The sequence below is a fragment of the Callithrix jacchus genome, chromosome 12, assembly GCF_049354715.1.
Source record: "Callithrix jacchus isolate 240 chromosome 12, calJac240_pri, whole genome shotgun sequence".
NCBI classification, from domain to species: Eukaryota; Metazoa; Chordata; class Mammalia; order Primates; family Cebidae; genus Callithrix; species Callithrix jacchus.
The window spans coordinates 42,125,766-42,253,102 of NC_133513.1; the positions used below are offsets into that span (position 1 = coordinate 42,125,766).

General features: G+C 50.1%; 2 protein-coding genes and 1 long non-coding RNA gene across 18 annotated transcripts; 2 read left to right on the plus strand and 1 right to left on the minus strand.

The window, feature by feature from the left end:
- The first annotated feature begins 25,323 nt into the window (after positions 1 to 25,323).
- OPN4 (opsin 4) lies at positions 25,324 to 36,845 on the plus strand. 2 transcript variants are annotated; one of them, XM_035266128.3, is made up of 10 exons: positions 25,324 to 25,704; positions 26,929 to 27,074; positions 28,693 to 28,826; positions 29,143 to 29,346; positions 29,907 to 30,078; positions 30,497 to 30,661; positions 31,828 to 31,935; positions 32,776 to 32,956; positions 34,144 to 34,287; positions 36,104 to 36,845. In XM_035266128.3, the coding sequence occupies exons 1-10, from the start codon at positions 25,561 to 25,563 to the stop codon at positions 36,140 to 36,142; spliced, it is 1,437 nt and encodes a 478-aa protein (XP_035122019.1). In that variant the 5' UTR covers positions 25,324 to 25,560; the 3' UTR covers positions 36,143 to 36,845. The 2 variants fall into 2 exon arrangements, with proteins under 2 accessions (XP_035122019.1, XP_078201497.1); XM_078345371.1 differs by having other exon boundaries at positions 28,699 to 28,826.
- A 260-nt stretch (positions 36,846 to 37,105) lies between these two features.
- LDB3 (LIM domain binding 3) lies at positions 37,106 to 106,454 on the plus strand. Of its 15 annotated transcripts, none has more exons than XM_078345364.1 (16): positions 37,106 to 37,239; positions 39,059 to 39,174; positions 49,342 to 49,493; positions 50,042 to 50,117; positions 55,607 to 55,629; positions 57,009 to 57,212; positions 59,188 to 59,202; positions 61,788 to 61,957; positions 62,426 to 62,462; positions 75,528 to 75,716; positions 78,868 to 79,013; positions 85,581 to 86,025; positions 87,215 to 87,395; positions 87,978 to 88,098; positions 95,982 to 96,097; positions 103,278 to 106,454. In XM_078345364.1, the coding sequence occupies exons 1-16, from the start codon at positions 37,125 to 37,127 to the stop codon at positions 103,365 to 103,367; spliced, it is 2,196 nt and encodes a 731-aa protein (XP_078201490.1). In that variant the 5' UTR covers positions 37,106 to 37,124; the 3' UTR covers positions 103,368 to 106,454. The 15 variants fall into 15 exon arrangements, with proteins under 15 accessions (XP_078201490.1, XP_078201493.1, XP_035122010.3 ...); XM_078345365.1 differs by lacking the exon at positions 37,106 to 37,239 and adding an exon at positions 38,897 to 38,960; XM_078345367.1 differs by lacking the exon at positions 75,528 to 75,716.
- On the minus strand, positions 78,053 to 81,068 carry LOC128929274 (uncharacterized). The gene is made up of 2 exons (XR_008475459.2): positions 80,905 to 81,068; positions 78,053 to 79,912 (listed from the first exon to the last, which is right to left on the minus strand). It is a non-coding gene; the product is annotated as an uncharacterized LOC128929274 (long non-coding RNA).
- Positions 106,455 to 127,337: the final 20,883 nt, after the last annotated feature.

Below are 127,337 nucleotides of genomic sequence, written 5' to 3' on the forward strand. Positions count from 1 at the left end.
TTTTATTTTAGGCCAACTGTAAGATGGTAGTGAAACAGAAAAGAAGATCCGGCTGGGCACTCTGGCTCACACCTGTTATCTCAGCACTTTGGAAAGCTGAGACGGGAGGATCTCTGGAGGCCAGGAGTTCAAGGCAAGCCTGGGCAACACAATGAGATGCAATCTCTATTAAAAATTAGCTGGGGCCTGGGCACAGTGGCTCACTCCTGAAATCCTAGCACTTTGGGAGGCAGAAGCTCGTGGATCCTTTGAGTCCAGAAGTTCAAGACCAGCCTGGGCAACAAGGGGAAACCCCATCTCTACTAAAAATACAAAAATTAGGCTGAGCGCAGTGGCGCACACATGTAATCCCAGCACTTTGGGAGGCCAAGGTGGGCAGATCACCTGAGGTCAGCAGTTTGAGACCAGCCTGACCAAGATAGAGAAACCCCGTCTCTACTAAAAATACAAAATTAGCTGAGTGTGGTGGCACATGCCTGTAATCCCAGCTACTCAGGAGGCTGAGGCAGGAGAATTGCTTGAACCTGGGAGGCAGAGATTGCCTTGAGCCAAGATCGCATCATTGCCCTCCAGGCTGGGCAACAAGAGTGAAACTCCATTTCAAAAAAAAAAAAAATGCAAAAATTAGCTAGGCATGGTAGCCCATGTCTGTAGTCCCAGCTGCTTGGGAGGCTAAGGTTGGAGGATTGCTTGAGCCCAGAAGGCAGAGGCTACAGTAAGCCAAGATCATGCCACTGTACTCCAGCCTGGATGACAGAGCAAGAATCTGTTTAAAAAAAAAAAAAAAAAAGTTGGGTGCCCCCATGCACACCTGTAGTCCTAGCTACTTAGGAGGCTGAGGTAGGAGGATCACTTGAGCTAAGGAGTCCAGTGATACAGAGAGTTATGATAGTGCCACTACACTTGAGCTTGGACAACAGAATGAGACCCTGTCTCAAAAAAAGAAAAGAGAAGAGAAAAAGAAAAAGGAATGAATTAAGGAAGCAAGCGAGCAAAAGAAACTAAGACCTCGCCAATGGAAAAGCATAACAATAATGCAAAACCACCAAAAACTGCTAAGTCTTTTAAAATCAATATTTTCCTCTTAAAGCAGTTCCAGCGGTCCCAAATAGTGATTTTTGTTTGTTTGTTTTGCCCTTTGTTTGGAGGAAGATATTATAAAATAATTTTAGAGTTTACCTGGAAAAATAAAGGGCTAAATTTAGCCAAAAAATAAAAAAGAATAGTGGCTGGGCTTGGTGGCTCACACCTATAATTCCAGCACTTCGGGAGGCCAAGGTGGATGGATCACTTCAGGTGAGGAGTTCAAGACCAGCCTAGGCAACATAGTAAAACTCCATCTCTACTAAAAATACAAAAATTAGCCAGGTGTGGTGGGGTGTCCTATAGTCCCAGCTACTCCGGAGGCTAAGGCAGGAGGATCACTTGAACCCAGGAGAAGGAGTTTGCAGTGAGCTGAGATCCTGCCACCACACTCCAGCCTGGACGGCAGAGCAGGACTCCGTCTCAAAAAAGAAAAAGAGAAAAAGAAAAATGAGATAAGGCACGACTTCGTTTGCCAGACATCTGAACCTACTCCAGCGTCGCTTTCATCAGATCAGTGTGGTATCCACATAGGAACAGATAAGTGGATTGATGGAATGATTAATTAAAGGACTCAGGAATAGATCATGGCATGTATGAGAATAGAATCGCTAACCCAGGTGGCAGTTCAACATGGGGAACAGAAAGGCGTATTTCGTAAGTGGCACTGCCACAGTGGCCTGCTATGGGAAAGAAGACCTTTGCCCATGGAACATCTTTCAGTTCCAGTTCCAGGCATAGACCTCAGTGTAGGAATGGCTGAGACAACGAGGTGGACGGTGCTGCTGTCCAGGTCACTGAGGTTGAGACAGTGACTTCAGCATGGCCCTATGGAGAGGGAGAGCAACACAGTGAGCTAGGGCCTGTGACTGAGGCCTATACAAAATACACAAAGAGAGAGTGACAGAGTCACCTGGGAAGGGACATGGAACCTCGTTTTGAAGGGTGAGCAGGTATCCTCACTGCTGTGGATAAATTAGGGTGAGTCCAGCAGAGCTTCCTGGGGTTGCTCCCAAGTGGCCACCTGACCTGTACCCCAGACAGATATCAGAAGCATCTGGGAGGGGCCTTATGGGGCCCTCTGGTCATCTAGGGCCCCAGCCAGGCACAGCAGTGGGACAGAACTGGCTGCCTGCCCAGGTACAGCCTGTGTCACCTGTAGCTCTCTCCTCAATGGCAGCCAGATGTACAGGAAAGAGGGATCCAGTGGCTCTCTAGCCAGGTTCTCTATCCCCTGGGGCCTGTGGTCTGTACAGCTGCTGCATGAGCTGGGTTCTAGAGCCTGCCCAAGGAGGAATCCATGTCCTTGCCCTGGGCCTGCCCAGGTGAGGTGGGAAGACCATCCCAGGAGCTCTGGACGGCCCTGATGCTGAGCTTGAATGCATCAGTAGCCAGAGTATCTTTGTATGTTTCCTTGTATTTTGCCTGAACTGATTCATACCTGCAGATCAGCTTCAGCTCCACCTACTCCAGAAAAACACACTAGTCTCTGCAGCTACTCTGGCTAATATGGGTTGTTTTGGGGTGTGTGAGTCTTATCTCCTTCACTTGACTTTTGCTATCAGCCCTGGCTGGCTTCCAGGGGAGAGAAAGGGATGATGAGGCTTGGGTAAGGGGAGGGTAAAGACAAAGAACAAATGAGGACTGGGGTCGTTGTCTCCAGTGGATGGTCAGAGTCAGGTACTGACATGACTGGGCTGTGTCCCCACCCAAATCTCATCTTGAATCCCCATGTGTTGTGGGAGGGACCTGGTGGGAGGTAATGGAATCATGGGGGCAGGTCTTTTCCCTGCTATTCTCATGCATAAGTAAGTCTGAGATCTGATGGTTTTTAAAACGGGAGTTTCCCTGCACAAGCTCAGGCTCTCTTCTCTTGTCTGCTGCCATTTGAGACATACCTTTCACCTTCTGCCATGCCTGTGAGCCCTTCCCAGCCATGTGTCACTGTAAGTTCATTAAACCTCTTTCTTTTGTAAATTGCCCGGTCTCTGGCATATCTTTATCAGCAGCGTGAAAACAGACTAATACAGGGACAGAGTCCAGGATGCTCCTGTGGAATTTGGGCGTGGGGAAGCACAGTGAGGTATGGGGAGCACAGTTAGTGATCAGGAAAGTGGGCAGAAAGGGGTAGAAGGGTCCACACAGCAGTTGTCCCAAGAAACAAATCTGTTTTGGTGCCAGGGCACAGGACAGGGAGGGCTGGGTGTCTGCAAGTGGAGCCCAGGCACTGTCAACTGAAGAGCAGCACCAGTCTTGGCAAGTGCAGCAGCGTGTGTGGGACCTCTCAGAGGTGCATGGATTTACTCTGCAGGCGCAGCAGAAATAGAGGTCAAAAAGCTGACATCCTGGAAGGATGCCTTCCTATGTTAGGGACACTCATGTTACCTAAGCCCAGCTTTCCAACAGTTTTCTCATCATGACACACAGAAAACATGATAGTCTATGTAAAACACACTACAGCTAAGCTGATGAGGCTTTGCAGAGGGCCAGGGAGCACAGGCCCAGATCTCCAGCTACCTCCAGCCATGCCCTGTTCCAGGAAGGAGGGCTGAGGAACTCAATTTCTGAGCTATTGAGCCCACTTGGGAAAGTTCTTGCCTGGACTCAGTACCTCTTCACCCCACCTGATCAGACACGTGATGCCCAGCCTAACTCCCACTCCCGGGAATCTCTATCTTTGTGTCATCAACAGGTAGTGGACTGAGGAGGAAACCCCGCCCTGTCACGGACTCAGAGGTGCACAAGGCTCACACCCAGGTCCCTGGATCCCAGCCTCTTATGGCACTAACCAGAAGCAGGGGGCAGGAAAACCCATGACAGAGAGAAATGCACTTCAGCTTTCTTCTACGAAGTTGAAAACAAAACACTCAGGGATCCTCAGGTCTGGACTTTTTCTCATGGGGAAATATCACCTCTGTGCAACAGGTCTAAAGTTCAGAAACCTGAACCCAGGGAAACTATAGTTTAGGCTGAGCTGCTGAACAGAGGGGCCCAAAGCTCCAATTTCTTTTTCTTTCTTTCTTTCTTTTTTTTTTTTTTTTTGAGACAGAATCTCTCTCTGTCACCAAGGCTGGAGTGCAGTGGCATGATCTCAACTCACTGCAACCTCCACCTCCCTGGTTCAAGCGAGTCTCCTGCCTCAGCCTCCTGAGTAGCTGGGACTACAGACGCACGCCACCACGGCCGGCTAATTTTTCATATTTTTAGTAAAGGCAGAGTTTCACCATATTAGCCAGGATGGTCTTGATCTTCTCATCTCAGGTGATCCACCCCCCTCGGCCTCCCAAAGTACTGGGATTACAGGCACGAGCCACCGTGCCCGGCCCAATTTTGCTTTTTAATTAGTCCTAGGATTTGCAGGGGAGAGTGCTGTGCTTAAAAATATTTAGATGTTTGGACTCTGGGTTCTGTAAAGGCAAATAATATTTTTGTTTGGAGTCCCCTTTGCTCTAACTTGGGCTTTTCCATTCAGTGTAGTCTGAACCACTGCAGAGCGTGGCAGTGGCTGTGCCAAGTGGAGGAACCATGATGCAGAGGGGACCTGGAAGGGTGGGAGAGGCCAACCCTCCGAGCAGAGACGAGATCCCTGACCAGCCCACACCCCAAATCCCACTGCAGCCATTTTGGGAAAATAAACCTCAAGAAGGTCCAACTTTGATGCACGATTGTTTCTGGAGACACGTCCAGGTCACAAATTACCACAGTCCATGAAAACATCCTCACATTTTCCCCCGGTAACTAACAAAGTGGGCTACAATATAAAAAATAAAAACCCAGCCTGTTGATTAGTTAGGCATTTTTAGAAGACAGAGCAAAATACAGAAATCCTATCAAAGACTGGAGCTGTGTTAAGGCCAGCAATTCTGTTTGTTATTGCCAAACGCTGTCCCCATCTCTGTTTTCATAGCCTATGGAACAGGGAAATCCCATAAAATCCATGGCCTCAATTGTGTCTGCGTGGAAGGAACAAACTGTTTTTCCTTTGTGCTCACATCACAAAAATCAATACATAAGACTTCTGTGACCAAATGTGTGGGGGTTTCTCCCTCTCAGTAAGCAAGCCATCAGTTCTGCAGCAGACACCAGCTGGAACCTCTAATTTAATTCCGACACTCTCACCTGGAGATAGCATCAGATCCCACAGTTTGAGGGCTCAGTCCTCAAAACAGCCCTCACTTCCAATGCCAACAGCAAGCCACAGGTCATTTTTACCTGTGCTTCTGACCAACCCGTGCTAAATCGGATTCCCATACCCCCTCTTTGGATTCCATTAATTTGCTAGAACAGCTCATAGAATTCAAGAAAACACTTTGCTTACATTTACTAATTTACTATGAGGGATATTACAAGGGATACCCCTGAAGAGATGCATAAGCAGAGGCTTGTGGGAAGGGGTGCAGAGCTTCCATGCCCTCCGACACCACCCTCCAGGACCCACCATGTGTTCAGCTCTCTGGAGCTATCTGAACCCTGTTCTTTTGGGTTTTATGGAAGGCATGATTAATTAAACCACTGAACACTGGTGATCAACTTAACCTTCGGCCTTTCTCCTCCCCAGAGGTTGGTGGTGGGGCTGAAATCTCAACCCTCTAATCCTGCCTTGGTCTTTCTGGTGACCAGCCCATCCTGAAGCTACCCAGGGGGCTGCCAGGCATTAGTCAACTCAGTTGCATACAAAAGACACTTACTACTTAGGAGATTTCCCAGATTTTAGGAATTGTATGCCAGGAAACAGGGACAAAGACTGAATATATATTTCACAATATCACTGAATCTCAGAAATCAAGCTAAGGGGGCCAAGGGCAAGTTTGGACTCCTCTGAGGTGGCCTTGGAGGGCTGAGCAGCTCCACCATGTTCTTTCCAGATATAGGAACCCCCAAGCCTCTTGGCTTCTGCTTTGTGGTTTTAGCTGACAACAGGAAAAGTCCCTTTGTACATCTTCTTAATGAGATTCAACAGTGTGAGCCTCTATTTATAATCATTGAGATGAATTGAAGAAATACTAATGAGTTGAAAGTGGTTGCTTCCAGGAAATGGAACTAGTGCCAACCTAAAAAAATAATCAAAAGGGTCAGAATCTCATGTTTTTGCCAAGTGCCATGGCACATGCCTGTAATCCCGGTGCTTTGGGAGGCCACGGCGGGTGGATCACCTGAGTTCAGGAGTATGAGACCAGCCTGGGCAATATGGCAAAACCCCATCTCTACCAAAAATACAAAACATTCACTGGGCATGGTATGCCTGTAGTCTCAGCTACTCAGGAGGCTAATGTGGGAGGATCACTTGAACCCGGGAGGTGGAGGTTGCTGTGAGCTGCACCAATGCAAAGTGAGATCCCATCTCAAAAACAAAAACAAAAAAACATAATTTTTTTTTTTTTATAGAGACAAGGACTCACTATGCTGCCCAGGCTGATCCCAAACTCCCAGGCTTCGAGCGATCCTCTTGCCTCAGCATCCCAAAGAGCTGGGATTACAGGCATGAGCCACCATACTTATCTAGAATCTAATTTAAAGAGAGTTTATGAATCACAACTCCAAAGGAATGGAGGCAGCGTTCCAAGGTAGGGAAGTTAAGGTTTCATTTGCAGAGACAGAGGTGTTTTTCACAGGATTACGTTTTTTATACAAGGTTGGCTCATACTTACAGCGGTTTGCTTGGTAGTACGTAACATTTTTTTGTGGGGGGAAAGGTACATTTTGCATTTTTTGCAGAGGACGCAATCGTCATTTATTTTCTGTCATCTGGTCTAAGCAAAGCAGGACAACGAAGAAGAAATTATGTAAAAAGGATCATTAACTAAGAAGGCAGGTTTCTGTCCCTGATGTCATTTAATTCTCTAGTCATCGTACGAAACCAGAAGAATAAGAAATTGAGCAAATCTATAATCTGAGGAACTAATGTATTCTGTAATCTGAGAAGCCGTAACCATATATGACTCAGATCACAGCCACATCTCTCTCAAGGTTGAAACTGTTTTCGGGGTTCCTACAGCATTTTTGTTTCATTTTGTTTTGAGACAGAGTCTTTCTCTGTCATCCAGGATGGAGTGCAGTGGTTCGATCTTGGCTCACTGCAACCTCCACCTCCCAGGTTCAAGCAATTCTCCTGCCTCAGCCTCCAGAGTAACTGGGATTACAGGCACACTCCACTATGCCAGGCTAATTTTTGTAATTTTGGTAGAGATGGGGTTTTGCCACGTTGGCCAGGCCGGTCTTGAACTCCTGGCCCCAAATGATCCACCTGTCTTGGCTTCCCAAAGTGCTGGTATTACAAGCATGAGCCACCACACCTGCCCCAACAGCTTTTAAATTATATTCATTTTCACATTTTCTCCCTCCTCTTTTCACGAAGAACTTTGGAAGTGAGCATTGTAAATGAACTCAATAGTTTGTCTTTCTTTTATGCTCAGGAGTTTAGCCCCATGTCACTAGAAAGCCTAATTCCTAGGATGTTGTAGCCCACTGGGAAGGGAGGAGTGGACAAACCATGAAGCTGATGAAGTATTGGCCGAATTTAAAGCAACATGAAGGAAGTGACTTTGTGGCCTGAGTCAGGTTACATGGGTACTACAGTTAATGTATTTTTCAAGTGGCCATTATTTTAGTCTTTCTAGTCACATTGACTCAATTGTAAAGAAATGTTATTACAGCAGTGTGGGCAAAAGCAGTGCAAAACACAAATGATTATAATTCTCAGAATAAGGAACAGTTTTTGTCACCAAGCTTCCCAAGACCCAAATCAGCTATTTAGCCAGTTGCTTGGAGAAAGTTTTGGATCTGAAAAGTTTGCTGTTTTAATTTTTTTTTTTTTTTCTGCCAATCAGTTTGAACTTATAAGGTTGCGCAGGTTAGCCTTGAACTCATGACCTCGCCTTCGCAAGCGCCACGACCTCCGGCGGGAGCCACTTTGGACCCCTGCTGTTTTCATTTTTATATTAGCCATTAATCTAGTGGTATTGTTTGATTTGTCAGGGATAGAGACATAGCATTTAGTTTTGATGACAGCTCAGGTTCCCCTTGTGCTGCAATAAGTTTGTCTAAAGACATATGCCTTTGTCATGCAGCCTTTCTCATGAGAATAACTTTATTTAATAATGATATTTATGTGGCTATTATTTAGGGCATTTTGTGCATAACTGGCTAGGACCTCTACACGTCAAATGCCACTTTCAGTGGCCAGTTGGGGTAGAAAGATGGCAGCTAAAGTACAATACCAATGAAATATAGAACAAATCCAATGTGGTTTGTGGGCTTGAAAGGGTATGAACTATGTGAGCCTTTATGTGAGCCTCATAAAAATGAGCTATTTATGCCCAGACATAACCCAAAGAACACCATCCTAACCATCTCTGGGGTATTACCTTCCAGTGAAACAGTTCACTTAGGAGGCTCAGCCTCCTTCACATGTGAATCCAAGTATCTAAGTCTTCTGATTCTGTGGTAAGGGTTAGAAGTACCTGATAAGGTCCATACCACTTTGGTTTAAGTGAATTTTTTTTTAAATGTCATTTCCAATAGATAAAATCTCCTGGTTGAAGCCTTTGAGTTTTTTGTCTTCCTGGAGCTCACTGTGAAAAGATTCATTTTTCAATTCCTAATTTTTAGTTGATTGCTTCCTAAGGCCATTATAATGGCTAAGTATGCCTCCCTTTATTATTAAAGATAAATAGTTTCCTAAATACAATTCCTTAGGTCTAGCTGTTACAATTTTGAATGGAGATAACTAGCGTTTACCAAAAGGTGTGACTGTAGATTAAGCAGAACCAGAGGAAGAGCTTTTGGCCAAGGAATGTTGAAAGCCTCTGTTTATTTTGCCAGTTAGGTTTTGATTATTCTGTTAGTGCATTTCACAAATATACATGACTAGAGTTTTTTCTTTTCTTTCCTTCTTTCTCCCCCCCCTTCCTTTCCTTTCTTCCTTCCTTCCTTCTTTCTTTTCCTTTTTTTTCCTGAGACAAGTTTTCACCTTGTCATCCAGGCTGGAGTTGCAGTGGTGCAATCTCAGTTCACTGCAACTTTTGCCTCCTGGGTTGAAGAGATTTTCCCACCTCACCCTCCTGAGTAGCTGGTGCTATTGGCACACACCACCATGCCTGGCTAGTTTTTGAATTTTTTGCAGCAATGAGGTCTCATTATATTGCCCAGGCTTGTCTCAAACTCTTGCGCTCAAGCAGTCCTTTCACCTCAGCCTCCCAAAGTATTGGGATTACAGGCATGAGCCATCACACCCAGCTGAAATAATTTTTTCTAAGATAACTTTATTCACTTCTAAGTCTGTTGTTCTTCAGCATGGAAATTCCTCTACCCAGTGAATAATTTCCATGCAAATTATTACCAGAATATGTTTATATCCTTGTGATAGTGGCAATCAAATGAAATCTAATTTCCCTCCCTGAAAGGGGCCTCAGGGAAAGGAAAACGTCCTTGGAACTGTGTAACGGCTTCCCCAGATTACATTTTGGACAAATGTGACAACAATCATCATGTACTTATGAGCTATAGTCAGAGAAGATTTCCAAAAATATTGTTTGTCTGAAACAACCATTTTGTCAGGGCTCCAGTGAGTGAGGTCACGTCCATGGGTTGAGAATGATGAGTGTATCAGCAGGAAGCCTAGGCCCATAGCTCGGCCCGTATCTTACCTCATATTTGGGAGAGCATGTTCCCCCTTTTCTCTTCCAATTTTCCTGCCCAAATTTTGGAGCTCTTGATTAAGTTAATTTTCTGTCAGATTCAGGTGCTTCTTTAAAAGTTAATATAAATTGTTTTTCCCATTTAGATGCATTTAGAGCAGCTCTTTTTGCCACTTGATCAACTAGCTGATTTCCTTGGCTTTGTGGTATACCTGATTTGGAATGGCCTGGATTTGTAATTATGGCCAGTGATTTTGGTAATAACATAGCCTCTAACAATTGTGGAATGAGGTGTCCTTTTTTTTTTTTTTATTTACCAGAAAATGTTAAGAATTCTCTGTTTCCTGCTGGGCATGGTGGCTCACACCTGTATTTCCAGCACTTTGGGAGGCCAAGGCGGGCAGATCACAAGGTCAAGAGATGGAGACCATCCTAGCCAACATGTTGAAACCCCGTCTCTACTACAAAAATACAAAAAAATTAGCTGGGCCTGGTGGCATGTGCCTGTAGTCCCAGCTACTCGGGAGGCTAAAGCAGAATCACTTGAACCCAGGAGGCGGAGGTTGCAATGAGCAGAGATCGCACCACCACACTCCAGCCTGGTGACAGAGCAAGACTCCGTCTCAAAAAAAAAAAATTATCTGTTTCCATAGCATTCCAAAATCATGAGCTACTTCAAAGGCATATCTACTGTCTGTATGAATATTAGCAATTATTTTTTTTTGCCAATTAGCAAGCCCGGATCAATGCAATTAATTTTGCTTGTCAACCCGAGGTGGTTTCTGGAAGGTAAGTACTTCATATTTCTTCAAAGATACTATGGCACAATCTGCATAATAAGTCCTAGATTCATCCTTAAGTAAGAATCACTTGTAAACTAAACATCAATATTGGTAAGGGGAGCCTTTTGCAGGTCTGTCCTGGGAGAGGCAAGTTGATCGGTTAAGACTATGCGTTTCATTTGAAGGTGACAGAGGAGAGTGGCGGGATTCAGACTGTTGCTCCTAGCAATTGCAATACGAGGTGCAGAAAGAAATTCATAAGAAGCCAATCCACTGGCGTAATACTAACAGAATAATGTTGAGCGTGGTGTGATTTTCTTTTTTCACAAACCCAATGTTTTAGGAGTGCTGTGAATTTAAGAGTGTTTCCACAGAGGATAAAATAGACAGCGAGGAGAGTTCCCATGACCATTTATTCAGTTGCTCTTACTTACAGAGCAGTGGCGTTGTTGCCTTTAAGCAAGGTGGCAATCCTTTAGCCACAGACAGGGTCCAGTTGCTGACTGTGGTGTCCCACAGGTCTGTTTTGGTCTCCATGTTTTTGTGTCAGAAAGCCTAAAGTGTTTTCTTGATTCTCATGAACAAATAATGAAAATAATATATTAATTCAATGTCCTAGAGATAGGGTATCTATAAGGCTGTTTTTTTGTAATTTTTTTTTCCTTAGGACAGGGTCTTGCTCTGTTGATAGGGCTGGAATGCAGTGGTGCAATCACAGCTCACTGCAGCCTCAACCTCTTGCAATCCTCCTACCTGAGTCTCCCACGTAGGCGTGACTACAGGTGTGTGCCACCACCCCTGGTTAATTTTTGTATTTTTTGTTAAGATAAGGTTTCACCATGTTTTCTAGACTGAAAACTCTTGGCCTCAAGTGATCCAATGATCTCAGTCTCCCAAAGTGTTGGGATTACAGGCAGGAGCCACCGCACCCAATTCTTATGAGGCTCCTTTTGATCTCTTCCAGTGATCTCTTCCCTGGAATGGATTGATTTTTCCTCAGTCCATTCCAGGGAGCCTGGCTTGTCTTGTTTTAAAGAGTATATAGGCCGGGCGCGGTGGCTCAAGCCTGTAATCCCAGCACTTTGGGAGGCCGAGGCTGGTGGATCACGAGGTCAAGAAATCTAGACCATTCTGGTCAACATGGTGAAACCCCGTCTCTACTAAAAATACAAAAAATTAGCTGGGCATGGTGGCACATGCCTGTAATCCCAGCTACTCAGGAGGCTGAGGCAGGAGAATTGCCTGAACCCAGGAGGCACAGGTTGGGGTGAGCCAAGATTGCGCCATTGCACTCCAGCCTGGGTAATAAGAGTGAAACTCAAAAAAAAAAGGAGTATATAAAGGTTGAGATTTTAGGGAGAAGTTTGGAATTCAATTCCTACAGTATCCTTCTGACCCAGAAATCTCTTTGGTTGATTTTAAGTTATGGGGGTAGGGGAAGCCAATATTTTTAAATACTGCCTGGGTGGATGAAAAGACCTACCTTAGATATTAAATGACCTAAGTATCTTATTTGTTTTTCTCAAAGCTGAAATCTTTCTTTTGCAGTCTGTGTTCTTTTAAGCTCATTGTTGTAAAAAGTGCAGCCCATCTTCCATAGACACTTTGCCTAGCCTCTGAGCAGAGGAGTAAATCATCTCCATATTGCGAAAAGTATGCTGGGCTCTCAGTGTATCCCTGAAGCATGATGTCCATGTGCATTGCCTGTTTTTTCACAAGTGAAAATGAAGACAAAATGACTATCTTTATCCACAGGAATACTAAAGAATGCACTACACAAATCTATCACATTAAAGAATGTGCCTTCGGTAAGAATGGCAGTCAGCACATATGGAGACTTAGCACTCCTGGATAATGAGGAATGACTCTGATGTTCATTACTCTCAGATTCTAATCAGACTTCCCATTCTCTACCATTTGGTTTCCTTACAAGAAGGATTAGAGTATTACATGTACCTCTTTTTATATAGTCTGGAACTACAGGTTTTATTCCTTTTATAGCTTCTAATTTTAAAGGGTACTAGCCGGATATGGTGGCTCATCCCAAAATCCTAATACTTTGGGAGGTCAAGAGGATTACTTGAGTTCAAGACCAGCCTGGGCAACATGGCAAAACCCCATCTCTACAAAAAGTACAAAAACTTAACCAGGCGTGGTGGTGCGCACCTGTGGTCCCAGCTACTCAAGAGGCTGAGGTGGGAGGATTGCCTGAGCTGGGGAGACAGAGGTTGCAGTGAGCCCAGATCACATCACTGCCCTCCAGCCAGGGTGACAGAATGAAACCCTGGCTCAAAAAAAAAAAAAAAAAAAATGCACAGTTCATAGTTAAGTTACATAAACATCTGTTAAACTTAAAAAAGTCACTCAATACATATTTGATGAATAAAAAATCCTTTACAAATAAATAAATAAAGGGTATTGCTTAAGGTTTAGAAGGAGTTTTGATGGATCTGTTTGAACTTTGATTGGGGCAGCCGAGATGATTCTTTCAATTTCAGTGGAAGACTTTGACCACAATTGATCAGGTACTACCTTTAGCAGGTTTTATAAAGTTCACTACTCAATAACTCAGTGTCTTCTACAGCAATACAGACTACAAATCAATTAGATTTTGAAAAAGTTGTTCTGTTTAGTAATTCAGTTTTATCCACTAATTCTAAATACATTTTCCCTTTTTGGGGAGAAAGAAATGTATTATATAATTCTAAGTCATTTTCTGTAAGATGGATGGGAGCTCATTCAACCAAAAGGAAAACACAAGTTCCTTGTAAGTGATGTAGCTGAAAAGCTACAGGCTGATTTATAAGCCAGTACAGGAGTATTTGTGACACCCACCATTTGGATTTTTTGTTTACTCCAAAGAATGAACCTTGTAATAAGGTGAGATTTATTATAGAAAATGTGGCTTCAGTGTCAACAAAAGCTTATATTCGTTCTCTGTTTAAAATAATTATTTTTCCCAAAGTAAAGACAGGGTCATAAGCTCAAATATTTAGTTAAATTTCCTGAGAAAACCAATTTCCTGGTCTTGGTGAGAATCAGGAAACTCCTGAATATGTCTTTAAGTTTTGCCTTTGTCCGTGATTGAGAAACTAGGGCAGGTCCTCCCCTACCAGACACTGGCTGTTTGAGAAATGAAGCCAGAATAGTAGGAGCAGAAGGAGGAGGGGGTGGTAGACCTGGGCAAGGTACTAAAGGATAAAGAGAAGGAGGAGATGGGGGAGGAGGAGAAATTTCAGCAGTCTTTAATTCAGAATTTTTTAAGACAATTTTTTTGTTCTTTTGTAAAGAAATAACTCTATTAAAACCTCTTTAGAAGCTTCCAAGTATTGAAAATAACTCTCCCAATGATTTTATTTTATCTTATAGCTGGCTTTTTCTAATTGAGTACACAATTGAATTAGTTTAGGCATTTCAAAGGTACTACATTTTGCTCATTGCAACTTAGGATTTTCTCAGGTCAAGTAAGACCATTTTTGCAAATATGGACAGGAGGTGGTGCCATAAGTATTGTCCATAAATCCAGCTGGAGTTTCTAAAGATGGATTCTTTCTCAAAAAGGACTCAGTTTTAGATTGAAGATGGACCACAATTTGGATATTCTTTGTAAGTGATCAAAGACTGAAAGAGAAAGATTTTTTTTATTTTTACATTTTATTTATTTATTCATTTATTATTTTTTGAGACGAAGTGTCTCTCTGCCACCAGGCTGGAGTGCAGTGGTGCAATCTCAGCTCACTGCAACCTCCACCTCCCAGGTTGAAGTGATTCTTCTGCCTCAGCCCCTAAATAGCTAGGATTACAGGCACCCGCCATCATACCGGATATTTTGTATTTTCAGTAGAGACAGGGTTTACAGGCAGCCACCACCATACATTTTGTGTTTTTAGTAGAGACAGGGTTTCGCCATGTTGGTCAGGCTGGTCTCCAACTCCTTGTGTTGGGCTCTGCCCGCCCTTGCCTCCGAAAGTGCTGGGATGACAGCAACAATGAGCCACTGCACCCAGCCAGGAAAGATGTTTCGGATCTGGTATTCTGCTTAACAGGGATTACACCTTGAGGTGTCACACATGAGTCATTTCTACCCTCTTATGTGTCTCAGTGAAACCCAGAAATTTCTGGAGGCTTAGGGCCCTGGGATACCAACCCCTCATGTGTGCCCAACAGGTTAATCAGATTTCTCTGTACGTTCTTCCTTGGGGTTTCCCCAGGAAAGAAGAAGCTATGACATCTGACACTCCTGTGTGGCCTCAGTTACCTAAGGTACCTTTCAGCTGGGAGGAACAGTGGCCATTGTTTAGGACTTTCTCAGGTCAAGTAAATTATATCCTCAGACAAAGCCTTTTATGAATTTTTAGTCACTCAAGAAAATCTAAATGTCAGTTTTAACCAAGCTCCAAAACCTGGCCAGTTTAAAACCACACATTTAGCTTAAGCCACAGCATTCACTTTCCCTTTTTAAAAAGAAACTGCTTTCTAGTTAACCAATTGTTTTTGAGACAGTATCTTCCTCTGTCACCCAGGCTGGAGTGCAGTAGTGCAATCTCAGCTCACTGCAATCTCCACCCACTGGGTTCAAATGACTCTCGTGCCTCAGCTTACAGAGTAGCCGGGACCACAGATGTGCACCACCATGCCCAGCTAATATTTCGTATTTTTAGTAGAGACTGGGTCACTATGTTGGCCAAGCTGGTCTTGAACTCCTGGCATCAAGTGATCCAACTACCTCAGCCTCCCAAAGTGCTGGGATTACAGGTGTGTGCCACTGTGCCCAGCCCCAAATTTAGAATCAGGAAAGTTGCAAACTTTAGCAAGTAAAACAGAGAAATTCTTAGCCTCAAAGGAAAATGAAACTATAAACCTGCAAACAACAGAATCTCTAGAGAAATAGCAATCAAGCGGCTACTTCAAAGCCTAAAGTTGAGCTTCAATTCTAACTCTATTGAGTGTGGAATTGGTGACTTGAATCTCAGCCAGAACTAGGAAGATATGAAACCTGAGAGAAGTCTTGCTGGAGACCCCTGCCAGCTCTGATGAGGTCAGATGAGTAAACGACACTCATGCTGGTATCAAACCTCTGAGTACCAGCAAACTGAAGAGGATCACAGGAGGCTTGCTTTACGTCCTATCTGCAGTCGCCAAAATGTCAGCCTAAAATAATCAAAAGGATCAGAGTCTAATTTTAAGAGAGTTTATTCAAATACAAAGTTTGAAGATGGCCCACTTAGAAACATCAGCTGTGAAGAGATGAAGGCAGTGTTCTGAAGTAGAGAAATTAAGGTTTCATTTACAGAGGCGGAGACAGAGACGTTTTTAGCAGGATTACATTTTACATATAGAGTTGGCACATACTTGCAATTTGATTGATGATAGGCAATGCATCCTTTTTGGGAAGAGTACATTTAGCATTTTTAATATAATAGGTGTTATAGTCATGGGTTTTCTGTCATCTGGTTTAAGCAAAGCAGGACAACAAAGGGGAAATTAATCTATAGCAAGAGTCATTAATTAAGAAGGCAGGAGGCTTTTGTCCCTGATATATTTTAATTCTCTCTAGTCATTGTACAAAACAGAAAAATAAGAAATCAAGTTAATCTATAATCTGGGAAACAGAAGTTGGAACAATATGTGACTCAGATCACATTCATATTTCTCTCAAGGTTTGAAGTGGGTTTTTTGGGGGGATTCCAGCAGCTTTTAAATTATATTAATTTTCACACTAGAAAGCAGGAGGGATAGGACCAGAAACTGCCTTTCAGTGCTATTTCATTTGTTTTTTTTTTTTTTTTTTTGAGATGGAGTTTCGCTCTTGTTACCCAGGCTGGAGTGCAATGGTGCGATCTCGGCTCACCACAACCTCCACCTCCTGGGTTCAGGCAATTATCCTGCCTCAGCCTCCTGAGTAGCTGGGATTACAGGCACGCACCACCATGCCCAGCTAATTTTTTGTATTTTTAATAGAGACGGGGTTTCACCATGTTGACCAGGATGGTCTCGATCTCTCGTGATCCACCCGCCTCGGCCTCCCAAAGTCATTTTTAAAGAATGTACTTGCATCCGTTAGATCCAGATGAAAACCACAACAACCCCAGCAACTCCCTTGTCCTGACAGGAGCTGTCATGCATCAATCTCATCATGTAGTGACTTGCCCCTGTCCCCTGCTGGGGACACAGAGTCCTCAGTGGGGACGCATGGGCAGGAGCAGCTGCTCTTCACACTAGTGTAAAATTGTAGGCCTCTGGTCCTTGGGGAGAAACCGAAGTTTTTGCTACCAGGACTAGGGTTCTAGGAGGCTTTTAGATGATCAGGAAGAGGCTGAGACTCCTGGTGGGGGATCCTGCTGGGGAGTTTCTGGACCACAGCCCTCTTGGTGTGAAGAGAGCAGAGTACAGGGCCAGGCTAGAGGGTCTGCACTCTGGGACTGGAACTGGGGCGCAGCTCTGGGCCTCCACTCAGTGTCAAACGTAGAGGCAGCCCCAAGTGTTGGAAGTCACTTTCCACCCTGGCAGCCGCTTCTTGGTCTCTGTCTCCACTGCCATACTCTCTGCCCTGCCCTCCTAGGAGGGCCCAGCAGCTTCCAGCCAGGCCTGCAGTGAAGGCTGCTCCTGTTCCTTCAGAGAAACGCTGCCCCAAACGTCGCTCACCCACTCAGGCTGTGCCATTGGGGCAGCTGCCACACTCTGGGGTCCTCTGGTCTCCCAAGGAGTTCCCACCCTCACAGAGCATTAGTCAGCTCTGCTTTCTTTGAGGAATCGCAATTTATCTGAGGAAACAGGAAGGCAGCAATTGCAGCCAGGTGCTGGGGCTCAAGGGTCTGCATGGACGGTGCGGCTTCCAGGACCAGGTAGTTCCTTCAGACTCAGGCTGGCTTAAAGGACCCAGAGCTGAACAACCAGGTCTGTGGGGGGCCAGGGACTTGGTGCAGGCCAGACCCTAGGACGGAGCAACTCATAAGACCTCCAGACAGTTGTTGGGGAGTCCCAGAGGACTCCACCCCCCTCCACTGCTGCCCTGATCATGGCTCCGAACACCCCTCATCTCATTCTTCACAGCTCTTAACTTTTTCTGTGCCAGGAACCCCTTTGAAGTCCTGTCCTCTTCAGAGGTGCTCTTATTACATTTTTCAACCTTTTTGGAGAAAAGGTCTTGCTCTGTCACCCAGGCTGGGGTGCAGTGGTGTGATCACAGCTCACTGCAGCCTCAACCTCTCAGGCTCAGGTGATCCTCCCACCTCAGCCTCCCACGTAGCTGGGACCACAGGCATGCGTCACTACATTCAGATAATTTTTTGTAGAGATAGGGTCTCACTGTGTTGCCCAGGCCAGTCTTGAACTCCTGGCCTCAAGTGATTTTCTCACCTTACCCAATTGCAGGCGTGAGCCACCACACCCAACCCCAGGAATGCTTTTTTTTTTGGAATTGGAGTCTCACTTTGTTTCCCAGGCTGGAGTGCAAGGGCAGGATCCTGGCTCACTGCAACCTCCACCTCCCGGGTTCAAGTGCTTCTCCTGCTTCAGCCTCCTGAGTAGCTACAGGCACAGGCCACCACGCCCAGCTACTTTTTGTGTTTTTAGTAGAGACAGGGTTTTATCATGTTGTCTAGGCTGGTCTCGAACTCCTGACCTCTGGTGATCTGCCCACCTCCCCCTCCCAAAGTGCTGGGATTACAGGCATGAGCTACTGCACCCTGCCTAGGAGTGCTTTTAGTGCATAAGATAAGGCTGGGCACAGTGACTCACATCTGTAATCCCAGCACTTTGGGAGGCCGAGGCAGGCAGGTCACAGGTCAGGAGTTCAAGACCAGCCTGACCAACATGGTGAAACCCCATTTCTACTAAAAATGCAAAAATTAGCTGAGCATGGTGGTACACACCTGTAATCCCAGCTGCTTGGGAGGCTGAGGCAGGAGAATCACTTGAACCCAGGAGGCGGAGGTTGCAGTGAGCTGGGATTTCGCCACTGCACTCCAGCCTAGGCAACAGCATGAGACTCTGTCTCAAAAATAAATAAAATAAATAAAGGTAAAATAAAATTTAAATAATGCATAAAATATATAGTATTACAAAGTTAACCAGTGACATTAAAATGTTGTTACCAAAATATTAAACAATAAATTTGTAATCAGGTAAACTCTGTGCTTCCTCATTTAGCAAACCAGCCATAGAATCTGGTGGCAGGTCTACGCAGGACTGTGATTTTTGAGGTAGTGATGAACAAAACCAATATTGCAAGTGATCTGCAACAATTCTGCTGTCATATAGAAGGAATGATGATTCCCACTGTTCACAAAGTCCCAGAAATACTAGTGCCAGGTTTTGCCCATGTTCATAATGGAGAGAAAACCTACATTTCAGTTAGGGGTTACTGCCCTGAATTCTACCCACAGAACCCCAGCCTTCCTGGTCCCTCCTACCTCATAGCTTCAGCTCCTGTGCCCATCTGCCCTCATCACCAGATGCCTGTATCTTTCATCATCACTGCTTCCCCACACACTTCAGGGGCTTAGACAGGCCTGGCAGAGGCCTGAATCCAGCGTGGGCCCCAAGCTGCAGGTTGTAGAAGAGTTTGCTCCCTGACCCAGCCACAAAACGACAGCAGCATCCAGAGCAGAGATAGAGCTGGGAACAGGGGTAGCTGGAGCAAATGAAGCAGGGGAGTGAGAAACACATGTGGGTCCACACAGGTATGTGGCTGAAAGCTGAATATGGCTTCACGTTACACAGCATTTTAAAAAATCCCAGTGTTTAGGCTACACCTAAGGCCAAGTAACTGGGAGTCTCTGGGGGCGGGCTATCCTTAATAATCCAGGTGTCATCACTTTTTTAATTCCCAGGTAATCATCTGGGAGGGATGCTGTACAAACATGGCAGCCCCACTGCCAGGATGGTGCCTCTCCTGCTTCAGCAGCCCCTACAAGGTTGGAGCCTGGATTCTGGGCAAGGCATAAGCTGGGTACTCTGCATGCCTTCTTATGAAGCCACTCGGAAGCCCTGAGAGACAGGCGTTAGTACCTCCATTCTATGGGTGAGAAAACTGAGTCTCGGAGCTGTGTTGTTCCTTGTTACTTCCCAGCTCCCTGTAGCAAACACTGGGAGCCAGCAAAGGCTGGGATGCCAGCCGAGGTTGATCTGATTGCGCTGGGCCTGAGGGGAGATGAAATTTTCACTATTTTTATAGCTTGGGGGGTTTTGCCTGACATGTCTACAGTCACAAATTGGAATGCAGGGCTTTTCTTTTTTCTTTTCTTTTCTTTTTGAGACAGAGTCTTACTGTGTCACCTAGACTGGAGTTAGGTGGTGTGATCTTGGCTCACTGCAACCTCCACCTCCTGGGTTCAAGCAATTCCCCTGCCTCAGCTGCCCAAGTAGCTGGGACTACAGGTGCCCGCCACCACATCCAGCTAATTTTTGTATTTTTAGGAGAGACAGGGTTTTGCCATGATGGCCAGGCTGGTCTCGAACTCCTGACCTCAGGCGATCCACCCACCTCAGCCTCCCCAAATGCTGGCATTATAGGCATGAGCCACTGTGTCCAGCCCAAATGCATAGTTTTCATTCAGAGTCTTGCAGTTCCACTCATGCAATGCTGAGATCAGCTCGGGCTTATGGGGTAGTCACAGAACAGACCCAGAGACACATTTATGCCAGAATGGGTCTTCACTAAGAATATCTCTGATGTTTCCTATGGATTTCCGTCCTGCTTCATTTGTCTTTTACACCTCTCCTCTCTGAGAGGTCAGAAATTGCTCTGGGCTATTATAATTCGAAGTGGGTGACTCTCCCTTAGACAAATGCCCCACTTTTGGGGCATTATCATCATAATCAGACATTTGATTATGATCGCCTATAATATTTTGAGGAAGAAAAGTACCATTCCAACAAGTTACCAAAAGTTCAGAAAAGTATACAATCCATGAGTCTCTGTGCCTCTCTCTTTGTACCCCAAATAGAGTGCTCTGTGTGCAAACAAGGAAATATCAAAGGTGCTAAGGAAATAATTTCTTTTTTAAAATTCAGTAGCAAGCTCTCAATTTCTGCTGGGCGTGTCCCAAAGCATGGGAAATACAGGACCACCCACTGGCTGGATTTTTTTTTTTTTACATCCACATGCCTCTCTTGAGAATAGTAAATTTTCACATGAAAGTTTATTCTTTTAGCCGTCCTCATGTTCTCCTCAGTCATCCCGTTTCCTAAGTCTTCTCTCTTGCCTGATCCCCTCAAAAGAAGCCTCCAGCAAAGGGAGGAACAGGCCATTCTGGGGCATAGCAGTGTCGCCTCTTTCCATTCTATATCAGGCTCGCCTGGGGTGGCCATGGTGTCTTAAGCAAACCGGAGTGTGACTCAGTGCTGTAGGAGTTTAATGAATGCATGACACTCAGATGGGTATGATGTTGGAGCCCCCCCAGACTGGACTCGCTGAGATGATACATGCAAACCTGGACACTGAGCATCCAGGATCAGCACCTCAGGCCAGGAAATGTGGGTGCCATCAGCGAGAAATCAGGTGGTATGACAGGTGTTCCTGTCAGGGCAGGAAATGGCCTCACTGTGCTGTGCAGACTCCATCCATCATCAAGTCCTCCTTGAAACCCTGGCTCTGTCCCTTTTAGCTTCCTTTGGCCAGGATAGGCCTAACAGGGTAGTAGGAGTGAGGGGAGGGAGGAGCCATGGAGCGCAGGGTTGGCCATAGATGGAACGTTAGCAGGGCCACAGGGTCACTTGGCTGGATCCCAGCAGGAAGGCCCACACTTAAGAGGCGGGGGTGGTGTCCCCAGGCCAGGGACAGGTAAAAGGGCAGAGTTGCTCATGGGGTTCTGTGGTGTAAGGCAGCAGAAAGATAAGAGTTTTTCTGAGTTTCTATGTTTCTAACCCCTCCCCTCAGGCTATGGGGAGGAGGGTCCCATCCTGAAGGGGTTTGCCAGCTTCCAGGGGAGAGAGGGAGGGAGGACCCAAGTGAGCTGTTGGCCAGATGCCTGCAGGACTGTACTTAATAAGACATTTAATATTCCCCTGGGAACAGCTCCTGGGGGTTTCCCAGGAGTCTGTGAATAACCAGATAGTCTCTTTCAGCCTCGGGATGAGGAAACTGATCCTCAGAAGTGGACAGGATGGGCCTGGCATGGGAGGGGCACAACAGTGTTGCTTGCTGGGCTGGGCTGGGCTGGGCTGGAGGGCAGGGAGCCCTGCCTCCTCTCTGGACAGTGGGTGCAGTGGCCAGAAATACAGAAATGCAAAGGACAGGAGCTTCCGGCGCTCCTGGTTTTTCTATCAGCTCTTCTTGCAAGGGCTGTCAGAAAATGTCTACAGAGGACAGGAATAATGGGGCTCCTAGGCCCATAAGTCAAGTCAGCATCTGTTGGGGGTTGTGGGCAGTAGCCAGGATGGCTGGTTGATTCTAGTCCCCCAGATGGCTGGTTGATTCCAGTCCCCCAGAGCGTGGTTATGTGTCTGCTGAGGGCCTGCTGCTGAGTCGTTTCTAAATAGCGCACTTCCTGTCCCTGCTGTCCCAGCCTGGCCCTCGACCCTCTGCGCAGCCCCAGGGTAGCTCTCGGGCCTCCTGCTCCTGTGACCCTGCTATTCCCCTGAGGATGAGGGGCTAGAAAGCTTTTCCCACCTCCAGCCATGCCAGCGAAGTGTGAAGAGCAGGCAGCAGTCAGTGTGGAGCCGTGGGCCAGGGCTACATGTACCACTGCACACACTCGGCCCTCTGGGTCTCCCTGGAGCGGTGAGGGGAGGAGCAGAGGTGATTGGCCATAGACTCGTAGGCCAGGTTGAGCAGAAGTGTGGCTCAGGCTGATCCAGAGGCTGGCCAGGCAGAGAGTCACCAAATGCTGCCCACCCAAGGGCCCCTGTGGGTTACATGGGAGGGCTGACCTACGGGCCATGGGCTAGGGACACACCATCTACTGGCTATGACGGCAGGTGGGGGTGGGTGGAAGGAAGGATATCATGTGTGGGGACAGCTGCCGTGTGCCCCGTCACCTTGCCCTGCTCTGCTCTCTGTTGCAGGAACCGCATCTCCCCAGCTTCCTTCCCAGGCTGTGGGTAGGCCTGACCATGGCAAGGCTCCTGCAGAAAATGGGAGGCCAGAGTGGGGCAAGGAGAGCCCCACGTCCCTGCTCTGCTCACCACGCACCTCTCCAGTAGCCATGCCTCCTTGTGAGCATCCTGCCTTGGTGGCACCCAGCTGGGGAGCCCCAGCCCCTGGAATCACAGCAGCCCCTTCCTCCTGTGGTCCTTCCAGCCTCAGCCATGGCAATGCGCCCCACTCTTGCGAATTTCTAGGTCGCCTCAGCGTCCCCTCAGATCGGCTCTTCCACCACCTGTTACCAACCCCTGAAGTCCTCCCAAGAGCCTACACCAGCATCTCACCCATTTAATGTGAGGATGGACACACCTCGTGCACCTACACCTGAGTCAGGTCTGGGAAGCCTTGGGTTTCTAACTAGCTGCAGGAGGGGTATACATCAGCGGCCAGTTCTCCGGCCACACTTTGAGAAGCAAGGACCAGGGAGATTTTGGGTTTCCTGATACAAACTGTTAGGCGCTCTGCTAGGCAGTGGGTCTCAAAGATGAACAAAACAGACCTGTTTGCATTCCAAGGAAGTAGACAGACATGGTCAGACAACAGTCACTGCAAATGACATTATCAGTGGATGCACCGAGGGACAGAGAGGAGGTGAACAGCTGGGCACTTAGAGGCCTGGAGGAGGTGGAATTTGAGCTGAGATCCAGAGCAGGGGACAGGAGAAGGTTTCAGGAGCAGTGCGTGAGCAGAGGCTGGGTGACCAGAGGGGCTGTGTGCCTTTGGTGGTCTGAGAGGAGGCCAGCCTGGTCTCCAGGCACGGAGCTAGGCAGGTTCAATGGGTCTTCCTCTTTCATCAAGAGAAGCCACACTTGAACTCAGCTCCCCATGGGATCAGGCCTCCTCCTCCTGCAAGGCCTAATCCAGCTTCCAGCAAGGTCTCCAGGTGCTGGCAGCTGGTGCTCTCAGACACCTCCCCAATCAGCTGGCAGCCACACACAGACTGCCTGGCGCCTGAGCTCAACTGCTTGTCCCGAAAACAAGGCTGCTCAGAAGCATGCATGGAAAAGGGGCAGGAACAGGGCAGGTCCCCGGGGACACTGAGCCCCATGTAGTGACAGCAGCCTGGCCTATGCAGGCACAGAGGAAATAGCATGCCTGTTTTTTGCTGAGCCTCAGTGTATGTGTTTCCCCCTAAAACCCATTTCTTATCCCCACATACCAGGTGATGTAGTACCTCCCTCCACCCGCCTTGCCATGTTCAGGCTCTGTCTCTGTCTTAAGAGCTATGGAAGCCATCGAAGGATTAAGTGTGAGATTCTCTGTCTGGAATTTGTGTTTCTACCTGCCTTTAGGGCTGCAGCAGGAAGCAAGGGCTGTAAGGGAGGAACCAGAGCAAAGTGGGGCCATGGAGGGGGGATGTGGGTGACTACCTCAGCCCCATCAGAAACCCCGGCACCAAGTGCTGAGGTCAGCCTGCCCCCGGGAATGGCACTAGGGGAGGAAGAGATGCCCAGGACCATCTCCGAGGGAGTGGGCACCAGCGAGAATGGGGACTGGGAGGACAATGAGGACCCCTTCCCCACTTGTCCCTGCGTTGAGAGCCTTGGATGGGACAGGCCCATGGGACAGTCAGTGGGCAACCAGGAGGGATCTCGAGAGGCTGCCCGACCCCGCCTCCTGCATCAAGCCTGTGAAAGAGAAGTGCTCAGGGAAGGTGAACACAGCCAGGCACCTGGGAGGGAGGACAGGAGCCACCTGACCAGAGGACAGTGATGGAAGGCCAGGGCTCCCACACATTGGACCGCAGCTTCGAGCCAGGACAGCTTGGGCAGCAGTAGTCACAGGGGACACCTGGAGGCTGAGGCTGCCCACGTGACCCTCCTGGCTCCAGTGGATGGCAAGCTCTGGTAAGACGAGCCACCAGGTGGATGCAGGGTGCAAAGGTTGGGAGCACGAGCACCATGAGGAGCCTTCCCAGTGGGACAGAAGCTCAGGAGTGAGAGGCGGGGGCCCAGAGGAGATCTCACTGTCACCCACAGGGCTGCAGTGCATGGGCCATGGAGAAAGGATGCTGTCAGGTGAGATGTGGGTTTCCAAAGGCCCCAAGAGGGGGGTTTCGAGTCCCCTGACCTTTCTTTGAAGTGCTCTTTTGAGGCCTGTAGGTGTGTGGACACCTGATGAGCACTTCTCCCCTGGAACCCCTGTGCCTGCCCCTTCACCTGTGCCCTCTCTTAATTAGCAGGTTGGAGAGTGGGGTCCACATTGAATGGGACATTGTGTTAACTCAGAACTGCTCCCAGCTGCGAGGAATTGTTAAACCCCTACATACACACACACACACATGTGCACACATATTCATACAACTAAACACATACATACAGATTCACACACACACTGTCACATATATATCACACACACACTCACATACTCACAAACACACACACATACACATTCATGCCACCATCATCTCAGAAATCTTCCTTGAAACACACACACACACACACACACATTCACACCACCATCATCCCAGAAAACTTTGAAACACACACACACATATTCATGCCACCGTCATCTGAGAAATTTCTCTTGAAACACTTGCACACACTCACATACACATTCATGCCACCATCATCCCAGAAATCTCCCTTGAAACACACACACATTCATGCCACCGTCATCAGACCTTCGTAGACAGACACCCAGGGACCTCTGTCCGAGCAAGCTGGAGGCATGAGCGACTGAGCATGTGCAGCTCCCACACCACTATATAAAGATGGGGATGAACTCCATGGCTGAGTCACCATAATCGGGACACTCACTCCTTTGCGCTTCACCAGACACAGACACAGCCGCCAGCCCCAAGAGCAGCTCTAGGCCTGGATCTGTGCTGGACGCAGGAGCCAGCAGCCAACAGGCTGAGCAGGCGTGCTGAGGATGGAAGCAAGCTGGGAAGCTGAGCACAGCTGAAGACCTGAGATCCCCGTGCCCTTGACTTCTCTGTGTGCTTGAGCAAGGACCATCCCAGCTCAGGATGAACCTTCCTACAGGATCCAGAGTCCTGCCGAGCCCAACCCAGGAGCCTAGCTGCATGACCACCCCAGCCCCACCAAGCAGGTGGGACAGTTCCCAGAGTAGCATCTCCAGCCTGAGCCAGCTTCCATCCATCAGCCCCACGGTAAGCCTGGACGAGCATGTGCATGCACAGAGCCTTCCCTGTCCCCTTCCTGGTCCCCTCCAGGGGTCTTTGACAGGGAGAGAGGGTCTTTGACAGGGAGAGAGAAAAGGTCTGAACTCTGCCGTGGGGCCTCGAGCCATAACTGGATCTCTCTAAACCCACCCCTTGATAAGCAGGCTGATAGAGGAGGGTGCAAGCAATGTCCTCCCTCATGGAGAGCGTTCAAGGAACAGAAAGGCCAGCCCTGAGAACAAGGGGCTGGAATGGCCAGACCTGTTCTTGGCTGCACCCATTCCTTTCAGAGGTTGCTCGGATACCTCCTCTAGGGAGGAGGGCACATCCTGGGCCTCTGGATCCACTCAGCCCACAGTGAAGCGTCAGGTGCCTTCTGCCACCTCCATCATCCTAGCCCAGGCCCAGGGCCACTTTCTATCAATAGCACTGCTACTTAGAGAGGGCTGAGAGCACCCCTCAGGACCTGGGGATGCTGGCCCAGGTGCTGGACAGGATGGGAACACTCCAGTAGCTATAGGGGCCACTGGGGCAGGATAGAGACCAAGCCACCCTCTCTTCTCCAGAAAGGGGTTAGGGTGGGAGGAGTCTTTACAACCCTTTGACCTGACCTCATATGGTCATGACCTCCCTTCAGTGACCCTGGGGGGCCTAAGCTTTCTTTCTAAAGGGAATTCCCTTCATTCTTATGCCAGGCATCAAGGTCAGCTGTACCAAGTTATGCTATGGAACAATGCAGCTTCTCCTCTAAGGCGCAGAAGGGAATGGGACTCCTGAGAAGGGCTCCACCCGACTCCAGGAGCCCCGTGTCTGGAGACCTCAAACACTGTCTTGGGCACTTGGGCTGGAGTCCATACTGCAGGCAGGGATGCACCCAGGAATTGGCTCTGCCTTCTCCCCAAGGAAAGATAGGGTGACCCAGGCCATGTCCCTGCTTGCCAGGTGCATGTCTGTCCTACCAGCCTCCAGCCAGTGATCTGAGCCCACTCCTGGAAGACCCCTGTGCCATGATCTAGGAGCTTGGGCTCAGCTTTAGAAAGGACCTGCACTTCTATTCTGCCTGGCTACTTACGAGCTGTGTGTGCAAGTGGCTTTGCCGCTCTGAGCCTCAATTTTCCCACCTGCCCTGTTGAGAATCCTAACTCTTCCTTCTCAGGACTACTTGAAGATGACAAGGAATAATGTGATTCCCTTGTTTCTCTGTCTCTGCAGGCAGCTGGGACTTGGGCAGCTGCCTGGATCCCCTTCCCCACGGTTGATGTTCCAGACCATGCCCACTATACCCTGGGCACAGTGATCTTGCTGGTGGGAGTAACGGGGATGCTGGGCAACCTGACGGTCATCTATACCTTCTGCAGGTGCCTGGTTGGTGGTGCTGGGCCCAGGGCACTGAGGGTGGCAGCCATGCAGACAGGGAAGAACATGCTGGCAGGTCAGCTGGCTCCAACTCTGGCCAGGGCACTGTTGAGGGTAGGCAGGGAGGGCAGGGCCACGTCTTCCTCAAGGTCAGGGAAAGGGCCAAAAATGGTCCAGGGAAACTTGACTGACTGGGGCCAATTGAGACCCAGGTGCATCCTCTGTGGAGGCGGTATGTGCCCAGAATATGTGGAGGTGGGTCTCTGACCATTCTGCCCTGCTCTCAGCTCACCTCTGCCATCACCTGCCCCAAAGAGTATCCTCCCTCTGCCTTGAAGAGCAGCCCTAGGCCTGGCGCAATGGCTCATACCTGTAATCTCAGAACTTTGGGAGGCCAAGGTGGGCAGATCACCTGAGGTCAGGAGTTTGAGACCAGTCTGGCCAACATGGTGAAATCCCATCTCTGCTAAAATACAAAAATTAGCCAGGTGTGGTGGCATGTGCCTGTAATCCCAGCTGCTTGGGAGGCCGAGGCAGGAGAATTGCCAGAACCCGGGAGGTGGAGGTTGCAGTGAGCCAAGTTCATACCACTGCACTCCAGCCTGGGAAACAGAGCGAATCTCCATATCACCCCCCAAAAGAGAGCAGCCCTGGGGACCAGGATCCTCAAGTTTCTCAAACACCCCTGACACCCACCCCCAGTGTCCCTCTCCATCTGTCCCACTGCCTGGCTCGTGGCTGAAGGACTGGGCACCTCTTTTTTCCTCCTCAAGCTCACCTTTTCTTACCTGCAAAATGGAGCTGTGCTTCATGCAGTCACTGTGATTATGCAGTAAGTTCACAGACGTGTACTGCCCCGAAAATGAGCCACTTGCTGAGTGCTGTGCACTGGAGCAAGTCACTTCATGGGTGGGAGTGTCTTGTCTGGAAAATGGGAACAATGAGGCCTCCCTCAGGGTAGATGGAAAGAAGGATGACAACAGGAGCTGAGGCTGGTGGCCGTGCCTGGCCCAGCCGTGATGCACAGCTGTCAGCATCTCTGCCCTTTGCCATCCCCAAGGGTGAGGACTGGAGAGACTGTGCAGGGCAGGACACAGGCAGAACGTGACACTGGAGAAAGGGTGGGGGAGGAGGGAGGCGTGAGAAGCCGTGGGAAGGCACAGTCAGGGCACGCAGGAGGAGGAGCCTGAGCAGAAGCCCCTAGGGAGAACTTGGCCTGGAGGGACTCAACAAAACCATCAAATTGGCCAAGGAGATGGTGTGAGTCATGAAGAGGGATTTAGAGGGCAAGAAGAGGAAAGGGACATTACCCAAGAACCGACCTGCGCTGGGCCATTCCTCAGGTTTTGGAGAGAAACTGTCCCCTGCTTCACTCTGAGGGAGCTGTCTTGGGGTCCTCATTCAGCCCGCACTGCTGGATTCAACAGCTGCTCGGCTGGTCCCTGCAGGCCAGTGGGCTAGCTCTGTGGCCCTGCAGCTCATGCCTGACTAGGCATACATGTGCGTGCATGTGTGAGTGTGTGGCCAGTGTGTGCATATGTGTACTTGGGGGGTGCAGAAGGCTCCCCATAGCTCCGAAGGTGTCAGGAAGCACCTCCTAACAGCTTCCGGCCCTCCCAGGAGCAGAGGTCTCCGGACACCTGCCAACATGTTCATTATCAACCTCGCGGTCAGCGACTTCCTCATGTCCTTCACCCAAGCCCCAGTCTTCTTCGCCAGCAGCCTCTATAAGCGGTGGCTCTTTGGGGAGACAGGTAGACACTCGGGCTCCCTTTTTCTGGAGGGAGGAGGAAGGTTTTGACCTGGGAATGCCCACGGTGGAGGGTGGCCCAGAGGAGGTAATTTGCTGTTCCTGGGCAGAGATTGGGTAGCTGCCCTCAGTCCCGTGAATGAGCAAGAAGGGAAGACGGTGTTGGTTCTGAGGTTTCTGCCAGCCTTGGCCAGATGTGGCAGGTGGAGGGGATGGAGTGCACTCAGGCCTGCTCTTCCTTCGAGGCGAGGGCCGGAGCAGAGTGCACTCCGTCCCCAGACCCTCCTCCCCAGGACTCAGTGCAGGGGCTGTGCCCACAGGCTGCGAGTTCTATGCCTTCTGTGGAGCTCTCTTTGGCATCTCTTCCATGATCACCCTGATGGCCATCGCCCTGGACCGCTATCTGGTGATCACACGCCCACTGGCCACCATTGGTGTGGCGTCCACGAGGCGTGCAGCGTTTGTCCTGCTGGGAGTTTGGCTCTATGCCCTGGCCTGGAGTCTACCACCCTTCTTTGGCTGGAGTAAGTGAGCTGGTGGAACTGGAAGAGGGGCACATAGACTGGGAGGGGCACATTCAAAGGGAGGTAGGTGGGCTTGGGTCAGCCAGCTGGTGGGGGGCAGGGGTACCCAGGAACTACCTGAGGCTCAGGTCAGATGGATATTCAGCAAGGGAAACTGACACTGTCCCATCAGGGGCCAGAGAATCTTCCAGGCAGCTGATCCCTAAGTACAGAGGCTTTCTGCATGGGGCAAAGTGACAGGCAGGGGGCTGGGGTATGAGGCCTCTGCAGGTGGAGGGGTGGAGAGCGAGGCAGTAGCTTTCCTGGGGCAAGACCAGGCCTTTGGCTGAAGCCCTGGCAAGCACAGCCTTGCAGTTACAGTGAGGTTTCTACTCAAATCTAGTAGGAATGGGAGGCAGTGGGCTTTACAGGACATCCCTACTCCCTCCAGCTTCCTTACTGCACTGGACAAGGCTAGGTCAGGGGCCAGGGCTATGCAAATGCCACATACAAAGCTCCTGCCAGATAAGGAGCCGAGGTCAATGCCACCCCATATTCTGAACGCCTGCTCTGGCTCTCAGGCGCCTACGTGCCTGAGGGGCTGCTGACATCCTGCTCCTGGGACTACATGAGCTTCACGCCGGCCGTGCGCGCCTACACCATGCTTCTCTGCTGCTTCGTGTTCTTTCTCCCTCTGCTTATCATCATCTACTGCTACATCTTCATCTTCAGGGCCATCCGGGAGACAGGACGGTAAGAGCCAAGCATGCAGGGGGACTGCAGGACGGGGGCTGGCCCCTTGGCCAGGCGGCCCCTGCCCCACCACTCATACCTGCACCAGCCCACCAGAGCATGCCCAGTGGGTGAAGGCAGGCTGGGCATGTGCTTATGGGGCAGTGGTGTCAATGGAAGCCTCAGGAGACAAGGGCTTCTGGGGATGGCTTTTAGGCATGGCTGAGGGGGCTGAGAAGGCACACAGAATCATGGGGGGCAACTGAGGCCTCACATCATGGAAAACTTTCTGGAAGTCAGGGCTGCCTGCACTGGAAGGAATGACACTCTCCTGAGTGCCCCCCAAGGATAGTCCAGGGAGGCTCCCTGACAACAGCCGTGCCTCTGGTGCTCACTGCCACCTGGCTGGAGTCAGACCCAGACTATGCATCTTTCCTAGGGCTCTGCAGACCTTCGGGGCCTGCAAAGGCAGTGGTGAGTCCCTGTGGCAGCGGCAGCGGCTGCAGAGCGAGTGCAAGATGGCCAAGATCATGCTGCTGGTCATCCTCCTCTTTGTGCTCTCCTGGGCTCCCTATTCCGCTGTGGCCCTGGTGGCCTTTGCTGGGTGAGCAGTGGCTAAAGGGTTGAGAAAGAGGCTGAAGGGGTAGCGGCAGGAGCAAGAAGTCTGGGCAGCCTCTCCCTCCCGGCCAACCCCAGCCAGCCATCCTCAGCCATCCACAGCTTATTCTCTCCGTGGGTAAGGTTCCCAGTCCCAGGGTGGGTGGGGGGCCACCTAGTTCCTGGAGGCACCAGGGCACATGCAGAGGAGCTCTGGCCCCACACAGCTTTGGGCAGACAGCCTGCCAGTCCCTTTGGAACACACAGCTCCCTCTCTTCCCTCTCTGCCTGGGCTGTGGTCACACAACCAGAGGTGCTGCCCATCTCCAGGAATGGGCCCCTGAGAGCTGCCCTTCTAGCCCTTTGTGGCTAGAGTCTGGGAATTGTGACCTCTGCAGCAGCACAGATGCAGGCTCAACTTCAGAAGTGCTTTTGAGAAGTGAGGGTTATTAAACCTTGGAACTGTTTAGATAGGACACCTTCTAGAAATGGCCTGGTTCCCGCGGGGCCCTACTGTGGGGTTTCTCATGGTTGAGGTGGAATGTGGGAAGAGCTGGGCTCCAAGGACCAGAGTCAATGGGGGTAAGCGGGGTATCACCAGCAGCACAGGCTCCAAGGGACAGTGGACCTGGGGTCCTTCACCCCAAACCTGCCACATCTTCCTTCCAGGGCCGCACTCTCAACCATCCGCTGCTCCACCCCACTCACTCAGATTAGAATTCTCCTGGCACAGGCTGGGTGTGGTGGCTCAAGCCTGTAATCGCAACACTCTGGGAGGCCAAGGCAGGTGGATCACCTGAGGTCAGGTGTTCGAGACCAGCCTGGCCAACATGATAAAACCCCATCTCTACCAAAAATACAAAAATTAGCCAGGTGTGGTGGTGGGCGCCTGTAGTTCCAGCTACTCGGGAGGCTGAGGCAGGAGAGTCACTTGAACCCAGGAAGCAAAGGTTGCAGTGAGCTGAGATCACACCACTGCACTCCAGCCCAGGTGACAGAGCTAAAAAATGAAATAAGGAATTATCCTGGCACTGCCAATTCTTCCCTATAAGGCTGACTTAGCTGTACTGGTTTGGGCCAGATTAGGATTTGGGCTTTGGCAGGACCTGGCCCAGAGGAGAAGGTGTGTCAGGAGGGCCAGCTAGCTTGGGGACCACACCTTCTCTGTCCTAGGTACGCACACGTCCTGACACCCTACATGAGCTCGGTGCCAGCTGTCATCGCCAAGGCCTCTGCAATCCACAACCCCATCATTTATGCCATCACCCACCCCAAGTACAGGTGTGGTTCTTTCCCAGGACCCCACAACATGGCATCTGAGGGCCTGGCCTGCAGATGGGGGCAGGGGCCACCACCTTTCCTGTCTCTTGTATGTGTGTTGGATGAGGGCCACCAGCAGTTGGGAACAGCCAGTAACAGTGAGTGGGGTCTGGAGTTAGTGTGCCTCCCTCCCCTGCCCCAGTTTCCCAGGAGCACAGTGTGGAGGGAGGTCAGAGCTCCCTGGGCAGTGTCCAATCCTAACTATGGGGCCTTCAGAGCTGGGGTGTAGGGCAGCCAGGACAGTCCTGTGAAGTTAAGCACCCCCGAATAGTGTCATCCTAAAGAGACCACATAGGGAGTGCTCAGCTCTGCTCCCAGGGCCTGGCAGGGGCCTGGGGTGGCTCTGGGCCAGTGTCGTGCTGACAGCAACCCAGCAAGGCCGCTTCTCCCTCGGTGCTTCCTTTTGCCTGCTGGTGTCAGTCACTCACTGCCCTCCCAAGGCCAGTGGCAGGCCTGAGTGTGTCCAGCACAGAGTCTGCTCAGGAGTGTCCCTCGTCACCATTACCAGAGATGTGGCTTGAGCCAGCCACTTGAAGGCTGGAACTGACTAGGCACTCCCTGCATGCCTACCACCCACAGTCTGTCTGTCCCTCCCCCCAGCCCTGTGAGCCTGTCAATCTCCCCACTCAGCATCTGTCTTTCTGTCCTCATCACCTGCCATAGTTCCCAGGGTCTCAGCCTCTCCACTTCCCCAAGGCTCTTGTAACAGTACATTAGGCCTGTACCAGTCTGTGCATCCATCCCCTCCCCTGCATCTCTCTGCCCATCCCCTGGACCTAATCAGATGTGCGGCCCCTGCAGGGTGGCCATTGCCCAGCACCTGCCCTGCCTGGGGGTGCTGCTGGGTGTATCACGCCGTCACAGTCACCCCTACCCCAGCTACCGCTCTACCCACCGCTCCACACTGATCAGCCACACCTCCAACCTCAGCTGGATCTCCGGACGAAGGCGCCAGGAGTCCCTGGGCTCAGAGAGTGAGGTGGTAAGGACCTCGGGCCCTCACCGGCTTGCGCCTGGCCATCCCTTCCTCAGGCAGCCCTAGGGCTCTGGGAGGGACATGGGCTCTGGCAGAGCTGCCTCTGAGACTCAGGAACCCTCAGGATGCTGGTACCCTGGCAGGAAGAGCCCCTCCCAACACCCCCATGGAGTTCATCATCCTCCCTGATAGGAAGGGCACTAGGGCCAGAGAGGGGATGGTTTGGGGGTTCCCAGGAGTGGGGCCAGGATTGAACACAGGTCTTCCAACTCCAGGCCATGTCCTTTTCCACACTGGAGCCGCAGCTTGAAGAGGTCAGCGCATCTGGCCCTATATAGGGCTCCAGAGAGACAAGGCAGGAGTTAGCTTGGAGCTCCTTGCTCCTCAGCAGTAAGCCCCCACATCCTGGGAGCCTTGAAGAGTCTACAGAATGGGCATGGGCCCTGGAGATGGGAGACGTGGCTTTGAGCCTCAGCTTACCACGTGCTTGCTGTGGGAGCCTGGGCAGGTCACTCATCTCCTCTGAGGGTCCACGTCCTCATTTGAAAGGGAAAACGGGTGTCTCACATCAACGCTGGCCAAGTGTGCCCAGGGATGGGTGTCAGCCCTCCTTGGTGCCTGCAGCTCTGCTGCCCCTACATGCCCCCAGGAAAGCTCCGTATGCCACCAGCTCCTGGCCCGGCCACACTTGGTCTCCTCCTTAATTCTACCTACAGCTCCCTCTGTGGGCCTCAGCAAGAGCTGCTGCCGACTGATCAGCCAGTGATCGCCCTGGGCTGCCAGCATCCCTGGGGGTTTCAGTTGAGGGACTGAGAGGTGCTGTCAGGGGTCCCTCCTGTAAACCGCTGTAGTGAACAACAAAGAAAAATCTAATCTGTTAATGGAGGCCTAGACCCTCGTGAAGACCACCCATCTGTTCAAATATAAATAGTCACGTGCTTAGGAAAGTGTGCAGGTGTGCAGATGGCGAACACCCCTGCACGCAAGCGCACACACACACACACACACACCCTGGCACAGGCACGCACAATTTACGGGGTTTATTTGGTGACCAGAAATCGTGCAAATGGTGTCAGGGGCCTCCCACAATGAATACGTGTGGGAGGATGGAGGAGGGCCTGGTGGGGGAGGGGGCAGGACCAAAGCTGTGGACTGTCCCTCTCACCTTAGAGTCACTCTCTCACCTCTCCCAGGGCTGGACACACATGGAGGCAGCTGCTGCGTGGGGAGCTGCGCAGCAAGCGAATGGGCGGTCCCTCTATGGTCATGGTCTGGAGGACTTGGAAGCCAAGGCACCGCCCAGGCCCCAGAGACAGGAAGCAGAGACTCCAGGGAAGGTGATTGGATCCTGTACCTGCCAATCCATAAGGGGGTGGGGATTAGGGGCGAGTAGCCCAGGGAGTGGCCAGGAAAGGGGTCTTGTTCTCGTGGGCAAGGGCGATACCCTTCAGGAATCACCTGCTCCCAGCGCCCGCAGCTCTTCCTTGTCCACCTAGGGGTCTCTGTGACTCCAAGATGCTCTGAGAGGGCCTGCGTGTGGTCTGCACTTGTCTGTGTGTGATCGTGTAACTCTGACTCTGCACAGTGCTGTTGGCTGTGCTGTGCCATGATGAATGTACATGTGTGTGTCCACGAGGATAGGGGGTCTGCAGCTGGCAGAGCATAGCTCGAGCATGTGTGTGGCCATGTGTCCGGCGCATGCTCTGTCACTCTGACACCCAGTGACACGTGACTGAGCATGCCCCAATGTGTCTGCTGTAAGCTATGCATGTGACCAAGTATGGGTGATGTGTACCTCTCTGTGTGACTGCAAGGTTGGACATACCTGGAGAGGAAGGGGCTGCAAGCTGTGTATGTGCTCACCATGAATGTCCTGAGATCAGGATGTCACTCAGAACATTTGTGGCTATTAAAAGAAGGCCAGCTGTCGGCCCAAGTGCCTATGGAACGGAATGTCGATGGCGATTAGAGAAGGCCATATTCTGGAACACTGGAAATGCCATGTGCACAGGCTCCCAGGCAGCCCTTCGCCCCAGCTGACAACTCCCTGTCTGCCCCTCCTGTCACACCCACACAACACCCCCAGCCCGGCTCCTGGGCTCCTCAGGCTTCCCTAGCTGGTCCAAGGCCAAAGGCACATTCCTGCTTTTCTTCCTTCCCTAGTGCTGTGCCCTCTGCGTCCAAGAACTAGAGTCCTGGGCTGTCCCTGCAGTTAGGGTACCTCAGCCTCCCCCAGCATTCCCCCAAAGGGCACTGCCCCCTGTCCTGGAGTCCAGGCACTGTGCATGCCAAAGTCCAGGACAAAGGCCTGGCAGTGACCCCCAGGCTGACCAGGCACTGATGAAAGACACAGTGCCTGTCTTGGAGGGATACTGGGCTAGGCTGGGATGCTGGGCAGCCATCAGCAGTCACCAAACACATGTGATAAGTGCTGTCATCGAGGTGTGAGCACGCAGGGTACTGAAAGCAGGGGCAAGTCCCCAATGCTCCCCAGGAAGGTAGAGGTTGGGGATCTGCAGGCAGCCCGGGCAGGGAGTGTGGGGAGCACTGAGTGGTCCAGGATGAGGATACAGCCTGTGTGACTGTGCAAACACTGGGGCAGAGGTACCCTGGGGATTGGCAGTGGGGGACAAAAGAGAGGAAGAGGGGCAGGAAGTGGTCGAAGCAGTGGGAAGGCCCCATCAGGGACTGGCCTGAGGTGTCTCCAGAACTGACCTGGGGACAGGTAGCCCCGGAAGGGGGTTGGTCAGCTTTGCAGGGTGAAGACCAGAGGAAACCAGTGCTGCAGGGCAGGCAAGGAATGACCCATTTAAGGGCAGCAGGAGCGAGGGGTGATTTCAGTCTCCACATGTGGAGGAGAGGAGAGGAGAGGAGAGGATTGGCTGGTGGGGGTGAGGATGAGTTCAGTTGTGACCCATGGAGTCAAGAGCCCAGGGAGCATCCCAGGAGCTGCTCTGTAGGCAACGCTAGACATTGCTGGTTCCTACTCTGGCATGTGGACTCTGGGAAGGCCCATCCCTGACCCAGGACACAATCTGGCCCTTCCATGCAACCTCCCCTAGCCCTCAGTGACCCAGTGTATGGAGGGTCATTGAGAGACTGCCTTCAGTGAACTGCTCCTCCACTAAACAGATGTGTACTGTTTGTTTGCAGACCAAGGGGCTGCTCCCCAGCCTGGACGCCAGGATGTAGGACGCCCACTGGCTCTGCCTTTCTTCTGGGACACATCCAGCCCCCCAACAGCTCCCTCATACACACAGATCCAGGATTACCCTGTGAGCCTGCAGGCTCTGGAAGGGGCCCTGTCACCCGTGCTGCATGGAATTCAAAGTCCCACCCCCATGTCCCCTCTCCACACTTCAAAACTCCTACCCCACAATATCCTCCGCACCCACTTTGCAACTCAGCAGCTGCACCCCAGGCTCAGCCTGAAGTGTGTGTGCCCAGGCCCTCCTGCTTCCCGAGCTGTCTGCCTCTCCTCAAATGCTGTGTGCTGCAATTGTCCAGCTGATGACAATGGTGATGGCTCCAGGGAACACACTGGCTATTTATGAGCCTCTGCACCCAGGCTGGGCCTGTCGCTAGCATAGGAAGTCCAGCCCCGCATCTCCCACTGGCAACAGCTGAAGCTGAGCACAGACCTCCCTTTGCACACTGGAACAGTTACTTACCTCTGGCTTCTTCTCCCAGTGTACTGGTATCACTGTGGCCCACATTCTTGTGCACGCGGGCATTTGCAGGCACGCTCTCCCATAGCTACCTATCTGAATGCACCCCAAGTACATGCGTGCGCACTCTGCATCTGTGATTCATTTCATGTAGTGGTCTCAGCTCCTCCCAGGTCTGTGTGGATCTGACAGGTATAGAAAAATAAAAAGCGGAGAAGGTGTCCTCAGACAAATATGGTCTTTACCTGTTGGTGCTATTACGGGAGCGAGAACCAGGGCCTCGCCTCTGATGGCTCCAGCAACTTCGCTTCCTCCCCTCTCTCTGTCCCCATTCTTGGGACTCTCACTCTGCAGACCCACCTTAAACTTCAGGGAGTACCAAAAAGAAGGGGAAAAGGCCAGGCTGGCCCCCATTCCCACTCACTCCCCAATGAGCCACTGAGCTCCGCCCAGCCCATGGGTACCAGCTGCTCTCTGACTGGCTTCCAGTCTCCCGGGGGAGGCAGATGGAGGGAGGTCGACCTTTGCCTTTAAGAGCATTCTCCTGCCACCTTCCCTTTCCCCAGAGGCGAGCTTCATCAGACAGGAGCCAGAGGCCAGAGAAAGAGACTGCAGCTCCAGGTACAGCCTCCCCCAGCTCCCCAGCCCTGTGCAGGGTGGGTGCCTTCCTTCTTCCACACTGGTTATGCCCTGCTGGCTGGGTCCTCCCCAGCCTGGCAGGATGGACAGACACCCCTAGGAAAGGGAATAAGGCTGGAGTTAGGGATGAATGGCATGGGGCTTTGCCGGGAGGGGCAGGGAATGGTACAAGGGCGGGACGCTGGCCATAAACTGCTGGCCTCCTAGGCTGAGCTGCGTGAGATAGGGTGAAGGAGGTGATTAAGTGGGGAAGGGACACAGGTCTTTCCCTGGCTTCTTCCACTTGATAGCTTTGTGACCTTGGGTAACTGACCAAACAACCCAGTAATATGGGCAATCCTACCTTGCGCTTTGCATGTGCCAGACCCCAGGTGTAAGGCTGGAAGCTGAGAAATGACTCACACCCAGGCCTGCACTGACTCCTGAGGGTTCAAGCCAGAGCCCTCCAAGAGGGCCAGCAAGCAGCCAATCCAGTTGCCTCCCCTGAGCCTCAGTTTCCTCAACCAGGGAGTGGGGGTGGGCCTTGAACTATCTCCAGATCACATAGGGACCTGAGGTCTTTCTTAGGGAAGGGGTTGGCCCAAAGACCACACTGGCAGAAGTCCCAAGGCGCCAAGGCCCCCACCCAGAACACATTGTCTCTGGGGTATGGGCTGAACATGCCACACATGCTTCCCTTCCCTGCCCCTCCTGGCCCTGTGTCCTAGCAGCTGAGCAAATGGCGTCTCCTCCCTTCTCCCTGCCCCCCCCCATTCCTGTGCAAAGGGCACCGGGCCTGGCGTGTGGCACTGGCAGCTGGAGCTTTCCATGCTGCCGTCAAGTTTTCCAGAGTACAAATGAGACAGGAGAGCCAGGAATAACTGGCTGGTCCCCCAGGGGGTCTGGAAGGGATGGCCCTGCCTCAGACCTGCTTTCAGACCCTGTGCCAAGGGGTGCAAGCAGAGGGCCAGCTGCCCAGGACTAGGGCTTTGGGAGGCATCCGTGGCCACTGGGAGCCCATGATCTGGCATGCATCCTGTAGGAATCAGCCCAGGCTCCAGTGTGGCCTGGATCCACTCCTTGCGTGACCTTGGAGAAGTCATTTAACCTCCTTGAGGCTTGTCTCCTGCAGTCCCAGGTGGCAGCTTCTCAGGATCCCAGGGAGTAAAGGGCCCATGCTGAGCTTGGCCATGCCCAGAGCTGCTGCTATTACGATCATTTTTATGGCTGGACAACCCTGGGCCAGTCCCAGACCAGCTAGAGGCTCAGCTCAGGCCGAGGCACCTCCAGGGCGCCACACTGGATAAAGCACAATCTTAGAATCCTGGGCAAGGACCACAGGGCAGCAAAGCCTCTGCCCAAGGGAGCTCAGCTTCCCCCATCTTCTGAGCAAGAGGATGGGTACCACCGAGCAGGAAAAGCGAGTATCTGCGCTCTCCAGAGGACACAGGAGCAAGGAGACCAGGGCATTCTCACCAACCTGGCCAGTCCCCCTTCCTGCCCCCTGGGGGGTGCTAGGTGCCGGACATCCCTCCCCAGGGGCTATATTAGCCATGTGAGTCACGGTGGGAGGCCACAGGCGGGCGGGCACAGTGTAGGGTTTCAGTCCATTTATGGGCGCAGCCGAGGGCAGATATCAGTGTCGATGGCATTTGCTCCCAGCTATTCTTAGGAGCCTCTCAGGAGCTCCACGCAGCCCTGCTGGACAGCAAGGGACAGAGCAGGCAAGGCTGGGGGGCAGGGGCAGGGACAGAGGTGTGGGCCAGGCAGGTGGAGTGTGTGAGTGCCCTCTCACTCAATCCTCTCTACCTTTTGTCCACAGAGGTGACTGCTGACAGCACCGACATGTCTTACAGTGTGACCCTGACTGGGCCCGGGCCCTGGGGCTTCCGTCTGCAGGGGGGCAAGGACTTCAACATGCCCCTCACTATCTCCCGGGTGAGTGCACCCTGCCACAGCTTGGCACCCGAGGGGGTGGGAACACTTGGAGGAAATGTCCATCTGTCTGTCTGTCCTTTCTGAGGCTCTCAGAAAGTAGAGCATGTCCCATCCCCTGGGACTGGCCTGGTCCTCTGCTCTCAGCCACAGCTGTTTGCTCACCGGAGCCTGCTGGCCTGTTATGAGTGTGAGACATCATGAACAGGTGGTAGGTGTTTTCAGCAAAGAAGAAAATGCTGAGTTTTCAGGCAGGCAGGCAGGTAGCTGGACAGAGAACACAGTGCCTTCCTAATCCCTTCCCTGTTAGGGTGGGCTCTGGGTGCCCCCAAGCCCGGAACATTTCCCCAGAGGTGGGCAGCTGCTTCGGGAAGGGAGGATTCCAAGCATGAAGAGGGCAGGTGATGGATAGTTGGATAGATTGACAGACAGACTGTTGACCTTGGTTGCCCTGCTTTCAGAGCGTGGGGCTGGGCTGGACTGAGTATGGGCTCCAGCACCCGCTCCATCCCAAGCTTGAGATGCCAGCCCTCTGGCTCATGGGGCTGGGCCTTCCTCCCTCACCTGCTTGAGCTCCTCCCCATTCACCATGGCTGCTTTGTTTGTCTCATGTCTTGTTCCCCACATGCGCTGGGGCCTGGGGAGATGGCCCCATGTCCTGTGATGTCTGTGACGGGGAGCAGCACGGCCTGATGTGGATGATACAGAACACTGGGGGTTGTCTGAGTAACTCTGCTGCCTGGCTAGAGACAGCAACACCAGAAAGGCAGAAAGCTGGCCATGCTCCTAGGAAGCGCTCAGGAACAGGAACTGATGGGAGGCCAGCACCTAGACCATAGCAGGCGCTCAGTCAGTATTTGTCAAACAGAGACTCCCCAGCAAGGCGCTGGTAGACACTGAAGACAGGGCTGAAGGCCCCAAGGCTCAGGGTGAACTGTGAGGCATACAGGGCAAGGACAACCCTGCCTGGTGGCTGAGCCCCTGGCCATGCTAGCCTGGGCACGAGGAGCGACAAGGAGGCCCCCAGGCTGTCACTGAAGGGTAGTGGGTGGGCAGGGATATCTGGGCTACTGCCTACCAGGAGAACAAGAAGACAGTTTCTTCTCCGGGGCCTTAGGGACTTGGCTGGAGCCTGGAGGCTAGAGAAAGGGGTTGGAGGGGAGGCACTTAAGCGGGCAAGGCCTGAAGGAGCTTGGCAGAGGTGCTGGGGGCCTGGGAAGAGGGTCAGGAGACAACACCCCCACTGGAGGAGTAGTCTCTGTTTTGGAACTTTGGGTTCTGTGGGTACTTGGAGGGACCCCAGAAGTAGAAGCCCCACCCAGGGGTGTCGTGAGAGCCTCATAATAGCCATAGAGGCCACATGCTTCCAGGGTGGGTGCTGGCCTGGCTCTAGCACAGGGAACAGGCTCTGCCCTCCATCATTCAGCTGGAGATGTGGCTTGTGCTAACCTGGAGACTCCACCCCTCCAGACCGACTGCCCTGTAGACCACAGGGTCCTGGACACCCACAGCTAGCACACTTTGCATGATGTGGTGGCCTGTGGGCATGTGAGCCCCAGTGGATTCCCCATGACCCCACACAGCTCCCACCCCCATGGTTGCAGGCCTCATTCCTGTACAAGGTGGAGCTCTCTTATAGGTCCTGTGGCCTCCCCTGCCTGGGTCTGCGCCCGCACCTGCCCCAGTGCCACCATCTCGAGGCCTCCTGCTGGTGCTCTCTGCCCTATCCCTATGGGTGCAAATTGGCCATCAGTCCCAGTGGCACTCAGGATAGTCAATGACCTCACCCAGGGTCTATGTGCCACCTGGCCCCAGCCAGCCAGGGGCTTAAATGGCAGTCCAGAGGCCTTAAGCTAGATACCAGGAGGAATGTCCTTACTGCAGGGAGGGGGTGTGTGGGGATGTGCTGGATCCAGTGACTGGGGGGACTTTTAATAATAGAGCCCCAAGTTCAGGCAGGGCACTGGGGGATGGTCATAATGGCCTCTCAGCTTCCTTTAGGGGCATACTCCACATCACTTGAGCCATGGAGCAGGCTGGACTAGGTGCTGGAGCCCTCCCCAGGGCTTGAAGCTTGTTGAGAGATTCTGGTGGTGGGCTGCTGGTAGCCTGGCCTTGTGTCCTGGTTCAGTGCCACTGGCCAGGCAGGCCTTGCAGAAACAGCACTACCATCCCACCAGGGCCGTAGGATTTCCTGGCTCGCCAGGCCCTTCTGCACAAGGGACATCTCCCTAAGGGGGAGGCAGGGCCAGAGCTCTCTGGAGGAAACCCACTCTCACCCCAGCCAGGACCTGAGCCTGTGTCATAGGGCCCCAGAGGCAGGAGTCTGCAACCCTGTGGGGTGGGCAGGCAGGCGAGGCTGGGATCATCACCTCGCTTCAGAGCCTGGCAAACTGAGGCTCGAGTTTGCTCACAGGACAGGGATGGCCATGGGTGGATCTCCTGTGTCCTGGTCACTCCTAACTCCCATACCGGCCTGCTCAGCCCTCTGACTGGGACTACCGGAGAGGCACTTGGTGGGGCCTGTCCTCTCTCAGCTACAGGTGTGCGCTGCAACTCCTCCTGAAAGGACGCAGGCCCAGGGGCCCATGGCAGCAACCTTGGGGCAGTGGCAGCCCCTCAAGCCTCCCTTCAAAGGGTCTCCGCTTGCAGACCCACAGAGAAGGGGGTTCAAGAGGTAGCCTGGGAGTGGAGGGTGGCAGGGAAATGCCTTTATTTATCCTAGACAGGTGTGGCTGGGCCTGCAACATGAGCTGCCCTCTCACTCCACCCCAGCCAGTTCTCCAGGAAGTGGGGAAGGGGAGCAGCCCAGAGATGGAGCAGCTCCAAAGGCCCAGCCCCGACTCCGCCCTGGCAGCTGGCCAGAGGCTAGAGCCATGGTCTAGGGTCTCGCCTTTGTGCCTCTCATGCTTGCGCTTTGGGGAGAGGAGCATGCTTTGTCAGGCTCTGCTGCTCTCAGCTATGTCGCCTCATTTATCTGCTCAGCCTCAGTTTTTCTCACTTTTAAAATGGGGATAGCAGCTTGGGCACGGTGCTCATATTTATAATCCCAGCACTTTGGGGGGCCAAGGGCAGCAGATCACTTGAGGTCAGGAGTTCGAGACTAGCCTGACCAACATGGTGAAACCCCCGTCTCTACTAAAAATACAAAAATTAGCCAGGTGTGGTGGTGTGCATCTGTAATCCCAGCTACTCAGGAGGCTGAGGTAGGAGAATTGCTTGAACCCAGTAGGCAGATGTTGCAGTGAGCTGAAATCGAGCCACTGCACTGCAGTCTGGGTGACAGAGTGAGACTTCACCTCAAAAATAAATAAATTAATTAATTAAAATAAAATGGTGCCTTCCACACCTGTGAGAGCTCTTTCTAACAGACACTTGTGAAAACTTTCCAAATGTTGTCTACCAGGACTGATTGTGAGTCTGGTCAAGTGGGAGGCTGAGCCTGGACCCAGGAGGGGCCTGCCTCTCTATGGTAGCCCTCCATCCCTAGGGCCTCAGCCGCCCTGCCTGCAGGCTTACCTGGAGCACCAGCTTAGAGGCCTCTCCTCCTCCTCTGCTGGTTTCAGTTCCTGTATTTATCGGACTCTCCCAGCTGTGGTGGGGACATGTTGAGGACAGAGGGTCTCTGGGGAGAGGAAGGGGGACGGGCTGAGACTATTCTGGGGTAGCTGTGCCTGCAATTCCTGGAATTTCGGGGCTGCTGGAGCACGTAGTGTTATTTCTTGGGCAGCTCTTAGCAGTGCTGACAGGCTGTGCTGTTTATAGCTGCACTGAAGGTCAGGCAAGCCTCCGAGGGCTTCTGTGGGGCTGGCAGGGGCCTACCCGCAACATCCATCTATCAACAGGGGAAGATAAGTGGCCAGAGGCTTAGAAGCTCACAGCTGGGGAATGCATTCTTAGAGGTCCCCCAGGCCAGGTCCTCCCTGCCACTCAGAGCTGCATCTGACTCTGCGAGGGCTCCAAAAAGAGAAAACTCGAGGCTGGCTGGGTCCTGGGGAATGAGCTAGACCCCTGGAGATCCCCAGGCCAGGACGCAGGGCAAAGGCAACTACATGAGCAGCCCCAGGGCTCTGTGGGCTACAGGCATTGCAGGGTAGCCAGTGTCAGGACTGCAGGGCTGTCTGAGGAAGGCTGGGCCAGGCCCTGAAGGGGAACCCTCCAGTTTGGGGGCTAGCTCCATAATTCCCTGAGTCTTCTTACTTTTCCACATGGTCCCCTCTCATCCAGAGGCTGCCCCTGACTGCAAAGACCCTCCCCCACACCAAGCCCTCTCACCCCCAAACACAGCTTCAGCCAGACTCCACCTCTGCCCAGGAACCACTCTCGGATGCAATAATGGACCTTGCTGGGGGGCCCTGAGAGCCAGTGCCCATGAGGGCATTTTACTGGCCACAACCAAGACACAGATGAAACTGTAGACCTAAATAGGAGGAAGAAAGGCAGGAGAGACTCAAGAGATGCTCGAGGAAAGCCAGGGAAGGTGTGGTCAGCTAGAGAGGGGGCAGTGATCCCTGCCTTTGAACACAGGAGGTCATTGATACTCGTGGAGTAGTGGGGCCAAAGGCAGGCGGCTATGTGTGAGCAGGTGGGAGGCAGTAGCAGTGGGGCCAGGACTTGTAGGTCACTTCTTGGAGGAGTCTGGGGGTGCAGAAAGGAGACATGACAGGAGCTAGTTGGAGCCACCCAGGCAGGTAGCCAGGCAGAGGCTTATGTATCGGCCATGGTGGAGGTGGGGAGTGGGACTATGGGGAGACAGAAGGTTCCAGTGAGAGGGTGAGCATGAGCAAAGCCCCAGGGGAGGCCAGATGGGAAGGGAGCAAGCAGGGCAAGAAAGTAATTTAATCATACAATGAAAATGCACTTTGTGCCCCCCCAACCCAGGCAGGCAGTCTGGGAGTGTGTGGAAAGGAGCTGCTGGAGCTCATACCCTTCCTATCCATCTACTGCCTGCCCTCAGCCTCCACCCACCACATCTACACTGGCAGATCTAGAATGAGAGGAAGGCAGGGGCCTGCCTGGTTTGAACACCGGGAGTGAGCGATGGCCAGAAACTTCTGCAGAGCCCAGCTGCTCTCCCTGCTGCCAAGGAACTGGGGAAATAGGAGCCGGCGGCATGGGTGCATCTGAAGCCCCACTGGCGCCTCCTTTTACCTGGACTCTGGACAGAACTTTCTTCCCCTCCCCCCAACACCCAGGTCTAGGGCCAGTAGGCTGGCTCAGAACTGGTCAGTCGGAGCTGGCCCCTCAAGCCCCACCTTCTGCCAGCTGCAGATCTTGTTTCCTGTGAAGCCCAGGGATGCAGCCTGCCAGCCTTGCACCTTCTGGGGGTAGTGGATAGGGTCAGCACTGTGCCTTCTGGATTTGGAGTTCTCCTGAAACTCTCAGCTCTCCACTCTCCTTACATAATCCCCTGTTTAATGACTTAATCCTCACAACAATCCCGAGAAAGGCATTGTCACTCTCTTGGCAATGGAGGGCTTGGAGGCTGGCACCGAAGCCGGGGGCTGGCTCATACTGGCACCTGTGCTCCTTCTTTGCTGCCTCCCCACCCCTGCTTCCAGCACACACAGGTGGCTCTGGCATCAACTTTCCCTGATCTGCCCTTGGGGGTACCCTAAGACCTTGGCTCAGCAAGGCAGAACAACTTCTAGGGGTAGGGGGCTGATCTTGGCCTCTAAACACCTGCAGCCTGTCTCGGGAGCTTTGGAGACAGGAGCTGGGTGCCCCACCCTGAGGCCATTCTAGGCTCTGCCTAGGGTTGAGTTTCCAGGGTTTAGAAGGGCCCATTGGCTGGAGAAGACTGAAATGTGAAGTGGGAATATTTAAGGGAGATATTTAAATGCCCAAAAGGAAATAGAAAGATTAAAAAGAAAAAAAAAATCACAGCTCCAAGAATTTGGGTTCTTTGGGCCCTTTCTGAAACACAAAAAGGAAAGAGGAGGAAGGAGTCAGAAAAGAGAGATGTGGAAGCATCATGCCTAGACTGCACTCTCCATGAGCCCTGGGCTCTGGGCAAGGGTCTGAGGGTGCCCCCTTTCAACCCACCCAGGCAGACTGCTCCTGCGATAGGGTGAAAGCATCAATGGCTCCTGGTCATCCATAGGGTTCCTGCCTCCATCCTGCCTGGAGCACCTCCCTAGAGAAGGATATCAACACCCTCAACCCCGACCCTGAGGGATGTTGGGCCCTGCTCAGGGCAGCCAAAGGCCAGGCCAGCTGAGCCCTGACAAGCAGACACAGCTGCAGGGGAGAGGCGCCAGGCAGGGGATCCAGCTTGGCTACTGACCAGACCCCAGTAGGCTGAGCTCTCCCTTGGGACAAAGTATCCCCCACCTCCACCCCAGCCCATACCTGAGGATGAGGGGGAGCCAGGCAGGTCCAGGTGAAAGGAAGTGTGGAGCCCTGGAAGGGAGGGCTGGTGCCAGCTGGCCCACGCCTATGGGAGAAAGAAGTCTCTGAGGCGACTCCAGAGGGAGAACCTTCAGATGGCCCTGCAGAGGGCCCCACTGATCTGGCTGGCCCCGGACTCTTTGTATGTCCTTCTGGTGCCGATGCTCATGCTGTCATCATGATCTTCTGGACACAACTCCCATCCTTCCTGGTAGCGTCTCCTCTGTGACCAAGGTCCCCGCCCTTCTGCATGGGGTCTGCAGCAGCCCAGCCCTTCAGGGAGATGACCCCTTCTCTATAGGTGGTTAGAAACATTTGGCGGTGCCTTGCCATGAGAGAGTCTTGCTCTGGGGGTGTCCTGCTGTGGGGGAGCCCCATGGGCAGTTCACTAGGACAGAACAGGCATTGCAAACTTCTCCCTGAAAAGAAGTACTCTGGTGCCTGCAGCTTTCTTTGAAATGCCCAGGAAATGAGGTGGATTGATGGATGTGCAGGGAGGGAGGGTGATAAAGCAAAGCGAGTGAATGTTATGGTACAGCCATGGTGGCCGCTGTTCAGGTGTGCATTTTAGAATGTTTTCTACTTTTTCTGCCTAGAAATTTGTAAAAATGTCTATAATAAAATGTTGGGGGCCGCATAGAGGAGTAGGGAAAGATGATTTTCTGCAGGACAGGCCTGGCTGTGCAACTCAACTTGCCCCCAGGAGTCCCTTCTGTCTAGAAAACTGTTTTATTCTCCTTCGCTCATGTTGGTTCTTACCCTTTGCTCACCTCTACACTCGAGGCAGCAACACACTCCTGTCATTTACAGAGGCTGTGGCAATGAGTTTGGGGGTAAAGGCTGTGTGTATTTTAAGAAATCTCAAGTTGCTCTAAGACGCCCCTGCAGAGCCTGGAGGACAGGCTGGACTTTGCAAAGCAGACACTGTGGCTTCCTGGCAGTCCAGGCATTTGTCTCTGTGTTGTCCTTTCCTGTCTCTCCAGATTCCAGGGCTGGAGGAGGGGTGCTCTGGGCACAAGGTGGCCAGTATTTTAAGAGGGCATCTCAAGCTGGGTATGCTGGCTCATGTCTGTAATCCCAGCACTTTGGGAGGCTGAGGCAGGCGGATCACTTGAGGTCAGGAGTTCAAGACCAGCCTGGCCAACATGGTAAAACCCCATTTCTACTAAAAATACAAAAATTAGCCAGGCCTGGTGGTGTGCGCTTGTGGTCCTAGCTACTCGGGAGACTGAGGCAGGAGAATCACTTGAACCCAGGAGGCAGAAGTTGCAGTGAGCCGAGATCACGCCATTGCACTCCAGCCTGGGTGACAGAGTGCGACCATGTCTCAAAAAAAAAAACAAAACCATAGCCCCTAAGGCTAAAACGGCAGATTAACAGCATTTGGAGAGGGCTCTCCCGGTCTTGCTGTTATCACCCACGTAGTGTAGGTGTTTCTGTGACTGGTAACGTGGCCATGCAGAAACAATTCAGTTCCTAGTTTGTGTCTGTAGAGCCCATCTGGGAGTGGGCTGGGCACTGGTGACTGCAGGGCATCCTGGTTTGGAAGGGGCTTCCCTGTGAGGGGGCTGGCAGGAACTTCCATCCATGTCTATAAGCCCAGGGCCTGGCCAGAGCCACAGCCAGACTTGGCACCTGGGGCAAGGGACTGTCCTCAGAGCCTCTCTGGGCACCATCTAGAATGGTTCTCAGGCCTTGGCCTGAATCTAGCTTCTGCCAGCACTAGGAACTGGCTTAGTCCTTGGGTTGTAGCCAGAAAGGTGACTGGGATACACCCAGAGAAGCCCAGAGAACTGGCTGGTGGGCATGTTTGGGAGGCGAAGCCAAGGAACACCTCCAGCCACAGCTTGCTGGGGGTGGGGTCCAGAGCCTCCTTTTTCCTGTGATGTCACTGAAGGCCAGGCCTGCATGGCACTCCTCATGATGTCATGGGGGTTGAGGACCTCCAACATGGTGTGGTGGGAGTCAGGTCATAAAGCCATTCTATGTGATATTAGCAGGGGCCAGCGCATTCCATGTGATGTCATTGCGGGTACAGCCAGAGTCTCTGGCATTCCATGAGGTATCTTTAGGGGTGGGGCTGCTAATGTCACCAGGGCCCAGCCATCAAGCCATTTTAGGTGACATCATTAGATCCTCTGGAATTCTGCATCTCATGTGATATCACTGTGGGTGGGGCTGCCATAGTACTGGAGGCCGGGTGTGCATGTCACTGAGAGTGCAGTCTGAGCCATGATGACATCCCAAGTAATGTTCCAGGAGGTTTGGCCTTCCTGAGATCCCGTGGGGAATTCCCAGGGTGGAGTTGCAGTGGCATTCTGTGTGGTTACACTGAAGATGGGGCCTCCAGACTGTAACATTCTGTGATGTTATGGGGTGCAGGATTTAGGAACTGGCCCCCACACCTGCACCCCTCCTTCTGACGGTATGACACCAACTACAGAACCCTAAGCCCCGCCCTATTTCCTAGCCAACTTTGCTCCCCCAGACAGGGTTGCTGGCTACCTCACCCTCTCCACATCTGCCAGGTAACACAAAGCACCTGGGACTAAGATGCTTTTGAGTGGTGCATTTATCCTGCCCTCCAGCCTGGCAGTGTCTCTGGGATGCTGCTGTGTCTTAGCTCCTGCATCTCTCTTTTCTCCTGGAGTCTGAAAAGTGCTCCAGAGCTTTGCAGGCTGCAGGGGTTATAAGAAGCTAACCAAGGTTACCAATAGCCAGCAATTTTTTTTTTTTTTTCTGATACAGAGTCTCACTCTGTCGCCCAGGCTGGAGTGCAGTAGCACAATCTCAGCTCACTGCAACCTCTACCTCCTGGGTTCAATCAGGGGCTCAAGTTATTTTCCTGCCTCAGCCTCACAACTAGCTGGGACAATAGGCATACGCCACCATGTCCAGTTAATTTTTTTGTATTTTTGGTACAGACAGGGTTTCACTATGTTGGCCATGTTGGTTTTCACCATGTTCAAGGCTGATCTCAAATTCCTGACCTCAGGTGATTCACCTGCCTCAGACTCCCAAGGTGCTGGGATTACAGGCATGAACCACCACACCTGGCCGCCTGCAAAATTTTTTTAAGAGACAGTGTCTTCCTTTGTCACCCGGGCTGGAATTCAGTGGTGCACAATCATAGCTCATTGTAACCTCAAATTCCTAGGCTGGGGTGACCCTCTCACCTGCCTCCTGAGTAGCTAGAACTATAATCATGCACCACCATACCCTGCTAAATATTTTTAATTTTGTAGAAACAGGGTCTGGGCTATGTTGCCCAAGCTAGCCTCTGACTTCTGGCCTCAAGCAATTCTCCTACCTCAGCCTCCCAAAGTGCTGGGATTACAGGCATGAGCCACCATGTCCGGCAGCCTTCAAACCTTAATAGCTCAGCACAACAAAAGTTTCTCATTAATCCAACATCCAATACAGTGCTCCTTAAACATCTCTCCTCCTCTCCATTCTCTGCTTTCAGTCAGTCAAGCAGAGAGTGTGCAGGACAAGGAAGGTTGCTAAGGGCAGACCTGGAAGGGGCGTACATTGCTTCCACCCTCATTCCATCGGCCAGAGCTAGTCCCATGGCCTCAGTCAGACACAAAGCTCTGGCAATGTGGTAGCCACATGCTGGTAAGAGGAACTAGGTTTGGTAAGCAGCTGGTACTGGCCATGGCGAATGAAGGACAAAATGATGGCCTCTGCTGAATGCTCCCGGTGACTCTTCCCTAAGGACTGGCCTGTCCTCAGGACCACCTTCCTTATGCTCACCCCCCACCTCTGCTGTCCAATCAGATCACACCAGGCAGCAAGGCAGCCCAGTCCCAGCTCAGCCAGGGCGACCTCGTGGTGGCCATTGACGGCGTCAACACTGACACCATGACCCACCTGGAGGCCCAGAACAAGATCAAGTCTGCCAGCTACAACCTGAGCCTCACCCTGCAGAAGTAGGTGGGAGCTCTCCAGAGCAGGGGGTGGAGGCTTGGGTGTGGACATGGGGCGGGGACCAAAAGAGGGATTGTCCCATAGCAATTGAGTGGGCCCAGACCTGGGCTACAGAACTGTGCAGGAAAGTAAGGACAGCCCTGGGCCAGAGAAAGGACCAGGCTCAAGTTATTGTCAAGCACCTAGAGGCTGACATTACTGCCTCACTTTACAGATGAGGCTGAGAGGGTGGTCCTGGTGCTGCCTGTACATGGGCCATCAGGCCTGGAAGCCAAATCTTCCCTGCTTCCACTTTGCCCAGGCAGCCCCCAGTGACATAGCAGGGGCCCATGGATGCTGATCAAAGTGCCCAAGGGCCATGACTTCTCCATCCTTGTCAGGCCCAGGGCCATCTTGGGGAGATCCAGCCCATGGGGTGGACAGTGGATGTGGGGCCCTCTGGCTCAGCTGCCCGGCTCTCTCTTGCTCTCCTCTCACCAGCCCTGCCCAGGCAGGAGCTCCTGGCCCCAGAAGCAACTTCCTCACTTGATCTCATCTCTGGTTTCTGCAGATCGAAGCGTCCCATTCCCATCTCCACGACAGCACCCCCAGTCCAGTCCCCTCTGCCGGTGATCCCCCACCAGAAGGTAGGTGCTGACTGTGGTGGCGGGGCCCACTCAGCTGTGGGTCCTGGAGTGTTGGCCCTGGTCAGCTTGCCTGGTCTTTGGCTGGCCCAGTTGGGCCGATCCCTGCCCCTGCTGCAGCTGACCCTAGGAGAGACTTTCAAGCCACTCTTGAATACTGGATGTGGGAATGCTGGCCTGGGTGCAAGCTACCCTCGCCATGCCTCGTGGCTGGGCTGATAGGAAACCAGCTTGGACAGCAGTATTCTCAGGGGAGGAGGTCCCCCTCCTGGCCAGGCAGGGGACGAGCATCCAGGCTCTGACCCTCATCTGCCGTAGGGGCTGGGGGCTGGTGACTATGGCCAAGGCCAGCTTGAGGAGGAGCTCCCGCGTGGAAGGGCCTGCAAGCCTCAGGCTTTGCCCCCACCCAGATCTCTCCCTCTGCTTTCCACTTCCCCACCTGCCCCTCCCAAGTGCATGCCCCTGTAGCCCTTAAAACACGCTAGTGATGGCCTTTGAGGCAGGCACGGGGGAGAAGAGAGGCCAAGCCCTGGCTCCAGACCTCACCACTGCCTGGGTCCTTCCCAGGCCTTGCTAAGCAGCTCAACCCCCAGGGTTCCCTGCACAACTTCTTCCGCTGCATGGGCTCACAGTGAGCCCACTTGTCCAGTGGGGCAGATTGGGCTGGGCGTAGGGAGAGGGGAGAAAAAAGAGGCTAACCAGGGTGGGGTAGGTCACAGATTGGGAAAGTGGGTGGAGGGCTGCTTGGAAGATGCAGAGGTGAACTGAGGACCCCAAATGTCAGCTACCCACTTCCTCAGCTTCCCTCTCCACCTCCCCACAGCCAGCCCAGGAATCCCATCTCACTGGCTGTGTGGGGTCAGTGGAGCAGGAGGCTGGGCTGTGTCCACTGGGTGCCACTCTCAGGGGCAGGAGGAACAGACACATAAAGGGCCATCCCCTGAGCCCTGTACCCACTTCCTTGGGCCCTGTGGGATGGCAAGTTTGGCTTGGCTTCCGTGCAGGGCTTGGCACTCTGCCCAGCTGGATGCCAGCCTCAGGACAGGCCAGGAGCTATGTGCCTGTGCGCTCTTCTGCCAGCGTGCTCCCTTCCAGGTGCCGCACCCATGTGCTCTGGGCTTCAGGCTGTGGGGCTAGCACTAACGCATCTGTTTCAGTTCCACACAGGAGTGCTGGGACGCGTGCGGCCTCTAACTGCTCTCTTCTCTCTCCCCTGCATGGCCTACCCTGTGCCAGGACCCCACTCTGGACACGAGCGGCAGCCTGGCGGCACCCAGCCCCAGCCCCGAGGCAAGGGCCAGCCCAGGCACCCCCGGCACCCCGGAGCTCAGGCCCACCTTTAGCCCTGCCTTCTCCCGGCCCTCCGCCTTCTCCTCACTCGCCGAGGCCTCTGACCCTGGCCCTCCACGGGCCAGCCCGAGGGCCAAGACCAGCCCGGAGGGGGCCTGGGTCCCACTCAGCCCGAAAGCCCTGTCGGGCTCCAGTCAGCCAAGGCAGTATAACAACCCCATTGGCCTGTACTCAGCAGAGACCCTGAGGGAGATGGCTCAGATGTACCAGCTGAGCCTCCGAGGGAAGGCCTCAGGTGCCGGACTCCCAGGAGGGTAGGTAACGGGCATGCAGCTCTCCGCGCGTGGCCTGGGCCACCTGGGTCCTCGGTGTTCAGCAGACGCCTGGTCAGGTGGTCAGAGTGAGGCACTGGCCCCGATCCAGCCAGCCCCGAGCCCATGAGGCCAGCGATGATCCTGTGGTGTGTGCCGTGAGCCAGGCACGCCAGCATTTTATACAACCACCTTAGGGTGACATGTCGGATTCTGCAGAGAAGGAAACTGAGGCTCAGAGAAGATTAAGTCACAGTCCATTTGTCCGGCTACCATGTGGCCAGCCTAGTTTTGAATGCAGGAGACTCTGACTTCCAAAATTTTTTCACTAGGCTACCTCCCAGAACAGGACAGCACAGCCTGCTGCCTTCATTAATGGAGTCCCCACCCTTGGGAGGACAGAGGCAGGAGCAGGGGAGAGTTCCAGAGGTGGAAAAGCGAGTTCTCTGGGACTAGAAATAGTCTGGGAAGCTGCCTGGAGGAGGGAGCCCCTGAGCTGTTTATGGAGAGACTCTTGGGCAGTGGCATGCAGGGAGCAGGTTTGCAGGACTGACCTTGGCCAGGGTGGGGCTGCGAGGAAGCAGGACCCAAAAGAGAAAGGGACTGTGCAGGAGAACAGCAGCCTCACCCCCAAGGTCTGGGGGTACCCTGGGAGTACACAGTTAAAAGGACATGGGGCTGGGGCACTGTGGAGAGGGCTAAGGGAGCAGAGTCCCCACACTGGGCCTGTGTTAGCGCCGATCCCTTCACGCTTGTTCTCTCACCCTGACTTCTACTCCCATCCTGTGCAATTGGCATAGTGCTCTCTGGTCAGGGCAGGCTGAGTCGAGGCAGTAGAGCCTAGTGGTTCAGGGTCCCTCTTCTGAATCATGGAGGAATCACACTGTCCATGTCTCAGGGTTATTGGGAGGATAAAGGACCCAACACCTGTAAAGCTCTGAGCTTTGTTCTATCACCCCCTGAACAAAGTTCTGGCCTGGAGCCACCCAGAAGAGTCACAGTAGGAACCTGGTCAGTCTGGCCCAGGCCCATGCCCTTCCCTTTGCCCGTGCAGCAGAAGGCACCTGTGCCCCATCAGGCCACTGCTCCCTGTGGCCCTCAGCCTCCCCAGCTCCCCAGCTCTTTCTGGGATCCTCAGTGAAGCTGACCTCTGGCACCACACAGCTTGTTTCCCTTACCCAAGGTGACAGACCTATATACATGCCCAGGGTTCCCCAGTAAAGGACTTTTGCCAGAAACCTCAGGGAATAGTAGAACAGAGATGGCCTCCTTGTCCCGCCTTTGTTGGGCTGGTAGTTCTTCCTGGTCCTTTCCAGGGACTGGCCCCAGGCAGAGAGGTCAGCCTCTGGTGGCCTCGGACTCCCAGGAGACCCACCTGCAATGATGATAATGTCTCCCCATTCTGAGCCTGCACTCTGCCTATGGACCAGCTAACAGTCCACATGCCTTATCTCTTAGCAACCCTTTCTAACACAATTCTCAGCAACTCCAGAGGTGGGCATGATTTCCCCCATCTTATAGCTGGAAAACAGATGCTCAGAGAGGCAAGTGATTTACCCAAGGCCACACAGCTAGTAAATGGCAGACAGAACTGGCATGCAGGTCTGCCTGACTCCACTTTGCATTGAGACAGGGACTTGTCTACCTGCTCAGGGAAGTGAGGGGCCAGGCCCACCTGTACTTCCCATGGTGCCTGAGGTACCCTGCCGCTGGTGCAGGAGCTGCCCAGACCCTGATGAATGTGTAAATTATTACTTAGTGCTGAGAGCAGCAGAGTTTGACAGTTTCCTCCAAGGGATGGTGGGCTAGGGGAGGGTGTGCAGTGGGTGCATTGTCCAAAGTGAAAGTTGATGCTGCTGTTCCAGGCCATGCTGGTAGGAAGAGCTAGAGCGTCTGACCTGGGCTGGCCTAGGGCAACCTCTGCTGGGCTGAGGCCACCACCTTTGCTAAGTGTCTGCCCACAGGCAACGGGGTCAGCAAGTGCTTATCCCTGTGCTTGTCCATGGCACACTTCTCCCGCGCTGCGCACCTTAGACTCAGGACCCGTTCAGTCTGCACAACCCACCTGTGTGGTAGACACTACATCTCAATATAAAGAATGAGGAAACAGGCTGAGACAGGTGGGTAATTTGCCCAGAGTCACAGTGCTAGGAAGAGGCAGGGTCATGACTTGAACTCTGTCCTGCCTGGCTCCAAAAGGAAGCCCCTTCCACTGCTCTCTCCTCTGGGCAGCTTGCAGTGCAATTCCTTGGCAGCTCGTATCCTCTTGGAAGGAGGAGAGAGAAACAGACGTGGTGCAAGGGCGGGCAGGCATGGGCATCCATGCAGCCCCCTTCTTCTCCTCCACTCTGGGGCTGGTGCTGAATGACAGTGTCCTTCAGGCCACGCAGTGCAAGGGCCCCTAGGCAGGTCTTGCATCTTTGGTTCATCTTTCCCAAGACCCAGGCACTGGCTCCTCTCACATGTGTCTGCTGCAGCCAACCCAGCCCCAGGTCCTGGGTGGGAGAAGCTAAACAGGAGGCAGGAATCAATGCCAAAGAAGGAGGAGGCTGCCAAGGCAGGGCAGAGGCAGCCCCCACCCTCGCCAGGCCAACACTGCCCTCTGCAGGGGGCACCCGGCTGGTCAGGGCAAGAGCTGACCCTGCAACTGTCAGCACTGGCCAAAAATGGAGAAGGAATGGAGCTCTGTGCTGGCCCTTTCCTAATATGGCTCCACTTACAGCTATTTTGAGCCTGGGAAGACAGAGGCAATTTTATCAGTTCTGAGGCAGTGGCAAACCTGGGGCAGAGCAGGGCCCACTGTGCTGCTTGCTGGAGCCAGGGACCACTGACTTGAGCCTGACTCCCCAGGGTTTGGCTGCAAATGACCAGGGCCAGGCCAGTCGGGGCCCAGGATCCTCCAGCCAGAGTGCACACTGGGCAGATTCAAGCAGGTGGCAGAGTTTGGGGAAAGATCTCACCAACTTCTGCACTGTCTCCCTCACAGGCCCCAGGTAGGGCCACTGGCCACAGGGTCTGCCACTGCAGGGAAATTGCATTTAAAGAAACACAAGACAGACACTGCTTTCCCTACAGAGACCATGATCTGGGAGGCTCACTCTCAGGTCAGAGTGAGAGGCAGGGCCTCTCACTGCGCTGTCCAAGCTGGGCTGGTCGCTTTCCTTCAGCAAGCCTTGAGCTCACACTCCTCCCTGCACCTCTTCGCTCCTCCATCCTGCCTCGTTGCTACCCCAAAGGGCCTTTAGGAGTGGTCCCTGGGGACTGTACACCCCACTCCCCTATACCCAAAGAGAAGCAGCCAAAGCTGCCTGCATCTCTTCTGGGAGGGAGAGGAGGTCGGGGTCGGGGCTTGGCAGGGGACTAGGTAACCCCGTGCACACCCCACCACCCATGCCACTGCAATGCCTGCTCAGGACAGAACTCCAGAGCTGCCCCCACAAAACAGACTCTGAGTCCAGAGCTGCCAATGGGCAGGGAGGCCCCTGGGCCTCAGTTTTTTCCTTAGTAGCCACAGCTGGTCCTGTCTCCATGCCCAGCTGCCTCTCTGGGTCTATAGCCAGACTTGTATGGGGAGGATTCATGTACGTGGTGCAAGTGCTCACGAAGATGGACAAGAAAACCCTACTTCTGGCATAGTAGAGAGCACTGGGCCTGCACCCCCACAAGAGGAAAAAACAGCAGTGCTGATCTCTAAACCAAACTGAGAGTCCCAGACACTGCGATTCCCGGCTCAGCTCTCCCTCCTTGCTCCCTGCTCTCCTCACCCAGTGCGGTTTGGGCTGGTTCTGCCTCCACAACGACCAGGCTGAGGATGGTCCCGGCGCTCAAACTCCTCCCCCTGGGGGAGCCTCCCTCTGACCACCGTGTCTTCTTTGCCCTTTTCCTCCCCAGGTGGTAGCCAACTCTCCAGCCAAGTTAGTATTAAAGGACAGCATGTGTGTGCGCTTGCGTGCCAGCCCCAGCATGTGTCAGCGTGTGTCTGGCGTGGATAGGATGTGTCTGTTGGCATGTGTACATGTGTGTGCATATGTATGAGCGGGGTGCACTCATGCCCCTGGGTGAGCCTGCATGTGTGTGAAGCTAGAGTAGAAGCATTTGGGATGGGAGTGTGGACTCCATCTGATGGTTCTAATTTCATTCCCAATTTCCTGCTGCAGCTGCTTAAGACGCGCCTGGGGTTGGTGATGGTGTGGGGGTGGGTCTCGATGCTGTGCTGCTGCTGGGCCTGTGTGAGCCTGAAGACCTTTCTGTCCTGGCGACCCCTCAGAAGGGCTGCACTGGATCTTGTCTGCCCGGGGAGTGCACGTATCCACTGGAGGGAAGAGCCTCCCTTGGGTAGAGGCTGGCCAGCCACACGGCAAGCTGGACTTGAGGGGTCTGGGCAGCCGGAGCCCTGCTCTGAGGAAGAAGCACGTGTCCTGAAGTGTCTGGAAGAGCAGAGCCCTGGGCCACCAAGGGGGTAGCCTGCAGAAAGAGCACCTTCACGGAGGAACCTTGCTCAGAATCCCTGTGGGTGCCCAGTGGAGCCGCTTTTTGCCTTTGGGGAGTTCTGGACTCAGCTTAGGCTGCTGCTCCCGTCCCCTACCCCAGCCCCATGCCCCCACTCCCCCTGCTGTGTGTGGTGGGAGATCTCTCTGTGCCTGGCAGCCCCTGCAGCCCCTGGGAGGAAGCTCAAGCTGAGTCAGGCCCTGCAGGGCATCTGGGAACTCTGAGGTGGGCAAGGAAACCCTTCTATGGCCAAGAATCCTGGCTTATGCCTGTAATCCCAACACTGTGAGGGACCGAAGCAGAAGGATCAGCTTGAGGCCAGGAGTTCAAGACCAACCTGGGCAACATCAAGAGACTGTCTTTAAAAAAAAATTTTTTTTTTTAAATTAGCTGGGCATAGTGGCACATGCTTATGGTCCTAGCTACCTCAGGAGGTTGAGGTGAGAGGATCACTGGAGCCCACGAGGTTGAGGCTGCAGTGAGCAGAGATCATACCACTGCGCTGCACCCTGGGCAACAAAGTGAGACCCTGTCTCACAAAAACAAACAAACAACAACCAAGAAAGGAAAAAGAAAACCTTCTGCACTGGGCTTTGTGGGAGGGTACCAAGGGTTTTCCTGAATAGACCCAGACCACCCACCATCAGGAGGCTTGTGTAGCCTACGGGGGATGAGGGCCTCAGCTCTGGGAGATCTCTCTCGACACCCACCGCACCTAGCCCTTGCCTCGGTCACCCATGTAACCACCACCTGTTGCCCTTTTCTCCTCCCACTCCCTGCCCACACTCCCACACCCCTCCCCCAGCGCCGACTACCAGGAACGCTTCAACCCCAGCGCCCTGAAGGACTCGGCCTTGTCCACCCACAAGCCCATTGAGGTGAAGGGGCTGGGTGGCAAGGCCACCATCATCCACGCACAGTACAACACGCCCATCAGCATGTACTCCCAGGATGCCATCATGGACGCCATCGCAGGGCAGGCCCAGGCCCAGGGAAGTGACTTCAGTGGGTAAGCACCTCCCTCCTCCACTGCCACTCAGCGCCTCCAGAGCCGGAAGGGTCTGGGCCATTGGGCTCCATCCGGACCAGCTTTCTTTCCTCACGTTGGACCTCCTGGAGGCATGGCCCTTGGAGGGGAGCCAGCCCACACCAGGGCCTTCTGGAACATGGGTATCCTCTCTTCAGACCCTCTCCACGGTCAGCTTTAGGAGAGGGGTGGAGAAATGCAGAAAATGGTGGCTTTTCAAAGTGCTTTTCACAGCTTCTGCATTTCCCAGGCTCCAAGAGGAGGCTGGTGTAAGAAGAGACTTCTACAGTGCTCTTAACAAGGGGACCATTCTGGAGGCCCTGAGGCCTCTCACAGCAAAACTGTCCTTTGGGGAGGGGGACGTTGCCAGGTTCTTCCAGTGCTGAGAATCAATTCAAATACACTCGCTGGGTTTCTGGTTTGGGAAGGGGTCTCCGACCAACCATCCACAGTACTGCTGGCAACCAGGCCCACTGATGGCAGCAATCCCCTCCTCTTTGCCCCAGGAAGCCTGGCCTCAGGGCAGTGGCATTTAAGACATCCTTGGTTCCTGGAATTCACACGTTAGCTATGATTGGGGGATTTGAGGGGTGGCAAAGAAAGAGAGTTGGCTGAAAATCATTTGTGGATGAAAAATGCTAGCAATGCAAACATTCATGCAGACAGACCTCTCTCTGTGTGTCTCTGTGTCTCCCTCTCTCTGTATTCTCTTTCTGTCTTCCTCCTTGTCGCTCTTTCTCTCTCTCTCCCTCTCTCACGTGTATGTGTCTGTCTGTCTGTTGCTTCTTACACACACACACACACACACACACACACACACGAGTCCCTCACTGTTTTCAACTTGGGAATACCACAGTGTTGGCTGATTATCAATCTGGATAACATGTTAACCCCGGGTCAGGATCCCCTAGGAACTCAAGGCAGAAAGTTTTGAAATGATGGCGATGCTTTTTTTCCAAAGCCGGGTAAACATGTAATAAGAGGGTTGGAGGGATTAAAAAGTCCCCGAGAACCCAATTGTGCTCGGCTGCTCCAGAGCCCAGCCCAGCTTTTGTGGCCATGATGTGCTTGCAGTTTATAAACAGCAGGCTCCCCAAGCCCAAGAGTGGAACAGTGTGGGCTCCCTGGGCTCTGCTGGAACTGAGGAGCCTGGCGCCCTCTCAGAGATGCAGTACTTCCTCTAGGCCACCAGAGAGCAGAGGCCACCTGTCCTGGAGCTTCAAGTCAAACTCCCAAGGCTCAGGGCTACTGCTCTTTGCATAACTCTGGACAGGGTTGATTGAATTCCATCATTCAGAGCAGAAAATATGACCCTGCAAGTTTAAAAACACAACCATTAGCTCATGCGCACCCGGAAAAACAAGGCTGCCTGACTAAACCCCAGAGCGAACAGGGATTTCCTGTTAACATTTCTTTGTCACGTGTGTCCTTGGTGTGCTCTTAAAAGTAGCAGCAGTTGCCAAAGGGAAGTTCAGCGGAAAATAATGGAAGAACTGCTCTTCACTAACTTTCTGCTGTCTGCACGTTGGGAAGACTGCTATCGTTTTGTCTCACCACTAGGGCACCCATCAGTTTTGGAACTGATGCACTGTTGATTAATCGAGGCTTCTCGAAGAACCTTTCCCATCTCCCTCCTGTTCCCTCCCATCCCCTCCCTCTTCCTCCCCTGGCGTGCCTGGAAAGGGTCCTCTTCTTCCCTTCCTCTTAACGTTGCCACGCTGGGCTGATGATGCCGTGGTGCCAGTGAGTAACCTCTTGGCCATGACATGCTCCCGTTTCTGCTGTTAATTTCCATGGTTCCTTCCTCACTGACCGTGTTTTTTCTTTTTCTTCCTCCTTCACCCACCCCATTCCCATAACTCATTTCTGACCCTAACCCGGCTCTCTTGTGTGCGCTGCCCCTCTGCTATCCCATGATGGATACGCACTCACGGCTGGGTTTTCCTCTGCTTGGCAGGGCGTCACCGCTGGCGTAAGTAGACCCCGCAATGTCTGTCCCATCGTCCGTCTGTCTGGTTGTGGGATGGTGTGTGGGTTTGGTGGGATGTGTCTGAGGACTAGTGGTCAGCCCACAGGCTTTGTCCACGCTCCTCCTCACACCCACCTCTCAGCCAAATGACATCCCTTGCAGCCTGCACAGGCAAGTACTTGTCTCTTGGGGTTTGTCCCAAACGATGTCACCATGGTCACGAAATCACAGTAATGACACTAATGCTGCAGGCTCCCCAAGCTGGGGGTGCATACCTGTGTTGTCTTTGCCATGCTTTGGGGTAGCTCCCCATGCCTTTCCTATCTGCACTGAGACAGTGTAGACCTGGACATTAGAATCCACACTGGGACATTATTCATGGCTAAAGGTGACAAGGTAACCTCTTGTCACCATGGAGGCCACTCCCTGGAATCCTCATGGGAAGTGGCTCTGCAGGAGCCAGTGCCTGCCATGACCACCCATGGGAGGGGAAAGATGAATCCGATTTGAGGGCTGCACACAGTGAAGTAAACGCAATGGTGACCCTGTGGAGTGTTTCCTGTGGCAAGAAGAACAAGCTGGGAGTGGGTCCAGAGAGTGGCCTTAGCCAGGGCCCGAGGCCTGCAGGACCTAGTCAGTCTTCTCTGCATATATTCTCCCTGAGCCTTGATGTCATGAAGGGCATAGCAGTTTCCTCATCTGACTCCCAGTCTTGGTCACAGCAGCAACACAAGTGCCCGGTCTTTGCATGGGGTGGTGGGAAATGAAGCCAGAAAGGTTGAGTCCCAGGGGACTGACTCCTGGCAGCTTTCTTGAACCCTGGGAGCTGAGAAAGGCACAGGGAGCTCCTCCTGGGCATGTTCCGTGGAAACAGCAGTGAACATCTTCCATCCACTCTCTGGATTGCAAAAGTCCGTACAGAGGCTCAAGGGCCTTGCAAACACACCTTCCCTCACCCACTGCACAGTTCACACTCCCTCCTTCCCTCCCCTCCCAGTGGGTCAGCCAGGACCCAGTAGACCTGGTTGTGACTTCCTGTTGCCCATCTCACCCAGACCTCAGGAACATTTGGGACTCCTCCCTATGCCAGAAATGGCCTCTCCCAGCCAACAGCAAGATCCCACCCTCTCCTTTGCTCCCTGGGCGGCTGCAGGCTCCTCCTTGGCTGGACCCCAGAGGCCTCTACTGGTCTTTCCCATCTGATCCCAACCACAGGCCACCAGTGTATCCATAGCTCTTTTGGCCAGGGCAGGGCCCTCAGGGAAGTCAGGGCCACTCCACCCAACCTCAATCGCCTTTCTGCACCTATGCTCTTATAGCCCACCCTGAGCCAGACAGGGACCAGTCCTGGGAGACTAGGCCAGTTCCCTGTCCCACTCCTTGCAAGGAGCGTATGAGACATGGACAATGGCAAGGTTCCTCTCCCAGTCAGCCAGCCCTCTGGGGAAAGGGAGAGTGCTGGACAGGGCATGTCTCTAGGCACAGATCCAGGGCCTCCCATAGGCAGAAGCAGCCTTCCTGAGCCCTATGACTACAGGGGGCCTAATGGAAAGGATACAGGGCTAGCAGCCAGGAACCTAGGTTCTCTCTCCGTGGGGTTCCTATCCTCTGTAACCTCGAGCTAGTCGGCTGGCCTCTCTGGGCCTCAGTTTCAGCATCTGTAGAGGAGAGGGCTGAACCAGCAGTCTGTTATTGCTGTGGGCATCACCTGAGCCCTCCCAGGCCTCTGCGAAGGTGGGCTGGGCGGCCTGGTCCTCTGGCCCCCCGGCCAGGGTGAGTGGGCACCTTTCCAACATGGCCTGCACTGCAGTCTGATTCAGGCTGGGAGGACTGGGCCTGAGGTTCTCTCGAGTCCCTTCTGGCTCTGATCTAGGATTTTTTTATTCAGCCAAGAGCTTTGTGCACCTACCATGTGCCAGACCCTGGGAGTCTAAGGGAAGGTCACCTGGTCCCCCACAAAGGGCTGTGCTTCCCTGGGTCAGAGGACCAGTGGCTCCCGTGCAGCCCCACTCCCAAATTCCCCAGGCCAGAAATCCCCTGTCCCTATAGGCCATGCCAGGGCCATGCCTTGCTGTCTTATTTCTTACTGCTTCCCAGCAGAGTCAGCCTGCTCGCACTGACCCCCATCCTCTTCCAGGGCAGACCCGGCACTGGCAGCTCCTTGTTTGGATCCAAAGGTGTGAGGAGGGCAGCAGATGGACCCTGAGGAAGCCTCTGGGTCCCCCAAATAGCCTGTACCCAGCCAGGCCCAAACTCATGGCCTGCTCAGGGAGGTGAAGGAAGACCTGTTCTGTTTCCTCCTTCTGTAAAGGGGATCTGAGGGTGGGGACATCTCTGGGCCTAGGCCTGGAGTGAGCACAGGGGAAGGACAGACCTGAGGGATCTGAGCCTCCTGCCTCTCACGAGGGAGAGGTGTCACTGCTTCACTGCGACCACACTGAGCACCGAGGACCCAGGTCGTGCCCATGTCTTGGGGCAAGGTGGGGACAGAACAATAGGGGCCACCAGTGGGCATGGAGCAGGGCCCCAGCGGGGTGGGAGCTGGGTTCCAGCCTAGCGCTCACCCACGGCCTATCTCTGCATTGCAGGAGCCTCCCTGTTAAGGACCTCGCCGTAGACAGCGCCTCTCCCGTGTACCAGGCTGTGATTAAGAACCAGAACAAGCCGGAAGACGAGGCTGACGAGTGGGCCCGCCGCTCCTCCAACCTGCAGTCTCGCTCCTTCCGCATCCTGGCCCAGATGACAGGGACCGAATTCAGTGAGTGCAGGCTCTTGGGGTAGGCGCAGAGAAGGGAGATGCTAAGGGGCCACCAGGGGCCTGGGCCCAGCGCTGCAGAAGCCAGGGAGTCCTGCTCCCTGCCCTTGAAGGTGGGCTGGCCGTGATGGTTTGTCAGCGGCTGGCAAGGTTTCTTCTGGGCCCCTCAGGCAGACTGTCCAGTGACAGCAGCCTTCTGCTCCAATGCCAACTCCAACAGTGGGCGGCAGGCTTGGTGAGCAGCTTCCAGGCAAGATGACTGCCCAAGGCTGGGATGAGACCCTCACAGGCCGCCCCCTGACTCTTTCCCAGAGTGCTCTGGGGCCTCTGCCCAACACACAGTGGACAGGGGAGGGGGCAGTCACCACACAGGGCCTGGCTGAATCCTGGGACTCAGTGCCCTCAGAGCCCTAGCAGTTTTCCTTGCTGTGTCTCCTGTGAGTCCCCTGACCAGCTCCTTTCTACCCACAGTGCAAGACCCTGATGAAGAAGCTCTGCGAAGGTCAAGGTAAGTGTCTGGACTCAGGCTCTGTGGCCTTGCCCTCTAGCCCCATCCCTCCTCGGGCAGCCCCTAGGCCACGTGACTCATGGAAGGAACCTCTCAAGTTCATGGATTTGGAAAGCCCAGCCTGCAAAGGGCTCCAGCTGACAGTGGCTTGAGGCAGCATCCTGGGTCAGTGAGGGGAGCACCTGGACCCGAGTCTCTGTACCCCAGACCCAGGCTATAGGAGCAAAGCCTCTGGGCTCTCCCAGCTTCCTCCCTGGGCAGCGGGCAGGGCTGCTTTGGCCTTTGCTGGGCTGTTGAGAATGAGGGCATCTTTCCCTGTGAGGACATCCGGCTGGTCCCCTTGCCCACCCACTCATCTCAGGGCCTGTCTCCCTGTGAGTCTGAAGGCTGGGCACTGGGAAACAGGCATGCAGGGGGCTGTGCTGGACATGAACGCCTGACCCCTGGACTCACCTGTCCAGACCTACATTGAGGTACCAGCTCTGTAAACTGCTAAAAGCATAATAGCTGCTGAAAGAAAGAACAAGCCCTGGACATGAGGACAGGTTTGTGCTAAGCTGGGGGTCTTGGGGCATGGTTTCCCCACCAGCGGCAGGTCTGAGGCCACAGCCACTAACCTACCATTGCGGCCTGTCAGGTGCTCATAGCATGAGGTGGGCATGAGGGGGGCATGCTGTCCTGGAACTCACTGGAACCTGCTAGGGCCTTCCATGGTGAGGAGCGGGGCTCAGTGTGATTGTATGTACATTTTCAGTAGCAAATATGTCATCTGCATGCTCTTCCTGGCACTGTCTGCCTTGGGCCAGTGCATCCTGTGGCAGCCTCTGTGCGGGGGGCTGGGGCTCAGAGGCACCCTCCCACCCTCGGCCAAGCTATCTGTACTTGCTAACCAGCAGGCCCAGCACACAGTGGCCATGGGATCCTCACAGAGTAGGACTCTGGAGCCAGCTTAGACTTGATGTGGATTTTATTTTTGGACCAATATTTTGACAACTCAGGTTGCTCCCATTCTCTGACCAGGCATCCAAGCCTAAAGTGGGGTCCTCCCAGGCCTGCCAAGGATGGCACGCAGTCCCAATAACATTTCTTAACCCTTCAGTGCCTTCAGGGCATCTAGAGAGTCCACAATGAAGTGACGTCTGATTTAGCACAAAAGTTCAGCTCCAGCTACTTTGAGTGCCAGAGCCCTCGGCCCTCTCCCCCGAGCTGTGCTCCACTGTCCCTGAGTGCTGCTCCCATGCTTGTCTTGCCCTCCTCTTAGAAGCCACCCATGTGGCTGTTTCAGTGAACAATGCAGATGTTCCCAAACATTTGATGCAGGGGTCTTTAAATCACACACCCCAGAGCAAGTGGCTTCAAAATCCCCAAGGGTTCCTTCCAGCAAGAGGCCAGCAGGGGGCCTTTTTCCTCCCTCCTGAAACATAGAGCCCTGTCTTCCAGGCCCCTGCGGCTTCCTTCAGGTTCTTTAATTTTCTGCTTCCCTCTAGTATGCAAGGAGGTCAGGCTCAGCTTGTGCCTCGTTAACCGGATGTCATTAGAACAGGAAAGAGTACTGTGGAGGTGGATTGCAGCAATCTTTTGTCTTTTCTTTCTCCTGGGGTATTCACAGGCTCTGCAAAGTTATTGAGTGAGGACAGCACAAAAGCAGTAGTGAGGGTGGTCCCCAGGCCTCGTCCTTGGCCTTCCCCATTCCCTCCTTCCAGGAGCATTTCTTGAAGTTTGTTCTGCCTGGTCTTGAGGGTATTTCAAGGGTGGGAGATTAGTCTTTCCCCCAGCAGCCTAACCCCACGAAAGTTTGCTTCAGCCCAGCAAAAGGCAGCTTTCTGAGCCTCTCCCTGAGTCAGGGAAATCTGGAAAGAGGGTCTGGGAAATGGCTCCAGTTGACTTCCTCCCTCAGTCTCAGGCAACTTCCCTCGCCCCATCAGTACCTCCCTCTGGGGTCTCAGGCCCTGCATTAGAGGCTCTGAGACATCCAGCCAGCCTCTGCCCACATCTGGAGGGGCTCCTCTCCCTTCTGATTTTAATTTCTGGAGGGTTGTCCTCATGGGCAGAGCCACCCATGTCACTGAATCCCAAGCAGTTATCCCATAGATCCAGAGGCAGGTACAGTAGGTGTAGCAGTTCTAATCTGTCTGTAATTCAAGCCTAAAGCAGTGTCTGTGGTCATTGGTCATGGCAGGGCCCCAGGCTCACCCATGTTGCAATCTGAGCAGAAGGGAACACGACTTGTCCCACCCTGGTCCAGGCCGGTCAGGGGTCTTGCTCCTCAGGGGCCTGAGCCACACTTCTATCTGTCCCCACTTGAAGCTGCACCCCTAGACTCTCCTGACCCATCTTGTTGGCTGAGAGTAGCTACCACTTCCTTCTCTTTCTCCTCCCAAATCCCAGCAGGGATTCTAAGAATCTATCTTGAAGGCTGAGTTTCCCCAGGGAGGCTTCACTGTAAAGTGCTTCCAAGTGTCTCACTCCAGCAGAGCCTGTGTTTGCCAAGCCTATGCACAGTGGCACCTACGCAGTCTTATGCCCATGCCAAGGTGCTTTGTCTTCCTGGTGTGGTGTGGTGAGAAAGTCAGCAGGAATGTTGAATGAGTAGTGTCAGGCATTCTGCACCAGGCAGGGGCTCTGGTGAACTCTAGGTCAAGTATGAATCCACATGTCAAGAATACCTTGCAAACTTTCCCTTCACCTCCATCACTGCTCGACCTCCAAGCCCCACCCCCTGCAGAGTCCCACGGCAGCTCACAGCCCTCTTCTCTGGCTCCTGGCTCCTGATAGTATCTCCGTGTCTGGTAGCATGTAGCTTCCATCTGAGGCTTCCTGCTGCTTCCTGCTAATGTGCTTAGGAAACCATCCAGACTGGCTAGAACATCAGCCTCCTGCCTACTTCCACATAAAAGCTACTCTAGTACGTATAGGTGACGCTGTGGCTCCCCAGTTTCCACTGGAGGTAGCTGAAATAGTGACTCCATCCCACAAGCTGAGCCCTAATCTCAGAGTAGTCGCCACAGCTTCCTTCTGAATTTGAAAAGACATTCTGGGCCCTGATCATCCAAAAGGTCAGATCCACATTGGGCAGACACGTTAGGGATAGGGCTGGGGACAAGCTGGGCCCCGTGCCAGGAAGAGCTTGGATCTGTGAGGCATCTGGATCCCACAGCTTGGGGAAACCATCCTGGATGTAGCCCAGCATATAACCCAGACATGCCCCTGATCCCTCATAGGTGCAGCCTCTGTGTTTCCCTGATGCCCACCTGGGTAAAGAGCTCTGCCTCTCCCCATCTTTCCAAGCGTTAAGAGCAAAGTTGATCTTAGTGAAGAGTCCCTAGAGTGGCTGCAGGTGAGGGTTGCATCACATAGCCCTTACATCCCAGACCATATAAAAAGCCTTCCCTGCCCCTTCTTCATCATGTAGCCATTAAGCTTCTTCCAGCAAAATGCTCGGGCTCACTGGCTCCCCGTCTTCCCTCTTGCAGCCTCGCAGATGCCCCCTCCCCTCTCTCTGCTGCGCAGTCTCTCAGTTTCGCCCCCCGCTGCAGCAACCTCGCTTGCACGCACAGGACCCTGCCACCAATGCCTCCCAACCCCCACCTTGCCAAAGCGCCCCTTGTAAGAAGGCAGTGAAAAAAGTACCTCTCTTTTTTTTTTATTTTGAGTCCCTGGTGTTCTGCCACCCTAGCAAGTTTGAAAACTACACTGGAGCACCAGGGATGTTGCTTCAGGTGCTGCCGCCCAAGCAGCCCCTGGGGGGTCTTCTTCCTTGCCCTTGCTCTCCTGTCTCTTTTCCTCTCTCCTGTGCCTTCCTCTCCTAGCTCCTTTCCTTGGCTAGCTGAGGATTTCTAAACAGCTCCAAGCAGAGCATGCTCACTAGATCGGACTCTCCAGGACTCTCCCTGACCCTGTCACTAAGCACTGATGGCAAACTCACCCAGCCACCACGGGCCTTGCTAGGACTTGGCGATTTACAAGCAAACTTTGCCTGATCTTGTGCCGTGTTCTAGGCAGTGTCTATGGGATGGTCAGGACTGTTGGTAGTGCTTTCAGCAGCGCTCAGGGAACCCCGCCACTTGGCCTTTGCTCGTGCAGTCTCCACCCCTTCACTCCGACCTCAGACAGGCAGGTGTGTGGCAAGGGAAGAAGACTCCAGCACTTAGATTGTGATTCTCCCCTGTGTTTCTGTGTGGCTTTAGGACATTAATGTGACCTCTCTGGGCTTCAGCTTCCTCTTAGTATAAGGAAAATTTGGACTAGAACTGTGGTTTTCAAATATGTTATATATTAGCAGTGGGCCCCTTTTGTCAAACAGTCTTAGACAGAGACCCAGTATGCAGGACTCAAGGGGTGGAGAGAAAGAGAGACTGCCAGGGAAAGTGGGTGGAGGACTGTGGAACTCTGTGAGTGTGGAGATGTGGGGGCCAGCCTCTGATGACTGTTACTGTGCAGAAATATAAGGCCAGCACTGCCACATCTTTTCTAAGACTTAAAGTTGCTCTTCCTGACTTTATATGCTAGTAATTCACTTTTTCTTTTGAGATGAAGTGTTGCTCTGTTGCCCAGGCTGGAGTGCAGTGGTGCAATCTCGGCTCACTGCAACCTTCACCTCCCGGGTTCAAGCGATTCTCCTGCCTCAGCCTCTGGAATAGCTGGGATTACAGGCATGTAACACTATAACTGGCTAAGCCTCCCGAGTAGCTGGGATTACAGGTGCCCGCCACCATGCCTGACTAATCTTTTTTTTTTTTTTAATGGAGTCTCACTCCTACCCTCTTAATGTGAGAAAAAAAAATGAAATAGAATCTCACTCTGTCACCCAGGCTGGAGTGCAGTGGCACGATCTCAGCTCATTGCAACTTCCACCACCCAGGTTCAAGTGATTCTTCTGCCTCGGCCTCCCAAGTAGCTGGGACTACAGGCACGTGCCACCACAACCGGCTAATTTTTTTATTTTTAGTAGAGACAGGTTTTCACCATATTGGCCAGGCTGGTCTCAAACTCCTGACCTCGTGATCTGCCCACCTCTGCCTCCCAAAGGGCTGGGATTACAGGCATGAGCCACTGTGCCCGGCCAACTTCTTTTTGTTTGAAGGTAATTGCAAATTCAGTGCAGTTGTAAGAAATAATACAGATCCTATGTTCCTTTCACCTAGTTTCTCCCAATGGTAGCATCCTGCAGATGAAACCACAACCAGGATACTGACATTGATACAGGCAAGACATAGAACTTCCATCACTCAGGATTTTCCATACTGCCTTTTTACAGTCATACCCACTCCCCTCCAGCACCCACCCACCTCCTTAGCCTCTGGCAACCACTAATCTGTGATCTGTCCTCCATTGCTATAATTTTGTCCTTTTCAAGAATATTATGTAAATGGAATCGTATAACATGGGACCATTTAAGATAGGTCATTTTTTAATCAGCATAATTCCCAGGGGTCACCCAAGTGGTTGAGTGCTCCAATAGTTCATCTATTCCCTTTTATTGCTAAGGAGCATCTCATGGTATGGACTTAGAAATTAATTTTTAAGTCAAGTTTTAAACACTGTACAGGTTAAACATACTGTGTTTGTGGCTAGGTGGGGCCCTTTGGCCCCCAGTGGGCACCTCGGTCTGGAGGATGCTATTGGCCCTTCCAGCCTAGGGTTCTGGCGCCTGCAGCACTGGCCTTTCTCAGGTGCTCTCTTCCGCCATTCATCCCCATGTTTTTGGCTGCTGCTTGCCTGCTCTGTACTGTGCCCTCAGCTGAGCAGGTGTGGGTTGAGCCCCAAGAGTCCCCACTAGTGGGAAGTGGTGGGAAGTCCTAGCTCTCTATCTGTAATGGTGGCCTTGTGGGTGAGCACGTGTGCCCGGGCTGCACTCAGGCCTGGCGGACGGGGCGGGCAAGGGCCATGTGTGAAGGCTTCTCTCTGGGGACAGTGAAGGCTTGCCCACCAAACCTCATCATGGGTGATAGGCGCTCCTCCTTCTTGATGCCCAGCTAGAGGACAGAGATGATGCAAGGTGCACCTGTCTATCTGGTTCAATCCTGAGAGATCAAAGCCAAAGCAGCCCTGTCCAGCCCTCACTAAATGGGCCAGGGAAGCCCCCTTTGCTCAGTCTGCCCCAGGACCATTAGCCAGGTCCCTTTGCCATGGCCTTCACTCACTCATGTCAGGGGCTTCAGTCCCTCCATCCTGGTCCCCAGGACTCTGGGTCTTGCCCTAACCAAGGCCTGACCACTTAGAATGTACCCTATGGATTCTATAACTTCTCCAAGCCCATTGCCCCTCTGCCCTCTGCCCTCTGCCCTCCCACGCCCTCTGCCCCAGATGTTAGACAGGGGAATGGTGAACACATCCCCTAACCCCTTTCATTCTTCCTCTCTTCTCTCTCTTTCTTCTCTCTCTCTCTCTCTCTCTCTCTCTCTCTCTCTGTGCCACAGGGAAAGGTTTGAAACGGAACGTAACAGCCCACGTTTTGCCAAATTGCGCAACTGGCATCATGGCCTTTCGGCCCAAATCCTTAATGTTAAAAGCTAAAAGGCTGCCTGGAATCCCCCCACCCCGACAGGCTGGACTCCCTCCCTCCTTCCCCCCACACAGATCTGGCATGTGAGCCCCACGGTGATGCTTGACAATGTATAACTGTGCTGGGGGCACCTCTGATGGCCAACCGCAGCATTTCTGCCTTCTGCCCACCCCAGAGCCAATGCTGGGGCCCAGCCCCCTGCAGCTCTGCACCTCCCAACCTCACCCCCAGGGAAACCCTCACTACCCCCCAAATAGTCTGTAGCCTGAGCTTTTGCCCTCTGCACAGGGCCTTAGCTGTAGACCCGAGAGGGCAAGAGGGGTTTGCTGGCATAACACCCCAGAACCAAGGGAAATGAATGGGCCACTGCTCCGTTTCCCAGCATCCTTAGCTCCTGGCCTCATGCCCTCCTAGAATGAGTCACCTGTAGATCAGGGTCTGGGAAAGAGGCTGAACCCTGGCCCTGCCCAGCTCCCTTGCTGCCCTCTGGAGCCCAGGGCAGCCCAGAATAGGGCTCTTTGAAGAGGAAGTGGAAGCCCCAGGGTATATGAGGCAGAGACCCCTCCTGGCAGTGGTGAGATGGAGTCGTGCACCCTCCTTTCTGTACTGTGTGTGCTGGCTCCATAGTTCTCTCTTCTGTACATATAAGCATGCTTGTTCTGAAATAAAGAGGATTTGAAGTGAACCACACCAAGCCCCAGTCATGCTGTGCCTGTGTGTGTCCCACCCAAGAGGAGCTTTAAGGGCAGGATCTGGGACAGAGAGAAGACAGGCACCAGCAGAAGAGGGGCAGGGGCAGTGGCCACCAGTCCCAGGACCCAGCATAACTCTGCTCCTGCTACTCTCCTACCCAACAGGTCCCGAGCCCAGCTGCAACTCAGGGTGGGAGGATGGTGGTGGGAATCTGTGCTGAGGTCTCTGGGCAACCTTAGTCACTCACAGGACAGTGTGTATGGGAATACTCGAATGCCCCCTGCCTCCCCTCCCACACCCTGCTGCAGCCAGCAGACTGAGCCATCATCCTGCCCCGCCCCATCAGAAGGCACCCGCAAGCTGTTCTCCCAGGAAGGAGCTACTTATGCTTGGTCCTGGTCCAGAGGCAAAAGGAAGGCTCCAGTGGGCACACGTGGGCTGAGGAGCAGTTCACAAGAGAACTCGAGGGGCCAGGGCCGGGGCTTAGGGGGGAAGAGATGGAAAGCAGCGTCTTGCTCAAGTGGCAGGAGGCAGGAGGGTTGGGAAGGCTTCCACCTGGGTCTTGCTTCCAGCTACCACCTACCTGTGGCCTTGTCCTAGTCCTGAGCATTTAGGAAGGGCTAGGAAGAGCAGCAGCAGCCAAAAAGATCCCAGCCAGGCCTTGGCTCATGTCCTGCTGAGCTGTGAGCCACAAGCTAGCGCCCCATTCACCTGACCCAGGCCTGACCACTTAGAAGGTAGAAAGTACCCCATGGATGGCAAAGCTTTTCCTGGCCAATTCCATGTTACTTCCCATTGTGTGAAATCACAGGCTAAAGACTTGAGAGCGGCAGCACTTACGTTAGAAGCAGATGCTGAGGCCCAGCCCTCAAAGCTCTCCTGCCTCCTCTGTGGCTGGACTGGCCAGACCCCAGCACCCATTCCTGCTGCCTGGGCGTAGGCTTTCCCTCTGCCTCCAGGAACCTTAGCAATCCCACCAGGAAGGGTTGGTGTGGGAGGCCGCTGTCTCCTGCCCATCCACCCTGAAATGCTCCCTAAAGCCCCCTGCCAACCTATTCTGGCCTCCCACCTCAACCTGCCTGCAGTCTGATGCCTACACCAGGCAGACTTCATCCTGGCTGGAGGATTCCCAAGGGGAGAAAAGGAGGATAGCTGCCTTCATCTAGGCTTCCTGGAGCACACCCATATTTGGCTCATGTTTTTTTGGAGGCCTTGCAAGGCCCAAGGGTGGGTTGGGGGTAGGGGTCTGCCAGAGTAAGGTCCTGGGCAGTGGGTATCCTGAGGCTGGCAGAGAACCTCAGCCAACCACTAAGAATTGGTGGGTTCTTGGACCCCTGTTCCCAGGCCCCAACCTGCCGAAGCCCTCCTGGAACCACCATGTTGAACCCCTGCCTTCCCACTTATCCCAGATCCCTTCATGTAGTACCCTGGGGGCCCCAGGCTGGGTTTCATGTAAATCCCTAGGTATAAGCAGGAGCGATGTCCTCATTTAGCATCTGGTGTCTATGGGCATTTGTGAAGGTGCCTGACTGCTGTGGGTGCTAAAGGAATCAGAAAGGGCCGATGTGGCTGTGTTCCCAAAGCGAGGTTGGTCATGTATGGTCCAGAGACAGGGAGCATCCCTCCAACTGGTGGATCAAAGAAGGCTTCCTGGAAGAAGAGGTCAGTGTGTTTTTATCTTCAGGAATGGTTAGAATTAGGGTGGACACAGACACAAAAGGCTGGACAGATACTCTAAGCAGAACGAGCAGAGGTGCTGATGAGAAGTAATGTCCCAGAACCCCAAGTTAATCATTTTGGTTGGAAAGGAGAGAATGCAGGTGATGACATGGTTAGTAGTGGTCTGCACCAAGACTCCAAGGCCATGGTACTTTTGAATGTATTTTGAAGGCAAAGTGGAACTAGCAAAGGCTCCAGGGCACCTTTCACACTATAGTTGATGAGGCATTCTTTGCCTAGACCACAATGGCAATGTGGACCCTGGAGTTGCAGTGGAGCACTTCTGGGGCAAAGTGTTGCAGCTCAGGGTTCCCCTGAGCCACAGTCAGCAGGCATCAAGGTGGAATGTAGACTAGGTGGGTGGCAGCATGAATAATTTCAAGACCAATCACCTGACTGGCATTCTATCATCATCCAATCAACAGAGATTTTCATGCTTCACCATCTTAACCAACACAAGTAGCATCATCACCCCAAAAGTGGCAACCATCCCTTCCGCACTATCAATACATTCAGAAGGCCTCCACCATCACCAACAGTTCTGACCCAAGTCCAGTGACAACAACCCCAAGACCCAGCATCACCACCATCACTATCCCATCCTTTCCAGACAGAGTACCATAGTTATCAATAACAGCACCAATCAAACCCCACCATTCCCACCACCAAGGGCCACCATGGAAGAGCGGGGGCACACAGTCAACATATTCCACCTTGATGCTGACCAGACTGAGGGAAGAGATGAGCTGAAAAGGGGGCGACGTGTTTCTCCTGGCCACACCATCCCCCCCATGAAGCCATGAGCATTTGGGTCTAGTTTGGTTTGATTTGATTTCTGCTTAGATGTTTAAATGTAATTATCACCAAGGCAGGAGGAAACTGTAGATCTTAGAGCAGGCTGGGGTGATCTCACCAGCACTGTCTTTAGCAACGAAGCCAGGGCCAAGTAACTTCTCTGCAGTGTTTGCTCTATGATGCCCCTGTTAGGACGCTTCTGGGGGCTCGTGGAACTTCAGGTAGAAACTGACCTGGAATAAGATCCTTCAGGATACCCTTCGATGCCTCCTCTGCCTTCCCTAGGCCCTGGCTTCTTTGAGTCTTTAGACAGTGGTCCTAGAGAGGATGCCACTCAAGAAGAACCCCAAGCAGCAGTCTCACTCACATGCACACCCAGATACACCTGGTGGTGATCATTGGCCTGGTGCTGTGGTCAATGATGAACTTCCTAGGGCCCACATCCAGCTCCAACTTCATGCCCTGGAATGCAGGGTTTTTTGGAGATATGGCTGGGGAGAGCAGCAGGTAAGATGGCCTAACAGTGAATTGGAGCCAAGGACACAGGCAAAGCCAACTTCCTATTTGTCCTGCGGAATACTGTCCCCAACCTGGACACTGTCAGTGCCCTTGTCCTGTGCAGTATCCTCATTTCCCAGCAGCCTACTGGAAGTGTGGAATAGAGCCATGGAGCACAGATCAAGGAGGCCAGTGTTCTGTGTCAGCCCAAGCCATCGTCTGCCATACCTGCCCACACTGAGAGGAAGGTCTGAGCAGCCAGCTCAGTGGTGTGGCTTCAGAGACTGCAGCTACTCCTCTGGGGCCGTCACATCACTGGCATGGCTTCCAGAAGCAAGGTTCTTTGACAAGCAGCTCATGGAAGAGTCAGGGCCAGGCACGGCTGCACGCCTGCAAGCTGGGCTACCCAAGCCTGCCTTTTTCTGAGCACTAAGTCAGGGAAGACCTGGGCAGGATGTAGCCACTGCTCTTGCCCATCCCGAAAGCTTCCCACACAGTTATGGAGAAGCATGGCACTCTCTCCCATGAGGGTAGTCTACCCTCAACCTTGTCACTTCTCCAGCTCTATTCTTCTGTGACCTCTCACATTATTTCATGCCCTTTTTACCATACACCTCACCAGATGGAGGAAAGCAATTCACTGATGCTTCTGCAAACAGCTCAGGGTCCGCTTGCATTCCTATCTTGAGCAGACCCCGGTAGTGCCAGCTACTCCAAGTGTGGCCCACAGACCAGCAGCATCAGCATCACCTGGAAGCCTGTTAGAATGTGGACTCTCGGCCAGGCATGGTGGCTCATGCCTATAACTCCAGCACTTTGGGAGGCCGAGGCAGGCAGATCACCTGAGGTCAGGAGTTTGAGGTCAGTATGGCCAACATGGTGAAACCCCATCTCTACTAAAAATACAAAAATTAGCCGGGCATGGTGGCACATGCCTGTAATTCCAGCTACTTGGGAGGCTGAGACAGGAGCATCTCTTGAACCCAGGAGGCGGAGGTTGCAGTGAGCCGAGATTTCGCCACTGCACTCCAGCCTGGGCGACAGAGACAGAGCGGGACTCCATCTCTGAAAAAAAAAAAAAAAAAGGAAATGTGGACTCAGACTCTCAGCCCTGTCCCAGACCTACTCAACTAGGACTTCATTTTAACAGGATCCCCAGGGGCTTCAAGCACACACGGAAGTTTGCAAGGTGTTATAGTGGCAAAGGCTCAAGCCCTTTTCTGCCACTTTGCAGCTTTGTGATGTTTTACTAGAGACATGATCTCTCTGGACCTCAGATTTCTCATCTACAAAATGAGGGTCACAATCCCCATCACTCAGGGAGGTTGAAAGGATAAAATGGAGTGATAGGGTAATTTCTTATACTGTAGCAAGCTCAATAATGGAAAGTATTGTTATTCTAATCATTTCCAATAAGAATAGTGCCTTTTATTGGGGAAAGATTCTACTTGGTTTATTTCTTCCTCTATGAGGTACTGGCGAAGGATTCAAATCAAAACAACCTTCAATCAGATGCTGCTATTCTTACTGATGAGTTGTAGGACCTTGAGCAACTGAATTCTCTTTGTTACCATTTCCTCATCTATTAAAGAGAGTCCATGATACCCTATCAGAGGGCTGCTGTGAGGAAGTAAAGACATCATAATGAATGCCTGGCGCAAAGCATGAGATCAATAAACAAACTGCATAGTATGGGGAAGTCGTTCCCACCTGCAGGAGCTCTATTTATCCAGTTGCTGTTGTTGCAAATCCAAATACAAGTCAAAGAGAAAAGAATGTGCATTGCTTTGCTTTCCTATAATTTAATTTCTATTCTCTGCCCACCCCATTTCACAGGTAGCAACCCAGCTCTGACTGCTCTTGTCTTCCTAGAGTGGGTCTAGGGAAGAAATGCTTGCAGAATGCCAAGGCACTCAGGGTGGGGGCGTGTGGGCACACCCTGGTCCTCTGTCAGATTCTGCTTGCACTGGCATCTGCGGAGACAGCCCCATCCCATTTGGTCCACAGAGTGGACAGAGTGATCATCTTTCTCTTTTTCAGTTACAAGGTCTTTCAGATCTGCAGATGCTCAGGACCATGTTCTAGTCACTCTTGGGTGCATGACAAATCCTCTACGGCACCCAGGCCACACAGAGGCATGGGGATCTTTGGGCTATTTCAGGTCTTCCTGGCCCCTCTACATGGGCATGGGGAACCCTGGGGTCCTGCCACTTCCCCAGGGTTGACCTTGAAAAGGGGCACAGGGGCTTCTATTCTTGGATCCCCATGCCACATTGCCCACTTGCGTCCAGGTAACCTTGCTCTGCCTGGCATGGTAGCTTTCAGTCATGTGGGTTGTTGGTGCCCTGAGTCCTTTGGAGCCCAAAGCCCAGGTTCTCACAACCCCAGAGCCTAAGCCCTTGGCACTCAATTATCTTCCCGCTGCTTTTTTTGCTGCATCCTCCCTTCCCAAGGTAGCATATGCCCCTGAGTGAATGGGGAAGGATGAAAACAGGATCAGGGAGGAACTGGGTAGATAATTCCATCAGCTTTTCTACCACACTATGTTTTGCTGAGAAAGAAAAATTAGGGAATACAGAAAAAATTGAGGAGTAGGGGTGGAACATTCCTTCAGGATTGAAAAAGTTTTTGATGTTACTGGGACCCTCTTGTGGTCTGAGCCTTTGCTCCTGGGATCCCGGAGAAGTTCCTTCCCTGAACTGGAAGACACACTCTCTGAGGATCCTGCTCTGTTTGCAAGGCAGGTGGTATTTTCAGCCCAGCCTGACTCTGCTGCAGCCACCTGCCCCCACACAGAGGGGACCCACAGGGTCTCCAGCCTCCCTTGACCTGTCTTTTTGGTCCTGCCCCATCAGCACCCCTATTGAGCATGCGCCGGTGTGCACCAGCCAGGCTGCCACCCCACTGCTGCCCGCTTCCGCCCAGCCACCTGCTGCTGCCTCTCCCAGTGCGGCTTCGCCACCCCTGGCCACAGCTGCTGCTCATACTGCCATCGCCTTCGCCTCTGCCACAGCCCCTGCCTCAAGCCCCACCAACAGTCCAAGGTAACTGGCCCACAGGTGCCGGGCCTGACCCTGGGGAAGGGAGGCAGGAGACACCCCACTCTGGGTCCCCCTGTGGCCAGCTATGTCCAAGGTAGTTAGGGCCCATGGGCCTGGAGGAAGCCAAGGCCAGCGCTGCTTGGTGCAGAGTGTAAAGGGGAAGCTGAGGATGAATTTTAGGGCTGTGCACCACTGTGGCAGGGACTGTCACTCTGCTCCCCAGGGACACATACAACAGTGAGAGAGGTAACAGTCTCTTTCTCTCTCTCTCTCTCACACACACACACACACACACACACACAAATACACACACTCATATACACACAGATAACAAAAGGGGACTGTGTGGAAAGTCTTTGTTCCTGGAATTCAAATTAGGTAGAATAAAGGTTGTCTTTGTGGGCTGGAGAAATCAAGGAGGGCTCCCTGGATGAGGGAGCGTTGAACTGGGCATGGAAGGCAGGTAGGATTTGGTCAGAGAGTTTAGCCATGAACTTCCCACTTCCCCTCTGCTCTCTTCGGAGAAGGATGCTAACACCAGAGACACCTGGTATAATACGATTTGAAAGTAAGCTCCACAGCTTACTGCATGTAACCTTGAAAAAGTAACTGAAGCTCTCCGAACCTCAGTTTCCTCGTCTATTAAGATGTTTACCAAACACCTATTATATAGGGTTATGAGAGAAAAAAAGTCTGTAAAACACCAAACACAAAGGAACAAGTATTGTGAGTTCCTTCATCCCAACCTGCCCTTCTAGACACCCAGCAAGGCAGAGACCAAAGGCCAGGGGAGAAAAGAAGAGGCAGAGGGGTCAGGCTGGCAGGTCACTCTGTAGTGGCATGTGGCACATCAGGCTACATGGAGCCAGCTCTCTGTCTGGGCTTCCAAGGGTCAGCCAGTTAGTGTTTGGGGTCAGAGCCCAGGTGTCCCAGCCTCCCACCCTGGCCCCCAGGGTTTGATGGGGATGACATGCATCTTGGATTAGGATGGGTAGGTCCACGGTGCAGCCTAAGGTGGGACTGATGTGGGAAAACTGGCTTGAAGGCCTGTCTGCTGCCCCCATCCCAGGCTTCACGTGACCCACATGGTGCCAAGCCCAGCCTTTCCCCAGCCCAATTCAAGCCTGAAGGAGGAGCCTAGCCCTGGGTTTCCAGGGGTGGCTTCATCCCAGTTTCCTGGGGGGATTTAGGACGCTACTTCCTCTCTCTATACCAGACTCTCTTCACATAATGGCCTTGCTACTTGCATAATGAAGAGACTTTGAGGAGGGCAAGAAATGTCCCTGTTGTTGAGCGGGAAGAAGCCTCCTAATTTGAATGGTGGGGGGCTATAGACACAGGAGCCCTACAGGCAACCATCCCTGGGGCCCCAACCCTGCTCAAAGGCAGGCACCAGCACCAAGCTCAGGTCTCACTATCCTGGGCCTGCTCACCGCAAAGCTCCTGGAGTCCTCCCTCCCTTCCCTTTGCCTTGCAGGAGAGCTGGGGCCTGGGTGGAGCTTGGAGAGCAGCACCGTGCTGCCCAGCAGGGAGTGGGGCTGGAGCAGAAGGGGTCACAAGGTTGCACTCTGAGCAAAGCAACCTCCGCTCCTCGCACAAGGGCCGGGGTGGAGCTGGAGCTGAGGGAGTCCATGGGAGGCAAGTGAATACCCCAGCCTTTAATGGGGGCATGACTTCAGAATTTTCACTGGATGCCATAAATTTTCACTGCTCACTGCTGCCTTTCCCATTGCCAGTCCCTACTCAGGAGCTGTAGCTCCTGGGCTGCGAGCAAAGTGTCCTCCACTGATGGAGCCCAGCCAAGACCACTGCCCCTTGGCCCACCCCCAGTCACCATGGAAGCCCCGCACCCCTTGGACACTGTCTCTTCCTCTTCCATGGAGACCTCAACTCTGCTGGTCTCAGCACAGGAATCTATCCAGAGAAGGGCAGGTGGGCCTGGGGAGGGGAGACAATGGCTTCACTCAGCCAGAAACTCAGCAGCTTGACAGGGCAAGTGTGCACAGCCCCCAGGTCTGGGATGCCACAGGCTCCCTGAGGTCATTTTACCTCTGCCTTGTCTGGGACAGCCCCTCGGAGCTCTCTGGATCCACTCAGAAGTTTGGTTCTTATCCCAGGACCACCCCCTTCTCAGAGCCCTGGAAAGAAAGGCACTTACCCTACAGCTCTGCCCAGCAGGGATCAGCAGGCCCCAGGCCCTTGAGGAACAGACAGAAGGAAGGCAGGAAACCATGGGGGGCTGGCAGGCAGGGCTCACTTCTCCAGCACCTCCAGAATGACCCATTTTCCCTGGGTGTGGGCATGTGATCCCCTTTGAGATCTGAAAGACCAGGGACATGTTCTGCAAGGCATTCATTAGTTTTAAATGAAGAAGAAAAAGGTTTTACAAACAAATACAGTTTGGGAACACTGGATCAGACAAGGCTTAACAGGCTGCTGGATTCCAGTTCTCAGCACCTTCAGCTCTCCGGGAGGAGAGGCCATGCACAGACTCTCCTGAGGGTAATGAACTAGGACACTTTTATTTTTTTCCATCTCTTTGACCCCACTGTCCCTGGGCCACAGACAGGGAAAGGTGACCCTAGGCCCCTTGACAACTAACCCAGTTGGAGGAAGGCGACAGGAATTCTATGCAGAAGAGGTGTGTGTATTGGTTGTGGGGAGTGGCCTTGTGGGGAGGTGGGGAGCTCCTGACTTCCCCCAAGCATCTGTGCCCAGAAACCTGAGATTTTGCTGTTCCTTTCAGCAACAATAGAAAAGGGTAGGCAGAAGAGGCCATGTGGTTAGGGACTGAGGTGCCCCACGAGGTCAAGGGGGTAGGTAGTTCTGACCAGGGCCATCTCCTCTCCCCTGGGCTCTTCCACAGTCCTGCCCCGGCAGTCTCCATGAGTGAAGGATCTTCCCAGTGTCCTCCCGTCTGGCTGGTGGCTTCCTCCCTCTCTCCAAAGGCGGTGGCACTAGCTACCCAAGGAACACCCTCCTCCCCTCCAAGACCCCTGTGGTCCTTCCGCCACAGTTTCAGGCAGCTCCCCAGGGATGTCTCTGTCAAGTGTCCTCACAAGGGCTTCTGAAGACCCAGGAGCCAGCCTGCCTTGGCTGCAGGCCCCAGTGGGGGCTGTCCTTCTTGCTATAACTCTTCCCCCCTTGGTTCCAGGCCCCAGACTTCTTCCTATGGCCCCGCAGCGGCCACCTCTTCAGCACCTGCCACCCACGCCAGCTACAGTGAGGGTCCTGCCGCCCCTCCACCCAAGCCCCGGGTTGTCACCACTGCCAGCATCCGGCCTTCTGTCTACCAGCCAGGTGAGAGGCAGAGCGGGAGGGGAGGCTGTCTAAGCCATGCGCGGGCTCCAGGAGTTGCAAGAGCCAAGAGGTGGCTCTGGGGTCACATCTCTAGAAGAATGGGCAGCAAGGCCTTGTTAATGAGGCTCCGTCCTCCATCCCCCAGTTATGGGCCAGAATCCTGTGGAGACTTCATCTGGCCTGGGAGAGACAGGTGGGCAAGAATGCAGTGGATGATTCTAAGGGAGACCAAAGGAGGACAGAGGTCTCTCTGGGTCAGGCGTAGTGACTCATGCCTGGAATCCCAGCACTCTGGGAGGCCAAGGCAGGCAGATCACCTGAGGTTGGCAGTTTAAGACCTGCCTGGCCAACATGGCAAAACCCCATCTCTACTAAAAACACAAAAATTAGCCGGAGGTGGTGGCAAACACCTGTAATCCCAGCTACTCGGGAGGATGAGGCCACTGCACTCCAGCCTGGGCGACAGAGTGAGACTCGATCTCAAAAAAAAAAAAAGTCTTCTTTGTGTCATCGCAGTGTGCGAGAGCTGGCCACAGCTATGGGGATACAGAACAGCACATACGGAGCCTCGACTAGGGAGCAGGTCCTATCCAGGCGCAGCAAGAGACCCCAGGGAAGTTTTCTCTGTGGCTGGAGCCCAGGGAGATGAGACAGGCACTGAGTCGGGGCAGGCGTTGCTTCGGGGGCTGTTTCATGAAGCTCCCTCTTGACAGTGGGGCTGAGTGTGGGCAGCCGAAGCCGCTTTTGCCCAAGACAGAGGCTGGTGTCAGGGCCTGCTCTGCTGTCGAAGGCGAAGCGCCTCATCCGTCCAGGCTGCGATGTTCATAGACACCTCGTGTTCTGGGGATGAAATGAAGCTCCCAGCACAGCGCCTGTCGCACGGGAGGTGCCCTCTGTCCCTACAGAGAAAGGGCAAAGACAGCCTGTTCTGAGGTGGAAACCCCTCAGGGAGAGGGGGCGTTTTGCAGTGGTGAAAAGCAGCGGGAAGCGGCAGCCCCTACGGAGACCTAGAACACGGGGAGGGAGACTGGAGAGGAGTTTGGAGGCGAAGCGGCGAGTGTAGGCGAGGCCTTGCCGGGGCGCAAGGAGGACATTTCCTGGGCAGGCGCTTCTGGCACCTTCCGGGGCGGCCGCCGGCTGTCCTCGCCCAGCCCGCCAGGCGGCGTCAGAGCTCCGGGGGTGCGCGGCCGGCCCGCCCAGCGTCTCCTTCCTCCTCCTCCTCCCCGGGCTGGGGCCCAGGCGGGCGAGACCTGCCGGAGCCGCGAGCCCCCGCGCCATTCCCAGGCCGCGCAGACGTTAACTCATTCCTGCCCGGGGGGAAGGAGGCGGCCGGGCGGGGGCGCGCTGTAGCCGGCCTGCCTTCACCTCCGTCTCCTGGAGGCCCAGCTGCCGAGTGGGTTCCGGGGGCGGCTGGCAGGCGGCCCCGGGCGAAGCGGGGCGTGTAGGCCCGAGACCCCCGTCCGCTCCTCAGCACTCCAGGCTCTTCGGACCCCCGCCTGGAGTGGGGGCGTCGGAGAGGGTGGGAGCCCGCGCAGGACCCGGAGGGCCCCAGACCGCCGCGGCCGCAGCCGCAGCTCTCCCCGGGACCTCCTCCAGGCCGAGGGCGGTGTTAGCAGGCCGGATCTTATCGCTGGCGCCCGAGCTAGGCAGCCGCTCCCCAGAACACATGGGGCCTGGGAGGGGGCGGACGGCGGCGGCGGCTGCTCGGGTACCCTGCGCGCTGGTCGCGGACGGCCACGTTGGCCCGCGGGACGGGCGGCGGCCGGGCGCTCGCGGAGAGCCAGGCCCGGCCCCCAGTGAGTCAGAAATCACCTTGTTTAATTACACATCCCGGTGCCCGCCGAGTGCGATAGAGGCCTTTTGAACTTGCCAATTAGAAATGAAATATCACCTTCTAATTTAGGCTGGTTTAATTCCGTCACGCAGAAATAGCAACAGCCCCGGGGCTCTGAGATGGGATATCAGGTCTCTCTTGGCAGGACGGTGAGCCAGGCCGAAGGATGCAGAGGCTGAGAGCGGCGAAGAGCCGCTGCCTGTTCGCTCCCCTCCGGGAGTGGGGGTTGCGACGTGGGGGGAGCAGAACTACTGGGCCGGGCCACGGAAGCCGGGGAGGTTCCTTTTCTGGGTGGGTACAGCCCCGGGCAAGGAAACCATCAAATCGGGGTCCAGATTCTGGACTGCCTCTGTGAGATCTGTGTGTTGTGGGGACCAGGCGCGGTGGCTCACGCCTGTAATCCCAGCACTTTGGGAGGCCGAGGGGGGCGGATCACAAGGTGAAGAGATCGAGACTATCCTGACCAACACGGTGAAACCCCGTCTCTAATAAAAATACAAAAAATAGCTGGGCGTGGTGGCGCGCGCCTGTAGTCCCAGCTACTCAGGAGGCGGAAGCAAGAGAATTGCTTGAACTCGGGAGGCGGAGATTGCCGTGAGCCGAGATCGCGCCACTGTCTGTACTACAGAGCGAGACTCCTCAAGAGAAAAAAAAGGGGGAGGGGTGGGCAGTGGATCCAGGAGTCTGGAAGGCCTTCCAATGGAGGGAAGTGACTGCCAGCCAGAGGAATAGGGTTAGTATTGCCAGAAGGAGGCAGGAAAGGTGGGACAGGGCCCGATTTACTTGAAAGGGGCGAACTAAAGCCTGTTTTGCTGCCTGGGGAGTTTCTAAGCGGGGATCTGCTGTTGAGTCTGGCTGCCTGAGCTCGTTTCAGCTAGGCAGTTCACCAGCTGAATGGCCTGGAGGCAGTCACTTAAGCTCTCCAAGCCTCAGTTCCTCATCTGTAAAATGGACTTGCAAATGTTATCTGCCTCCTTGGATTGCAGAGAGTAATTACTTGAAATAATGCTTGTAAAGGGGCCTGGGATTCGAAAGCTGTCATTTTAATGAGGGCAGCACCACCAAATAGAAAGAAATTTTCTAGTAGCCACATTTTTAAAAAGTAAAAGAAAGCAAGTGAAATTCATTGTAATATCTTTCCTTTGACTACATTTATTTAAAATATCAGGTGGGGAGCGGTGGCTCACACTTGTAATCCCAGCACTTTGGGAGGCCAAGGTAGGCAGATCACCTGAGGTCAGGAGTTGGAGATCAGCCTTGCTAACATGGTGAAAACTGTCTCTACTAAAAATACAAAAATTAGCCAGGTGTGGTGGCGGGTGCCTGTAATCCCAGCTACTTGGGAGGCTATGGCAGGAGAATCACTCGAACCCAGGAGGCAGAAATTGCTGTGTGCCACTGCACTCCGGCTTGGGCCACAAAGCAAGACTCTGTCTCAAAAAATAAATAAATAATAAAAGATCATTTTAACATACAATCAATATAAAATAATTATTAATAAGTCTTCAAAATCTGGTGTGTGTGTTACACTAAAAGCAATTCTCACTTCTCCGATGGACTAGCCATTTAAAGTGCTGATTGGCCACGCAGCACTATGTATTAGACAGCGCAGGATTAGGGGTTGTGGTCTTAATCTTCCTTTTTTTTTTTTTTTTTTTGAGACAGAGTTTCCATCCTTGTTGTCCAGGCTGGAGTGCAATGGCTTGACCTTGGGTCACTGCAACCTCTGCCTCCCGGGTTCAAGGGATTCTCCTGCCTCGGCCTTCCGAGTAGCTGGGATTACAGGCACCCGCCACTATGCTAGCTAAGTTTTTCTGTATTTTTAGTAGAGACTGGGTTTCACCATCTTGGCCAGCTGGTCTCGAACTCTTGACCTTAGGTGATCCACCCCCTCCTCGGCCTCCCAAAGTGCTGAGATTATAGGTGTGAGGAATGGCACCCAGCTAATCTTAATCTTTTTTAGCAGAGAATTGCACTTTACAAAGAAAGGAAAGGTCCAGGCGATGTGACTCACTCCTGTAATCCCAGCACTTTGGGAGGCCGTGGCAGGTGGATCATCTGAGGTCAGGAGTTTGAAACTAGCCTGACCAACATGGTGAAATCCCATCTCTACTAAAAATACAAAAAATTAGCCTGGTGTGGTGGTGGGTGCCTGTAATCCCAGCTACTTGGGAGGCTGAGGCAGGAGAATCACTTGAACCCGGGAGGTGGAGGTGGCAGTGAGCCAAGATCACGCCATTGCACTCCAGCCTGGACAGCAAGAGTGCAATGAGACTCTGTCTCAAAAAAAAAAAAAAGGAAAGAAAATGTTGCACAGAACCCCCTTGTCCATAATAGAGGGATGAAGCTGCTCTGAAGTTGTACTAGATCACCTCTCCCACTCTCTGTCCCTCGTGGTATTCCTGGAATCCCCTCTTCCCCCAGCATTTTGAGATTCTCTGCTATGCAAAGTTGTTAGGGAGGGTGACAATACCTCAAATCTGGGCTGTACACATTTACCAAATGCATGCACTATGTCACTGTAGCAGATCCCCACCATGCCCAGTGGGGCAGGCAGGGCGTCAGGCATTCCGCCACCAGTGAATAAACCTCAGTCTCAGGTTATCTGACTTTAAGACTTCCCATTTCCCTTCCCTGCTCTCCCCACACCCGATGTCCCCCACCACACACACCCCAGTCTAACTGGGCTAGGCTTCCCCAGGTGAGCAGCAGACCAGGAGACAGGCTGACAATACATCTGACCCTGGGACCAGATTGCCTCCGTCCTTGCCATCCTCACTCACATATAGTGACACACTATGCCTATGCCGGGTACTAGGCTAAGTTCTTTATATTTCTTACCTTCCCTTAATCCTCATAATAACCTTGTGAGATACTAAGAATTATCATTGTCATTTTTAGACAAAGAAATTGAGGCCCAGAGAGGTTAAGGAATTTGCCCAAGGACACAGAACCAGGAGGTGGTAGAGCTGGGTCCTGCAGCCGGGGCTCTTGGCTGTGCTCTCAAGACCCCACAGCATGGGGTTTCCTCCGAGTTGAAAATGATCCTCCCTGACAGGTTGCACCGAGACTTTCTGGAAACTGGACTCATGTTCCTTACAGAGGCAGCTTGGGATGGTAGACTAAATGGTTTTAAAGACGTATTCCCACTGACTAGCTCTGTCTGAGCCTCAGTGACCTCAAATGGAAAGGGGGAATAATGGGAAGACCGATTCAGATGGCGTGCTATGTGCCTCATTACCCCCTAAACATGAGGAAGATTCCTTTTGGAGAAGGTATTACCTTTTGAAGGCCTCACTCACAGGACGGCTTCAGGGCTGGGCTGTGAAGGGCTTTATCTCTTTTCTTCCTTCAATAACATGGATGGATCCTATCTACCTGGTCCCTACTCACCCCCAGCACAGGGGTTTCCAGGTCACCCAGCTCTGAAGGGTGGGTCACCTGGGAGTGGAAGGTGCAGAGTAGGAACCACAGGCTGCCCCGGGTGGCCCAGGGGATCCAGATGGAAAAGAGAGACTGGAGGTGGGGCCAGGGTCTTAAGCCCTAAGGATAACCTTCCTCTTTAGGTTGAGGCTGGAGTGCGGGGTCGGGGGCAAGAGTGGGGCGTGGGGGTGTGGGAACTGCCTTAGCACAGTCCATCCTGCCCAGGCTGAGCTTAGGAATGGGGAGGGAGGCTGCACTGACATGCTTCCTAGGGTGGGGGGAATGAGGCCTCTTTCTGGAAGAGCAGACTGAAATGAGGTGAGGCTTCTGGAACCTCCCTCACTGGAAGAGGAGGCCAGCTGGACCTTGTGTACAGGGCACAGCTGGGTCTGTCCTGGCTAAGTGTTGAGGGCCCAGGCCTGAGAGGGCTTTGGGTAAGCAGTTGCAATGCTTTTTCTGTGCTGTGACCCCAAAAAGGTTTTCTGCTCTCAGGGAGCTGGAGGAGGGGGTGGCAGAAATGAGGTAGCGCCTTCTCTTCCCTGCACTCTGACTGCCTGCGCAATCTCTACAGTCACTCTCAGCTTCTAGCAAAGCGATATGGAGGTCCAGAGGTCCCCAGGGCAGCCACGGGCCAAGCAAACAGCTGCACCTGGGCTGTGTCACCCTAGAGTGTCTGCCCAGCACCCTCAAAATGCCTTATTCAAGATCCCCCACCCTAATCAAACCAAGACGGAATTTCTCCCCAATACAAATCAAGCCAAGCTGTTTTTCAAGAAAGTAATTGTAGCCAAACCTGAAACCTGAACCTGAAAACCCAGCTGCTGGGTCATCTGCTTTGTCCTGAGGGCTGAACTAGGTCCAAGTTCAGCAAACTCCTGCCAAGGGAGGTATTTCAGATGTCAAATCACTGGTCAGAGTGCAACAGAAAGTTTCTCACAGTCAAGAGTGAGCTGACACACTCCCACCTATCCCTGCCCAGGTACCCCCAACCCCACTCCCTGTCTTACGCAGGCCTTGGGCAGCCAAGGCCTGGTGGAGCCCCACCCTGCACAGCTGCAGATATTTATAGCCTGTCCCTTTTCCAGCCCTTTCCACGCTCGCTGGGCTGTGCTTGCTCTCTAGCTCCCTGGACACCCTGCTGAGAATCAGATCTGGGCCATCAAGAAGTTCAGGAACAAATCTCCTGAAAAAACTGAAATCGTACTACTCTAATGTTGAAGTCACCTTGTGCATTTCTCTGGCTGGGAGTGAGGGGAACTGGGAAAAATTAATTCCTGACACATCTTTCTTTGGGTTTTTTTGGCTTGCAGTGCCTGCATCTACCTACAGCCCATCCCCAGGGGCCAATTACAGTCCAACTCCCTATACCCCCTCGCCTGCCCCTGCCTACACTCCCTCACCTACCCCTGCCTATACCCCCTCACCTGCCCCCACCTACACTCCATCCCCAGCACCAACATATAACCCTTCACCTGCCCCCAACTATAACCCTGCATCCTCTGCGGCCTACAGCGGGGGCCCTGCAGAGCCTGCCAGCCGTCCTCCCTGGGTGGCAGATGACAGCTTCTCCCAGAAGTTTGCCCCTGGCAAGAGCACCACCTCCATCAGCAAGCAGAGCCTGCCCCGTGGGGGCACAGCCTACACCCCAGCGGGTCCCCAGGTGCCACCACTTGCCAGGGGGACCGTCCAGAGGGCTGAGCGCTTCCCAGCCAGCAGCCGGACTCCACTCTGTGGCCACTGCAACAACGTCATCCGGTATGGTCCTGCTGTGCCCCTGCACTGGGGCACTGGGAGGGCGTGTGTGCGGGGTGCTTGCCCATAGTCTGAGCCCTGGTGGAGAGAGATAGGGGTAGGAGGCAGGTGTAGGGAGAAAGCCTTGGTTCCTTCTAGCTTGCCCTCTGGTCTGGCTTTCTGAGCCATAGCTTCCATACCTGTGTGACACCCACTCCCCTGGGGAGCTGGGAGGATGGCATGAGGTTCATGGGTGAAGCTCCAGCAGGCTGCCTGGTGCCAGGAGCTCCCCCTTGGGCTAAGGCCGAGTTCTGGGAATCACCAGTCTTGTCAGTAGGTTTACGGGGCATGTTGTAAGACAGTGTTGGCTCTGACCCAGTTTTCCTTTAGGGTTGCTTCTGGGTCTTTCCACAGACAGGCCTGGGCTACTCAGGGCATTGGTGAACATCTGCCAGACTGAAATGAAAACAAGTGATTTCACACTTAGAAGCCATGGACCAAGGGTGCTGTTGTTTGAATATAGTATGTTTGTGTGCATGTATGGTGTGAGCTTATATACATGAAAAATATATTTTTATTTAAAAACAAAGTAATATATACTCATTAGAGAAGAATTAGAAAACCCAGAAAAGTAAAAATTAGAATATAAAAAAATGTCCTCATGGTCCCACTGTTCTGAATGCTAACCTGGAACTAGACTATACAGGTTTGTATTCTGGTCTACCACTTACTGGCCGGATGGCCTTAAACAAGCTGTTCAAACTCTGCGTGCCTCAGTTTCCCCATCCGAAAATGGGTATCATAATAGTACCTACTGTGTAGGATTGTTGTGAGAATTAAGCAAGTTAATAACTGTAAAAGTTTTATTGAATAGAGCCTGACACAGAGTAATCACTTAATAAATGTTAGCCATCAGCGTCATCATTATTGGATTTCTTACTATCATCATCAGTAGTCAACTGAATTCTACCATATGTTTACCCAGTTCCCTACTGGTGGATGTTTGAGTTGCTTCCTAGTTTTCTTTATTGTAAGTGATGCAACAATGAACACCTTTCTGCATGAGCTTTCTCTGAATTTCACATTATTTCATCAGAACAGTCACAAAACTCAGAGTTACTGGGTAAAAGTATAAACAGCATTGGGGTTCTTAAAATATCTAGTTCCAAGTTCTGGGGGCTGCCTTACTGGGTGCCATTCTCTGCTTCCCCAGGGGCCCATTTCTGGTAGCCATGGGCCGTTCCTGGCACCCTGAAGAGTTCAACTGTGCCTACTGCAAGACTTCCCTGGCAGATGTATGCTTTGTGGAAGAGCAGAACAACGTTTACTGTGAGCGATGTTATGAGCAATTCTTTGCCCCAATCTGTGCCAAGTGCAACACCAAAATTATGGGGGTAAGTGGGCAGCCTCCCCTTCTTCTGACCCATGTCTCTTCCCAGCCCTTCCCCAAGATCATGAGGTCCCATTAGGAAGCCAAGAAGTTGCCGGTAACAGAGAGAAAGCAACTCCATTTTTATCCTAGAAGGGAATTGGTTTGCCACCAATAAAGTTGGAGATAAATGAACTTGACGCAAGGGATGATTGTGCTCCTGTTCCACACAGCTTTAAGAGGTGGAACTTCTGCAAAGCAAGTGATTGCTTCATAGCCTGACCCAACGACCACTCACCAGAATGTGGCCATGACCCTCAATGCCCCTTTGGTAAATGACAGTAATAAGCAGTACTTCCTCCCAGATTTAATGGGAGGATTAAGCATCACAGTTTATGTAAGAATGCACAGAACCTGGCACCCAGCTGGAGAGTGAGAAGCCCTTCTCTGCTGCCCCTGGGTCTTTCTTCAGAGTGAAAGACCAGCATCCTGGTCTCTCTTGACCTATTCCCTCATACGATGCTTGGGCAGTGGCTGGGGCCTGGTGGGGTAGTCAAGCCCAGTTCCCCCTCTCCTTTCTGTCCTGAGCTCAGGCTCTTTCCCCCAGGAAGTGATGCATGCCTTGAGACAGACGTGGCACACAACCTGCTTTGTCTGCGCGGCCTGCAAGAAGCCTTTCGGGAACAGCCTCTTCCACATGGAGGATGGGGAGCCCTACTGTGAGAAAGGTAGGAACACTTTGGCGATGGTGTGTGGGGAGGCCCTGCTCTGGGAGAAAGGGGCAGGCTCAGGGAAATAACTCCTTTCTAATCCATTCACAGCCGACCACCCAGAGGCCTTTATTTCTGGAAGAAATGTTTGTTTTGTTTTTAATGGCAGAATTATGTTAATATCACACAAAGGAAGTTAACTATCTTCCCTACCCGTATGGTTGCAGCTTTGGGGAGAGTGAGGTGCAGAGTCTATAGCTTATTTCATGCATCAGCTATGTGGATCTGGTTGGGCGAGGTGGCTCATACCTTAATCCCAGCACTTTGGGAGGCTGAGGCAAAAGAATCGCTTAAGCCCAGGAGTTTGAGACCAGCAACATAGCAAGATCAAGTGTCTACAAAAAATGTAAACATTAGCCAGGTGTGGCAGCATGTGCCTGTAGTCCCAGATACTCAGGAGGCTGAAGTGGGAGGATCACTTGAGTCCAGGAGTTTGAGGCTGCAGTGTCCTGTGAGAGCACCACTGTACTCAGCCTAGGCAACAGAGTAAGACCCTGTATCTCAAAAAAAAATGTAGATCACAATTTGGCGTCTTATAACCACTTGAGAAACCCTTCAGGTTATTTTGATTTGGAGACCACAAGGCCTAGTCTGAAAAGGCCTTGGCTGTGGACTTTGTCCTTCATTCTATTCCTGGTTCCACTTTGGGCTGCTTTGTAACCCTGAGCAAGTTACTAACCTTCTCTGAGCCTTACTTTCCACATCTGTAAACACCTGCCTACAGAGCTGTGGTGAGGATTAAACCAGAGAAGGAGTGTAGAGACCCCTTCCACTGCCCCTGTGATATTTATCAGACTTCGATGTTCCTTCAGATTCCTGTAATCTCACTGAGTGAATTCAGAGTTTCTCTGTACCCCCAAAATGCTATATGTTATCTTAAAATGCCAAGGAAATTATTGTAAATTCAGGAGACAAAGCACTTCATTAGATAGGTGGGAGTTAGTCACTCACTCATTTATTCAGAGACTTCCCCCTTCAGAAAAGATTTGAAGCAGGTTCCAGAAAAGGTAACACAGACATGAAGGCTAAGACAGTAGAACCAGAAAATCAGAGGCGGGAGAAGCAGGCATGCTGATTATGAAGAATAACACAGCTGCAGGGCCTGACTGGATAGCAAGTTTGAGGGCAGAAAGAGAAACACAGTAAGTTAGTTTACTTTAAAATCAGAAAGAAAAAAACATTCAGTTCCTGAAGGGAAAAAGCAAAACAAAATAATATTTATTTCCCCTGACTGTAAATTAGAAAAGAAACGTGTTGGCCAGGCACCAAGCTACCTGGAGAGACACAGACTTGGGCTGGATGACCATGTACAAAGTATTTACCCCTTCTAAGCCTCTGTTTCCTCTCTAGACCACCTCTTCGGAGGCTGTTGTGAGGATTAACTGAGGTAATGGATAATGTGTGCAACGCTCTTGGCAAAGCAGCTGCCCAGGTTAAGTGGGCAATGGGAGTGGTCTGTGAAGTGTCTCCAGGAGACCCAGAGCTCTCCATGGAGCACAGTTTACAATCCATTTCCTTAAGCAATAAGCATCACTGAAATGTTCAAGGCAAGGAAATAATACAATGCAATTTTTATTTTAGAAAGAGTACAGAGGCTGGGTGCTGTGGCTCACGCCTGTAATCCCAACACGTTGGGAAGCCGAGGAAGGTGGATCAAATGAGGTCAGGAGTTTGAGACCAGCCTGGTCAACATGGTGATACCCCATTTCTACTAAAAATACAAAAATTAGCTGGGTATGGTCACACGCACCTGTAATCCCAGCTACTCAGGAGGCTGGGGAAGGAGAATCACTTGAACCACGTGGGTGGAGGTTGCAGTGAGCTGGGATCATGCCACTGCACTCCAGCCTAGGTGACAGAGCCAAGATTCTGTCTTAAAAAAAAAACCAAAAAACAAAAACAGCCGGGCGCGGTGGCTCAAGCCTGTAATCCCAGCACTTTGGGAGGCCGAGGTGGGTAGATCACGAGGTCAAGAGATTGAGACCATCCTGGTCAACATGGTGAAACCCCGTCTCTACTAAAAATACAAAAAAATTAGCTGGGCGTGGTGGCACGTGCCTGTATCCCACTTACTCAGGAGGCTGAGGCAGGAGAATTGCCTGAACCCAGGAGGCGGAGGTTGCGGTGAGCCGAGATCGCGCCATTGCACTCCAGCCTGGGTAACAGGAGCGAAACCCAGTCTCAAAAAAAAAAAAAACCAAATTTTTGTTGGGGAGGGTGTTTGTTGAATGTTATAAAGATATTATGATGAGTAAGGTAAAGGAAGGCTAGATATCTGTTAGGTAAAGTCAAGCCTGGTTGGTTAACCTACCCTAGAGTTGGTAAAATATATTGAGGTCAGCCAGGAGGGAGGTCCCCTGTGTCATGCCATGGAACATTGTGCTTGGTTCTGACCTTGTCATTTTTTAAATGGTGGGAAAAACCCATAGCATAAAATTTGCCATCTTTTCCATTATTAAGTGTACAGTTAAGTAGTGTTGAGTATATTCACACTATTGTAAACCAAACCTCCAATTTGCAAACATTCACCTTGCAAATCAGAAGCTCTCTACCTATTAAACAACTTCCTCTTTTTCCCTCTTTCCAGCTCCTGGTAACCACCATTCTACTTTCTACTTCTATGAACTTGACTACTGTAGATATCTCATAAAAGTGAAATCATACAGTATTTGTTTTTTTTTGAGGCTGGCTTACCTCACCTAGCATAATGTCCGCAAGTTTCATCCATGTTGTAGTATGCATCAGAATTTCCTTCCTTTTAATGGCTGAGTAATATTTCTTTGTATGGATAGACCACATTTTGTTGATCCATTTATTTATCAGTGGGCACTTGGGTTGCTTCTACCTCTTGGCTATTGTGAATAATGTGACTATGAACATGGGTGTGCAAATTTCTCTTAAGACTCTGCTTTCAATTATTTTGGGTATATATCCAGAAATGGGATTGCTAGGCCACATAATTCTATTTTTTTTCTTTTTTTTGAGACGGGGTCTCACTTTGTTGCCCAGGCTAGATTGCAATGGCACCATCATGGCTCACTGCAACCTTGTTCTCCTGGGCTCAGTTGATCCTCCCACCTCTTCCTGTAGCTGGTACTACAGACATGCACCACCATGTGCCCAGACTGGTCTTGAAATCCTGGGCTCAAGCAATCCTCTTGCCTTGGGCTCCCAAAGTGCTAGAATTACAAGTGTGAGCCACCATGCCTATTTTTGATTTTGTTCTATTTTTGATTTTGTAAGGAACCTCATACTGTTTTCCATAATGGCTGTACTGTGTTACAGTCTCATTAACAGAGCACAAATCTTTCAATTTCTCTGTAGCCTTGTAAACACTTGTTATTTTCTGTTTTTCTTTTTTTAAATAGTTGCTATCCTAGGTTGGGCATAGTGGCTCATGCCTGTAATCCCAGCACTTTGGGAGGCCAAGGCGGGTAGATCATGAGGTCAAGAGATCAGGACCATTCTGGCCAACATGGTGAAACCCCATCTCTACTAAAAATTCAAAAACTAGCTGGGTATAGTGGCTCATGCCTGTAGTCCCACCTACTTGGGAGGCTGAGGCAGGAGAATCGCTTGAACCCAGGAAGCAGAGGTTACAGTGAGCTGATGATCAGGCCACTGGACTCCAGCCTGGACGACAGAGAGAGACTCCATCTCAAAATAAATAACTAAATAGTAGCTATTCTAATGGGTATGAGGTGAAATTTCACTTTTATTTCTCATCATTTTAATCAATAATTTGGAAGAAGACACAGATGGGAGTCCTATCAAATCTGCAGATTGAGCCAGAATGATAGGGTCTAGGCTAAAAAAATGCTTCAGTTGGCTGCAAAGATAAGCTGACATCTACATATAAGGAAGAGAGGTAGGAGGATCAGCCCTTCACAGATGAACCTGCACCTGAGCAGCTCCCAAACCTGGCATCATGGTCACCAAGGGAGCTTAACAAACTAGAGAGAAGATAGATTTTTCAGACCTACCTCAGACCCACGGAAGCAGCATTTCACAGGGTGCCCCACCCTACTCAGGTGTTTCAGTTAGGAGTGGGAATCAGAAGTGTTTCACCAAGTATGATCCCAACAGCAGCAGCAACATCACCTGAGAACTTGTTAGAAATGCAGATCTTCAGGCCCCACCCCAGATCTGGTGAATCAGAAACTCTGGAGGGGAGCCTGGCACCCTGTCTTTCAACAAACCCTCCACGTGCTTCTGATGTTTGGGAACCATTGCTGTAGAAAAGTACTAAAACCTCTTTTCAACACAGAACACCTGTAATCTGATGGATGGAAATCCTTTTACAACAGCAACAAAATCCATTAAATTCAAGGGTAGGAATTCAACTTGGGACAAGAGAGAATCAAAGAAAATTAGAAAGAGTTAAAGGGAGAAATAAAGGAAGGAATAAATAAACGAGGAGCTAGATTATGCTCCTTGTGGAAAAGTCCCGTGCACAGACTTACTTAGGTACCAGCAATGTCCTCCTTTTGTAGAAATAAGTGAAGAAAAATACCAAATTAAAAAGAATGTATTAGGATCAGACCCATGCTACCAAATTTTAAAACAAAGTGGCAATTCTCCAAATTATACATAATTGAATTTAAAGCAGAAAAATTCATCAGTGGACAAGACTAGGCATTCCAGAAGTAAATTTAAGCCATTTTAAGAGCTCAATCTGTAAAAAGCCAGTAAGAGAAGGAATCACTATTTAATTAGGTTATTTGAACCATTTAATTTAATTTTTATTTTTATTTAAATATGGAACACAGCCCAGCTTGGTGGCTCATGCCTATAATCATAGTACTTTAGGAGGCCAAGGCAGGAAGACCACTTGAGCCCAGGAGTTCAAGACCAACCTGGACAATATAGGGAGACCCTGTTTCTAAAAAAAATAAAGTAGCTGACCATCGTGGTGCATACCTATGGTTCCAGCTACTCAGGAGCCTGAGGTGGGAGGATGGTTTGAACCCAGAAAGTTGAGGTTGCAGTGAACTGTGACCACATCGTTGCACTCCATCCTGGTGACAGAGCAAGACTCCATTTGAAAAAAAAGAAGAGATGATGGATAAATGGATAGGATGCATGGATGAATGGAGGAGGGAAGCCCAGGGAAAGCCTTCAGCAAGGCCAGCTCATCTCTCTTGGTTGGGGTAGGTAAGAGATGAAGACTTCCCTGAAGGACAGCCTATCACAAAGGATTGCAGAGATTCTCTGAGGTACAGAAAGTGGGGATGGTTTTCCAAGCCCAGGGCCTGGTTTACACAGAAGCATGGAGGTGTAAGAGAAAGTCCAGGGCATCATGAGACCACCTGGGAGTGATGAGAAAGAAGTCAGAAGTGGGGTGCAGCACTTGTCCTTAGGCAGAGAAGGGTCAACCCATACCACATGGAAGTAAGTTCCTGCAGAGCACCAAGTGAACCACAACCTGTACCGTAACTTTCTAAAGGAAGCAGAAAGATGTTTTCTTAGCTCTGGCAAGGCAATGCATTTCTGCTTACTAAAGAAACTAAGTAGTCCCTCAGAGAAGACTGATGGACTGGGTTACATAAGAACATTTGCATGACAAGCTACAATTAGCACAAAAGGAGAAGCTATATATTGGAAAACATATGCAACAGATAAGTGTAACTGATCAAAGCTCAACAGGTGGATAAGGAGCTGGAGACAGCGCAAAGCCCTGGAAGGAGGATGAACTTTGGAGTCCCATCGGGACTGGGGCCCCTCCTTTAGACTTGTGTGATGGAACCTATCCAGTCAGTTTCCTCCCATTTAAAATGGTAATACTAGGCCGGGTGCGTGGCTCACACCTGTAATCCCAGCACTTTGGGAGGCCAAGGTGGATGGATCACTTGAGGTCAGGAGTTCAAGACCAGCCTGGCCATGGTGAAACCCTGTCTCTACTGAAAATACAAAAATTAGCCAGGCATGGTGGCGCTACTCGAGAGGCTGAGGTGGGAGAATTACTTGAACCCAGCCGGGGGGAGGGGGCAGAGGATGCAGTGAGCAGAGATCGTGCCACTGCACTCCAGCCTGGGTGAGAGTCTGCCTCAAAATAAATAAATAAATAAATAGGAATGTCATCTCTTCACAGAGATACCATGAGGATTAAACAAGAAACACAATGGCACTCAAATCATTGTTTTCTTCCCTCCCTCCTTGTGTCAGTTATGAAGACTTTCTTTTCTTTTTAAGATAGTCTTGCCTCGCTCTGCTGCCCAGGCTGGAGTGTAATGGCACAATCTCGGCTCACTGCAACCTCCACCTCCTGGGTTCAAGAGATTCTTCCTGCCTTAGCCTCCTGAGTAGCTGGGGTTACAGGCACTCACCACCACGCCAAGCTAAATTTTGTATTTTTAGTAGAGATGGGGTTTCACCATGTTGGCCAGGCTGGTCTCCAACTCCTGACCTCAAACGATCCACTGGCCTTGGCCTCCCAAAGTGCTGAGATTACAGGTATGAGCCACCATGTCTGGCCAAGACTTTCAAACTAAGAGCCAACATTTTTTAGTGTTTGTGCCAAATACCTCATTTATGTTATCTTATTTAATCCACTCAAAACCCCATGAGTTAGTACAATAATTATTCCCATTGTATAGATGAGAAAATTGAGGCCTTGAGAAGTTAGGCAACTTGCCCCAGATTTGAACGTTCCTTAATAGAGTTGGGATTTAAACCCAGCTCTTCCTTTTTTCAGAGTCCAAGTTTGTAAACCCCATGGCACACTGGCACTCAGTATGTGGTCTAAGACAATGAATGGATATAGTATCCACAAGAAGAACAGTAAGTCACTTAAGAAAAAGCCAACCGTGGAAGAGTTTGGAGGGATGCATACACTTCTCAGGAGGGATGAGGCTTTGTAAATGGGATGGAGCTCTTCTAGAATAATCTAGAGATGTTCCAAAGCCAGTGTGGTAGAACTGTAGCCCCTTTGGGCCAGAGAGGACAGCTGCCCTGGTGAAGGAGCAAAGAACCTGACCCACTGTACCTCAGCTGTGGGACCCAGGCTGGACCCTTCACCAATTTTAGTCTGTTTTCTCATCTACAAAACAAAACAAAAAGATAATCATAGTTCAATCTCTGAGGGATTTTGTGATGATTAGATTTATTCATTGATTAACTGACTGATTGGTTAATGGGTTCATTCCCTGTATATATTGTGGATATTGACTGTGTGTCAGGTATTGTGCTGGGAGTACAAAGAAAGCTAAGAAGTAGCCCCTGACATTGAGATACTTGCAAATAACACCATCCATGTGAAAATGTTTGAAAAATTGCAAAGCATCATATAAATAATATTTAATAGCCTTATATCCTTGGTTGGGGCTAGGGATGGAGGAGGAGAAGGACATGCCCCAATAACGTAGTTCAAATACTATTTATAGTAGTAAAAACTTGCTGTCAACACAAATGCCCCGTGACAGAAGAATGGGCAAGCAAAGAACATTCTATAACTCTTAAATATGCTGAGCCCTCATTCTTCCAAAGTAAGCATAGCTGTTTGGAAATGTGAATTTTTTTCTCTTTGGGGCTTGATCTGTTTGGTCTATCAGAGGGGGCCAAAGCAGAGGAGACAATTTCCCTGCAGAAGATTGATGATAATTCCAGAAAGTGTTTGCAAATCACACCAGCATAAGGTGATGTCTAAGCCTGAGTCTGAACAACATCAGTGCAATCATTGGAAAATGAAAAACTAGCAGTCATGTAACCAAGTATTTTGTTTATGAAATTACAACCAATTAGATTTCACCTCCTGATCCTGCCCACTGATTTGGGGGTTGTCTTGGCTTTGGGTCCCCACTGCCCTCCTAGGTGCGTGGTCTTCACTCTGCTTTTCATTTCAGACTACATCAATCTGTTCAGCACCAAGTGTCATGGCTGCGATTTCCCCGTGGAGGCTGGCGACAAGTTTATTGAAGCCCTGGGGCACACCTGGCATGACACCTGCTTCATTTGCGCGGTATGTCTCTAACTTGTGGCTCTGGCTTTCTGAAAAGAGGCAGGAGGGAGGAAGTGGGAGCCAGGTGACCAGCCCTCTAAATCCCTTGCCATACTAGCATTCTGACATCCTGATCATTTTTAAAAGCTGAAAAACACCATGATGCCTGTATACTTCACAGTGGAACAAAGTTTCATTCCTAGTAATTATTTATAAATCAAGGTGGCTTTGTTACTTTTCCATTTCATTAAGGACAACAGAGAGTACCAGGATTTAGCAAACCAGTGGCTTGTCTCACCAGCAGTGTTGTCAGTGGGCAAGAGCAGCCGATGCTTGGCTTTGAAAGGAGCAGTTGGCTTCCCATGGTTATATGTTGCTTCAGATATGATGGAGTGACTTGAAGGTTTTCCCCTCCAAATTGTTACCTTGAACACTAGATTGTCGCTTATTTACTAATCCTATGAAAAGGTGAGATAGGGTTTCCCTTAGTAGAACCTTTGGAAAGCAAGACTGAGTATCATTTTATTTTCCTTAGTGGTCCTTTCTTGATATATAGCTGCCAGGAGATAAGCCCTGGATTAACTATTAACTATGTGCTGCTTATTTCTGCTGAATGGCTGGGTCGCTTTTAATATGATATTGGCATTTTCCTTCTGAGGGTTTTGGGTTTGGGTGGGCACATGATGGTGAGCCTACAGACATTTAGACTCTGAGGGAGAGGTAGGAAACAGTCATCCCTGAGAAAGCCCCATAGTGTCAATCTGTCATTGACTAAACTTGATTTGGGAACTTTTTTTTGAGATGGAGTTTCTGCTCATTGCCCAGGTTGGAGTACAGTGGCATGATCTTGGTTCACTGCAACCTCCACCTCCTGGGTTCAAGCGATTCTTCTGCCTCAGCCTCTCGAGTAGCTGGGACTACAGGAACATGCCACCACACCTGGCTAATTTTGTGTATTTTTAGTAGAGATGGGTTTTCGCCATGTTGGCCAGACTGGTCTCAAACTCCTGACCTCAGGTAATCCAACTGCCTTGGCCTCCCAAAGTTCTGGGATTACAGGCATGAGCCACTACATCCCTCTGAATGGGAAAATTAAGGCAACCCTACTACTTTTTTTAATTAGAGTTTCTAAGGTAAATTTTGGAAATGTATGAAGTATCTGTACTGTTTCTACTTGAATAATTTTTATAGACTGATGACACAGGATGACCCTAGTCATAAAGTTTGCTGCCATATCCTTTTGGTTCTATGCTTCGCTTCCATACCCCGCCATCTGTGGGACACAGTGTATTCACTCTGTGTGTTGGTTTGCTAGGGCTGCCTTGACAAATTACTGCAAACTGATGGCTCAAACAACAGAAACGTATGCTTCACAGCTCAGGAGGCCAGAAGCCCCAAATCAAGGTGCTGACAGGAGGCCATCCTCTTTCTCCGAGCTTCTAGGGGTTGCCAGCAATCCTTGGCATTCCTTGGCTTGCAGCTATGTAACTTCAGTCCCTGCCTCCATTGTCACAGGGCTGTCTCTCTTCTGTGTGTATGTCTTTACATGACATTCCACTCTGAGTGTGTCTGTCTCTGTGTGCTTCTCCTCTTTTTTTTTTTGAGATAGAGTTTCACTATTGTTTCCCAGACTGGAGTGCAATGGCACAATCTCGGCTCACTGCAACCTCCACCTCCCACATTCAAGCGACCCTCCTGCCTCAGCCTCCCAAGTAGCTGGGATTACAGGCATGTGCCACCACACTTAGCTAATTTGGTATTTTTAGTAGAGACAGGCTTTTTCCATGTTGGTCAGGCTGGTCTCTTTACACCTGACCTCACTCAAGTGATGGACGCCCACCTCAGCCTCCCAAAGTGCTGGGATTACAGGTGTGAGCCACTGCACCTGGCCTTCTTTCCCTCTTTTATAAGGATGCTGGTCATATTGGATTAAAAGCTCACCTTATTCCAGGCCTCATCTTTTTCTCTCTCTCTCTCTCTCTCTCTCTTTTTTTTTTTTTTTTTTTTTTTTTTTTTTTTTGAGACAGTCTCACTCTGTTGCCCAGGCTGGAGTGCAGTGGCACAATCTCAGCTCACTGCAACCTCTGTCTCCTGGGTTCAAGTGATTCTTGTGCCTCAGCCTCCCGAGTAGCTGGGATTACAGGTGCATACCACCATGCCTGGCTAATTTTTGTATTTTTAGTAGAGACGGGGTTTCGTCATGTTGGCCAGGCTGGTCTTGAACTCCTGGCCTCAAGTGATCCATCTGCCTCGGCCTCCTAAAGTGCTGGGATTACAGGTATAAGCCCCTGCATCCAGCCTCCAGACCTCATCTTAACTTCCATTTTAATTACATCTGTAAAGATCCTATATGCAAATAAGGTCACTGCTACATCCCTGTGCTGGGTAGACTAGATGACAGGTTAGGACTGCAGCATGTGGCTTTGTGGAATACAATTCAATCCCTTAACTTTCTGATTTTCCAGCTCTTTGAACAGATTCTCTAGTTGTCTTTGAGGGTGTTTTAAATACATCCCCTCCAAAAAGAGACAATGGTGTAAATAGACTGGCTTTGGGGTTGTCCCCTGCAGAGTTATAGCTCCCCTGTGTCAGGCACAGCACAGGGCTCTCTGAACCTTACATTCAAGCCATGGCTTGTCTAGTCCTGAGGCACTGCCTGTACATCTGGTTACCCAACTTCAGGAAGGATCCAAGAGACTTGGGGAAGGTCCAGGAAGACAGTGGCACAGAAGGCCTGTTTTCCACAGGCAGGCTGATGAGAGGTCTGTGTCACATGCAGAGGGAATTGTGGCAAAGGTAAGTGTGGGTCTGCTCCTGCAAGCCTCACATTTTCAGCTGAGTCACAACAGCAAAAGTCCAAGAGAGAGACCAGAAGAAGCTGTAAAGCTTGGGGTGGCTCAGGCTGGTATTACACATATAGGTTCCAGAGAGTGAAGTCTAGCCTGTCTTCAGAGAGGCCCATAGCGCTGCCCTTTGGAGGATCAGCATGGAGATCGTTAGGTCTCCCTCCAACCCAGCCTGCATGGCACTCATCACCCTGTCAACGTATAGCAAAGTGGAACATGGTTCTTAACTTTGGGAAGAAATCTTTTGATTGGAAAACTTTTAAGAACTTGAGGGATTTTTTTTTTTTTTTTTGGACCTCTTTGTGTCACTTCATATTTCCAAATCACTTTTGATGAGCATGTATTTTCCTGTAACTTCCAAAAAATTAGTAAGAGAGATCTGGAGTAGCTCTCCCAGCTGATGTGCTGTGTTCTCACCTTCTTTAGACTAATTCAGTTTACCAACCATTCCTGGAATTGGGGGAATACAAGAGTGTCCCAGAACAAGTCTCCATCTTCGCAGAATCTAGAATCTTGAAAGGTGAACAAAGCCAATAGATGTGAGCAATTAAAAAGTAGAACAGGACAGTATCCCTCAAGTCCAAAGCATATACAGTGAAGGCTGGGAGCCTGAAAAGTGCAGTGTGGGTCAGGGTAAAAATTAAGCTTCTGTCCGGTGTCTGCACTTGAATACCAATGGAAAGGGTCCAACCTTAGTGGAGGAAAAATGTCTTACCAATCCCTCTTTTGCTCTAAGTCTTGCTCTTCCCCACTGGTGTGGGTATCAGGAGGGGACAGGCAGTGGTATAACTTTTGTAGGCAGTCCTAGGGGCTGCTGCAGCTGGCCTAGTTTATTACCCTAACTCTGCTGGGACCTGCAGTCAGCACTGTCCATGGTTGCCACCCCTTTATAGCCAGGCCCTGGTGCTACCCAGCCCCAGAGCCTAAAGGTTGGACCATCCCTGTTGCCACCTGTGCTGGGGTGGGCAGGAGACCTCCTCCACCATGAAGCTACCATGCATGAAGAAGACACTGGGCACAACTCCCTATGAGGGCTCCCACCCTCAACCCAGTCTCACCTATGAGGCATCTTTGAGGTTCTGTCCCTTCCTCATTCATTGGTCTTCAGTCTCTGGACACCTTACCTCCCCAGCCTGACTCATCCCAACGTTCTCACAAGCAACCAGCATTGTCCCAGACCAGGTACGGTCTCCCAGCCAGAGCTGCAGTCATTGACAGGCTGCCTCACTCGAGCTGCCTTTCTGTCCTCCCTAAAGCCCATTCTCACCAGTTCGGTCTTGAGTGTCCATCTTTTTGCACTAGTCTTTAAATTGTCACCAGCAGCCTGAGGCCTGCACACCAGCCTGGTTATACTCAGCATCACTGCATCCACCTGGGATGTTTTCAAACACTTTTGTAGCTCATTGGCTCCCAGGACCCACTGGAAGCCCTGTGCAATCCCAGGTATAACATCCCCAACTGGGCCATCAGAGCCTTGCACATGGGGCCAGCATGGTGCCCTTTTCCTTTCCAACTCTCTTGGATTGGATGCACACTGCCCCAAGCTCAACTCAGGAGGGCGATTTCTCTGTCTCCATGGGGGTTACCTGTATGTGGGGACTCCACCTGCACTCCTCCTGATATCAGTATCCTGCAGATGGCTTCCAATTCTGCCCTCCAGCCGAGATCTTCACTGCCTTCTCCTAGGCTGGGGCCCATGTGACTTCCTGGCAGACTCTAACATATTGGCATATTGCCAACCCAGGGCCCAGCTTACATACTAGTAGTCCAGCAAATTCAGAGGGCTAACTCTGTACAAACCGTGAGCCCAGAACAATTTCAAGGAAACACAGCTCCTTTTTGCTATGGGGTATGGGAAAAATTAGCATAGAACTGGAGACTTACAGACGTGGACAGAGATTCCCAGCACTACAGCTTACTAGATCTGTGACTTAAGCAAGACATATGGGCCCTCTGAGCCCAGTTTTTTCATTTGTGACATGGGAGAAAGGCATACCTACCTTATAAGGTTTGTGTGAAAATTAAATGAGCTGCTGTATATAGCGTCTGGCATCCTGCTTGATACATGGTAGCCCCCACAGATATTAATTAGTTCTCTGCTTTCTGGGATGCCTCCCGCCTCAGATTATACTCTATGTTGTCATTATGGGGATACAGAATTTCATCTCTTTTGTTTTTCATATCTTTCTCTGCATACTTTTCCATATCTATCTTTTTTTTTTCTTTTTGAGACGGAGTCTCACTCTGTTGCCAGGCTGGAGTGCAGTGGCGTGATCTTGGCTCACTGCAACCTCCGCCTCCTGGGTTTAAGTGATTCCCCTGCCTCAGCCTCCGGAGTAGTTGAGACTACAGGTGTGCACCACCACGGCCAGCTAATTGTTTTTTTATTTTTTTATTTTAGTAGAGACAGGGTTTCACCATATTGATCAGGATAGTCTCAATCTTCTGACCTTGTGATCCTCCCACCTTGGCCTCCCAAAGTGCTGGGATCACAGGCATGAGCCACTACGCCCGGCTCCATATCTATCTTCTGTAATTGTGACATTCCACTGGGAAAATGCACCATGAAAATTTACTGAATCATCTCTCTATTGAGAGAAATTTTAGTAGTTTTCAGTTTCTAGTTGAGCACACATTGCTTTCTTGTTCTGCAGAGTTGCTTCTGCAGGATAAATTTCTCCAGTGTGGCATTACTGGGTTACAGGGTAGGCACATCTCCATGGCTCTTGTTCAATATGGCCAGATTCCCTACAGAACACTAAGCTGACTCATGTATTCCTAGCAATGCACCAGTAGGCCTTGTTTCTTTTTGGCATTGCTGATTTTTGATTGAATACTTTTTTTTTAAAGCTTTTTGGCTAGAGGCATGTTAGGTTAAAGGTGACAAGCCATTGAGGTTTTTCTGTTTTATTTATCCTGCTAGATTAATAGGTGTCTAGTGGTATATCAGGGTAGTTTTTCCTATAATGTTTTAACTAATTTTCTTTTATTTATTTATTTTTTTTGGTAGAGATGAGGCTCACTGTGTTACTCAGGCTGATCTCAAACACCTGGCCTCAAACGGTTCTCCTGCCTTAGCCTCCCAAAGTGTAGGGATTACAGGCAAGAGCTTCTGCACCTGGCCTTAGGGCAGTTTTAATTTGCTTTTTCTTTAATTGTTAGTGAGTATAATCTTCTCTGATGTGTTTGTTAGTTTTTTAATGATTTTCTTTAGGTGTTAATCCTCTCTGTGGGTATTGACTTGTGAACTTGTATTGACTATACATTTTGTATAGCATGAATTGATCAGCTTCATAGTGCATATTTTCTCTTTTACATTAAATTTAATTAATTTCATTTTATTCTATTCTGTGTTCTTCAGGAATCTTAGTTTTTATATAGTCCAAGCCATGTACTCTGCTTCCGTCATCAAGAATTCATAGTGGGAGAGGCCGGGTGCGGTAGCCCACTCCTGTAATCCCAGCACTTTGGGAGGCCAAGGCAGGTGGATCACCTGAGGTCGGGAGTTCAAGACCAGCCTGACCAATAAGGAGAAACTCCATCTCTACTAAAAAAAATACAAAAAGGTAGCCGGGTATGGTGGCACATGGCCTATAATCCCAGTTATTCAGGAGTCTGCGGTAGGAGAATTGCTTGAACATGGGAGGTGGAGGTTGCAGTGAGCCAAGATCATGCCTACACTCCAGCCTGGGAACAAGACCAAAACTCCGTCTCAAAAAAAAAAAAAATTCAAAATGGGAGAAATAGGTTGCTGCCTTTTCTCTGGAATGCATGGGGCAGGGCTTTTTCTTTGTTCTTTTTTTTTTTTTTTTTTTTTGAGACAGAGTCTTGCTCTGTTGCCCAGGCTGGAGTGCAGTGGCACAATCTCAGCTCACTGCAACCTGCATCTCCCAGGTTCAAGTGATTTTTCTGCCTCAGCCTCCCGAGTGAGTAGCTGGGATTACAGGTGTGTGCCAATACACCTGGGTAATTTTTTCTTTTTTTTTTTTTTTGAGACAGAGTTTTGCTCTGTCACCCAGCTGGAGTACAGTGGTGCGATCTCAGCTCACTGCAACCTCCGCCACCCAGGGTTCAAGCGATTCCCCTGCTTCAGCCTCCTAAGTAGCTGGGACTACAGGCGCTTGCCACCACACCTGGCTAATTGTTTTGTATTTTAGTAGAGGGAGTTCTGCCATGTTGGCCAGGCTGGTCTTGAACTCCTGACCTCAAGTGATCTGCCCTCCTTGGCCTCCCAAAGTGCTGGGATTACAGGAGTGAACCACTATGCCTGCCAGGGCTTTTTCTTAAAGGAGTGATTGAAGTCTGTTCATGTCCCCTGCCACATGGGTCTTACGTAAGTCTGTTCTCTGTCCCAGGTCTGCCATGTGAATCTGGAGGGGCAGCCGTTCTACTCTAAGAAGGACAGACCCCTGTGCAAGAAGCACGCACACGCCATCAATGTGTAGGCGGCCAAGGCCGCCTGTGCTGACAAGGCCCGGAGCTGCTCCTGCTGCTGGCAACAAAGGATTCGGGAGGCTGATGTTTCTTCTGGGGGGAACAGGGAGAGAGAGGAAGTGACTGAGCCCTTTGGAAGTATAATTTTAGGTTTTTCCTTCTGTACACAGATCGTGTATTTGCATAGTTCAGACTAAGAGCCAAATGAAGATTCAAAACCAAGCTAGTTATTAATCCAAGACTGGAATTGTACTTCAGATGTTTAGAGCAGAATTCCAAGAACTCAAAAGTGAAAAGCAACAAGCAGCTTTCCCAAAGCGATACACTTCCTGCGGTCACCAGAGGAGGACAGAACTCAGAGCAGCTGTGGAGAATCTGAAGCATTCTGTGGAGTTCTTAAGCACTCCCCTGGCAAACAAATTGAAGTGCCAAACAGCACTCGCTGCAGGGTATTTTTAGAGTCATAGCTGAGAGCTTGTTAGCTAAGACCCATTGGGCTTTCCTCACCAAAAAAGGAAGTGTTATTCCATTACTAGCGTCATGGAGCTACCTCTGCGCATCAGACTTCAGACCTTGAACAAACTTGAAACATTCTAATGGGAGCCCGGACGTCCAAAGAGATGTCTTCTGGGAGCCACTGGGCAATTGCCAGGGCTCCAGGAAGGGCTCCAGCTCAGGTTGCAGACAGCTGAGAAAAGATGGCCCTGTCAGCCACCCTCTCTCAGTCTAAAACATCCAACGTCCCCAGAAGGCTTAGCTCCTTTTTGAATTGTGATGGGAAAGTGGAATTGGGTTTTTCCAGTTTTGCTTTGCAGTGTGTGAGAGATTTTTTTAAAAGGCTCTGGGTTGTCTTTGGCCTGTCTTTAGCTTTAGAGGTACGTTAGCATAAGCGTCTAGTCGTGTGCATGAATTTCACTCCTACCTGTGACTGGTCACTTATGATGTCTCCCGCAGTACCCTCCATCTCAAACAGGCTTGGTGGCCTGTGGAAAAGGGAGACAGAGAGATAGTGTCTGAAACAGGATGGCAGAATAGGCTCATAGGCCCAAACTCTGGGTGGGGAAGAGGAAACTTACTTTTTGCCACCCTCAGTAAGAACACACGAGGAGACAGGACCTCCCACCTTCTTTTCTGTACCATCCTTTTCAAATGTTCCTTTAAATGCAGCACATTGAGCATGTACAATTGTGTTAACTGCTATAAGGAAGAGATGCACTGATATATATGCATTTGCTGTTTTGGCCAATATTTTGAAAATGTATGAGCTGAGTTGATTAGCCATTATTTAAGTATTTATTGAAGTAGACTTGGGCCTTCAAACTTCTTTACGATACTAGTGATAGTTTGAGCTAGGTAAGCATCTTAAAGCTGTTTGGTGATAAAGAAGGCAGCTTAGATTCTGCAGTTGGAAATGATATAGTCACTTTCCTTTCTAGGAAGCCCTGTTCACATGCTCATAGAACATGGTATTGAAGCGGGCAGTTTGCGTGGATGTTTCTCACTTGAGCACGATATTTAGGGTCTTTTCCAACTCATTCTACTCTGTCTTCACTCCCATTTTGGATTTTTCTCTTTGCACGTTTGAAATGTTTTATGGGAATGCATTAGAATTCTTTTCTTCTAAGGACTGAGACTTCCAGGGGACTGTCATCTTACGCGAGTGTCTCTTCTCCAAGCGGGAGAAGGAAGCAGCTAGCTGTGTCCCTAGCAGGAAGCCCCTATTTTTTCCAAGCACAAAGCCACCAATCTCCCCCAGGGAGCACCAGGGAGAGACATGAATGTGCTCCTGCCACAGGGCCCTTCCTACCTTTGGATCTGGGAGAAGGTGAATACAAAGCACCAGGCAGAATAAAATCTGCTGGGATTACCTGGAGATTTGTCAGGAGTTGCAGACAAGTGCCTTGGAGCGTTCTGTGATTTTCAGAAAGTTCAAATATGCAGGAACAAGGAGGTTGCTGACTGTACAGACAGGCTCTAAGTAGTTTTCTCCAAAAACTGTCTATTCAGTTGTCAGGGACTGGTCTTGAAGAAAAAAAAATTCCCTAGAATTCAGTTTCCGAAATCTCTTTTTAAAGATTTTACACACACACGTGCACACACACACACACACACACGTGATCATTAAAAAGTATATGATCATTAACAAGAAAAGTGAAAGATCTCCAAGGACAGTTTCACCACAGTCTTTTATTACATTTCTACATTTCAGAGCACGTGTAGATACTGAGGGACTCTTATTTGCCAGAAAAAAAAAAAACCACTTAAAAGGTAGCAGGAAAAGAAGGTAGTTTTGAGTGTGGTTCACTCAGTGTCTGTGAGTCTGGTATAGTGTTAGGAGTAAGGCTATCTAGTTCAAGTTTACATTGTGGACGTCCTACACCACCAAACATTTTTCATAATCCATGGTGGGGAGCACACTTTGGAGCTACAGTTCCTGTCTCCTCATTGTTGACATTAATTTAACATTTATAGGCCAGGTGCAGTGGCTCATTCCTGCAATCCCCGCACTTTGGGAAGCCGAGGAGGGTGGATCACCTTAGGTCAGAAGTTTGACACCAGCCTGGCCAACATGGTGAAACCCCATCTCTACTAAAAATACAAAAATTAGCCAGATGTGGTAGCAGACGCCTATAGTCCCAGCTACTCAGGAGGCTGAGGTGGGAGAATCTCTTGAACCCTGGAGGCAGAGGTTGCAGTGAGCAGAGAGTGCCACTGCACTCCAACCTGGGCAACAAGAGTGAAACTCCATCTCAGAAACAAAAAAGAATAAAAAATATTTATAAACATTTTGCAGTGGAGTGACTTTTATCTGCAGTGTTTGTGTTAGGAACCTAGCTTTTATAATGTTAGCTTTTTAACCCAGTATTCTGGCTTTGGAATTTTTTGTTCTGTTTTGTTTTAGTAAGATTTCATAAGTGGAATGTAGCCTGTTAAAGGTATGCACAAAAATATTTTGCATGTGGTTTTTTTTTTTGGCCTGTGTGAATTCTACTTTTTAGCAAAAATAAAGTCCCCAAAAGGATGTGCAAATACAGATTTTTCTGTGTAAAGTTTTTTCATGTATATGGCCACAAATAAAAGTTGGAGACAAAACAAAATGTCCTGTGGTAAAAAACACAACTCTGCTTGCCCTGATGCTCAACAGCAGTGTAGTCACTGTTTAAACAGACAAGGATATGTGAATAACATGAATGTTCTGCATACAAAGGGAATTACCAGGAAAATAATAAACCGAAGACCTCATCTTGCATTATATTTTCAGAACAGTTTGTTTACTTAGCTACTTGGTGGTCAAATATTTCCAATTAATTTATTTTTATTCTGCTCTAATTGGCTTCATTTCTAGAAGAGTTGCTATATTTCCTATTACATCATTTGTTTTCAAATAAGTTCAGAGTAAAATCCTCTCATAGCGTTTTTTTTCTTTTTAATAATGAAGACCCCTCTGAGGGCACTATGTTTAACAAAATCAAACTCATTCTTTTTCAAGGTATTCTGTTTCTAGGAATTACTGAAAAGTAAAGGGAAGTTGTACATACTGTACATGATTTTTAGCACCTGAATCAGACTTTGAAAGAGCTGTGCAATTACAATCAGAATCACATCTCATGATTTTAGTACTTCTTAAAGCTATAGCAATTTTAAAAATAGATGATGGAGGGCCAGGCTCAGTGGCTCACACCTGTAATCCCAGCACTTTGGGAGGCCAAGGTGGGTGGATCATCTGAGCTCAGGAGTTCAAGAACAGCCTGGCCAACATGATGAAACCCCATTTCTACTAAAAATACAAAAAATTAACTGGATGTGGTGGTGGGTGCCTGTAATCCTAGCTACTCAGGAGGCTGAGGTAGGAGTATCTCTTGAACCCAGGAGACAGAGGTTGCAGTGAGCCAAGCTCATGCCATTGCACTCCAGCCTGGGCAACAAGAGCAAAACTCTGTCTTATAAAATAAAAAAGATGATCAAGAAAAAAAGGCTCCTAAACTAATAGAATTTAAAGAAATCTAGGAGCTTACCTAGGCATTTTTACAGTTGCAGGAACTGAGGCCCAGAAAGCGGAAGTGGCTTTCTCAGCCTACACAACCAGCGAGGGAGGCAGCCAGGTGCTATGGAATAAACATGGACTTTGGCATGGTAAGACCGGGGTTTAGATGGAGACTGATTTAATGCCACTTGAGTGGTATTGGGAGAGTCTCTCTAAACTTGTTTCTCTATCTGAAAATGAAAGTAATGACACCTGCTTCACAGGGATATTCTGAGAACCAAATGTAATAACTTTTGGAAGAAAATTTCAATGTTAGTTGTTATTATCACCACCAGAGTGGGGCCAGAAACCAAGGCCATCATTTTTGCTCCATTTTCTTAACTCCTCCTCCTTGCCCATACAGGAAAAATCCACTGGAAAAGCCAGCAGCAAGAATAAATAATATACAAATAGTGGCAGTGTACGGTGGCTCACACTGGTAATCCCAGAACTTTGGGAGGCCAAGGTGAATGGATCACCTGAGGTCAGGTGTTTGAGACCAGCCTGGCCAACATGGCGAAACTCCATCTCTACTAAAAATACAAAAAAATTAGCTGAGCATGGTGGCAGGCACCTGTAATTCCAGCTATTTGGGAGGCTGAGGCAGAAGAATTGCTTGAGCCCGGGAGGTGAAGGTTGCAGTGAGCCGAGATTGCGCCATTGCACTCCAGCCTGGGTGACAGAGCAAGACTGTGTCTCAAAAAAAGAAAAAAAAATACAAAGAGCCCAGAAATATGAACCCAAAATCACAATTTGGTATAATTAACTCATACATAATTTCTGCCCTCCTAAGGATTTGTGGACAGAATAAATATTATTTGCTTATTCACTCATTCATTTGTTCTTTACACAAATATTTATTGAGCACCTACTAGCGACAGGCACAGGCACTGCTCTGGACACTGACAACACAGCAGTGAGTACAGCAGACAAAAACTTCCTCATGGAGTTTACATTCTTTTTTGTTTTTACTTTTTTTTTTTTTTTTTTTTTTTTTTGGATACAAAGTCTCACTCTGTCTCCCAGGCTGGACTGCAATGGCACAATCTCGGCTCACTGAAACCTCTGCCTCTTGGATTCAGGTGGTTCTCCTGCCTCAACCTCCTAAGTAGCTGGGACTATAGGCGCCTGCCACCCGACCTTGCTAATTTTTGTATTTTTAGTAGAGATGGATTTTGCCATGTTGGCCAGGCTGGTCTTGAACTCCTGACCTCAAGTGATCTACCTGCCTTGGCCTCCCAGGGTTCTGGGATTACATGAGTGAGCCACTGCATCCGGCCGACATTCTTTTTTTTTTTTTTTTTAAGTTATTTATTTTTATTTATTTTATTAAAAAAATTTTTTTTGAAACAGTCTCACTCTGTCACCCAGGCTAGAGTGCAGTGGTGCAATCTCAGCTCACTGCAACCTCTGCCTCACGGATTCAAGTGAGTCTCCTGCCTCAGCCTCCTGAGTAGCTGGTATTACAGGTGTGCACCACCATGCCTGGCTAATTTTTATATTTTTAGTAGAGACAGCGTTTTGCCATGCTGGCCAGGCTGGTCTCAAACTCCTGACCTCAAGTGATCCACCGGTCGCCTTGGCCTCTCAGAGTGCTGGGATTATAGGCATGAGCCACTTCGTCTGGCCTGCTTTCTTTTAAAAACAATTTATTTTATAACTACGAACTTCACTGTCTGATCCTAGTTAAGCCTCTATTAACACACATATGAAGGGTTATCTGAGAATAAAGATCATGGGTTAATCTATCTACTGAGCGTGTGGAATAAATCCTGCCATTAATTTTGTTAAGGCAATCGGCGACTTTCTGAGCCATCAGACAGAATGTGTTTAGTTCGGTGCTCTCCTCTGAGCCTCAGGCTCACATGTCCAGATTTTGCCTCACTGCCTCACATGGATGTCCCCCAAGCCTACCTGCTTCACAGGTTGGACGGATGGCCATCTGTGTGTGCTTCTCTCCTTTTTTTGGATACGGACTCTGCCCCTTTCGGTGCAGTGACTGGTTCAAGAAGTGGGTTTGTGAACCAAGCCAGAACAATCAGAATTCTTCTTCCCTGAGACTGCTAAAACTAGATCATGGAGAGGGATTATTTTCCCTTACTTGTGGCTAAGTAGGAGGAATGAGTCCAACAGGCTCTCTGTTCCTCCATGTGAAGAAACTCTGTTTACTCTAGGAGAGAATGAAGCCAACAGGCACTGGGAAGCACAGATTTGAAATGAGAGAAACGGAGTGTTCTGCCAGTGGGATGGCTCTTGGATCTTGTCATTCCCAAGGCTTCACACTTATCTTTTCCTTGGTTTTCTCAATCTTCCCTTTATTTTTTTATTTTTTTTAATTTTTGAGACAGAGTCTCACTCTGTCGCCCAGGCTGGAGTACAATGGTGCCATCTTGGCTTACTGCAAGCTTCACCTCCTGGATTCAAGGGATACTCCTGCCTCAGCCTCCCAAGTAGCTGGGATTACAGGCATGCACCACCACACCTGGCTAATTCTTGTATTTTTAGTAGAGACAGGGTTTCACCATGTTGGCCAGGCTGATCTCAAACTCCTTACTTCAAGTGATCCACCCGCCTAGACCTCCCAAAGTACTGGGATTACAGGCATGAGCCGTGGTGCCTGGCCTTCCCTTTATTCTTGACCTTGTTTAATTTGGGTTTCTGTCACTTGCAACCAAAAGAATCTCAACTAATACAATGTCAATGCTGAATTCAGGATGTGACATTCTGTCACCCATGCTTCAAGAAGTAGTAAAACAATAAGATGTGGTTTCTATTTGTAATGGCACAGCTCTTTCAAGGTCTGATTCAGGTGCTAAAAATCAAACATGTTATGGAAAGTTTCCCTTTACTTTTCAGTAATTCCTAGAAACAGATTACCTTGAAAAAGAATGAGTTTAATTTTGTCAAACATAGTACCCTCAGCTCTTCATTATTAAAAAGGAAAAAAAAACTATCACAGGATTTTACCCTGCACTTATTTGAAAACAAATGATATAAAAGGAAAGACAGCAACTTTTTTAGAACTGAAGTCATTTAGAGCAGAACAGAAATAAACTGAAATATTTGACCACCAAGTAGCTAAGTAAACAACCCTTTATGAAAATGTAATGCACACCCTGGTCTTCAGCTTATTATTTGCCTGGTAAATTCCCTCTGAATGCAAAACATTTATGTTATTCATATATCCTTGTCTGGTTAAACAAGGTGATTAAATTTCTATTGAGAAGGCCTTCAGATACTCTGCCACCCATGCTATCCTATCTGAACATGCAAGCTAAATAAATGCAGAATGCTTAGAATTGTAACTATAATTTCAAGACAAATCCCACATACCTTCTGCCTGCATCTCTTCCATAGAGGAGTTCCAGGGCTGCCACTGACTGAATTCTCCATCCTCCTAGCCAACCTGCTTCTCCTCTTGTATTCTTTCTTTCAGCGAATTGTAGGTACCATCCAGTCATTGAAACTAAAAATCTGGGAGCATCTTAGTGTCTTCTCCCATATTGCTCTGACAACCAATAATTACCACAGGCTGTCCATGTACTTCCTGAACCTGTCTTGAATCTGTTTTCTCCTCTCATCCTCAGGACTCCTGCCTTTAAATGTCTCTCCTCTACATCATCTCACCAGCTTCCTAATTGATCTTCTTGCTTCCATTTTGCTGTCTATCTACCCCCAAATCCATTCCCATTCAGGATCTCTTCAAAAATAAATCTGACCATACTGGTCCTGCATAACTTATAAATGTCTTCTCATTATTCCTCAACAGATCCCAAACCAACCTGCATTGACAAGCCCCATATGCCAGGCTATGTCTCTCCAGCCTCATTTCTCAACTGAGAGTGCTACCTTCTCATGATGCGCCATCATCCTGGCCACGGCAGGCCAGTGTTCCCACCTTGGTATTTCCACAACACTCCTGTATTTCACATTATTTAAAAATTGTCTGTTAGGCCAGGCACAGTGGCTCACACCTATAATCCCAGCACTTTGGGAGGCTGAGGCGGTGGATCATGAGGTCAAGAGATAAAGACCATCCTGGTCAACATGGTGAAATCCATCTCTACTAAAAATACAAAAATTACCTGGGCATGGTGGCGCACGCCTGTAGTCCCAGCTACTCGGGAGGCTGAGGCAGGAGAATTGCTTGAACCTAGGAGGTAGAGGTTGTGGTGAGCCAAGATCGCGCCATTGCACTCCAGTCTGGGTAACAAGAGCGAAACTCTGTCTCAAAAACAAAATTGTCTGTTTACAGAGAAATAACCATTTGGGAACCGGGTGTGGTGGCTCATGCCTGTAATCCCAGTGCTTTGGGAGGCCAAGGCAAGTGCATCACTTGAGGTCAGGAGTTTAAAATCAGCCTGGACAACATGGTGAAATCCCCTCTCTACTAAAAATACAAAAATTAGCCAGGTGTGGTGGTACATGCCTGTAGTCCCAGCAACTCAGGAGGCTGAGGCAGGAGAATCACTTGAACCTGGGAGATGGAGGTTGCAGTGAGCAGAGATCACATCACTCCCCTCCAACAGGGGCAACGGAGCAAGACTCTGTCTCAAAAAAAAAAAGAAAGAAAGAAAGAAAAGAAATAACCATTTGGACCACATTTATATATTAGCCAAACTGTGAAAACTTCTGAATTCTCTTCCAATGTGCTGGATTATGTACTGGATTATGCTTTTTTTATTTTTCTGTTTACATTTAGGCCTTAGACTGGAGAGATTTTGAATGGAAATAACCAAAGAATGCCATAATTGTTATCGCTTAGCTGAGAACAGAGTGCTGTTTTTTACAAACAAATTCTATTCAAAATCCCAAATATCTTATTAAGTAAATTCTTACGGACTACATTTCCATTTGCAAATCAATTATTCCCTTTATCTAACTCTGGTTCAAAGTCTAGTTGTCCCCTTTTTCCTTCTGCTTGTTTAAGTTGGGTTTCTGTCACTTAGAACCAAAGAATCTCAACTAATACAATGTCCAATGCTGAATTCATGATGGGGACTATCCTGAATTCAGGATATCCTAAAAACTATTTCAAATAGGTTTTTGATTTGGGGGGATCCAGCTGGGAGAGGTTTTATTTTTTCCTTCCAATCAAGCATTGGGAATGCTGGAGGATCCTAGCATTTGTGGAAGAAGAATTACTGTAGGCCTGGCGTAGAAGAATGAACACAAATGGCAATGGCATTTCTACACTTGATCTTAGCCAAAAGGCCGAGAAACAATGGCAATGGCAATTCTATCTTGCATGTGGTCACCCCCACACCCCTGAGGAGCCCCTCACATTCTACTTATGTCTTTCCAGCGAGCTGCAGGAGAGGGAGGCATTGGAGAAAAGTAGTTACAGATTGGAGAAGGGCCTGACTCAGCCTGGGATCCAGTGTTTTGTGGGGCCATCTTTAAGAAAAATAATATATTTGGGAGGCCAAGGTAGGTGGATCACCTTAGGTCAGGAGCGTAAGCCCAGCCTGACCAATACGGTAAAACCCCATGTCTACAAAAAATACAAAAATTAGCTTGGCATAGCGGTATGCGCCTGTAATCCCAGCTACTCAGGAGGCTGAGGCAGGGGAATTGCTTGAACTTGGGAGATGGAGGTTGTAGTGAGCCGAGATCGCACCATTGCACTCCAGCAGACTGGGTCACAGAATGAGACTCTACCTCAAAAAAAAGAAAAAGAATATAAAATTAGCTGGGCGTGGTGGCACGTGCCTATAGTCCCAGCTATTCTGCAGGCCAAGGTGGGAGGATCACTTGAGCCCAGGAGATAGAAACTGCAGTGAGCTGTGATCGCACCACTGAACTCTAGCCTGGGTGACAGAGCGAGACCCTGTTTGAAAAAAAAATAGTTACAGTAACTGCAAACACTAAATTGAGTATTCATTTAGAATGAGGACAAAATCACAACAAATGAGTCGAGTCCCAGAACTCTAGGCAATTTTCTTCTATAACCACCTTAGGCAGGTTATCAGAAAAGCTCACATAAAAATGTTCTCTGGACCCAGTGCAGTGGCTCACGCCTTACTCCCAGCACTTTGGGAGGCCAAGGTGGGCAGATCACCAAGTCAAGAGTTAGAGACCAGCCTGGCCAACATGTTGAAACTCTGTCTCTACTATGAATACAAAAATTGGCCTGGTGCAGTGGCTCGTACCTGTAATCCCAGCACTTTGGGAGGCCAAGATGGGTGGCTCACCTGAGGTCGGGAGTTGAAGACTAGTCTGGCTAACATGGTGAAACCCTGTCTCTAATAAAAATACAAAAAATCATCTGAGTGTGGTGTCACGTGCCTGTAGTCCCAGCTACTTGGGAGGCTAAAGCAGGAGAATCGCTTGAACCTGGGAAGCCAAGGTTGCAGTGAGCTGAGATCACACCACTACGCTGCAGCCTGGGGAACAGAGTGAGACTCCATCTCAAAAAAAGAAAAAAAATATACAAAAATTAGCTGGGCATAGTGGTGGGTGCCTGTAATCCCAGCTACTCAGGAGGCTGAGACAAGAGAATTGCTTGAACCTGGGAGGCAGAGGTAGCTGTAAGCCGAGATCACGCCACTGCACTCCAGCCTGGGCGACAGAGCAAGAATCCATCTAAAAAAAAAAAGTTCCCTGATTGCAAACTAGCTTCCCCTCTCAACATAGAATATTCCAGCAATTCTTAGCACCCATGGGGATCTTTGGAAGTGTGGGAGAAACCTTGAAGTTAAGCTGCATTTGTTTCCTGGTAAAGCTACTCTAGACTCAGGCAAATAGAATAAATGGCACAGCCATTTTGGGATCCTGATTCCCTGGTTCATGCTCCATGTTAGGAGTTGGCAACATTTGTCCAGGGCTGTCCCTGGAACCACGGCCAAGACTCGCCCTGGAGTTGGGAGGGGGAAATCAGAGTGCTGAGTGAGGAGAGGCTGGAAATGGCTCTGCAGCTCCCTCCTCCTAAGAAGCGGTTTCCTCTCTCCACCTTCTAGTTGAATTATCCCTATCTTATAAACCCAGGTTTAATGGGAAGGTAACCCAAACAGTAAGCAAGCTGTTGAGTGGCATGGTAATATAAGGTTGGGAGTTTAGCAGGAAAGACAGGGTGTTGCAGAAGCCCCAGGCAGTGGCTCAGACCTGAGCCATGGATACCAGGTCCTTTTTTAGTGGTCTGGAATGATTAAAATGACCAGGATAATCTCATGGTTTGTAGGTTAATAACCAGAATCTGACTTTAGAGGAAAGGAAAGGAAATTGTGTGTGTGTGTGTGTGTGCGCACGCGCACGTGCGCGTGCACCTTCTATGCTTACGCACAGTGCTTGACACTTTATCTTTTCTCATTGAATCTTCTCATCTCTACCAGGTAAGGAAGCCAAGGTTTAGATAGGTAAACTACATCTCCCCAAAATGCCTCTCTCCACTAGGCACTTGACGTGAAGTCCTTTCCTTAGTGGAAATACTATATTCATCAGAAGCACTGGGAGAAGACAGAGGTGAATTTAGTTCCACATTCATTGAGAGTCTACTTTGAGCCAGGCCTCATGCTGAGTAACCAAGTACTCTATTGTGAATTCAGAGACACCATCCTTGTCTCACAGAGCCCATAGTCTGGTTGAGGAGATAATTAAGTTATGCATAATTTCACTATCATATGGCAATAAACATTTCTTCAACTTTATACAAAGCAGACCTAAAAGCAAGGGACAGTAAACACATGTCCTCTAGGGACTTTCTGCAGTTGTAAAATTTCTTTTACAATCCAATATTTTAGCTTAAAAAGTCATGCTCTCTTTTAAGTTATTATTATTTAAAAAAAAAAGATGCCCTGGAGAAGATGCTCTATAACCTTTTTGTACTCTGTATTAAGTGTTAGGTGCCCCAGCTTGAGAAGCAGAAGGCTAGTTAAGTGCTACAGGACTGCTCAGCAGGCCACTAACCCAGCCTGGAAGTGCGTAGCCAAGGTTTTCTAGAGAGGGAAATTCCAGACCTAAGTCTGAAGCAGAACTCATATACTAATTACTGAACTGCACTGGGCTGTATTTGAAGTAAGCCTCACTTAGAGTTTCACAGTTTGTTTTCTCTCTCTTTCAACACAAACACTAATGTACCAATCACTTTCTAGAAGGAAGAAAAAGGTAACTAAAATTCATTGAGTGCCAACTCTATGCCAACCACTTTGCATATATTATCTCAGTTAATTCTGACATCTGTTCTATGAGATTGGTATTATTTATTACCATTTTATAGATTTAGAAACTGGAATTCTGAAAGGCTGACAAACTTTGCCCGATGCCAAAAACTGGGAAGTACAGCCAGGATTCTGATTGCAAAGTGTGTGTTCCTCCCACCATATCTTGTGGCTAAGCCTGTTTTTCAAGAGTCTCTCTAGTGGATGTGCAGAAGCAGTCAAGAAAACAGTGGCATTGGCTTCAAGTTTCAAGGAAGAAAAAAACTCTTTGGCCATCTTTTTTGGCCAAGGAAACTTCTGGAAAAGGGTTTCTGAGCTACTCCTCTGTCTGGCGTTGTAGCGCCCTACCTTGCCAAGCCAGCTCTGCTGAATCTGGACTTGGAGAAGTGAGAGTTCACAGGACATCCTCTGGGAGTGTTTGCTGAGGTCTGCTTTATACAGTTTATACTTTGCTGTAAACAGCTCGCTGTTCCTAATTAAACCTGTACAATCATGTCTGAACTTTTAGGAAATGAGGACTTCTTTTTATGGTTCTCTTCTCAGTGGTAAAACCAGAGCCCTTGTCAGTCCACGAGCCTCCTTAACCTGTTGGACCCTGACTCCGAGACTCTGGACTGTAGTCCAGAAATGCATGGATCCTGACACAATGCCCAGGGAATGCTTGGGTAAGGGACTGCTCCAGGTCTGGAGCTGTGTCTTCCAGAAGGATGTTCTCTGATTCTACTTAGCAGGGTTCTAGGGCTCCCCAAACACAGGTATCTGACGCTATGCAGGCTAGGATAGAAAATACAGATCTTTCAACTGAAAGGTGCTGCCCGAAGTAATTTTTGAAGAAACAGTATCTCAAAATGCCTGCCATCTCTCTTAGAGAAAGGGTTGGATGAAACCACTTTAATTTGAAATTGGTAATAAAGAAATGAATGGGTTTAGCTCTCTTTATTGTTGACTAAGAAAAAATATGTGCTTATTAAATAAAATCTGAAAAACACACAAGTAGAAAGAAGAAAAAAAAAGTGATCATATTTCTACTACCAGGAGACATGCACTACTTAGCATTTTGGCCAGTTTCTACATTAAAAAAATTGTTAGGCCGGGAGTGGTGGCTCACACCTGTAATCCCAGCACTTTGGGAGGCCGAGGTGGGTGGATCACCTGAGATTATGAGTTTGAAACCAGCCTGGCCAACATGGTGAAACCCCATCTCTACTAAAAATACACAAAATTAGCCAGGCATGGTGGCACATGCCGGTAGTCCCAGCTAATTAGGAGGCTGAGGCAGGAGAATCTGTTTAATCTGGGAGGCAGAGGTTGCAGTGAGCAGAGATTGTGCCACTGCACTCCAGCCTGGGTGACAGAGTGAGACTCCGTCTCAGAAAACAAACAAATTTAAAAATCATATAAGAACACTTAATATAAACAAAAACGTTGTATCTATTGAATAGCAACTTCCATTTCTGGGGCTTTACATGTTCAGAGAAACTTCTTTAGTAGCAAACTATAGAAAAGATCCCTGAATGTGTGGTCTTTCTACCATTTATTTTTAACAGTGAGAACAGAGACATCAATTCAGCCAATGGTTTCAGAGCCTGTTCTTTCTATCTTTTTTCTCACTCTGTCATCCAGGCTGGAGTACAGCAGTGCCAACATGGCTCACTGCAGCCTTGACCTCTCTGGCTCAAGTGATCCTCCCACCTCAGCCTCCTGAGTAGTTGGGACTACAGGCATGTGCCACTATACCTGGCTAATTTTTAGGATTTTTTGTAGAGAAGGGTTCTCCCCAGATTGCCCAGGCTGGTCTCAAACTCCTGAGCTCAAGCAGTCCTCCCTCCTCAGTCTCCTGAGTAGCTGGGACTACAGGCATGTGCCACCATGCCTGGCTAATTTTTGGTATTTTTTGTAGAGAAGGCTGGTCTCAAACTCCTGGGCTCAAGAAATCCGCCCGCCTTAGCTTCCCAAAGTGCTGAGATTACAGGCGTGAGCCACCATGTCCAGCCGTTTTTCTTTCTTTTTTAAGGTGCCATTTTTTTTAGTTTTAATTTTTGTGGGTGCATAATAGGTGTTTTGATACAGGCATGCAGTGTATAATAATCACATCATGGAAGCTGGGATATCCATCCTGCAAATATTTATCCTCTGTGTTACAGACAATCCCATTCTACTCTTTTGGTTGTTTAAATGCTTCATTTTCTTTGTTCTTTTTTTTTTTTTTTTTTGAGTCGGAGTCTCTGTCCCCCAGGCTGGAGTGCAGTGGTACAATCTCAACTCAGTGCAACCTCCACTTCTTTGATTCACTAGATTCTCCTGCCTCAGCCTCTCAAGTAGCTGGGATTACAGGTGTGCGTCACTACACCCAGCTAATTTATATATATATATATATAAAATATATATATATATATTTTATTGCACTTTAGGTTCTGGGGTACATATGCAAATCATGCAGGATTGTTGCATAGGTACATACATGGCAACGTGGTTTGCTGCCTCCATCTCCCCGTCACCTATATCTGGCATTTCTCTCCCTTACCCCTCCCTAACCTCCCTATCCCCTGCTGTCCCTCACCTATTCCCCCACAACAGAACCCAGTGTGTGATGCTCCCCTCCCTGTGTCCATGTGTTCTCATTGTTCAACACCCATGAGTGAGAACATGCGGTGTTTGATTTTCTGTTCTTGTCAGTTTGCTGAGAATGATGGTTTCCAGTTTCATCCATGTCCCTACAAAGGACACAAACTCATCATTTTTATGGCTGCATAATACTCCATGGTGTATATGTGCCACATTTTCCCTGTACAGTCGATCATCGATGGGCATTTGGGTTGGTTCCAGGTCTTTGCTATTGTAAACAGTGCTGCAATGAACATTCGTGTGTATGTGTCCTTATAGTAGAATGATTTATAGTCCTTTGGATATATACCCAGTAATGGGATCGCTGGGTCAAATGGAATTTCCATTTCTAGGTCCTTGAGGAAGCACCACACTGTCTTCCACAATGGTTGAACTAATTTACACTCCCACCAATGGTGTGAAAGTGTTCCTATTTCTCCACATCCTCTCCAGCATCTGCTGTCTCCAGATTTTCTAATGAAAAAAATCTAACTGGCTTGAGATGGCATCTCAATGTGGTTTTGATCTGCATTTCCCTAATTACCAGTGATTATGAGCATTTTTTTGATATGTTTCTTGGCCTCATAAATGTCTTTTGAAAAGTGTCCGTTCATGTCCTTCACCCCTTTTGAATGGGTTTATTTCTTGTAAATCTGTTTAAGTTCTTTGTAGATTCCAGATATTAGCCCTTTGTCAGATGGGTAGATTGCAAAAATTTTTTCCCGTTCTATTGGTTGCCAGTTTACTGTAATGATTGTTTCTTTTGCTGTGCAGAAGCTCTGGAGTTTACTTAGATCCCATTTGTCTATTTTGGCTTTCGTTGCCAGTGGTTTTTATGTTTTATTTATTTAGAGATGGAGTTTTGCTCTTGTTACCCAGGCTGGAGTGCAATGGTGCGATCTTGGCTCACTGCAACCTCCGCCTCCTGGGATCAGGCAATTCTCCTGCCTCAGCCTCCCGAGTAGCTGGAATTACAGGCATGCGCCACCATGTCCAGCTAATTTTTTGTATTTTTAGTAGAGATGGGGTTTCACCATGTTGACCAGGATGGTCTCGATCTCTTGACCTCATGATCCACCCGCCTCGGCCTCCCAAAGTGCTAGGTTTACAGGCGTGAGCCACCGTGCCTGGCCACTTTTGGTGTTTTAGTCATGAAGTCCTTGCCTGTGCCTATGTCCTGAATGGTTTTGCCTAGGTTTTCTTCTAGGGTTTTTATGGTGTTAGGCCTTATGTTTAAGTCTTTAATCCATCTGGAGTTAATTTTAGTATAAGGTGTCAGCAAGGGGTCCAGGTTCTGCTTTCTGCACATGGCTAGCCAGTTTTCCCAACACCATTTATTAAACAGGGAATCCTTTCCCCGTTGCTTGTTTTGGTCGGGTTTGTCAAAGATCAGATGGTTGTAGATGTGTGGGGTTGCCTTTGAGGCCTCTGTTCTGTTCCATATATCTCTGTTTTGGTACCAGTACCGTGCTGTTCTGATTACTGTAACCTTGTAGTATAGTTTGAAGTGAGGTAGCATGATGCCTCCAGCTTTGTACTTTTTGCTTAGAATTATCTTGGTTATGTGGGCTCTCTTTTGGTTCCATATGAAGTTTAAGGTGGTTTTTCCAGTTCTGTGAAGAGGGTCATAGGTAGCTTGATGGGGATAGCATTGAATCTATAAATTACTTTGGGCAGTATGGCCATTTTCACAATATTGATTCTTCCTAACCATGAGCATGGAATGTTTTTCCATCTGTTTGTGTCCTCTTTTATTTTCTTGAGCAGTGGTTTGTAGTTCTCCTCGAAGACATCCTTTACATTCTTAGTTAGTTGTGTTGCTAGGTATTTTATTCTCTTTGTAGCACTTGTGAATGGCAGTTTGTTCTTGATTTGGCTGTCTTTAAGTCTGTTATTGGTGTGTAGGAATGCTTGTTATTTCTGCACATTGATTTTGTATCCTGGGACTTTGCTGAAGTTGCTTATCATTTCAGGAGATTCTGGGCTGAGACAATGGGGTCTTCCAAATATAAAATCATGTCATCTGCAAATAGACAATTTGACTTCCTCCTTTCCTAATTGAATACCCTTTATTTTTTTTCTTGCCTGATTGCTCTGGCTAGAACTTCTAATACTATATTGAATAGGTGTGATGAGAGAGGGCATTCTTGTCTAGTGCCAGATTTCAAAGGGAATGCTTCCCGTTTTTGCCCATTCGGTATGATATTGGCTGCAGATTTGTCATAAATAGCTTTTATTACTTTTAGATATGTTCTGTTGATACCTAGTTTATTGAGAGTTTTTGGCATAAAGGGCTTTTGAATTTCATTGAAAGCCTTCTCTGCATCTATTGAGATAATTCTGTGGTTCATTTATTGAGATAATTTGTCTTTGGTTCTGTTAATGTGGTGAATTATGTTTATAGGCTTGTGTATGTAGAACCAGCCTTGCAACCCTGGGAGGAAGCCTACTTGATCATGATGGATAAGCTTTTTGATGTGCTGTTGAAATCGGTTTGCCAGTATTTTACTGAAGATTTTTGCATCTATGTTCATCGTGGATATTGGCCTGAAGTTTTCGTTTTTTGTTGAGTCTCTGCCAGGTTTTGGTATCAGGATGATGTTGGTCTCATAAAATGATTTGGGAAGGATCCCTCTTTTTGGATTGTTTGGAATATTTTCAGAAGGAATGGTACCAGCTCCTCTTTGTATGTCTGGTAGAATTCAGCTGTGAACTCATCTGGACCTGGGCTTTGTTTGGGTGGTAGGCTGTTAATTGCTGCCTCAACTTCAGCCCTTGTTATTGGTCTATTCAGGGTTTCGACTTCTTCCTGGTTTAGGCATGGGAGGGTGCAAGTGTCCAGGAATTTATTCATTTCTTCCAGGTTTACTGGTTTGTGTGCATAGAGTTGTTTATAATAATTTCTGATGGTAGTTTGTATTTCTGTGGAATCTGGTGATATCCCCTTTATCTTTTTTTTTTTATTGCATCTGTTTGATTCTTCTCTCTTTTCTTTTTTATTAATCTGGCTAGTGGTCCGTCTATTTTGCTGATATTTTCAAAAAACCAGTTCCTGGATTTATTGATTTTTTGAAGGGTTTTTTGTGTCTCCATCTCCTTCAGTTCTGCTCTGATCTTAGTTATTTCTTGTCTTCTGCTAGCTTTTGAGCTTTTTTGATCTTGCTTCTCTAGTCCTTTCAATTTTGATGATAGGGTTTCGATTTTAGATCTTTCCTTGCCTCTCATGCGGGCATTTATTGCTATAAATTTTCCTCTAGACACTACTTAAATGTGTCCCAGAGATTCTGATATGTTGTGTCTTCATTCTTGTTGGTTTTGAAGAACATCTTTATTTCTGCATTCATTTCATTATTTATCCAGTCAACATTCAAGAGCCATGAAATCGTTCAGTTTCCATGAAGCTGTGTGGTTCTGAGTTAGTTTCTTAATCCTGAGTTCTAATTTGATTGCACTGTGGTCTGAGAGACTGTTTGTTATGATTTTCGTTCGTTTGCATTTGCTGAGGAGTGATTTACTTCCAATTATGTGGTCAATTTTAGAGTAGGTGTGATGTGGTGCTGAGAAGAATGTATATTCTGTGGATTTGGGGTGGAGAGTTCTGTACGTGCCTATTAGGTTTGGTTGGTCCAGATCTGAGTTCAAGTCCTGGATATCCCTGTTAATTTACTGTATTATTGATCTGTCCAATATTGACAGTGGAGTGTTAAAGTCTCCCACTATTATTGTGTGGAAGTCTAAGTCTCTTTTTAGGTCATTAAGAAGTTGCTTTTCTGTATCTGGGTGCTCCTGTATTGGATGCATCCATATTTAGGATCGTTAGCTCTTCTTGTTGCATTGATCCTTTTACCATTACTTAATGCCCTTCTTTGTCTCTTTTAATCTTTCTTGGTTTAAAGTCTATTTTATCAGAGACTAGGATTGCAACTCCTGCTTTTTTTTTTTTGCTCTCCATTTGCTTGGTAAATCTTCCTCCATCCCTTTATTTTGAGCCTATGTGTGTCCTTGCATGTAAGATGGGTTTCCTGGTATAGCACACCAATGGTTTTGACTCTTTAGCGAATTTGCCAGCCTGTGTCTTTTGACTGGGGCATTTAGCCCATTTACATTTAAGTTTAATATTGTTATGTGTGAATTTGATCCTGCCATTTTGATGCTAGCTGGTTGTTTTGCCCATTAGTTGATGCAGCTTCTTCATTGTGTCAATGCTCTTTACCATTTGGGATGTTTTTGGAGTGGCTGGAACTGTTTGTTCCTTTCTATATTTAGTGCTTCTTTCAGGAGTCTTGTAAGGCAGGCCTGGTGGTGATGAAATCCCTGAGCAATTGCTTGTTCGTAAAGGATTTTATTTCTCCTTCGCTTAGAAGCTTAGTCTGGCTGGATATGAAATTCTAGGTTGAAAGTTCTTTTCTTTAAGGATGTTGATTACTGGCCCCACTCTCTTCTGGCATGTAGGGTTTCTGCCAAGAGATCCGCTGTGAGTCTGATGGGCTTCCCTTTGTGGGTAACCCAACCTTTCTCTCTGGCTGCCCTTAGCATTTTTTCCCTCATTTCAACTCTGGTGAATCTAATGATTATGTGCCCTGGGGTTGCTCTTGTTGAGGAATATCTTTGTGGTGTTCTCTGTATTTCCTAGTCTTAAATATTGGCCGGCCTTGCTAGGTTGGAAAAGTTCTCCTGGAGAATATCCTGAAGAGTGTTTTCCAGCTTGAATTCATTCTCTCCTCCACTTTTAGGTACACCTATCAAACATAGATTAGGTCTTTTCACACAATCCCATATTTCTTGGAGGCTTTCTTCATTTCTTTTCACTCTTTCTTCTCTAATCTTGCCTTCTCATTTTATTTCATTGAGTTGATCTTAAATCTCTGATATCCTTTCTTCTGCTTGGTCGATTCAGCTAATGGAAACTTGTGTATGCTTCACGAAGTTCTCGTGTTGGGTTTTTCAGCTCCATTAACTCATTTATATTCTTCTCTAAGCTGTTTATTCTCATTAGCATTTTGTCAAACCTTTTTTCAAGGTTCTTAGTTTCTTTGCATTGGGTTAGAATGTGTTCTTTTCACTCAGAGAAGTTTGTTATTACCCATCTTCTGAAGCCTGTTTCTGTCAATTCATCAGACTCATTCTTCATCCAGATTTGTTCCTTTGCTGGTGATGAGTTGTGATCCCTTGGAGGAGGACAGGCATTCTGGTTTCGGGTGTTTTCATACTTTTTGCCCTGGTTTCTTCCCATCTTTGTGGATTTATCTACCTGTGGTCTTTGTAGTTGGTGACTTTCAGATGGGGTCTCTGAGTGGATGTCATTTTTGTTAATGATGAAGTTATTTCTTTCTGTTTTTTAGTTTTCCTTCTAACAGTCAGGGCCCTCTGCTGTAGGACTGCTGGAGGTCCACTCCAGACCCTGCTTGCCTGGGGATCACCTGCAGTGGCTGCTGAACAGTAAGGGTTGCTGCCAGTTTCTTCTTCTGTTGTCTTTGTCCCAGAAGGATACCTGTCCGATGTCAGCCTGAGCTCTCCTTTATGAGGTGTCTCTTTGTATATATGGGGATCAGGAAGCTGCTTGAGGAGACAGTCTGTCCCTTACAGGAGCTCAAGTGCTGAGCTGTGAGCTTGGTTGTTCCATTCAGAGCTGCTGGGCAGGTACTCATAACCTGCAGCAGAACTCATAACCACCGTTTTTTTCCCAGGTGCTCTGTCCTGGGAAGGTAGAGCTTTATTTTTAAGTTCCTGATATGCTGCTGCCTTCTTTCAGAGCTGCCTGCCCATCAAGGAGGTAGTCTAGTCACAGTCTGCCAGCAGAGGCATTGCTGAGTTGCCATGGGCTCTGCCCAGCTGCTGTGTGAACTTCTTGTGGTTTTGTTTATAGAGGTATAGTTAGTACCGCCTCTGTAATGGTGGGCTGCCTCGGTAACAGTCTGACTGCCTTGGTAATGGTGAACTGCCTTGGTAGTGGCGGACTGCCTCGGTAATGGTGGACGCCCTTCCCCCATAGAGCTGGACGATCTCGGGTCCAACTGCACTTGCTGCAAAACTCTCAATCCAGAGCATTTCAGATTGCTGGTCTTTGTGGGGGCGGGACCTGCTGAGCCAGATCACCTGGCTCCCTGTTTCAGCCCCCTTTTTTTTACAGTTGAATTGGCGGCTCTGTCTCCTAGGTGTTCCAGGTGTCAGCTGAAACGGCCACCCAGATATGTGTGAGTTTTTGTATGGAGATCCCCTGCACCAGCTGAAACAGCCGTGCTGGAAACTTGTGGCACTTTTCAGCCCTGGAATCTCCTGGTCTGTGGGTAGTAATAACTTGTTTGGAAATGTGGTGTTCACTCACCCTCTGCATTGTTCTTGCTGGGAACTGCACTCCAGAGCTATTCCTTTTCGACCATCTTGGATCTCTGTCAATTTTTATATTTTTAGTAGAGATAGGGTTTCACCACGTAGGCCAGGTTGGTCTCAAACTCCTGACCTCAAGTGATCCACCTGCCTTGGCTTCCAAAGTGCTGGGATTACAGACATGAGCCACCACACCCCGATGAGATGCTGTACTTTCAATGTCAACCCTCAATCCCTGCCCATTGTATGCACTGAGACCATCAAGTGATTGTTTTATATATCCTTTGTGTAGACTTGCACTGGCCAGTATATACAATAGCTGCTTGACATGTGTGACTGTGTAAATTCCAAAGAAGTTAAAAATAAATAAAAATAAAAATTCAGTTTCTCTGTCTAGCCACATCAAGTGCTCAATAACCATATGAGATTAGGGGCTACCATGTTAGAACAGGGGAGATACAGGACATTTTCATTTTTACTGAAAGTTCTATTAATTAGACAGTGCTGGTGTCAATTCTGATCTGCTCAGCTCAGGCCTTAAGAACAGAATCTTGAGGCTGGGCACGGTGGCTCATGCCTGTAATCCCAGTACTTTAGGAGGCTGCGGTTGGAGGATCACTTAAACTCGTGAGTTTGAGATCAGCCTGGACAATACAGGGAGGCCCTGTCTCTACAAAAAATACAAAAAAATCAGCTGAGTGTGGTGGTATGCACCTGTAGTCCCAGCTATCAGGGAGACTGAGGTGGGAGGATTGTTTAGGCCCAGGAGGTTGAGGCTGCAGCGAGTTCACACTGCTGCACTCCAGCCTGGATGACAGCAAAACTGTCTAAAAAAAAAAAAAGTAGCATTTTTTACCTCAGATAATGACAGAACCAAGAATATTTCTCAGCAATGAGAAAAGCCACCCCATGAAGCAGAAGAGATGGACTCACAGACTCTGAAAAAGGAAATCAGTCATTAGCCACCTTCTGATATCCTAGCAATTAGCCAGTTTTGGGAGAAGAGCAGGTATCTCCAGAGAGGTGCCAAATAAATAAGAGATAAGAGACAATAAAAATGAAAAGCCTTTTGGCCTTTCATCACAGGATAATCCAATGCATGTGAATTAATGGTGAAAGGCTCCGTAATAGCCTTTGTGAGGAAATAGGAGCAGTGTAGCAGGATATCCTTTTTCCGCACTAAAGCACCCAATTCTTTCAATTTTATATACAGCGGAAGCAATTAATTGTACTAGAAAGAAATCCACAGCTGGCTTTTCCGGATGGCCTCATAAGCAACGAGCACTATTGTTCAGCTTCCGGGACAGATGTAAAGTCATTCCACTGCACTGCTGAGATTTTTCTAAATGTTTAGTTTGACTTCTCCAAAGATAATAACTTATGTGTTAACATCTAAAATTTCATTCTTCTTGTCATCACACATTTTCAGTATCAGCAACTATCAAAAAATTAATTATTGTGTCACTGCACTCCAGCCTGAGCAACAAGGGTGAAACTCCATCTCAAAAGAGAAAGTTAATTTTTTTTGTTTGTAATATAATTCAGCACATGACGTGATGCTAGTATTTTTTCCAGACCTTATGTGACTGAATCATAAGTTACTCACTTTTGCTTGTTTTACATGTTTACATGCAGTTGAACTGTACTGCCTCTGCTTTTGCAGTTATCATCCACAACGTGGCTATTCAGGAATCAGGATTATACATCTGAGCTTTTGATGTATAATCAAATTTGAATTTAATATTCAAATGCTAGCCTGTATGGCATTGCTTTGCTTTCTAGATGCATTGAAACACACCGTATTTCATCAATTTTTAGCTGCACATTTTTTGACAGTCGAAACTCTCTGGAATTGTGATGTCTTAATTGATGTATCAGGGTTTAATTGGCAATGTTTTTCTTCCTTAGTTGTATATAAATAATGATGCATCTTATAATCAACAGTATCCATGCTGTTCTTAGGGTGGAAAAAAAAACCCAAAACTAAACAGCATCCTAGTTTAAATGAAATATGGTATACATAGTTAAAATCTGATGAGCATGATGTGTTATTGCAAGTATAACAACGGAATAACTCTTCATTTATTTTTTCTGAGACATGGTCTCTGTTGCCCAGGCTGGAGTGCAGTGGTGTGACCACAGCTCACTGCAACCTCTACCTTCTGGGCTCAAGGGATCCTCCTGCCTCAGCCTCCTGAGTAGCTGGTATGACAGGCAAGCACCACCATGCCTGGCTAATTTTTGTAATTTTATAGAGATGGGGCTTTGCCATGTTGCCCAAGCTGGTCTGGAACTCCTGGACTCCTGATCCGCCTGCTTTGGCCTCCCAAAGAACTAGGATTAGAGGTGTGAGCCAATGTACCTGGCCTAGAATAACTGTTTTTACTAAAAAGAAATATTCACTTAAATCAAATAAATACAAACTTTAATTACATATCTTATATGGGATTCTAACTGACTTCATTCTGACAAATATGCAAGTTGTTCCTTTCATTTTTCTCTCTAATTCATCAACCAACCAGTTCTTTTAAATAATATCTCCTTTTTTTTCTTGGTGCCAAAACTCAGGATTGAAAATATCGACTTTTCTGATTGTAAAAGTTAACACTGTCCATTGTGGGGGAGATAAAGCTTATTGAAGAAAATAATAACTGTCCATTAGGCCACCACAGAATACTGCCAACATTTTATTTCAGGATAATCTATTACTTTATAAACACATATTTTATAATACAGAATTAACAAATGCTTAAACATAGCTTGTCAAATGTCCTGAAAGGTATATAATGTTACACAATAAAAAAGTGAGTTATTTAAACAAGCCAGGGACTGGGCTTCCCACTGCTGTTGGAGTAGAACTTTCTGGTGCT

What these genes read in the sequence shown, in the direction of transcription:
- OPN4 (XM_035266128.3), top strand. Translation starts at nt 25,561, where the DNA reads ATGAACCTTCCTACAGGATCCAGAGTCCTGCCGAGCCCAACCCAGGAG. An exon ending in TTCCATCCATCAGCCCCACG is followed by an intron (nt 25,705 to 26,928) that starts GTAAGCCTGGAC and finishes CTGTCTCTGCAG; the next exon opens with GCAGCTGGGACTTGGGCAGC. An exon ending in ATCACCCACCCCAAGTACAG is followed by an intron (nt 31,936 to 32,775) that starts GTGTGGTTCTTT and finishes CGGCCCCTGCAG; the next exon opens with GGTGGCCATTGCCCAGCACC.
- LDB3 (XM_035266116.3), top strand. Translation starts at nt 37,125, where the DNA reads ATGGAGGGAGGTCGACCTTTGCCTTTAAGAGCATTCTCCTGCCACCTT. An exon ending in TGCCCCTCACTATCTCCCGG is followed by an intron (nt 39,175 to 49,341) that starts GTGAGTGCACCC and finishes CTGTCCAATCAG; the next exon opens with ATCACACCAGGCAGCAAGGC. An exon ending in AGCCCCACCAACAGTCCAAG is followed by an intron (nt 75,717 to 78,867) that starts GTAACTGGCCCA and finishes CCTTGGTTCCAG; the next exon opens with GCCCCAGACTTCTTCCTATG.